The 144,179-nt window shown below is 40.4% G+C and overlaps 2 protein-coding genes across 13 annotated transcripts; one reads left to right on the top strand and one right to left on the bottom strand.

The window, feature by feature from the left end:
* Nucleotides 1-566: 566 nt before the first annotated feature.
* Nucleotides 567-38,375, top strand: TXLNB (taxilin beta). The gene is made up of 10 exons (XM_082474583.1): nt 567-725; nt 2,950-3,402; nt 9,968-10,059; nt 15,658-15,828; nt 19,833-20,027; nt 21,848-21,967; nt 25,730-25,804; nt 32,785-32,877; nt 34,988-35,083; nt 36,354-38,375. The coding sequence occupies exons 2-10, from the start codon at nt 2,964-2,966 to the stop codon at nt 37,650-37,652; spliced, it is 2,580 nt and encodes an 859-aa protein (XP_082330709.1). The 5' UTR covers nt 567-725; nt 2,950-2,963; the 3' UTR covers nt 37,653-38,375.
* An 11,532-nt stretch (nt 38,376-49,907) lies between these two features.
* HECA (hdc homolog, cell cycle regulator) lies at nt 49,908-115,321 on the bottom strand. Of its 12 annotated transcripts, XR_014267289.1 has the most exons (7): nt 114,811-115,321; nt 83,734-84,774; nt 83,518-83,589; nt 76,286-76,440; nt 73,298-73,478; nt 71,838-71,883; nt 69,893-71,709 (listed from the first exon to the last, which is right to left on the bottom strand). XR_014267289.1 is itself a non-coding variant. In XM_082474711.1 (6 exons), exons 1-5 carry the CDS (start codon nt 115,079-115,081, stop codon nt 73,314-73,316), a joined length of 1,704 nt encoding a protein of 567 aa, XP_082330837.1. In that variant the 5' UTR covers nt 115,082-115,321; the 3' UTR covers nt 69,893-71,709; nt 73,298-73,313. The 12 variants fall into 12 exon arrangements, 7 of the variants coding, with proteins under 7 accessions (XP_082330833.1, XP_082330837.1, XP_082330836.1 ...); XR_014267287.1 differs by lacking the exons at nt 69,893-71,709; nt 71,838-71,883; nt 73,298-73,478; nt 76,286-76,440; nt 83,518-83,589 and adding exons at nt 49,908-53,349; nt 56,908-57,087; nt 60,691-60,841; nt 67,674-69,398; XR_014267288.1 differs by lacking the exons at nt 69,893-71,709; nt 71,838-71,883; nt 73,298-73,478; nt 76,286-76,440; nt 83,518-83,589 and adding exons at nt 49,908-53,349; nt 56,908-57,107; nt 60,691-60,841; nt 67,674-69,398.
* Between the last annotated feature and the right edge of the window lie 28,858 nt (nt 115,322-144,179).

The raw sequence follows: 144,179 nt of genomic DNA on the forward strand, positions 1-144,179 counted from the left end.
AGGACTTATCTGAGTAAAGGCAGTTACCTGAGTAAGAGGCGGGGTCTGAGGTCATGCCAATTAGCATGTACATGAAGATGGCACTAAACCCAGTGCCAAAAGAGCTGTCTAAATTTTTATTTCAAATTTTAGAACGAAACCAAACAATGACATCAGAATTAAAGTGCTTCTACCATCTCCTTTTTGTTATGCCATGTTTCTTCTTTTTCCTTGATTCCTTTAAGAAACTTGACACTAATTAAGCTAGCATAAGAAGGTGGTAAAAAAAGAAGATGAATCATAGACCACACTGGAAATAAACCAAGAAATAAGAAAAACTGATCTCTGCCCCAAAGAACAACAATGGTGAAAAACCGTGCTAGCAAAGGGGCTATGTACTGAGAGTTTAAATTTTTTAAAGGACAAAACATGGAGTCTGATAAGATGTACCAGCTGCTTCTCTTTTCTAAGACATTTGCCCAGGAGACAGCTACTAAAGCTTGGGTGTATTTCTCTCTTGCGGTGTCACAGGATGTTCCTCTCCCCTCTCCACCCCCTCCCTGCTCTCCTGCTGCGTGTGTGTGTGTGTGTGTGTGTGTGTGTGCGTGCGCGTGTGTGTATGTGTTTGGTTTCTCTCTCCCTCGTAGGAACTCAGCCCCCGCCTGTCTCCCGCTGTTGCTGCTGCTCTGACTAGCTTGCTGCCTCTTGCCTCTTCTTTCTCTCTCTGCTTAGCGCCTTGCCTTCTGGTAAGTATGACAAACACTCCCCCGAGCCCTGTGAGATGATGTAGGGTGCGGTTTGTGGTGTTCGAAACTTGCAACTTTGAGACTGCCAGTGAACTGTTGAAGAACTTTCCATTGTTTTATTTACAATTAAAATGTGTTGCTCAGGAAGGGATGTGTGTGTGGTAATCTGTTGGGACTGCCAGGACAAGTGAAAAATTCTCTCTCAGAGGAGGCAAAAGATGGGCAATGAAGTTTATAGAAGATAAAACAGAAATAATTTCTTGCTGTAAAATTGATTGATATAGAAAGAGACAATTTAAAAGTAACAGAGTTCTTTGACTTTGTTTTTTTCCTCTTGTGGATTTGTCTTGAGGCTACTTTTAGGAATTGAGTTGTCCTGTGGTTTACGACGACTCAGTTATTCTGTTTTAAAGTAAATGTGGAGCATGAGTTTAAAAGAGATCCATGGACTTAATATAAAAAACATCAATGATTATGGCTTCTGATGAATGAAGAATAAATCAAATACAAACAAAACACTTGCATTTAGACTAACCACACTAAAATTCCTATGGACAGTCGGTTTTAAATTCATTGCTTTGAAGTTTGGTTTACTTTAGATTTTATTTCATCTTCAGGAGGCTCCCTAACACTTTAAAACCCACATATGGGTTTAAACCAATAAATGTTTACTGTTTTCAATTTGATTTAAAAAGTATTCTCTTCCCTTGATTTCCAAAGATGAAGTGCTAAAGGCCAGGGCTCCTTTTAGAAGAGCTTAAAATAACTTCTGGCTGGACAGCAGGTGCCATGTGTCTTTCTCCAAGTTCAGGGGAAGTGTAAGTTATATATAGATGTGTGTGCCCAACAAGCAGGGGTCAGGATAAAGAATTCCAGTGATGAAGACAATGAAGCTGTTTACTGCATCGTTTGATAATAAAGATGGTGAATTAAAATAAATGAGAGAAAAAATACTTCCTTCAAAGTTAATGAGTACTTGGTGAGGGCCACAGGTAGGTGGCAATGTCTGTACACTGAACTTTCTGCTCATGTCTGCATTCGAGCATTTGACGTCGCCTGCCCTAAGAACCAGAGGAGGAAGCTGCATGGTACACGGAGCAGTGGGCTTTAGTTTTCGCTTTCACGCCGCCGCAACAGCAACACCTGCGTGTTATTAGGGCCCTGCTGCTAATCAGCAGCATCACCATTAAATATCATTTACAAATAAAACGCACCATAACTTAAAGGTCTAAGCCAAAGGTATTGCAACACTAGAAATGGTGACAGCCAGAAACCCCCAGCCCATTCCTCACCCCCTATTTCCAAAGAGCCCACATTATACCCGGATTATTCCCCTAGTTCATTCCCTCCCTGCTTCTTAGACATTTCTACTTCTTAAAAAGTATTGTTATCCTAGAGCTCCTTGACTGAGACAAGAAAGTTGTAATCTGTTTTTTTTCTAAGAGAAAGTCAGTTTTTATATCAGAACAAAAAGGTATAGAAACTCAAGGAATTGTTATTATGAGCATCACCATGTTTCCATACAAGTTCATTAGGTAATTTATACCTTTCCTCATTCTCTCTTATTCCAAAAATGAGGCTGGTTTGAACCTCAGAAAAAAAAAAAGTGTTTTTCTGATTGATAATTACACGTTGCTCATTTGGGAAAAGGAAAATACCAGACAAGCAAGTATCTCCTGTATCCAATATAATAATTCATTTATATTAATGGACTCATACTAATCAATATGGATTAAAATAGAGTTTAGAATGTTATCATTATGAATGATTTTAGTAAGGTCAATGGCTCTTGTATTCAATGTTTTAACTTTGGGGAAAAAAGCACCAATTTAAATTTAAACATTAAATGTATACATCTATGTATTTATAACAATTGTAAATCTACATAGAATTATATAAGAGAATGGTAACACAAACTGGCTATTCTAAGCAAAATGACAATTATGACCATGAAAAACGGTATCTTGAATTACTCTGTTAACGTCAATAATAGGAGATACTATCGGAATTTAAAGACCAAAACCAAAAATATGCTAATAGTATGACTCGATTTGGAAAGATGCTTCTCACTGTTCCTACTCAACTAATTGCAATATTGATGGTTTGTGGAAGTACATTCATTCTATGTTAGAAACTGTAATTAGTAGGTGCCCATGTGGGAGTAGCCTTACCATTTACCTGTAACTGGGTTAACTACATCAACCCTGGCTGTGCTTACCACCAGATACCACTCCCAGTATGGAGACCAATCAGTCTGCACAGCTGTCGGGGGAGCCACAGTCAACACCTGTGGGGGACAGCGCAGTACTGCCCAGTCAAAATGGCCTGGAGAAGCAAGATGATCAGGACTCCTCAACCCCACTCCCAGCACCGGAGGAGGAGGCAGGTGTGCAGCCTGAACGGGGAGCCCATGATATCTCTGAAGAATTGAACCGACAACTGGAAGACATCATTAACACGTACGGGTCTGCTGCCGGCACGGCAGGGCAAGAGGGTCCCACCACGGCCAAGGAGCAGCCTGAGAACACAGAACCACCCGACAACGAGGACAGGGGCTGCGAGGAGACCACTGAAGAGACAGAGACAGACCCTCCGGCCTCTGGAGAGCCACCCACAGCCAAAGAGCCTGTCAGCAGCAAAGAGCAAAAACTGGAAAAGAAAATCCTAAAAGGATTAGGCAAGTAGTCACGTTCTAATGTATGACTTTTCTTTGAATTATTCCTAAAAAGGGGCACTTCCTCCAATCTTTGCTAAGAACCACATCTCATATTTGGATTTTACCACAATAGCTTCCTTCAGGATCACCAGTACCTTACTGTACTTATCCTCAGCCCCTTAGTAGTGTGTTCCATTACTACATATATAAAATATTTTTTAATTTAACAAAGCTCTTCAGAAATGTATTAATTATAGAATGTTGAAAATCTCAGAAAACAATTTTACTCCCATTAGTCCACTGGTTCAGCAAATATTTACTAATGCCTAGTCTTTATGAGGTACACAAAGGTAAAAAAAGTCTTTGGTTAAGGAGCTCTAGGTCTGGAGAGAAAAATAGACATGTACACTAATTGTTATATAGGATAAGTGCTACAACAGGCACAGGAAAATTGTTAGGAGAGCATGGAGGATTGGTAACACCAAAAATGACAGTGAAAGAAGGATGAGAGAGTTAATTTTTTAGCTGTAAGTGAGAGCATGTTACTGCACATAGAAGCGTCCCTCTGCCCGTCTTGGTGAATTTCACTGAAACACTCACTACAATCGCCACCTCCTATGTGATACTTTCCCTGACACGCCCAGGGAGAGTTAGCAACACCTTCCGTAGTTCTCCATGAAATTTTCTGCAGCAATCATTTGTTTATACACCTGCCTCTCAAGCTGGAGGAGGAATCTATTGAGACAGTGGTCACATCTTACTCATTTCTGGAAGACAGTGTAGAAGAGTAAAAGATCATGGGCACTGGAGTCAGAACTGGGTTCAGACCTCAGTGAACAGGTTACATGTAAACCCCAAAGTATGTCTATGCTGTCATAGGACCTCACTTTGGTGCTTGAAACCACTGCTGGCAATGCTTTCAAGAGGGGCTAAAAGACACATTCAGACAGCTACTTTACGTACTCAGCATAAAGATTAACCCAGATAACACCAAGTTCTAAAGTGCAAGATTAGAATCATTTTAGTGTTTTGGAACTCTGGGAAACAGAATAAAGTTGCTCTGTGTTACAGAGCTATTTTTTCTTCTCTATCCAAGGCATCTGAGAAATAACCTTTTGCATTAGTCATTGTTAAACTTTCCATAAGATAAAACAAAATCACATCGCAGAGGTAAATGATTTTAAGTATTCCTAACCAGGAAAGTTCTTTGGCTTTATCACTTTGAAACTACTTCTACATAGGAATTTGTATGTGTTATAATGGGGGGATAGGTATGAAGAAAGCAGGAGTGAAGTTAAAGATGACCAATTTTGGTTTCTACTCTGTCTTCCATGAGTTATTTCAAAGTCTGTATTAACCTCATACTTACCAAATAATCAAAAAAATTTTTAGAGAAAAAAAATTTCACAACTAATTCTGCCACTTTCTATAAGTTACCAAAATTCAACTGAATGTGTTTATCAGAACCAATGTTTGTGATCAGAGTGCCCAGGTGGGTCCACTCTAATTACATGTGTATAAGCTGCTGACACTTTCATGCTGTTCCTCTGAACATTATCAGTATATTCTTCTAAACATTGTACTATTTCAGCTATATTATGAGTTAAAACAATATTTTTAAGCTAATTTAAATATTTTAAACATCATTTCAATTATCTGCAAGTGGTTTTAACAGGTTTCTTGGCTATTTATCAATTAAATGATACTACACTATGGTCTAGACCAATGATTTCAAACTTACTGTGCATTGGAATCAAATGCAGAATTTGTCAAAAATGCTGTTGCTGAGCAGGGAGATTCAGAATTGGTAGGTCTGGACTGGGGTCAAGGCACCCTAGGTAATTTTTTTTTTTTTTTAATTTATTTATGGCCGTGTTGGGTCCTCGTTTCTGCGCGAGGGCTTTCTCTAGTTGTGGCAAGCGGGGGCCACTCTTCATCGCGGTGCGTGGGCCTCTCACTGTCGCGGCCTCTCTTGTTGTGGAGCACAGGCTCCAGACGCGCAGGCTCAGTAATTGTGACTCATGGGCCCAGTTGCTCTGCGACATGTGGGATCTTCCCAGACCAGGGCTCGAACCCTTGTCCCCTGCATTAGCAGGCAGATTCTCAACCACTGCGCCACCAGGGAAGCCCCCACCCTGGGTAATTTTGACACAAACAGATTGTGGAAGCAATGGTTCTGATGCTTCAGAAAGTTCTTCCTCCACCCATTTGGAGAAAATATAAAGTGCCAGCTGTGGTCTTCTTTTAGAAACTATTTGGAGCTTTTATAGAATATTAGTATGTCATTCAATCCATACCTAAAGATATATCTTTAGTCTTTGCTTACATATTTGATCAAAGATGAGTCTTTAATTATTGTATGTTTATCAGATAACATTTGCTTTATGGATATTTTTGAGATACCGAAATGTTCTGACTCTCTAACCCCAAATTTTCCAAAGTATATACTTTGGGATATTTGAGATTTCAGACCAAGCTTGTTTCCTAACTGCCAGAATTCTCTGACCTTTAATATATACGATAGTGAAAAATCTCCAATAGTGATGGGCACAGTTTACAACATTTCCTAAATTTACTGGACCAAAAACACCCTTCTTTCACAGAACACCTTTGAATATTTGGGAAATGTCTCTACAACCCAAGCACTCAAGACCTGTTTTTCCTTTACAGGCTGCATATCCTCCCACAGTTAACACATTATACACTGGAGCAGTTGCGGGAACACTTTAAAATCTCTTTAGTTGGTGGAGTCACTTTCTCCTTGGCATTGACCAAAATAAAAAACAGATTTCACATTAGACAGCACCATGACATGTCCTCTTAACATCTAAGTATCCCCCTTCCTTCCCCCACCCCATCTTCCAGCTCACAAGTGTCTTATTAATCTCTTCTCTGTCAACGTTATGTGGGCTGCACAAGTCCCACATAGTAAGAAGCACAAAACAATGATAAAATGTAATATCCCTTCTGATATTTAGATTGATAACTGATTGAGTAGGAATTCATAGGTTTGAAGCATAAACCCACGAGAAAAACAAAGCTGATCCACAGGTCCATTCTGAGCTCAGAATCTATCTAGTCAACCCACTGATTTACTGAGAGGGAAATTAAAGCCTAGAGAGTTTTAAAGTCTGCCCCCCCAAAAAAATCATTCAACTAATTGATGTGGTTGTGAGATTAGTCATAAAGAAAGCAAGGTGCAGACCTGAAGTCACTAATATTACAGGGCCAAAGATATATAAAAATAATTGGTATGTTGGTTGAGGAGCATTTAATTGAGCTATAGTTCAGTTAATTGGTTTCATCTTTCCAGTGACAGGTGAATTTCAGTTCTACCTTCTGAGTACCATCTTGACTAGGACATTGATTTTCTAAAATCTTTTCGGCCATTGACTTACTCTGCCTTAGAATGGTCACCTTCCCAGGTAGTCTGTTTTATAAGATTTTAGCTTGATTTTTCTCTAGTTTCACTCTGAGAAGGAAATAAACTGTTGCTTTGATACAAATGCTAAATTTTCTGGAAGAAGTGGTAGAAAACCAGAAGAATTTAGGAGAGAGAGGAATCCACAGAGGCTGAAGGGTCCATGAGTAGATTCATAGAGAAGCTCAAACTTAGGCCAGATCCTGAAAGGAGAGGAGGGTTTACAGGAGTAAGTGAAATAAGGGGAAAAAAAATTTGTCTTGGGCAAAATGATTAGTACTTTCTTCTGACCGAAGTTGGGAATGGATGTATTTATTTCTTACTGCTTTTTCTGATATTATTCTTTTTTATTGTAAGGTTTTGCTTTATTTTGTTTTCCCTGGAATAATCTCCTCATTATTAGGCTCAAAGTTGTTTTCTTTTTAAGAAAGTTTTCTTTATAGTTACAGCTAAGAAATTGCTAGCAGTTTAAACACATAAAGCCGATTTTTCCTCTTGTGTCTGACACTGTCACCAAATGCCCCCATTTCCTAAAATTGTAATTATAGCCTTTCTTAGACGATGAGTGGGTCTCTGTCTGTGCCCCTCCTCAACATAATCCCACACAGCACTCTAGTCCAGTGACACCAATGGACGTTTACAAATTAAGCTCTCTGATGTTACAAAGTTACGGATTCCATACATGCTTGTCTCCAGCTTCTTGGATTTTTTTGTTGAAATCATTTTTGAAGGGTGGACTGATGCATCTGAATGTTAAACTTCTATACAAAATAAGAGAATATGAGAGCAGAAAGACACCTCAGTGAGTGTGACAATTAAAATAAAAACAAAAAAACACCTGTTCTCATCATTAAAGAAAACAAAAGGGGGAGAAGATACTGAATGTGGAGAGAAAAAGAGACCCACTGGACTCACTCAAGACACGATACGGTTTTCTACGTCGATACTCACACTGAGAGGTATATACTAAGCATACATTACATGTCACACGGGAGAGTGAGACCTGTCTTCCCTCTAGTTGATCACAGAGTTGTCTTCTGGACAGTGTTTACTTGACTTACATGATATTAGTGCACAGGTTGGCTTTGTTCCATTATTACCAAGATTTACTAAACACTTGCCATGGGCCAAACACTGTGCGGGGTCCTGGGCCAAATCTGACCAACAGGGTAGTCTCCTGCCTTTAATGGATGATCCTCCAACTCAGGACAGCAGTCATCACGTGAGCACAAACTGAAGACAAGGGTGAGGGGATGGCCTGACCAACACAAGCCCGTCCCTGCTGCTACAGAAATCACTCAAAGCCACGCCAGGTGGCGGCGGAGCGCAGAGCTTACCAGTTTAAAGGCAGTGTTATGCCACAGGCCATATTGGATTGCTGGTGGGGCACCACTCACCCCCACCTTCTCCCCTGTCTCAGACTGTGTCTCTAATCTGAGCTGACTCACTGGGCAAATATAGATGAAACCAGCTGTTAGGAATGAGGTCACTTTTTTCAAATAAAGTTTCCTTTAATTTCTCTAGGTTTCCCTGGCATCAAAATTCCACATGGGAGTGGAGTGATTTAGAGCAAGTAGACAAACCTTGGATTCAAGCCTTGGCTCTGCCAGTACTGATTATGTAACTTTGGACTTCTCTGGGCTTTCGATTCTTAATCTACAAAATTAACCAGTTCTCTGGGTGCTCTTTGAAGTTCCTTCTAGACCTAAAATTCTTTGATGCCGTTAGAGTTACCAGTTTTAGCAAATGAAAGTTCAAGCTGCCCAGGGAACTTTGAATTTCAGATAAACAAACCATTATTTTTTACTACGAGTGTGTCCCATGTCCTGTATTTCATCTGGCAACCCTAATTCCATGATATATCTGCCTCTTCAGGATGAAAGCAAAAATTCCAGCAAAGGAGACATGGCTGTTCTTGAGGGAGAGGCTGTCAAAGTTGTTAATATTCTTAAGCAGATTTATATCAGGGAACTTGGGCTCCACTGTATGGTCTGACCTCCCAACCCTGATTAGAAAGGGTGGCTGTCACAGGTGGGTGAGGACGGGGCAGCTGCTCCACCTTGACCCTACTGTTGGCAAAGATACATTCAGTGGTACACACACGTAGGCCTCGGGGTCCGGCTCCTGCCTACAACGCTCAGCCCAGTGGGCACTGAAAGACAAGATTTCCAGGCATCACAGAAAGGCTGACCAGGCAGTTTGAGCTGAAGAGGACAAAAGGAAGAACAATGGGGAAAGAAAAGAAAGAATCTGAGGCTCACTGTCAAATAATCATGAACAGATGAGTTTTTAAATGTAGCATAAACTCCAACTGGAAACAGAAAATGCAACTGCCAACAGAGATTAAGGCCTGGGTGAGAGAAGGGAAGACCCAGGGAGGCTAAATCTGCAGCCAGAGAGACACAAAAAGGCCTGTGAAAAAGGCCCTGCCATGTCTTGGGTCCATTTTCTCTATATTTTGACTTTATTCCCCACTTGTTAGGAAATACAATCAGAGTCATTCCACCCAAACTTCATGGAGTGGGCTCATGCACAGAAACAAGAGAATTGGTTCCCCCCCAAAAAAGAGCAAAGAGGTACTAAAGGAACAAAACCAAAAAAACGGGCAGACTAAACTGTCATGTTTCTCTGCTTTGGGCTGGAATTTTAACAGCTCCATGTATTAATGCTGGCTGTTTCACAGTAGTCAGATATTTGGATAGGCTGGTTTGCTTCTTTTTTTTAGATAATTAACATGGGGAAGTGGGTGATTTATTCTTTCATAAAGTCAGTGTTTTTTATTCTTTTGAATATTTTCAGAATGTTCAAAATCCCTTGGAATATTTAGAACATGGGGGGAAGTAACAAGAATGGAATCTTGGGATGAAAATTTGGAGACTACCCTTATAGCAGACATTTATTGAGAATTTACCATGAGCCTGACACTGTACCACACATTTTTACAAACTTCTCATCTAATCACTTATTCTGCAAAATAGGTATCATTCCTTCATACAGGGGGAAAAAAACCAAAATTACATCTGCAGCTCAGACAAGTGAAGTGGCTTGGCCAAGGCTGGACAGCAGCTAACAAGCAGACAACCTGAGATTCTAACTCTTATCATCTGACATCAAGTTCAACACTTATTTTTTAAAATGTCTTTATGGTTTTTGTTTTCTTTTAAGGCAAAGAAGCCAATCTGCTAATGCAAAATCTGAACAAGTTGCAAACTCCTGAGGAAAAGCTTGATTTTTTATTCAAGAAGTATGCTGAATTGGTAAGTTCTTTGATTAGCCCTTTTTGTCAGGAAGATTCAAGCTCTGGTTAGAGCTGAGAAAAGGATGCTGTTAGTTTTTCAGGTATATCATTATAGCTGGTTACCTCAGACAAGTCAAAGCCAGAATTCATAAAGGCAGAATTTTTAAAAAAGAAAGAAAGAAATAAAAAGAAACAGAAAAACTGAGGCATAACAGCAAAAGGAAGAAACAGGATACAGTTGGAGTCTACTCCACCTTCAATTATGTGCATAATTTGGGAGATGGAAGAGAGAATCATAGATAATTAAAAATTGTGAATATTTAAAAGTTCTTTTTGCCTTTGCAATAAAACAGAAACACACTAGAATAAAGGCAAACTTTCATCCGGTTCTTGTACACAGATTTTTTGAGGGGGTGGTCCCCTCAGGAAGGCAGAGGGTTGAGTTAATCCCACCCCTCAGTTTGTGACACATTCTCATTTATTCTTGATGACTTTATTGATTGATTCACTCATTCATTCTCTTTGATCTACATTCTTCTCCTTGTCCCCCACGATGACAAAGCATATGACATGGATCGTTTTGTTTCTGGTTATAGGTCCTCCCATGCAGTCTCCCTCTCAATAAGGTAGGACCACTGGCAGGAAGGGAAGCCACTCCCAGCCTGCAGAGAATCTGTGAAGTGGATGGTCTCCTGGCCAGTACTCTTATAATAGGCCAGTTGGAAGAAAGAGGAGGGTTCAGTGAAGCCAGCCCCCCAGTTTCAGTGAACCCTCACAAAAACTGGCTAAAGGAGTTGCACCTGAGGTCCGTGCACCACCCCTGAGGTGTACGAGACCCACTGAGGAGATGTGGTGTCCTCTCAAGTGAGGCTGGGCAATGTACCTCTCTCTCATTTCTGCTTCTTTTCCTCATTTTTTTCCACTTTCTTATTTCTTTTGGAGAAGCAGTGACAGGAAAATGAAACTTAAGCCCCTACACACAACAAAACAATTCCTCCAGGCAGTAGATTGAACTGCCCCTGAAGGCAGATTTACCTTACAGCAAAGAAGCTTAAGAGTCAGTGCCTCTCACTTGCATGGGCCCCTCTGAGGCCCTGAACATAATTCTCTTTTTTTAATTTTTTCCTTTTTTTTTTAAAGAAGGTCTCCAAAACTGAGACCCACAAACCCCTCAGGTCTCTGCCTGCATCTTGTCCCTATTGATGGAGTAGAGTTTAGTGAGTGACTTGTTTTCCTTCTTTTTCTACTCTAATTTTAGCACTGTGATCCCTATTTATTCTTTCCTTTCTTCCTTGTACCTCGATGCATCCTGTTATGCTGAACTGTCATGCAATAGACCCAGAGAAATTCTGAAACCCTGAATGACTAGTGATTGTTTAACTCTACCAACAATACTTTTAAATTATTTTTTACTCACATAAAGCACATCACAATAATATAAGGAAAATGCTGAATACACAAGTAAAAATATCTCTAATCCTACAATCTAAAACACAATCGTTGATTTATCTGTCTTCCTTTCCAGTTCTGCCATACATTCAGAGATACCTTTTGTATAACTACCATCATAAGGTGCATATAATTTAGTATCTGTTTTTTTGGCTCATATGACAGACATTTTCCCATGTAGTTTGTAGTCTTCATAATTATATTTTGTCAAAGCTATGTAATTTTCCATTAATTGACTTTATCTACTGGTTCTCTAATTTGGGGACATTTAGACTCCTTCCAGTGTTTGTTCTACCAAATACTGCCGCAGTGAACATCATCATGCATGAGATTTGTTCGTTCTCTTTTATGACCCTAGAAAAAAGTTTCAGAATTGGGATTACTAAATCAAGCAGTATAAATGCTTTTTTTAATGGCCATATTGTTTCCCAAAAGAATGGTAGAAATTTATAAAGCAAGTATTAGTGTATCAATTTTATTGCAACTTGTTTAACATTGGCTGTTAAACCACTCGTGAACAATTTCAGTGCCATAAAATGGTAGGTGCCAAATTTAATATTTTTCCCCCAAATCTGGCCCCATCCTCACCTGTCCATCCTTGCTCTTTTCAATAATTACTACATTGATTTCCCTTTGCCCTTCAACTTACTCACTCATACCAAGGCCATTCATATTTAGTTCCTAGTGCCATGTTCCATACTTAGATGAACTGGGCATCTTCTAGACTACTACTCTTTATGGTGCTGTAGCCCCACAGCAGAATATCAGGAAAGAACCACTTATCCAGTCTTTCCAAGATTTTCTTCATGAGCCAGGGCTGTTCACCCTGGTCTCCAGGAACTCCCCAAGCCCACTCACTCTCCTAGCCAAGAAGTCAACTCCACAGAGGTTATTTTTCCAGAAATTCTACTCAATTCAAGTCTTACTATACTTTGGCACTTTTATCATACCCTATAATAAACTTTTAAACTCAAAATATCATTCTAGAAAAAATGAAAAGGAGAAAATTGACCCCCAAACCCCATTACATATCCTTTTCAGAAAGGAAAAATTATGAAGAATTTCAGTCTTTTACTTGGACACTAAAAGCTATTTTCCCTGCTCACTGATTCAGATATTAATACAGAGAGTGTCTGAAATACAAGTGTTAACATAGAATAAATCATTAAATTCAAGGCTGTGAATCAAACTGTCACCCTAGCTCACTCATCCTTACAGATTCTAAATCCTGTAATATCATCAACTATTGTACTTATTAATAAATAAGGATAAGTTCATTAATAAATAAGGACACCTCATGACTAAATTAAGAAATGACCTGGAAGAAATATTTTTTGCAAATTTCCTCCATTTAAAAGTAGTTACAACGTTACTACTTGGCCTTAATTTTACTTTTTTCACTTAATAATAAAAAAAGAAAGAGAGAACAAGAGAAATTCCAGATAAAAATCTTATGTGCCTGTTAGAATTGTACAGAAGACACATGTCTAAGGGTATTATTAAATCACAAGGCCAGCATTTGACTGAAGTTGACCCAGCTGCAATATGTTTGCTTTCATTCATTAAGAAAACCCATATGCATTCACATAAATCTGAAGTATTGAACAAAATTAGCCACACTCTAAAAAAAAATCGTCAGCAAGTTAAGGGGTTCTATTTAGAGCAAAGCAAGACAGACCTAGCTATATTTCAGATGTGTATGATCCTGCCTTAAAACTAGAACATTTAAATGGCCAGTGAGGTATAGCACAAATCATCTCTTCCAACTTATGAAACACATGCAAGGTATCCTCCTCCTGATGCTCAGATAAATCCACACATAGGGCAGTGTTCCCCCAAACAGGGGAAGTTTTGCCAACCATGGGCCAGTAGGCCATGTCTCTGGAGATACTCTGGATGTCACAGTTGGGGGTGCTACTGGCATCCGGTGGGTAGGGGCCGGGGAAGCTGCTAAACAGCCTACAATGCAGGGGACAGCCTCCACAGCAAAGGACGATCTGTCCCCAGATGTCAACAGTGCTAAGGTTGAGAAACCCTGACAAATGGTTTAATCTTCCAAAGGTAAAGTCTGAACCAAAACGGCAATAACAATAATAACAACATATAAATTTCAAGAAAGGACAATAGGTCATGTAAAGTACGAACACAAGTATGAGAAGTTTCACCCCTGTCTCATAACTATGGTGCAAAATGAGGTTAACATGAGAAATATATAATAAAATATAATTGGTTTTCCAATTGAACCTCAAGAAGGATACCAATTTCAATCAGTATTTATAGTAATATGGACTTAGATTTTCCTGATGCTAATTCTCACGAATAAGTAAAAACTACCCTGAAGTACGAAGATAGAATATCATGTATGAATACCCCCAGCTTAATCTGGCAAGGGTTTATCACGGACATTTCAGGCTGATGGGAGGGAGGGAGGAAAGGATTAAAATAAGATATAAACTGAAGAAAGTGTGACCGTCCTGTTCATCTAGTTCAGAAAGAACAAATGCTTTTTCAAGACAGGGTAACTGAGACATGTATCAGGGCTCACGCTGTGTGTGTATCCATTTGCATCTGGCTCCGCGAGGTACCAGGAGCACCCAGAGGCTCCCAGGCCTTTTCCTCTTCATTAGCCAACAAGGTCATTATTAGGACGAGTGCCCTCCTGGCCTATGCACCATTCAGGTTCTAAGGGAACTAAGTGCAGCGGAGGAAATGGGTCTGGAAAAAGGCTCCAGCTTGCTCGTGGCCACACTGATCTTCAATCTGGGATCCACACTCCTACTACGCTAGTCTCTGGAGGCTGAACCCCAAATTCCCCCCATTCCAACTAGATTTCCATAAAAATGTGTTGCCAAATTTACCAGATAAAAATACAGAACGCCCGGGCTTCCCTGGTGGCGCAGTGGTTGAGAATCTGCCTGCCAATGCAGGGGACACGGGTTCGAGCCCTGGTCTGGGAAGATCCCACATGCCGCGGAGCAACTAGGCCCGTGAGCCACAATTACTGAGCCTGCGCGTCTGGAGCCTGTGTTCTGCAACAAGAGAGGCCGCGATAGTGAGAGGCCTGCGCACCGCGATGAAGAGTGGCCCCCGCTTGCCACAACTGGAGAAAGCCCTTGCACAGAAAAGAAGACCCAACACAGCCATAAATAAATCAATAAATAAATAAAATTTTTTAAAAAAATACAGAATGCCCAGTTAACTTTGCATTTCAGGTAAACCAACATTTTTTTTTTTTTAGTAAAAGTACCTTCCATGCAATACTTTGGATATACTTTTACTAAAAACTTATTCCCTATTTATTTGAAATTCAAATTTAACTGGGTGTCCTACATCTTACCTGGCAACTCTACCTCAGAACTTCAGCATCGCGAGATGGAAAGCCCAGGGGTTCATTGGTTTCATTTTCCATGCCACCCTTGATTTCGATACTTTAGCTGTGGCTGCTGGAGGAGTGTGAAAAGTGGCCCCACCTGTGCTCAGCAGAAACAAGTGTCATGGTTTATTCACCATAAGCACAGAGGGTGAGGGAGATGGGCAGGGAGCAAGGCTTGTTAAGCATACTTGCCATGTGTGCTGTTGGGTTGTGCAGTGGCTATTTCTGAAACTTTGGTGACAGATCATCAATCCTTAAGTAGTCGAGGGGTACATTCTCCGCTCCCCCTTTCTCATAACCACAGACTTCATCTTCTGTTTGCTAGGAAGCTGCTTTTCGCTTTCCTACTTTTAAAAATAGTTACTAAAGCTTGTCTTGAGAAAGAATTGGGAAAACTAAATGTAAACCAAGCAGACACACCATTGACTATCCTCCTAACGCAAGGCATTATCATGAATTCTGAGACATGCTTTTCTATACTGACTGACTTCATTAGACTCAAGAAAGATAAAACTGTTTCTAGACCACCAAGAAGAAGATCAAAGCAAAAGAGATCAATAATAAGAATGATGAAGGAAAAAAATCCATAAATGTTATGCTCTTAAAACCATATCTACAGGTACTGCCAAGTTAACATTTATGAAGTTCTTTTGATTCCAGAGGGACAGTGATAATAGCAAAACATTTTCCAAACAACCATACAGGGGTCTTTAGGCGTTTCCTCTTTGGGTCCTTTTCTGTCAACTCAACAGAGATCCCTGCTGTTTTCTTTCACATTTGCATCCCCACATCCAGCTGGATGAGCATCGCACTGAGCAAAGGAAGTTAAAACTCCTCCAGAAGAAACAGGCACAGATCCAAAAAGAAAAGGACCAGTTACAAGGTGAACACAGCAAAGCTATCCTTGCACGAAGCAAACTGGAGGGTCTGTGCCGGGAGCTGCAGAGACACAACAAGACACTGAAGGTATGTGTCACCAAGGCCCCACATAACACACCTTCTTGCATGCTCTGTAGGCACAGGCTTCTGCTACTTATGGTAAGGGTGTGAGCTCTAGAATCAGAGAGAATTGGGTTCAAATACTAGCCCTGCCACTTGCTCACCTGTAACTTGCAATAAATTATTTTACCTCCCAAGCCTGTTACCTCATCCATAAAATGGGGATTATACCAACTTCGCTGCGTGGTCAGGGAAAAATTAAAATTAAATGAGGCCACACATGTAAGGTGCTCACATAGTACCTGATGCGGAGCAGAACTTTAGTAAAATGTACGCCACTCCTCTTCCTTACGTTGAGTTTGTTTTGTTTTGTTTTTTTAAGGTAGGCCTTAGTTCTACTCTTTAAAATACAAATTTATAAAAATTCAACATTTTTTGTATGATAATGAAATCTGCATGACATGAAATAAATTGACACAAAGCTAACTGACAGAGTAAGGCAAGATTCAGAGCTAAAATGTCAATAGTCATCTGAAAAAAGAAGCTACTCGAAAAAACAATGAAGCTCTTCAAGCTTAATTATTCAATCTAAAAATAATAGACTGATCACTTCAGTCAGTCTGCATGGGTTTCATTAATTACAGCGTAAGCCTCTAGCAGTGTGGTTAATCTGATTACACACAGACACTAGCTCCATTCAGTGAAGCAAGATGCAGGGCTCTCCAAGATAATACTGCATGCATCCACAATCCCCTTTCCAGCTGAAGATCCTAAAGCTTTTGACAAACAAGAATTAATTAGATAGCAATATTCTTGTGAGATAGTTATTATTACACGTGTTTAAAAGAAGATACTTTAAGAAACAGATTAAGATCATTGCTAAGTTTTTACAATGGAGTTAGGAAGAAAAATAGAATAGGATAATGGCTCCTCATATTCCAAAACTGTTTTCTGATATCTGGGAAATGAGAGGCCAGTGTGATGAACTCTAACTCTCAAATTACGAGTTGTAGGAGATGGGCTTCTGGCATCTCTTTAATCATTGCACTGGGACAATCGAAACCCAGGTTATATGGGAATGGGGTCATCATCCTCAACTTCAGATATGTAATCAAGTAATAGCACTCTGTGCTTACATAAATCTCCTGGCTTTCAGTAGTGTTGTATAGTAAGGAGATAAAAGTTAAATTTTCTTTAATGATGTGGATGGAATGATGTGGCTTGATCTCTTTGGACAGCATTCAAAGACAGAATGACGGAAGTGGCAGGAGATCCTGTAGCTATACCCACACACCCTCAGTAATGGCTTCCAGTTATGGAAATGGAATTAAGTAGCATTATTATGCCAGGACTTGTGCTGAGTGCTTTTTACATATGGCAGGACTTGTGCTGAGTGCTTTTACATACACATTAGGTGTAATGTTGCATAAGTAACAATTAGCTCTAGATCATTTATGTCTTTACTGAATTTTTGTCTTGTTGCTCTATCAATTGCTGAGGGATGGGTGTAAAAAAATCTACTATTATTGTGAAATTGCCTACTTCTTTCTTTTAATTACATCAATTTTTGACTATAGGAATCATCTAGTTCAAGCTATTCATATGTCTATATGTAAATTAATAATTTATTGATTCATTAAATAAACATATACTGAATACCCATGGATTGTGTCCCAGGCACAGCACTGGTTCTAAGATGCACAATGATGTTTGAAAAGTTTTCTTAGTTATTTCAGATTTTGTCCCTCAATTTTCTTTGCATTATTAATTTTCACTTTGAATTTTGTACATGATAAAGAAAATTTTATCTCAGACATTGTCCAAATGATTGCATTTTCTTTACCAGTGGACTCAAATTTTATGATTGCAGTACATTTATTTTTCTCTCATTGAAAAACAATGTAATGTAAAATGCAAGACGCCATTCTGTGGGCCAGGATTGGGTGTTACGATGGTTTGACGTGTTTAATGCCATATTAACAGCCATACCTTCCTTCTCTAGCCAGTGGCCAGTGAAAAACTCAGACTTGCTGGGTAGCATGGGGTGGTCCTTTCATTTACTCATTCATTCATGGATGGAATAGTTATAAATGCAAATGACATTCAGATCATGGAGTATAATTATACGACTAGGAGATTGTTGGCTTCTAAACCAATCGGGAACAATAAGGAGACAATCACTATCACATGTATATTCAACTGCTCTTAACAGACACCAAAATCACTTTTAGTGAAATACATATAGTAAGTGTTAGCATTCAAAGTTCAGGGAAATAACATCTTCGATAGTTAATTTCTTCAGATTATTAGGAAGGTAGATTTCTTCTACAATATCCCTAAGAAATTTCCACTCAATAAATGTTTATACCATGAATAAATTATGATTCTGATATCAGGAGTCATATTAGAGTTAGAAAATATGCAAATATTGTAGAAGAAAGGGGATACGTAATGATAGATTAAAATATTTCCAGAGCATGTATTTTCAGCATCAACTTTTATTTTGATCACATTATTCTACTGTCATAATAAAGACTTGCACAATTACTTCTGTTTCAATCAGCATTTCTTTTTAAAAATCCTGTTACATAATTTGATCATGGTAGGCAACTAAATGCAGTATAATTTTACTTGCCAACAATGAAGCAAGCTTTCATAATAACAATTAATCAGAACTAAAGGAATCCTAAAATGTCTGTATCACTTGTCAGCAGTATCTCTATCTTTGGTATGATGTAGCAAGATTAAGCCCTTTTATTTTAAAAGAATGAGAGGAATAAGTACAACACAAATAATTCTCAATATAGATATGGGGAAAATTTGGGTACATTGTTAGCAGTTAGCAATGAAGGGGGACTTGTGATTTAGGAGAAAAGAGAACAGAAATGATATAAAAGTTAATTTTCAATTCTTAAATGTTAAAGTAGAAGAGGGGAAAATTAGATATTTCATTTTTGAGTTAAAGAAGATTTGAAACATAATATTGCTTTCAAATTCAAAATTTACACTGAACATTTCAATAACCCTATGTGACACACTGGATGATTGTTCCTTCAAAAAATATCCAGCATAGGGGACTTACCTGGTGGCGCAGTGGTTAGGAGTCCGCCTGCCAATGCAGGGGACATGGGTTGAGCTCTGGTCTGGGAGGATGCCACATGCCGTGGAGCAAGTAAGCCCATGCGCCAGAACTACTGAGCCTACACTCTGGAGCCCGCAAGCCACAACTACCGAAGCCTGCGCGCCTGGAGCCTGTGCTCCGCAACAAGGGAGGCCACCACAAAGCCCGTGCACCGCAACGAAAAGTGGCCCCCGCTCGCCGCAGCTAGAGGGAGACCACGTGCAGCAACGGGGAGCCAACACAGCCAAAAATAAATAAATAAATTTATATATAAAAAAAAAAATCCAGCATATTTTCTAAGATTTCCTTTTACATTCTTGAATTGCTGTAATTCATCTATGGTTATCTTAGTTTCCTTTTCAAGCTTTTTGATGAAAGTTTTTTTTTTTTTAACTAAAAGAAAATTTATAGTGTGATCACTTATATTTAAAAAACTTGGGGAATACAATTATGTGATTAATATGCCATCATTTTTATAGAGGCATAAGATCTATTGTTCTTTCTATACCAAAGCAAAGGAACACATGATATGTCCCATCAATCAGTAAAACCAAGTGGCCTTTTTTTCCAGGCTACAGCCAAGAGATCAGAACCTTAGGGCTGCATGTCTGTTAGAAATCCCTGCAGTTTATTTACTCAACAGGGGACCTGTTGTCTTTAAAACAAGCCTATTCATCACCAACTATCAAATCCAAGGCCCTTGCTGCACCTGCTCTGAGTGACCGTGTATTCACAACTGAAACCTTTGCTCAAACATTTATTTTGGGGCTGAGCAATGTTACCCCTAGAGAGCTGAGGAAAAACATCCTTCTTACCCAGCACACTAATCTTTCATTGACCAAACCCTGAGTTCTGTAAACCCTGGTGCGTGTAAACCAGCATAACAAAAGAGTTTGCTTTCTATCCACAGGAGGAAACCCTTCAGAGGGCACGTGAGGAAGAAGAGAAAAGGAAGGAGATCACAAGTCATTTCCAGAGCACTCTCACAGATATCCAGGCCCAGATCGAGCAGCAGAGTGAGCGAAATATGAAGCTCTGTCAGGAGAACACTGAGCTCGCAGAGAAACTGAAAAGCATCATTGATCAGTATGAGCTCAGGGAGGAGGTGAGAACCACATCAAACAACTTAGAAGCACTGCATGTAAAACCGGATCTGGGGTGTGAAGGTGGGGAACTTGGTTAATGACAAAGTTATGGCCAGCCCTCTCGACTGATTAATATTTAGGATTGGGTTTCTTTTACTAGCCAATAAAAACAGACGGTATTACAAAATACCTGGCTGAAAGTCATACAGGATTTCTTCAAAACTGGAATCACTGCAAAGCAAAGGTAACAAATAGAAAGTGGTGGGCCGTGAACACAGTTATTCTTGAAAATAGTATTTCTCAGCCTTTTTGAAACTCTCTCTACAGAACCAAGAAATACCTCACACACTCCCTCTTAAGAATTACTATGTCATCTAAATTAAAAGTCTGCATTGTATACACCCCACAATCAAATAATATATAAAATATTACTATATATAGTAATTATAGTAATAAAGGCATTATTATTTATGCTTAGCTTGTGCCAGGCAATGTGCTAAGTATTATACTTTACATATAATATGTCATTTAATTGTCTCAACAATCTTATGCACCAGATGATAACATATTATCCACATTTTATAGATGGGAAGCAGAGGCTACGAGGTTCAATCACTTATCCACAAACACAAAAGCCAAAGAGTTTTGTTGTCAATGGTTTACACTAGGGGGACTATAAGGATCTTTTATTATTCCAAAATTATACTTTAATATTCAATATGTTTTTAAGACTCCAGATGCCCCCTCAGGATTTTGATATATCATATCCCTTTTCCCATCCCACCCAAATTTTAAATATCTGCCTTAAAATGTAATATAACATAGTCAAAGTAGCCCTGTTGGCAACATGCTAAGGTTTTATCAAGAAAAAAACTGAGCCAACAGAAGGTAGTAATAGCAGTTAGGTAAATCAAGAAACTCCTCACAGTAAGCCGTAATGCCATGCTACCATTTTATCTTGTCACGAAGATCAAGCCTGCTCCGAAGTGGAGGTTCAGGAGAAAACAAAAGGGAAGGAGCTAAAAAGAAAATGTCCATACTCTTCAGAGAGATCTCATATGGGAATGGCCCGGTAGACTAGTTGTATATTCCTAGGACTGGTTCTAGGTAAGGCCCAAGGATGGAATTCCACATGTCCTCTTGCCAATGGGACCTCCTAATGACCAAGAAATTCTCCACACTGAGGTAGAGTTGGAAGTTTCTCTTCACCAAGGTAGTCAAGAGGTCAAAAGGCATGGAGGAGGCAGTAGCACATCTGCGTGTCAATTCACCTGTGACCCTCAGCCTTGTCTTGCCCACCAGAGAAACAGAGCTGACGTCAGGGGCTCCTGTCTCAGTCCCAGACCCAAGGCCACAGGCTGTTACCTCAGGGCTTCCTCACCCCCCTTTGAGGCAAGCATGTAGAGGAGAATTCACCATGATAAACTGAATTAATGTTGTGATTAAAAGTGGCTTTATGTTCACAGAAAGGGCCAAAATACCAAGTGATAGTGCTGTAGCCCTTGCAACATACATCATTGTCTGTGCTGCCTAGCGCCGTATCTAATAGTTACCAAATTTAGAAAAATACTGTTAGGGCCTTTTGGAGTTAGCATTGCTGAACTCTGGTACCTCCACCTTTTGCAGCCACTTTTGTGTAGTGCAAAATGCAGGGGACTCCACCAATTTATGACTTTCATATAAAACCATAAGCGATGCCAATGCATTTATTCCCCTCTTTTTTCTTGTAAATCTTAAAACCCAGAGAACACGTGTTTATGTCAACATTACTTTTTTTTTACATTTTTTTCAGCACCAATAATAAGTCAAGCTTGATAATGTGCACTTTATTTTTCCTTAGCACCTGGACAAAATATTTAAACACAGAGAACTGCAGCAGAAGCTGGTGGATGCAAAACTCGAGCAGGCGCAAGAAATGATGAAGGAAGCAGAGGAGCGACACAAACGTGAAAAGGAATATGTACTTATCACCTGAGTCTGTGTGCTTGTCTGGTCTGCCTTGGGGTCAGAGAACCCCTGAGAATGTTGTTTTTTGACAACGGTCATAGAGCACTAGACTGATGGAGAAAGAGCCTAAGCTTCCCTGGAGAATGAAATTGGCTAGCCCAGTAGGAAATACCGTACCTACACTGTTTTTTACCTAAAACAGTCACGCATCCATTCACCAAACCTTTTTCAAACACCTTTCATGAGCTATGCACCCTTCTAGGTGCTGGGGTGTAGCAGTGAACAAGAAGGAGAAGGCCACACTCCAGCATGAATCTAACTGGGAAGAGACGCAATAAACAAGAAAACAAATAAGGAAGGATAATTTCAGATAATAGTAAGTGCTACTAGGGAAATAAGGAGGAACCTCGAATGGGGCAGAAGGAGAGGACCTACTTTAGACTGGGTGATTAGGAAGCCCTACCGAGAGGAGGACGCTTGAGCTGCGCCCTGCCTGATAAGAGGGAGTCAGAGAGGAGGTCTCCAGCAGCAGTGTCTGTAGAAGAGACAAAGATCCTAATGCTGGAACCAGCGTGGCATCCTCCAGAAATTGGAAAAGGTCAGGGTGGCAAGAGCAGGTTGACCCAGTGGGAGAAAATTTCAAAATAAAATTGTATACGTAAACAGGGGCCAAATTGTACAGCTTTGTAAGCTTGAAATGTAGTTTGGATTTTATTCTAAATATAATGGGAAAGTACTAGGTAGTTTTAGCAAAGGAAGTGACATGATCTGCTTTGCATCTGTAAAAGCTGAATTTGGCTCGTAGGTGGAGAGTGAACTAAAGAGGGACAAGAAAGCAAGAAGAGAGCTAGGCAGCAATCTGGGCAAGATCTGATGACGGCTTGGATTGGGGAGGTGGCAGTGGAGAAGGAGAGCTGGATGTGGATAAAAGTTATGTTTTTAATGTAAAATCAACAGGCAATGCTTTGAACAGGAAGATGGTGACAGTGAGGAAAGGAAGGAGTCAAGGATGACTCCTGAGTTTTTGGTTTAAGAAACTGAGTGGTGGCTTTTACTGACATCTCATTAACCCCAAACACTCCAAAAGAGATGAGAGAATTGAGGCTCAAAAAGGATATGTGACTTGTATAAGGTCACACACTGCTAAGTGACCAAGATGTGTTGGTCACGTCTCCAGTGTATCTGTCCCCAAAGCCCAAGCTCTGTGATAGTACATCACACTCAGAGGTGTGTTTCAGAGGCATGAGTTAAAGCACATGTCTGTTGCTGGGGAGAGAGATTTGACACAGTCAATGGACCAATCGTTCAAATGTAGCCATTTAACAATTGATCACAAGCTCTGCATTTACCTAAAATCAGACTACAATCATTTCAATTTGTTAGAATAGTAATTTTTTTTAAACTTCGGTTTTCAAACTTGACAACAAAAGGATGAATTCTGGAGACCATAACCTGGTGGACGTTGCATAATTTCAAATCAGATGTCCATGTGCTCTTAATAAAAAGGTTAATTTATTAAATCCATCTACAACCTAGCTCTCAAAGTAAGAAATAAAGCATTTATTTATTATTCAGAATCCAAGAAAACAGATACTCCACTGTTGATGTAATTACTCTCAGGTAAAATATGCTTCCTACAGAATATCAGTACCTTTGGTATTTAATATATGAGGCATGACAGAGGAACAACTAGGCAAAGATTCATGTGAGAGAGGCTGGGGGGCAGACACGGAGTGACTCAACCTTAGCAAGAAACTAGCATGCTGCCCCCTTTTCCTTCCCTGATTTAGCAAAACAGCAGGTACAAGTCAAAGAAAGGTAGTCCCCCTCAGTTCTTCAAAGCTAGCGGCTACCTTCCTGGGTTCCAGCTCTGACACTTCTTTTTGAAAGTGATGAAATATCAAGTCAGAGCTGGGGGATAGGGGAGGGGCCGTTCTTCATTTCAAGAAGAACAGGCAGCCTCCTTCTTCCTTCTTCATCGGGAACCACCCATCACAACAGGGCCCCTGTGTGTCAAGCAGGGGCCGGCCGTGTACATTGCAGCCACACAGCTCAGATGGCCAGAGGGGGCGCTGCAGGTCTTCCACTCCGCAGCTGCCTCAGACCTCTCTTACAGTGAGTCAATTGCACTTCTATAATAATTGATCCTCACTGCTCACTGGGAGGCATGGAGGGACATATACAACCCCCTTTTACAAATGGAGAGGTCAAGACTAACTTGGATAAGAAAAAAGATGCCTCCAAGTTTTTACAAATAATGATTTTATTATTTTTGGTTCTGATAGCAAAAATGAACATTTGTTTTTTTTACAACATGAATAAACAAAAAAAAATTTATATCAGCCTATCTTGAAATAAAATAGAAACTTCTTAACTGACAGCCACCTGACTGACTAACCAGGTTATCCATTGACGTTCACTGCTCTCTGGAAGCACGCTGACAGATGGCCATAGCATGCTGAACCCTGGGGCTAGTTAGCCATTCTGGAATATCTACACGTGGTTGCCCATGTTAAGTAAGACAGAGCTTACTAAGAATCGGGTCTTTGCTCCCAAACCTTTTCTTCCCAGTTATCCTTGGTTTCGTATTATGTAAATCAACAGAATGATACATAAACTGATGAAATATGTGTTAAAAGAAGGAGTTGTTTCTAAAAAAAACTATGCTTAATGATTTGAAAGCCAGATGTAGGCCAAGAGCAAAAAAACAATTGTCAACTTAGATGTGAGCAACTGTAAAAGACTGGAAGAAAGTTGTAAAACTCTAGAGAATTATCCAATCAAGCTGCTTTACAAACATCTTAGGTCTTCAGGTTCTAGCAGTATTGTTTTAAAACAATTATAAATCTTATATGCCATATTATAGATATGATTTTTGTAAAAACAAGCAAAAACCCTCTGAATTCCAATCAGAAGATCCATACCCAAAACAAAGATCAAAGCCCTACATCAAAATTGATAAATAAATGAACATACATCTTAAGTTAGAATAACATGTATGTGTCATTTTTACGCCTAAAACGACTTTTTCAATTTAACCCATGAGTTCCAGTTCTGATCGTGTTTGACATGAGGGCTTTGGTTGTATTTGAAAGGCAGCCTTATAGGAGAGGGGTGAGACTTCTTTTGTAAACCTTATATAGGATTTGGAGTAATAGGTCAAATTTCTAACCTGGTGTTTCTCAAAGTATAATCCATGGACGACCAATAACTTGGTGTTTCTCAAAGTATAATCCATAGACCACCAATATCCAAACCATCTTGGGTATTTGCTCTAAGTACAGATTCTAATCACACCCTATACTTCCTAACTTATTTTCTCTGAGAAGGATCTGCAGTTTAACATGCCCCTGAGGAGATTCTGATGCATACTATGGTGGAGAACAGTGGTCTAATATAAAGGAACAGTTACTCACAACAATGCCCCAGGTGGGAATATTATGGAAATGTTCAAGCAGAGGCTGAATGACAGGTTGGCCAGAATTGCTACAGACAGGTCCAGAATTTGGTGGGAGGTTGAATTTTGTGTGATTCATGCTTGAGTTGGAGACTTTTTTCCTCTTTTTTTTTTTTTTCCATTGGAATCACTGATTTTTAGTTGAGAATCAAACTTTTTAAACTAGTTGTTTTCTTAGCTTTCTTAGATTCTTTACAAAGTTCCCCCAAAATTACTTAAGAGGATTACTTAGAAAGTAATTAAGTTTACACACAAGTTACAACAAATGGTCATCTAAAAGATAATTTGACAGTCTTTCCATGCATTCTCTTCTCACAGTTGCTGAACCAGGCAGCAGAGTGGAAACTTCAGGCCAAAGTGCTGAAGGAACAAGAGACAGTCCTGCAGGCTCAGGTGACGTAAGGGACAACAATGCATGGGGGTGCCCTCCTGGCTGTGAACCAAAGGTAGTCTGCAAGAGGCCTTCCGTGTGGGAGGGGAAGTAGGGACAGGAGGTGGAAATGAAGAATAACTTCATATTTATTATTTTTAAGTAAAAATAAAAGTACAATGTTATACCTAAGAAAAATAAATGCTCTGCACCAACAACTCCTAGTCAAAAGGTCTGTTGACATATCAATACAAATGAGGGTCAACCAGCATAAGCTGGTGGCCAGGTCCTCGCCTACCTGTTCATATGTCCTCTCTCTCCTCCCCCATTAACCTGTCACGGTAAGGGTAAAACGTAAACTGTCCAGATGCACCATCTATAACTGTCAATACTGAAAATTTCCTTACTTGTTTGACATTATTTATAATAAAAGGAAATTAGAAAAATAGAGTCAGCACCCACGTTTTTGTGCTATCAGAGGTTGGCCTTGTCAGTGCCAAATGATTAGAGATGGCAGACGTCAGAAACCATTTTGATTTGGCTTCGTGATGTTATGTGTATGTTTTGATTAGACTATGGGAATTCGTATTTCAGGCTCAAAAATAAAGCCTCATGCAACAGCTGGCTCTAGAGGAAAGCCAGACCTATCCATCTTTCTGGTGCCCTTGGGGCTCTGCCCCTCCTGGCAAACGTTCCCGGTCAGGTTCCAGGAGAGCCATCCTGCCACAGAGGGGCTCTAGCTCCCCTGCTGGGAGAAATGCCCAAGTGCTAAAGGGACTGTAAAATCTCACAGAGCAAATTCACAGAAAGCGAGAAAATCAGAAGCCTTCCAAACTGGGCAGCATTAATTTAAGATTTGAATAATTCACTTGTAAATGTTTATGTACTGACTGCTGAATATTTGTTCATTGTGAAAAAAAATGAACAAGTTCAATGAATACGAGTTCATTTTTTAAAAAGGAAAGTAGGAAAAACAAGAAACTTAAAATCACAAATTATACCACTACACAGACAAAAACATAAATAACATTTTGATATCTAACCTTCCTAAAGCGCACCTTTCCAATGTGTGTACAAAATGCAATGATGAATTGTTCCCCCACTAATATATCAAAATAGTTTAAAAATATTAATTACATAGAAATACGAACCGTAATTTTTTTTCACTATTAATAGAATAGAAGGACTCAGAGTTAAAGGACTAAACTCTAAAGTTACAAACTCAAGGTCATCCTTTAGGCAGTCACGGAACACATCATGTCGTGGTGTGGGGTGGGTGGCAGGCAGTGGCAGTTTTCTAACCAGAGGCAGGCAGGGGGGAAAGGAGGTGTGACCTCACTGTCCAGTGGTGGGGGGCTGCTGGGGGAAGAGTCCAGAGAAGCAAGTCAGGGCTTCTGGCTCTATCTCTGTCCCATTCACAGCACAGAGCCTCGAGGGGTACAAAGGCAGTATGTGAAGCTATTCATTGTTCCATCTGTTATAAGCAATCTCTACTCCTCTATGCTAAATGAAGAATAGATGAATACCATTAGACTCTAGGCTAGAGAGTGATTCATTTGGCTGGTATCAGAAACTAGGTCTTTAATGACCTGTGAAATAACATAAAGGAGTAATCCAATTTCCCACCTATACCCACTCAAGTTTGAAAAAGTATGACCCAGGGTTCTAGACTTGCCAGTGTTCCTCATTCATCCCTCAATACTGGGTCGAGCCCAGGGACCAGGGTCAGAATCCTGGCTCTTCTACTGTGAAGCTGTCTGATTCTGTGCAGCTCACCTAAACCTCCATGGACCTAAATTTCCTGGTCTGTAAAATAAGGATGCTGTAATGGATCAATGATCCCAAACTGGAGTCCTCTGACCTCTGGGAGGCCCATTACTTTTCAGTATTTCCAAAACCTAACAGCACATAAGGCAGCAGCTACTATCTAAAATGTAGTTGCTTTTGACATTATATCAGCTTTTTTTTTTTTTTTTTTAATTATTATTTATTTATTTATTTATTTGGCTGTGTTGGGTCTTTGTTTCTGTGCGAGGGCTTTCTCTAGCTGCGGCAAGCGGGGGCCACTCTTCATCGCGGTGCGCGGGCCTCTCACTATCGCGGCCTCTCTTGTTGCGGAGCACAGGCTCCAGACGCGCAGGCTCAGTAGTTGTGGCTCACGGGCCTAGTTGCTCCGCGGCATGTGGGATCTTCCCAGACCAGGGCTCGAACCCGTGTCCCCTGCATTAGCAGGCAGATTCTCAACCACTGCGCCACCAGGGAAGCCCATTATATCAGCTTTTGCTTAGCAGCATGGATGGCAGTTATTCATATGTTTGATTAAATTTATAGAAGGAAAATGAGTTAATGAATATGTAGTATATGCAGTTTGTTTTCAAGTTATGCACTCAAAACACTTAGTTCAGGGCTTCCCTGATGGCACAGTGGTTAAGAATCCGCCTGCCAATGCAGGGGACACGGGTTCGAGCCCTGGTCTGGGAAGATCCCACATGCCACGGAGCAACTAAGCCCGTGCTCCACAACTACTGAGCCTGCGCTCTAGAGCCCACGAGCCACAACTACTGAGCCCGTGTGCTGTAACTACTGAAGCCCGCACCTACAGCCCGTGCTGCACAACAAGAGAAGCCACTGCAATAAGAAGCCTGCGCATCGCAACGAAGAGTAGCCCCCGCTTGCCACAACTAGAGAAAGCCCGCGTGTAGCAACAAAGACCCAACACAGCCAAAAATAAAAATAAATAAATTAACTAATTAAAAAAAAAAAGAGTAGACACATTCAACAATTAAAAAAAAAAAAACTTAGTGCCTGCCCCCATAGTAAACATAATTAATTCAACTAATATTTATTGAGCATCTAAGTGCTAGGCATGGTTCTAGATGTTAGAAATATAGTACTTAATAAGAGAATCAAAAATCCCTGCCTAATTAAACTCACAATCTAGTGATAAAAATAATATTAATTAAAATGCTAACAACTGATTAGTGTATGAGCTAATATTAGTATTATTTCATAGGTAAGGATCCACATAGTGATATATGAGACAAAAGAAGTCTTTATTTGAAAAAAACTTTAAGAACCACTGGAAAAGATGATCTCAAGACCATGTTCAGCTCTAGTTTATGAATGTAGAGAATATCCAGAGCTGAAGAACTCAGCTAAACTAGATAACCCTGCCTCCTCCATCACCTTGCTTTCCATGGCACGTGGCTCTCTCTGTAAGGACCCTCCCTTGTCTATCTCTTTTGTCTTCAAGGCATTTTCAGAACTGCAATAATTACTTAATCATCATGAAGAATATAGAGGCCCCAAATCCCTATGTGTAATAATGTTTAAATGAGCTCCTCTTGAAAAATATCAGCATTATATTTTTTAAATGTTTAAACCTTGAAAAACAAAGTCTATCACAGATGATCTTGCAAAGCACTCAAACACTTCCTTTGGTTTGACAATTAAAGGAGTCGGATGGTAGGAAGGAGAGGCCTTAGTTCCCATTTCTATGGTCTGAGCAAAGGAAATATCAAGGATAGATTGTGTTTTCCTAGGCGGAAGTCACCTTTCAGTCATAAGACAACAGCTTGCCAATCTGGGGCATGATTCTCACTTAGGGAAGAGATGTCTAGCTTTCAATTATACAAACCAAGCCAATAGAGTAAATGTCAGAGATGATCAATGGGATACAATTGTGGCTACAAACAGAGTGTTCATTGGATCGATAAGGATGAAGATGGTAGTAGATGTGGGAAGTCAGCAATACCAACACAACACAGCAACACAGACACAAAATACTACCCCAGGGGAAAGATCAGTGAGTCAACTGTTAAAGATGGGTAATCATAGTCTTTAATCTCAGAAGGCCTCACCTTATCTATATAAGATGAAAGGAGATTCCTCTGCAATTACTATTATAATTGAAATCTCCCAAGTTGGCTAAGACAATTCCTGGACACATTTCTGTTTCATATATGCTATGAATGTTTGTAATTAAAATTTGTGCTCAGGTAAAAGAATGTGTGTGTCGCTCCGCCCATTTAAAAGTGAAATGTCAGGGCAACTGTTGCGGTTACTAATCCTAGAATAGTTTGTTTCTATTTCTGCCTCTGGTAAAAATACTGAGGAAGACCTCTGGACGTTCCTTCCATGCTTCCCTGAAATACCAAAGTGAAAGAGGGAATATGACACATCAAACGTGCATCACGTCAGCATAACAGTGAGAGGGAAAATATGACCAAACACATATCCATAAAGTAAACAGGAAGTGTGCATTTTAGTTCGTATCAATAAAGAGTGTCAGAGTTGGTTACCTGAGAAAAGTACAGTCCATACAGGTTTTGCCACCTATGACAAAGAGGTCAAATAGGAAGAAAAGCAGACTATTAAAAACAGTCACTAAAAGGAAGAAATGGAGAGCTATTGTTTAACAGGTATAGAGTTTCAGTTTTGCATGATGAAAAGTTCTGGAAATTGGTTTGCACAACAATGTGAATATACTTAACAATATTGAACTATACACTTAAAATGGTTAAGATGGCAAATCTTATGTTATGTGTATTTTACCCAATTTAAAAGATGAAAAGAGAGAAAAAGTTGATGGTCACCAGAAAAAAGCCAGAAGTGGTAATGAAGTGAGACACTACTCCTTGGAACTCTGGTATATCTGTCTTCTCCATGCCACAAGAAAAAGTGGGGAAGGGAAACAAAATCTGCCCAATTTATACACCAAAAGAACATTTTGCCCAAAGAATGGGGAGAGAGCTGGCCGGGGTGGGTGTGGTTGCCCCCGTTGAGCCTGTCAAGGTTGCACAGGTGAAATGGACCACACACGTGCCCATGCCTTCCCTTCCCGTCTGCAGCCTACAGCTAAAGGGCTGCAGGAGAGGGTCTGGGAGGACCAGCTCAGGAGACCATATCTCGAACCCCCTGTACTTTTGCTGGAATTACTGAAAAGCTAGAAAAAGAAAGAGGAGAAAGTAAGGAAAAGAAGTCAACAGGACGCTTGGCCAAAAATACAAATGAATGGATTTTGTGATAGGTGAAGAGGATCAACTGGGGGTAGCTGTCCCCACCCTACACCACTAGACCACGGGCAGTATAGGCAGCCAGTCCCACAGGAGCTTACCCTCAAATTGAGGGACTTGACCTATTCATGCACCCTGAAATCAATTCAGTGGATCTCAGCCAGTACTTTGGGAAAAAAATGAAACAATTAAATAGAATATGTCAAGAGTGCATTGCACCTAATGAGCAAGTACAGTTGACACTTGAACAACATGAGTTTGAACTGTGCTGATCTAATTACACGTCGATTTTTTTCAATAGTAAATACTACAGTACTGCAGTATCCAAGGTTGGTTGAATCTGCAGATGGGGAACCGCAGATATGAGCACCCGGGAGTACAGAGGGCTGACTATAAATTATACACGGATTTTGCACTTCATGGAGGATGAGTGTCCCTAACCCCCTGAGTTGTTCAAGGGTCAGCTGTATTGTCTTATGCACTGTGTGTGTAAAACCCTAGGGTACCTTCCTGGCCATGAATTCCCTTCTGCCGCTTTACCCAGTCTTTTTAAATCTGTATGCTAAAGAATCATGAGAAAAATTTTAGGCCACTAGAGTTACCTCAAGTTTTATCACATACCCACAGTGCTAATGATTGATTTCAAAATGATGGTCAGCTGTTGTTTGACTTGGGAAAATCTGTGTCCTATGAAAAGTTTTACGTTATTTTGTTGTTCTTGTGTTCTGCAGTAAAACCTCCGCTCTTCTGAATCATGTGAGAATGAGCCATTCTAGATAAGCAAATCTTCTTGGTTCTAGGGGTTGTTTGATTCCCACACACTGCCTCTAACTCCCATCCCCAAGACTGGGAACTCTCCAACCTACTGGCTTTCGGTCAGTCACTCTTCTCTGCTTTTGAAAGGACAGTCTCACAAGTACCACCAGCCAGTTGGCGCCCAACTGAGGACTTGAGGCTGTTCCAGACACTCAGGAGTACCAAAGTCTCATTTGAAAATGGAAACTTTCCATGTTAGTAAACAAGAATCATCCATATTAAATCTCCACTCACTCAAAACGTGCTATCCTAAAATTATTTTCAAAAGCAAGATTTTATTACTGTATCACTGTCAGTAACAATCAAGTATTTATACACTCTCCTTCCCTATCCTGCCCTATTCCTACCCCAAATACAAGCCTCAGAATTAAGGATGTGGAGGTACAAAGGCTCTTCTCCATACTCCCAAGCTAACCCGTATGATGTTTTTTTGGTGCAAATTAGAAGAAGGCATTTCTTCCTCAAGACTCATTATTTCCATCTATAAAAAAAATTGGTATAATAAACTAATTTTGTTGAAAAGGGACAATTAACTGCTGTTGGCTAGAACACTGTATTCATAAATACACAAAACCACAATGTCAAAAAGGGAAATGACAATTGCTTATAATAGCACAACCTGCATAATGGCAGCAACCCTAGTCCATGTCTGGCCCATACTTGTCTACATTCTTGCTTCCCTCAAGACCAAGTTCAAGGCTCACCTTCTCCACAAAAATGTGGCTCAAATGATCACCTGCCACACTCACCTCCTTCCCTGATCAGTACTTAACTGACTTGGTACTTTGTATTCACTGTCCTATAATCAAGTTGTCTTTGGGACTACCTTCCTGTCAGGAGTGCAGGGCCCTCAAAAACAGGAACTACAGGTTAAATGCTTTTGTACACAGAGTCAGCGCTTATGTTCAGTGCTCAAAAAATGTTTGTTGGTAAAAGTTATAATGAAATGGTGATGACATATTATTTCATTTTTCTTTAAAGAAGTACTTCAATCATACTCACTGACCTAGGCTGATCTCGTAGTAAAAAGAATTGAACGTATCACTAACATTGTATTAAGAATTACCTTAAATCATTTTTCTTCTCAAATAATAAACAATGACATGTTGTTTTGTTCTGGAAGCATTCTGAAAGCAGTCCTAAAACAGATCTACTCTTTCCCCTGTTTACAGCTTACTGTCTACTCTGGAAGGTTTGAAGAGTTTCAGAGCACACTGACAAAAAGCAATGAGGTGTTTGCCACCTTCAAACAGGAAATGGAGAAAGTGAGTATTGCTCATCCCCCACGAAATACTGACGTCTTCTAGTTCGACAGGCAATACTCCTTTGGGTTCATTTTTCTCTTGCTAAGATATTTCAGTGCATTTCATGAAGTAATGAAACACTTATACATGCAAATGAGACTTGGACTGTATTTTTTTATTGGTAAGTATCTGGTGAATTAGTCTTAGGAAGAGTCCGAAAACACTAGGATACATTTTCACTCTGAGGAAGAATATCTTCTTTTTCTAGGCCATGGAGAGGGTAAAAAGAAAAGATAAGAGCTAGAAATTTAATATTATGTTGTTTATACTGAAATTAAAAACTAATCTTTTAAAGATTAAAAAAATTAACTTTCACACAAATATGCAAAAGCAGAATGTTAGAGTAGAAAATACCATTTCATAGGATCCTTCTCAGAAGAGAATATATGTAATAAGATATAACGGACAGGGGCTTGAATGAGAAGATGAAGTCTGGGTGTGTTTTTACTCATCAAGTAGCAGTGAACAATTCACTTAACTTCCCCCTTATCTATAAATTAAGAAACGATTTCCCTTGCCTACTTCACAAGATTGTGAAGTTCAAATAAGTTAATGTATTTTTACGGGTCTTAAACCTTTTTAAAGTCTTTTACAAATATGAGGTGCTAATATTATTATTGGACATACTGTTTACATTTTGTTTAATTCAGTGTCTTCCCAAAATAAAATCAGCATCAGAACTGTGTTTCTGAACAGGCACTGGCATTAACCCTCTTTAAGTGTAGAAAGCATTCTTTGAAAAATTTCCATAAACCAATATGATAAATTTCACAATTCATTGTGAAAAACAATGAATACAGCTTTCCCACTCCACGATGGATCCATCCATTAAAAAAAATTTTTTTAATTACAGAGTTTTAATTTGGAATAAATATTAGAGTAGGAAAAATGCTGTTATTTATTGCAGAATTACATAGTTTTAAGATTGGAATAAATATTAAAGGAGTTTTCTATCTGGAGTTCATTTATAGGTTTTTAGTAGAATTAGCAAAAAAATTTGATATGCATATTGCATTTCTTTAGGTGTGGTCTCATGGATTTCATCAAATTCCTAAAGGGGCTGATGACTTTTAAAAGTTTAACTCAGTTAAGAAATGATCAAAATAAAAAAGCACTCAAGGCTCACGTAGCATCTCTATAGGGCCCAGGGGCCAACTGCCTGGGCCCAGCCTCTAGCCTCCAAGCAGACCCAGCCTCAGGCAGGTTAGCATGAAGCAGCCAGTGCCCAGGTGTGGTTCATCCAGGGTAACTGCACCTGAACACAGGCCTTTTCCTTCACTTCAGGCAAGCAGAGAGGAGATCCTATAACCAGGAACGTGAGTAGTTTCAGGTCTGAAAAAGGCAGGCTGCATTTTATTAACTTCTGGATGCCCTACACCCAGCCCCAGCCTGGCAACTAGCATGCACTCTGCACATGTTGCATTAAATGAAATAACTCCAGCCCTACTCTTCTGCTAACTCATCTGAATACTACTCCACCTCTCTGAACCTTAGTTTCCCCGTTTATAAAGTGGAGGTGAAAATAGAACCCTCCTTGGGGGACTGTCTCAAGGATGAAAGCAATAACGCATGTAATCACATTCTGTGAATCCTACTGCACTCTACAAATGTGAAGGCTGAGAAAATAGAAAGTTGCCTTTGTGTGGCTACTTCTCAGATGTGCCCAGATATTATCAACATTTTAACATCTGAAAAGCCAGGCCGACTTTCTCACTAATAGTCTTCCATTCAGTACAGTAAATAATCTAAATTTCAACCTTATTCTTGGAACTCAATAAAGCTATTTTTATTTTAAACAAAAGAAAAAGCAATGACAAAACAGAAAGGCCCTAAGTAGTTTTCCTTTCTCCTTAATTGGGTCTGGTGCAAGTAAGTCTGTTCACCACTGACCTAGATGATTCAAAAATAAATCATGACTCTCTCCACTCAGTCATCATTTCTTGACATCGAATTTTTTGCTTGCTTCAGCAGCTGGTAACGAAAGGACTTTTCTTGAAGTCACATACGGAACTGATAGTTTCTTTGATATATTAACTCTTCAGAATTAACATTAAAACACTCATTTTTGTAGACCACTAAGAAAATGAAGAAGCTGGAAAAGGACACAGCCACGTGGAAAGCTCGGTTTGAGAACTGTAACAAAGCACTGTTGGACATGATTGAAGAGGTGAGGAAGTTTTTCCCCTTGCTCATCTTCCCTTGTCCAGTCAATATATTTATACTCAGAAAATAATTATGGCCTAATACCACAAAATAATTACTTTTGAAAAAGAGCTGAATTTTTCTGGGATGTGGTATATGATATTGTAATAAAAATAATTAGAGCAAACGCCAATTTAGTAATTTAGTCTCAGGTCCAGACTCATAGTGTTGTGACCCTAAGTCACACGCCTACTTCTTGATGCCAAAGCTGTCCCCAAAGCAGCACCACACCTGCTGGACTGTGAATGCCTTAAAGGCAGGATGAGTGTTTTACCTGCCCTTGAATTTCCCTGGTGCCTGACACATAACAGGCGCAGAATAAATTAATTAGTTGATTTGAACATAACTGACAGAAGACACTAGCCCAAGCACCCAGGGTATGTGCTATTTTATAGACAGATACGGAGATATATTGTTTAATTCCTCCAACAGGTATTTAAATACTGATATTACATCAGGCTCTGGAGAGTCTGAGACCATAAACGCAAACATACATGGTCCTTAACCTGAGAGGCAGGGCTTTCAGGTGAAGGCCTCTCCATGTAAAGAAGTGGTAAAAAAAAAAAGTCTTAAAAGGTACAGAGTAGCACAAAGGTGGGGCTGAAGGAGTAAGATGATTTCGTGCACAAACACACCAACAATTTCTAGAGAAAAGGAGAATTGAACAGTTCACGCAGCATCATGAATGAGTGTGTGGTGAGTTTCTCTGGATACAATTACTGTTCTAACAGTTCATCCCAAATTGCAACCAATTCCAAAGAGATGTGCTTATTATTCATAAACATAAATCAAACAGTTGCTGGATTAGCATATAGCAGTTTATCTACAGAACAGATAAGGTATGGCTGATGGCCAAGACCCAGTCCCTCTCAATCATTTTGCCACAAGCTTCTACTTATGCCTTCTAAGTCTTAGAAGCAGAAAATTCATCTATTATAAAATTTTAAAAGCCCTAGACTGAAGCAGAGAGAAGCTTTGCTATCTTTCTTTTCTAAAGAAAAGAAAAAAAAAAAAAAAAAGAAAAGAATACGTGGATTAAAATTCTACCAGAGTCTCCAACACAGTACAAAAATAGAAGTGATGTCCATGACCAAGTATCTGTCCAGCCACCACCCTGTGGTCAGAGCCTAACAGACAAATTCCTGGACAAATGGTTTTGCTTGTCTCCATAGAGCATCCTGGCAATTTTGCTTTTCATGTCGTTTTATGAGTGTGTGTGTCTGTTTAAATCACAGAAAGCATTGAGAGCTAAAGAATATGAGTGCTTCGTGATGAAAATTGGAAGGCTAGAGAACCTCTGTCGAGCTTTACAAGAGGAGAGAAACGAACTCTATAAAAAAATTAGAGAAACAAAAATACCTGAAAAGGATGCCCAAGGTCAGCTCACCTCTGACGACGACGAGCCAGAGTCAAATACCTCTGTGGGTGAAGAGGCAGAGGCGGAGGAAGCCAAGGGTGTTCACAATGCTGTGCAGAATCTGGCCGCGGCCTTCATGGTCATTCATCGTCCAGAGTCAACCCTCGATGCGTCCAAAAAAATCCAAACAGAAGTCAGCAGTCCTCAAGGGGGCGGCGGCACGGCCCTCAAGGGGCTGGAACAAGCCCCTCTGAGCCCAGCATGCCATTCAGGGAGTCCCCTGCATCCCCCAAGTCCTCAGGCTGAGGCGGAGGGAGGCAACGAGGCAGAACCTCCCCTCAGATCAGGGTCAGGAGCACAGGCCCAAGGCAATGGTCCCCCTGCTGGACCACAGGCTGATCCGCAGCCACGGAAGCCAGAGGCAGCATTTTCGGGCCAGGCCCCGGAGCCTCCGGCAGAGGCATTTCTACGGGAGATGGAGGCCGACGGGCAGCCCCGGAAGCCAGAGGCAGCGTTCTCCGGCCAGGCCCCGGAGCCTCCGGCAGAGGCGTTTCTACGGGTGCTGGAGGCCGACGGGCAGCCCCGGAAGCCAGAGGCAGCGTTCTCCGGCCAGGCCCCGGAGCCTCCGGCAGAGGCGTTTCTACGGGTGCTGGAGGCCGACGGGCAGCCCCGGAAGCCAGAGGCAGCATTTTCCAGCCGGGCCCCGGAGCCTCCGGCAGAGGCGTTTCTACGGGTGATGGAAGCCGACGGGCAGCCCCGGAAGCCAGAGGCAGCGTTCTCCGGCAAGGCCCCGGAGCCTCCGGCAGAGGCGTTTCTACGGGTGATGGAGGCCGATGGGCAGCCCCGGAAGCCAGAGGCAGCAGCTTCCGGCCGGGCCCCGGAGCCTCCGGCAGAGGCCTTTCTATGGGTGATGGAGGCCGATGGGCAGCCCCGGAAGCCAGAGGCAGCAGCTTCCGGCCGGGCCCCGGAGCCTCCGGCAGAGGCCTTTCTATGGGTGATGGAGGCCGACGGTCGAGACCCGCCGCCGGCAGCGGGAGAGCACGTGCCAACTGGGGAGTCTAGATGTGAGCCCAGGAGGCAGCCCCCAGCAGCAGCAGCAGAGGGGCTCCCAGGAGGGGCCTCAGCTGGGCCCCCGCTGCCCGAAGTGGCCGACACCAATCTGGAAGGAGCCGACTAAGCCTCCTCTGCGTTCTGAGGCTGTTCTTCCCGACTTTCCATCGTCCTAACAGATTGTCTCCTGAAAGAGGCATTAAGGGCTGGGGACGTCTAATGGAAGAGACTTATTTAGAATCAAGACATTTTAAAATGTTATGCGGAGTACCTTCAGCCTTTGCTATTTGTTCTCAATTTATAACTGATTTGGAGCTTTTCTATTTAACACTGATAGTATAATTTTCTCAAATGGCAACAAAACATACGAGTAGCAAATTTAAATTAATTTGCCATTAAGATGTTACTTAATTCAATTTCTTAATCAACAGTAATATTTGGTGTTTAAAGACTCCCATTACAATATATAAATACTGAAAATGTGATGCTTTATTTCCATAGAGTTTAATAAGTGCCATAGTAAGTAATGGATGACCAGGTTCCATTTAAACATTATATACATTGTGTGTGTGTGTATATGTATGAATATATACATATATGTGCTTATGCACTTATATACACGTGTATATTTTATACACATGTATGCAAATATATATTACACATACATTTCTATCATCATCTCTTTTTGACTTTCTCTCATGCAGAATATTTAGATGCTTATCAAAAAATGTATCTCTTACTTGCACTTGGGACTACAGTAGACTAATGCTCTGTGAATTAGAAATAGGTTCAGAACATAAATATTAGGCTACATAATGTTGAGTAAAAAAATAAGTAACCCAATGGTAGGTCAATAAATTCAACCAATGGATTAAATGACAGAACAACATTGGGTTAGATTGCAAGGCTATACAGAGCACATAGACACAAAGATGGCCAAAAGAGGCCCTAAAAAATGGGGGAACAATCACAGCAGTAGACTGCTCACCTCTTGCAGCTGCTTCTCCTACACAACTCGGCCCATTGCCTTGCAACACCCTCATGTGGTGAAGCAGCCCACTCACGGCTTCTTGCAAGGAAAGGGTTGGAAGTGGGAAAGGGAACTGGGGATGGAGGGATTGAGGGCCCTCAGGCTGAGAGTCTGTGCTCTGGTACCTCGCCTTTTGAGCTAGAGGTCTGGAGAGAGCATAGTCACCTGGCCCTGCCAACTCTTCAGTTGCCTCCCTGTTGTCTACCGCTCTCTCCAGAGGGTTTCCCCACCACCTCCTGCTGTCACTGCCCTAGTCTATATTCTCAAAGCTTCTGCTCCTTCTTTCCAACCCTCTCCTTGGCAGCAGGAAATTACATTCAGCCCTCATCTCAATTATGGCTTAGTAAAGGCTATTATTTTTCCAAAACAAATCCACACAGGGTCTAAATATGAGTGATGAGGCTTGCAAACCAACACATTTTCTGCTTTGATGAATTCTGTACAGCCAGAAGTTCAAAGCAAAGGACAAGTGGGTCCCTACTCAAAATGACTTGAAAAATAGGTGAGGATTTAGGAGATGCAAAAGCTAGAAACACCTGGGGTTGTCTACATGAGTATTACATTATTATTGCGTGACAAGGACCTCTAATAATACTGACAGCATGAATTTATCTAGAGTAAAGAGAGACTGCAACAAAGAAAAAGGAGGGAAGAGAGGGAAGTAGGGGAAAGGGAGAGAGAGGGAGGGAGGGAAAAAACAGATCTAACCCAACCCTACCTTAAAAGTTGAACTCAAGTAGAAAAATGGTTAAAAGCAAGATTCTCTACTACTCATCCAAGAAATCATTTTTCATTGTTGCATGTGGCTGTCTGCTAAAGCACACAAAGTCCTTGTAGGCAGAAACATATGCTATAAGAATTGTAAACTGCATAATATTTGTTTGAAGCAGACAGTGAGGGTAGTAACAAAATGCTAGTCAGGAAAAAAAAAAATCAGGAAAAAAGCATATGCTATTTGAGAACCCATGTATTTTTAAAGGCTTAAAATTTTATAACCACAGGGTAACCAGCCAAATTCAACATTAACTGAAAATCTTAGCTATTTAAACATTCATTTAATTCAGAGCCAAATATGCACTACAACAATCCAGGAGGGTCTCCTTTCCCATTATTTACAGAGGCTGAACTTCCAAGAATGGGGTAATATTAGATAATCTTAGAAAAGTCTCACTCTGAATGTTTAGCAAGAGAAACAGGCAGGAGAGGAGCCAAAATCCAGTAAATCAAATATTCTAATACCCAAAGTTCATTTTTTTTTTTTAATCCAAAAGCTTTCATAGCAACACATTACTCACTATGGGGTATATCTTGGGCAGATTTTCAGATACAATAACTTGCCTGAAATTTGCAAGGCTTAATATAGGCTTTGGGAGAATTATTTTAATATTCAAAGAATGTTTTTATTATAGTCCTTTGGCCTTACTAATTATAACAATAACTCATAAGACCCAAAAGAGTAACGAATTCTGTTCTTTATCAAGGTCATATAACTATTTCTAGAGATGCCAAGTCTACTTTCCAGAAACACTGAAGTTATTGGTGTTTTCCAAATTAAATAACTGTAATTTATGTATTTATTAAAAAGGCACTTCTCTTCCCAAATGCTCCAGTAGTGGTTTTATTTTAATATTTTTCACTTATATTTATTTTTACTTATGTTACATCTATGTTTCAACAATACCTAACAAAGATTGTGGTTATATTCTCTTGGTTGAATTTTTGGTCTATAAGTAGAATGTACATGGAATGAACACTTTGAAAATCTTGGTGTGGGTGTGTGCGCACGCGTGCGGTCAGTGAGGGAAAAGAGGGAAGGAGGAAGGGAGAGAGAGAGAGAATGTGACGGCCCAGGCCTAATGAGGGAGCAGAACCCAGGCTCCTCGGCCTGGCCATCCGCTGCTGCAGACCTATCACACTTCAGTTCCAGTCTCCCGTGAGACCATGTTTCCACAAACTTCTCTGGCATGTGCCCTCTCAGAAATATTCTGAGGAGTAAGGGAGGGAGTGTAGAAGGTGTCAGCTTATTTTCCTTTCTCTACCTGCTTCAAGACTTTTCTCTAACAAGACCGGAAGAGGCCCACTGTTCTGCCTTTTGCTTATTCCCTCTCCCCAACCCATCTTGATCCGGGAGGGGCTTCTTGAACGCAGCATTTCCTAGCATGCTTGGAGAAGAGGGTTGCTTAGCTAGAATGAAAAAAAAATTAAACCTTGCCTTTTTCATATGGTGGAGATACACATTTTTAAAATAGCTCTTTTTTTTTAAAATAATGAAAGTATTATGTGTTTGTTGCAAAACTGAAGCTGCTTTTCAATAAGACTAAGAGATAGCGAGGAGAGAGATCATTTCAGGAAAATTTCCTTAGCCCCTGCTCTAACCAGTAGTTAAATCCAGTATTTAGAAAAAGTGAACGTAATTAAAATGTAAAGGATTCACTAAAAGAAGATATGAAATAAAAATGATAACTCTGGTCTCTAAAATTTGTTCCCATCATAAACTGGCAAGTAGGATTTAGGAGGTAAGTAGGCAAGTAGAGTATATAGGTTAAATTTTCACAAGGCTTAACTAATTTCCATTTCTGAACCTGAAAATTAACGTTATCATTGGATCAACCATGAGAGCATTCCGTGAGAATAGAAACATTCATAAGTGATAGCAATAAAGGTTTTCCTCAACACTGTTCAGTTGTATCCTCAATACCTGAAGTTGAGTCTCCTTGGTGGTATCCCCTGATAGAATTTCCACAAATGCTAGTTACTGATGCATATGTGTATGAATGTACACACACACACGCACACAACACACATGTATAAAATTTGACTTGGATTTAATTCTGTTCCTATAGGTGAGTCTTTACACCTGTATTTTCAAAGGATACCTGCTATCATTTTTCCTGACAAGGACAAAGTATAAAAAGGAATCATTTTCTTCATGAATAAGGATATTTGACAGAAACATTTAACTAGCAAAAGAAACCTACAAATTCATTGATCCATGGCAGAAAAACTATTCACAGAAGCTGGTTCACTCTATCAGGAGATAAGAAACAAGATAAATCACTTCAGCAGGACAATCAACCTTGGCAAAATCTGAACGCAAGTCCTTCCTGCTGGATATTAGAGCCTCAGACTTTCTATTAACACTGACGTTGATCCCATTTAATTAATTTATTTATTTGCAATAAATGCAAATATTTTTGAATGAATGAATGAACTGTTTATTATATTTAAAATTCTTTTTACTCTTTCTTTAACCCCCAATTAATTTTTTAATTAAATCCACTTTTTAAAATTTTTATACAGTTTTTAAAGGTTACTTTCCGTTTACAGTTACTATAAAATATTGGCTATATTTTATATTTTAACTTTGAATTTTTAAAAGTGGCATATCATAATGTTCAATTACCTCATATCATAATTAAAACATACCTAGGTGTCAGATTTATTATTTCAGAACTGACAGTCAATGGATGACATAACAAATAACACAAAACCACCATAACAAGCAAAGCAAGAAGACATATGTTAAGAGAGGGGAAGAAAGAAGGAGAGAGAGCTATTATATAAAAGAAAAAATAAAAAGATAAAACTTTAAGACTATTAAGAGCAATAAAGGAAGTGGCACATCAATTGGTGGTCCCTTTTGTGAAAGCAGGATTATAATAAAGGGCAAGAACCATAATGACATTCACACACCTCCACACCATAATGTCAACTTGGGGAATTTTTTACAAACATGTTTCTCAGTGTTGTTGTTTTATTGTCTTTCTTCTTGTTTGCCTTTCTTTTAAAATAATAAATGTGGTCTTTTTAGTATTAAAATAATAAAATTATAGAACATTTAGAATATAGAGAAAAGAGAAGATTTACCCAATACTCTATCACCCTAACAGCCACTGTCAGCATTCACTATATAATAGTGTATTTTATTTTATTATAAATTTATTTTATTTATTTATTTAGTTATTTTTGGCTGCGTTAGGTGTTTGTTGCTGCGTGCGGGCTTTCTCTAGTTGCGGCGAGCAGGGGCTACTCTTCGTTGCAGTGCGCGGGCTTCTCATTGTGGTGGCTTCTCTTGCTGGGGAGCACAGGCTCTAGGCACGAGGGTTTTAGTAGTTGTGGTGCGCCAGCTCAGTAGTTGTGGCACACAGGCTTAGCTGCTCCGTGGCATGTGGGATCTTCCCGGACCGGGGCTTGAACCCTTGTCCCCTGCACTGGCAGGCGGACTCTTAACCACTGCGCCACCAGGGAAATCTTATCACAGTGTATTTTAAATTACCTATCTTTTTAATTTAACGTTGTGTTAGTTTGTCTTTGGGGGAGGGTGCAGTAGTTCAAGTGAGAGTAATAGCTGTTAATAGCTGCCAGCTTTGTGCGTTCACACTGTGTATTCAAATTGTATATGCTTACATGGAAGCATATTATACTATTTTTAGAATAAGCATGACTGTGCAAATACAAATACACAGCACACTTATATGTTGTTTGAAAAAGTTATGCCATGCAATGCACTTAAACGTTCCACCGCACATATACAGATTTCCAAGTAAATCTACTGGACATGGGCTAGAGTAAGACATCTAAACTTAACACAGCTCAAAAAATTATAGAAATATCAAAAACCAACTCTAGAGAAATACAAATGCCTTAAATAACAAAACAAAAAAAATGTCGAACTCCGGTTTACAAAGTGACAGGAAACATATGATAATACCATAAATCATTACATTGGCTAAATAAAGGTCAATGATCTAAAACAAATCTAATCTCTTTAAAGTTAATGAGACAGTTAGTGGCTCTGTTGCTCTAATGAAATGATGGTCACCATCACGAGCTATAGCATATCTATTAAGTAGGGCAAGGCTAAAAACTGTTGTGACCTGAGATTGCTCTAATAACTACCAGACAGATGCAACCAACGATGGAATATTCAGGGATCCCATATACTAAGAAAGGCAGAGTTGAAATTTATAGAAATAGTACAACAGGGATGCTTTCATCACATCTAAAGTCACAAGGTTAAACTTATGTTAGATTGGAGGACTAGCAGTGTGATAGTATAGGCAAGATTTATTAGAATACAGCTAATGCTCTACCCAAACCAGTATAATTCCTCATAGACTATTGTAATATAGTGTATATTATATGTAAGACTTATTTTCTTAATAGTCTTATCAAGAAGTTATTCCCTGGACTTCCCTGGTGGCGCAGTGGTTAAGAATCCGCCTGCCAATGCAGGGGACACGGGTTCGAGCCCTGGTCCGGGAAGATACCACAGGCTGCGAAGCAGCTAAGCCCCTGTGCCACGACTGCTGAGCCTGTGCTCTGGAGCCCGCGAGCCACAACTACTGAGCCCATGTGCCACAACTACTGAAGCCCACGTGCCTAGAGCCCGTGCTCCGCAACAAGAGAAGCCACCACCATGAGAAGCCCACGCACCGCAACGAAGACCTGATGCAGCCATAAATAAATAAATTAATTAAAAAAAAAAAAAAGAAGTTATTCCCTGGAATAAAATCAGTCAAGTCCAAAGTGAAAAGTGTAGGATAGCAATGGTCCAGGAATCAGGCTGTTGAGTCCCTTGTCCCTGTTCTGCTACCAACCATCAGGGTGACTTTGGAGAAATCACTCAATATCTCTGGGCCTCAGTTCACTCATCTATAAAATGACAGCCTTGGATTAGATGAGCTCTAAGGTTCTGACAGTTCTGATTAAATTCTCAAAAGACTTAGGACGTTATGTGGGTTTTCTACTCTCCAGAGAGGGTTTTAGTATAAGAGATCTGCATATCACCTTGGGCATGTCTGTTAGAAGTTAGGCAAGGGGAAAGAGACAAGAAATTACTCTAATAAAAAGTTGTTTTTAATTTTAAAATTTGACAAAGAAAAGGTTAAGGGGTAAATCACAAATTCTTTGATTTTTCGCAATAAATATTGAAGTCTTTCTACATGTGAGGTTCTGTGGTCGCCCCTGGGATGTCAGTGGCTACAAGGCTATACCAAGGGTTTCAGGACCACCCACACCTTGACTCTGACTCAGGCCTGAGTGTCCCTCCCACTACTTGTCCCACAAATTTCAGCAGCCAAACAGCAGGAAGGAAACTTCTAGGAGCATTTTTCTTACAAATGCTACCCAGATCTCCAGGTGAGAAAGTGTGTGTTCCTGGTAGAGATGGAAGGTTATATGAAATGTGTGTGTGGTTATTTGTGTGTGAATGTATAATGTGTGTGAGTGCATACCTGTATGTGAGGGCATGTATGAGGATGCATGTGCAACATGTATCAGTGTATGTGTGTAGTTTTGTGCAGGTGTGTGGTATGAATGTAGTTCTGTGTGAATGTTTATAATTGTATGTGACTATACTTCTGCATAATAAGTTGACATGAGCCTACATAAGTGTGTGGCTGTGTGCGAGTTTCTGGCGTGTGCAAGTTAATGGTGTGTGCGCGATGAGGCTGGGAACTGAAAAGCTGAAATACTATAGATGAGGTTTTAGGCATGTGGCTAGCTTGTTCTTCATAGGATCATGTCTTGTTGCAGACTTCTGTTTGCACAGCTAATCCTTTTTTTGCTTGCATACACCACCAGCCCAAGGTGACGGCCACCACTGACTCACAAGTCCCATCCTCAGGCAAGGCTATGGGTATGTCTGGGGAAATTCACAAAGACCAGCCATAGCTTGAGCAAGGAACATAGGCAGTGGCAGCAGAAAGGCTAACTTTATTCTGGTCTTTCTACATGCAAAAGCAATTTCTCACATGGTCACTGTTTCTAACAAAGGCGGCATCCTTGGAGGCAGAGTTATAATCTCCTCTACCAACCCCCTGAATATCAAGAATGTTTCTCTGAACTAAAAGCCAAGATCGTGCCCAATCTATTTATGCTTTAATCAGTGAGTCAGAGGGTAGCAAACCAGAGCTGATTGCAGATGCTAGCCACCAGTCAGTCACGCCCATGACTCATCCTTTTTGCAGAGAGATTTTTTGCTCTGACACAATTCATCTCCCCAAAATATCTAGTATGGACGAGCTATGCTGTCATAGCTAGACCATCTGGCTGCTCCCTTGCCAGTCATTAGAAAACGGATCCAGAAGTCCTCCAATTCAGTCTGGGAGTAATTTAAAGCAACGCCCGAAGGAAGGAGAGTGAGAGTTTTTATAACAAATTAATTGCCTGCCGTACAAGTTAACTGATGATCTTCAAAAGTTAAAGGGAACAAAACAACTAACCATAAATAAAATTAAAAGACAAGAACAGAATGGGAGAAGATAGTCACAATAAATACAACAAAGCATTAATGTCCAAACTACAAACAGAAAAAAAAGAAAGAAAACAAAATACAAACAGAAATCATACAAAGCAATAAGACGAACAACTCAGAAGAACATGGGAGAGACAGTAGGAGCCCCCCACCCAGGCACCAGCAATGAGGGAGAGGGGCATTGTCTATAGAGAATTTTAAAATGGTAATAAAACCAACTACAGGCCAGTCTTCTTTTTATCATCATCATGCACAGCAATCCTGAATAGCATCAGTGGTAAAATTGTCCTCCCTGGCAGAGATGATCACTCTTGCTGTGTGCCCCATCCCCCATTTGTACCCCGCTGGCGTGGAATAGGATGGGCAGTTCATAGAAGAAGAAATGCAAATGACCGAAACACATCAGGCCAATAAAAAGTAAAACAATGAGATGCTATCACTTCTGCTCATTAGACTGACAAAAATTTCAATATTGATAATATCAAATATTAGCAAGGATGAAGCAAACCAATAGTCATAACCTGTGGGTACAGTATTGGGTGTCTGTCTTTTTCTTGTCCATTTGGGCATTTTGGCAGTGTGTGCGTTACACTTTTTCTAATGTGCAAAAGTAAAAATTATTTAGCAAAGAGCGGACACATGGCTCTTGCCTGCCCACATCCTTTCTTTGGAGGAAGCACTGTGTCCTGGATACATAGAGTCTAGATGGGGCCATCAATCACAGACCCTTAGCGCCCTCACCCATCCTAGCCTCCGGGGCAGCCTGAAGCAGTATCACACTCCATATGGTATTTAGTTCACAGACAGCAACAGCTCCAGGATTTCCACAGAGGAGGGGGTTCAATCTGCTGTAAGGAGGGGCGGGAGGCTATTTGACATGTCATGAAGTTGCATTTGCTTCATGGCAACCACACTGTTTTTACTCTTATGTTATCTTGGGGTTTGTGGGCACTGAAGCCCCTTGAATTCAGTGTGCCTAAGTTTACCCAGAAGGACCCAGTGGACTCTACCTCTTGGTTCTTTCTGCTGGAATTCTGTCTACCACGTGAAGAGAGTCTTTGTGCAGAATAGTGTTAAGAGGAAGGGAGTGGAGTTGCAAGATGAGAGAATGGACATAATCCTGATAACCATATTTGAGCCCCTGAATCCAGTTGGCCTTCACAGATCAAACGTTTCCCTTTTTGTTTAAGAGGGTGTGAGTCAGGTTGCTGCCCATCTGCATTCAGAGAGCCCTGGGAAAGAAGGATGAGGAGAAAGCTGAAATAATTGAAGTGCGGCACACCAAAAAGAAGAGTTTACAATGATAATCATTGAACTTACATCAAGATGTTTTAAAAACCTTATTTTTCTCTTTAATTTCTCAACATATCTTTAAAATCTATTTATTGCAAAAATACTGAATTAGTACGAGAATTCTTTCGTGTAACCTACCACCCAGGTCAAGAAATAAAACGTAGCCGAGCGTCCTAGAAGTTCCCTCACCTCCACACCTCCAGAGGGAGCAACCTTCCTGATGTACAGCAACAGGGATTTGTTTTACTTCTGTGTGTATATATGTGTATGTATGCTGTTGTTGTTGTTGTTTGGGTTTTTTACTTTATAAAAGTATTCTTCTGTGTCTGTCTTCTTCTGTTCGAAACTACACATGTGAGATTCATCCATGTTACACATCCATGATTGTAGGAGTAGTTCATTCATTTTCATTGTCATACAGTAATCTATTATATGACTATTCCACAATTTATTTATCCATTCTAATGCTGGCTGACATTTAAATTGTTTCCAATTATTGGCTGCTACAAATAACTTTGCTGTGACATTTCCTAACTATATACTTAGGAGAGGAATTGTTGGGTTATATGGCATGTGCCTCTTCAGCTATAGGAGACACTACCAAATCGTTTTCCAAAGAGATTGTACCAATTATTTCAACAACCAGTGTATGAGAGCTGCCGTTGCTCCATGCCCTTCTCTTGGTACCATCAGGCAGTTTAATTTTAGCCATTTGGGTGTGTGTAACAGTATCTGATTGTCATTTTAATTTGCCTTTCCTGGATGACTAATGAGGTTGAACGTTTTTCTTATAGTTACTGGCCAAGTGGATGGATATCCTCTTTTTTGACATGCATGATTTTTTCCCCTTTTTTTCCTATTAGGTCATCTGTCTTTTTCTTGTTCATTTGTGCCATTCTCATATTTCTGGAAAGAAATGCTTTATTAATAACTGTAATTGCAAATCAATTCTCCTGTTCTGTGGCTCTGTGAATTTTTATTCTTTTAATGATATATTTTGATAAACAGAATTTCTCGATTTTAATGTTGTTCAATTTATCAATATTTTACCTTTTGACAAATACATGTGTGTCCTCTTTAAGAAATCTTTGTCAACCCCAAAATAATGAAGATGTTCTCTCACATTATCTTACAGAAGCTCTGGTGTTTACCAGAATTACCAGTCTACCCAGAATGAATTTTTGAATAAATATTGACATAGGGGGTCAGATCAATTTTTTTCTACATAGATAGGCCATTCATCAAGCACCACTTATTTAAGCAAAACATTTTTCTCCATTGCTTTAGTGCTATCTTAGTCATAAATTTAAAGTCCATATGTGGGTGGGTCTTTTTCTAGACTTCTATTCCACTGATAGATTTGTTCATGCTGGCACGAACACCACATTGTTTTAATTACCGTAGCTTTATAATAAGTATTTATAGCTGATAATCTTCGTCTTCCTACTTTGTTGTTCTTCAAGGTAGTATTGGCTATTCTTAGCCTTTTTATTCCCATGTGTAATTTAGAATCAGCTTATCAATTTACACACACACGTATATACACATACACACACAGGGATTTTTCATAGGGATTGGATTTAATCTATAAATCAATTTGGGGAGAATTTATATTTTTACAATATTGAGTTTTCCAGTCCATGAATGTGGTAAGTATCTCCATTTATTTCAGTTTTCTTTAAATATTTTCCAATAACAATTTATCATTTTGGGGGTGTTTTTGCTCATTTTTCATTAGGTTTAATTCTAGGTGTTTGGCGTTTTGTGATGATATTGAAAACGACATAGCCAAGTTTTACTTTCTAATTGTTTGTTGATTTTACATAGAAATATAATTTTTTTTTACATATTGACCTTGCAGCTAGCAACTTATCAAATTCATTAGCTAATTCTAATAGGCCATTTTTAGATGCTTTTGGATTTTCTGAGCACACAATAATGTTATCTACAAATAATGTCATTTCTCACTTTCCACTCATTATACCTTTTACTCATTTTTCTTAAGTTATTGTACTGGTAAGGACCTCTGATAGAATTTGAACATGGCTGGTGATGGCAGTCTCCTTTCTTTACTTTCTGATCTCAAGGGAACACATAATATTTCACTACTAAATAGGATGTTTGCTCTTATGACTTCTGTAGACATTTTCTATCAGATTAAGTATGAGCCCTTCTATTTCAAGTTTGCTATGAATATTTATTGTAAATAGATATGAATTTTATAAAACGTTCTTTCTGTATCTGTTCAGACAATCATGATTTTTCTTGTTTTCTTCTGTTAATGTGATAGATTACAGTGATTGATTTTCAAATGTTAGGCTAAATTTACATTTTTGGAATAAATTGAACTCCGTCTTGAAGTAATATCCTTTTTACATTAGTAGATTTGGTTTGCTAATGTTTTGTTTAGGATGTTTGCATCTATGTTCATGAGAGAGATTGCTTTAACTTTCTCTTCTTATAATGTCCTTGTCATCATGAGTTGGGAAGTGCTCCTTATTTGTCTATTCTTAGGGAGAGTTTGTGTATGTTAAGTGTTCTTCTTTCTTTAAATATTAGAATTCTTGGGTTAAGTTATCTGGGTCTGGAGTTTTTTGGGAAAAGGATTTAAATTATGGATTTAATTTTCTTTAATAAATTTTCCCATTGTTTCTATCAGTTACTGAATGCCATATTTTCAAGAAATTAATCCATTGCACCTAAATATTCAAATTTATTGGCACAAATTATTCATGATATCCTCTTAAATTTTTAAAAAATTTTGTAATATCTGTAGTATTTTTCACTTGTGATAGTGGTAATTTATGCCTTCTCCCTATGTCTTTTATAAGTCTTATAAGAGGGGTATCAATTATATTATTCACAGAACCAACTATTGGCTTTTGGTTTCATCTACTTTATCTTTTTTAATTGCACATTTTGTTTTGTTTCATTAAGTTGTGTTAATTTCTTGATGTTTCATTTGCTGTTCTTTTTCTAACTTCTTGAGATAGATGTTTAGATTATTTTCTTCCTTTCTTCTTTTCTAACATATGAATTAAAGATTACTTAAGAATATCTTTAACTGCATTCCACAAGTTTTGATCTATTATATTGATTATCATTCAACATATTTTCTAATTTTCACTAGTTTTTCTTTGACATATGTTTAAAGGTATATTGATTCATTTCTAAACAGAAAATTGTCTATTTATCTTTTTCTAAGCTTTTAATTAATAGTTTAATACTGTTATGGTCATAAACCACATTCTGTAGGATTTAATTCATTTGAAATATGTTGAAATTCTTTATAGCTCAGCATAGGTCAATTTTGGTAAATGTTCTGTGTGTAGTTGTTGAGTGCAATATTCTATATATTCGGTATACAACAGTTTGGTCAATTTTCTTTTTATTAATTAATTTATTTATTTATTTTTGGCTGCATTGGGTCTTCATTGCTGCACACAGGCTTTCTCTAGTTGTGGCGAGCAGGGGCTACTCTTCGTTGCAGTGCGCAGGCTTCTCATTGCGGTGGCTTCTCTTGTTGGGGAGCATGGGCTCTAGGCGTGCAGGCTTCAGTAGTTGTGGCACGCGGGCTCAGTAGTTGTGGCTTGCGGGCTGTAGAGCACAGGCTCAGTAGTTGTGGCACACAGGCTTAGTTGCTCCATGGCATATGGGATCTTCCCAGACCAAGGTTCAAACCCGTGTCCCCTGCATTGGCAGGCGGATTCTTAACCACTGTGCCACCAGGGAAGTCCCAGTTTGGTCAATTTTGTTAATCATGTTGTTCAAATCTTCTTTATCTTGGTTGACTGATTGATTGATTTTTGGTCACTGGTTCTATCAGTTACTGAGAGAGGTATATTAAAATCTCCTACTATAATTGCAGACTTTCATACTTCTCCATTTTGTTCTACCAAGCATTACCTTATACATCACCAGGTGTATATAAATTTACAACTGTGACATTCTTATGTTGGAATGACCATTTTATTATTATGAAATGTCCCTTTTTATCTTTATTAACACTTGTTGCCTTAAAGTCTACTTTATCTGATATAAGTACAGGTAAATGAGCTTCTTTTGGTTAATATTTACATGCTATGTCATTTTCCATCCTTTTACTTTCAACTTTCCTGGATTCTTATACTTTGCAACATGCACTTGTGTACAACATAGAGCTGGGTTTTGTTTTGATATGTTTTTTTGTTTGTTTATTTTGTTTTATTCATTCTGACATTTTTTCTCTTTTAATTAGAATTTTTATTTATTTACATACAATAAGTGATATATATAAAATCAAACTCACCATCTTGCTATTTGTTTTAAATGCATTCCTTCTGCTTTATGTTTCTTTTTTCCCTTTCTTCTTGTGTCTTCCTTTAGACTATGAATTTTTCTTATTTTTATTATCCCATTTCTCCCTCTTTACCTGGCTATTTTTAATTATACAATATTGCATTATGTATTTAGTGGTTACCGTAGAGATTTTAGCATTCATCTCTGACTATTAAAGTCTAATAAATAGTATTAAATTTACCACCTTCTGGCCAAAGCAGGGCCTTAGTCCAGTTTAACTCCATCTAATCCTTTTCTGCCTTCCCCTGATTCATCTTTCAGTTTATGTTCTCTCTCTTCAACTATATCTAAGCCATTGTGAAATGAATCCATTGAAATCTTAATTTTAGATATTAATTTTCAAGTTTAGATATTCCATCTGATTTCTTATAGTTTCCAGTGCAATTTCTATCCCATCATTTCAATTCTTGAACATACTAATCACAATTATTTTAACTTCCATGCCTGATAATTGCAATATTCAAATCTCTTGAGTGTTTCCCCACTCAGTTTTCAGTAATTTTCCCTTGAGGTATACTAGATAATTTTTGTCTGAATGCCGGGCATTTTCTATTAAAAATTTTTGAGATAGTTTAAAGCTCTAGATTGTGTTATCTTCCTGAAGGGAGTTTATTTTTGCTTCCAACAGGCAGTTAACTTGGAGCAGATTATCTTATCCAATCAAAAATTGAAGTGATTTGAAGTTGGGCTTCTGACTTTTTAAAGAGTCTTCTATGTCCTATGGTATAGTAATTTGAGGGTCCCAACCTAAAACCTGAGCAGTGCCAAGACCCTAGATCACTGGCTGACCCTAAACACCAATTTTTGCTCTTCATGACCCATAAAACTATTGGAAGCGTAGCTTAGCTTCTCTGCCTCTCAGCCACAGCTTGGATATTTGCAAGTGCCTTGAGGGAGAAAACCAGTCCAAATGTCACTTCATTTCTTTTTTTTCTTTTTCTTAAGGACCTTGTCCCTTCAAATTTTTGCTGTCTGAGTAGCACTCCAGTGCCTTCACACAGGTATTCTATGCATTTTCTCCATCTTTGCTAGTTGTTCTTGGAGGGAAGGTTACCCTGCAACAAGTGATTCCACCCTCACCAGAAGCAGAATTCTCACCCAGCTTGTCTTTTGAACATCAACTTCATCATCTTGAGATTCTGGAAATTCATCACACTTCCTTTGAGCTCTAAAATTAAATGATTCCCTGTGGCTTTCCTTAGAGTTTCTGTTTCTTTAAAGAACCAACTCTAAGGGATCTGTTTTTTTGTTTCTGCTAATATTTTGACCTTTATTATTATCTAATATAATGAAAATATTAAAGATCAACCATAGTTGAAAGCAGACAAGTTTTTTCCCACGTGCCAAAGCAGCTGAGGCCACAACTGGTCCAGCAGGAAAGTGTGCCATGATAAGTTAATAATGTCTACCCTAGAGAGAAGTGGTGGCAGCATATTTGCCAGGCATTTGTCAGACACAAAGGAGATGATCCACAAGTGGATTCATCTCTCTGAGAAGTTGCTTTGTATCCATTCAAATTTTAAAAAGACAGCTACTGCCTCTCTCTTCAAGGTGGACGAGGATTTGCTAGCATGGCAGGTATTCATCCCATAAACTGAGACCAGCAAAAATCAAATCCCAGTGGCTCATGGTTTCCCATCAAGTTGTATAAGAGTTTAAGTTTGAATTAGATAGGAAGAGGGGGCAAGCCAGCAGCTGCAGAGTTTGACATAGAATACAGTTGTCTTAGTTCATTCAGGCAACTATAGCAAAATACCTTAGATTGAGTGGCTTAGAAACAATATAAATTTATTTCTCACAGTTCTGGAGGCTGGGAAGCCCAAGATCAAGGTGCCACCAGATTCAGTGTCTGGTGAGAGCCTGCTTCCTGGTTGATAGATGTCCATCTTCTCACTGTGTCCTCACCTAGCGGAAGGGGTGAGAAAGCTCTCTGGAGCCTCTTTTCCAAGGGCATTAATCCCATTCATGAGGGCTCCACCCTTATGACCTAATCACCTCTCAAGGGCCCCACCTCTAAATACCATCACATTGGGGATTAGGATTTCAACAAAGGAACTTGGGGGGAACACAAACATTCAGTCCGTAACATTGCTTGAGACTCAGCTGTCAGAAAATGGAGGGTAATTATGGTGACCACATTTTCTATACCCCAAACAGAGGGAGGCACTGTCTGAGGAGGGCTAATGTTCTTATATTAGCAATAAGACAGAATGTTAGAAATTAGGATGGACCAGAAGCCAGCACATAGGTATAAAAAATATAATTCTGTCACTGGTTCAAGATGTTCTTGATTTTCACTAATATGGTTCCAAGACAGGGCTTTAGAGAGTTGGCCACATTAATGAGATTTTCCAGAACAGAGTTACAGGAGGGAAGAGCCTCCCTGCAGCCTGGTCTCAGCCTCCAAGCTGCTCCCGGACCCTTCTACAGGGAACCAGAGAGCAGACTCCTGCTTATTTTAGACAGTGGCTTCGCTTCTTGTCTCCAGCCTCACAGATTCCAAAGGCCTTTACTATGACCCAGCCTGCGAGCAGGGACAGTCAGAAGCGGCTGCCACCGCGCCGATCATGGGTTTGTGCAGCTGCTTGCCCAAGGAGCTGCTTTGAGTTGACCATCTGGACCAAACCCACGGCCTCCGCGCTGGCTGCCACCGGCTCCGGCACAAAGAGAGCACGAGCGCCACCTACTGAGCACTGCAGACGTAGCCGGCATCGCGGCTAGCGGGCCTGAACCACCTTTATACAGAGGTTAAGGTGGCCTCGTCTTCTGCCAGCGTTAGTGATTGTTTACCATGGTTAGGCTGAAAAAGTCTCAAGAAAGTTTATTTTGCTCTGAACAAACGAAACTAAACTACAGTTGGGATCCAGGCTGTATTCCACTTAAGTGAGCCGTGGGCAAGCCAGCCAGGGCAGAGTTTGACATAGACCACAGTTATTAAGGACTCACCCTGAACCAGATGCTGGGTGAGGCACTAGGGACAGAAGGATGAATGATCTACACTAGACCAACAACAGAAAGATGATAAAGCTGTATCTGTACTCCTGACAAACCCACTCGAGGAACCCAGCCACAATTCACTCCACAGAGTATATCTCAAAGTATGGAGTTGGGGGGAATCCGGGTTTCCCATCTTTCCCTGTGGTCTATCCCCACTGTCACTAAGCTTAGATTAAGAAGTCATGATGACTTCTTTATTGTTTTGTTTTGGTTTGTTTTCTGAGTTACCAATTAACAAATAAAATATTTGGAATTTTGTTCTCAAAATAGCTGTTTTGCAGATGCCCTAACCATCCTCTTGGCCTGCCTTTCAGAAAATCTTGCCAGGAAAACTCTCAAAGTGCTAAATCCTCTCCCTGTATTCACAAACTCCTCTACATGTGCTAATAGCACATTTCTGACAATGATTAGTAAAATACATTTTTAAACGTTTTTAGTGCCTAATGACATCAGGAAATCTTACTTAAAATACAGACAGACAGACAGACATTAGGTTAGTTAGTAAATAAACACCCTATTAAGTCAAGACCCCAACACACAGTGATGCGGTCACACTTTTGCCGCTGGGCAGCAGAACCTGAACACCCCGGGGGGCCCCTTCCCTACAGAGAGATCCTGGTGTTTTAGCCATGAGGCACAGCCATCATCCAGGCATATTCTAATAAGCTGTACAGGTGAGCCGCCTCCTCTGGGAGGAGACCAGGTAAACGCAAATGATAGGAAATGGGCAAAGAAGTGCCCTGTTGGATGCAAGATACATAGACTTAAGGGAGAAATTAATATTCACAAACTAAAACTTCTTAAGCTACTAGTGTGAGAATTGTGTCTGAGGCCCTGCTAAAGTTTCTGGTATTTTACTATGATTTTACTTTTGAATACAGTCCAGGTGAGCAATAACTTGGGTATTAAGTATTAAATATTTATGTTAGCTCATATTTTTACCCATAAAGATTCAATCATCATGTTTTCCATCCATCCCAACCCCCTTCTTTTTGCAAGGTTCTGTGCAAAGTAGTTTTGAAAATGTTTCCATCCGATCATTTTGACTGCTGACCTGATAAAACTTCTTATATGCCTTATTCCTTAATTTCTACAATTCAGTTTAGACAGGGCACTTACAGCAACTATCAGCTACTACAAATCCACAGTTAGCTATTAGGTGAGCTGCTGGGAGGACAGGCATACACTACTGTGGACTTCTCTCAGAACCTGCCACAAAACTCCAAGGCTGCTCTGGCCCTTGTTCTTTGAGAATACCTGCACTGGTCTGAGGATTGGCCTTATGCTTCTCTAGGCTCTTTTTGAGGAGTACCGACTGGTAGGTACTGGGCAGGACCCAGAGGCTGAGGCTCAGCCTTCATTCATCCTCCTTCCCTTCCTTCCTCTCCCTCCTGCTCCATCCCTCAAGGTCAGCAAGAAACTATGAACTGTCACCTGACCAAGTCAAAAATGCTCGAGACTTGGGGACAGCCTTGGTGAAAATAAACAGAAAATGAAACAAAACAAAACAAAATAACCATACATGCTTATACAGGAAGGAAACTTAACACTCCAATTCAGCCTCTTACTCAGAGCTTCCGTGCCCTCCATACTCCCTGTCCAAAAGTGGTCATCGCATTAAACCTCTCCAGCGATGGGAACTTGTAACCCCAGAGCAGCTCATTCAGTGTTTAGATGAATCTTCCTTATATCAGCCAGAATATGACATACTAACACCAGTTAACTTGTTAGATATTCAATTTTGTATGTATAATATTTTTTATTCTCCTCAATAATGCAGTGAGGAAGATACTAATATGATCCTATTCTACAGATGAGAGAAATGGAGCTTAGAGAGGTTACATAACCTGCCCAAATTCATCCAAAAAGGAAGATTCAGTGCAGGATTTGAACACAGGCTGTCTGACTCCAGAACCCCTCTAAATTATTGAGTTTGCATAGCATAACGATTCCTGCTTCCTCTAAACGTCCACTAATTTAGTCTTTGGTTTACCCCTTGGGCCATGAGGGCATCTCCTTTCTCTTCCTCGTGTTAGCCTTGACGTTCAGCATAGAGGAGGTACTGTCCCTTCTCCTAGCTAATTACCCAGGTCCTTCAACGTGCCTCGTAGGGCATGATTCTCATTTCTCTCATTCTCCAGGCCCTCTAATCTAAAATGCTCTATTTGGTCTATGTCCCTCTGAAATGTGTTACTCAGATCCAGCATAACCATCTCCTTGATGTGGTAGGACCAGTGCATGGTAGAAAGACATGACCACTGCCTGCGCTCTAGACTAGCACCATCCAACACAACTTTCTGCAATGATGGAAATGTTCTGCAGCTGCACTGTCTCACTTAGTAACTACCAGCCTCCCTGGGCTAGTAGGTGCTTGAAATGTGGTTACTGAAACCAAAGAACTAAAATTTGTGTTTTATTTTATTTAACTAATTTTATTTTACATAGCCCGGTTTGTTAAATGAATACCTTGTGGAGAGTGTAGTTCTAGATTCCACATTTCTGCATCACATCCTGATCCATGTTGAGTCAAATGTTCCCAATAAGTATGTCATCCCCGTCATAACATGTAGCTGGCTTTTGGGACCTCTGCGCATATTTTACATTTATTTTTGACAAATGTCTCCTCGTGATCATTCCAGTTGTCAGCTTAAAGAAAAACACACAACCTAAGAGTTGTAAGTTTAAGTTTTATTCTGGGTCTTGCTGAGGAGTATAGCCCAGGAGACAGCTTTTCAGTAGCTCTGAGGGAACTGCTCTGAAGAGGCGAGAGAGAAGCCAGTTTATATATGATTTTTGGCAAGGGAATACGTGTAGTCAAGCATACGTCTTGGTAAAAGGCTACTGCTAATCCCAAAGAACCAATACCTCAAGTTAATGATTTTAGTGCTTTTCTATGTATGGGAAGATGCAAGGATGTGGGGTCATTAAAATTCTTCCTGAGACATGCATCTAACTGTCTAAGGGGCCTTCTTGTCCAAAGCACAGAGGGCCTCAACCCGTCATCATCTTAACTTCTTCTCAGGGTGCCTTGTCAGTCAGCAACTGCAGCTGGTTATGACTTAACCCTTGTAGAACTGGGTGCTGAGTAATGCAGATGGAGTCAATGTTGCTAACCAGCTGACCTTAAAATAGGGAAATTATTCTGAATTATTGGGTGGGCCCTATGTACTCACAAAGGTCCTTAAAAGTGGAAGAGGGAGGTAGAAAATGTTGTTGGAGTGATGCAATATTAGGAGGACTCAACTCACCATTGTGGACTTTGAAAATGGAGGGAGGGGGCCATGAGCCAAGGGATGTGGACAGCCGCTAGAAGCTGGAAGGGCAAGGAAACAGATTCTCCTCTGGAGCCCCCAGAAAAGAATGCAGCCCAGCCAACACCTTGATTTTAGCCCAGCGCAACCTGTGTCAGGCTTCAGACCCACAGAACTGTAAGATAATAAATTTACGTTGTTTGAAGATGCTAAGTTTGTGGTCATTTGTTGTATCAGTGATGGAAAACTAATACAAGTGGAAACACATTGGTAAGTTAGAGAAATAGCAAGGAAATATCACTGAAACAAAGTAAACAAGGGAAGGAGTGGTAACATATGCACTAGAGAAGTAATTGGGGGCCAGACCATGTAGTTTCTTGTTGGCCAGTCTAAGAATTTTGACTTTTACTCTAAGAGAAAGGCGGAAGCATTACACAGTTTCAAGTGGGACTGTTATGCTGCAGATTCACTGAGAGGGCAAAAGGCAGAACCAGTAAGAGGGACAGGAGGGCTACTGCAACGAGCTGAGCAAGAGATGATGACTTTGTCTCTTGACAGTGACATTGACAATGACCAAGCAGCAGCACGGGGCTGTGTGAAGTGTTTGGATTCTAAACATATTTCAATGGCTGAGTTGACAGGACTTTCTAAAATATTGGATATAGAATATGAAAAAGAAGAGTCCAGCACGATCCCAAGGATCTTGGTCTAAGCAGTTGGAGTTGCCAGTAACTAAAACGGGGAGGGATATGGGAGGAGCAGTTTTGGAGGGAAAGATCAGAAACTCGGCGTGGGACATGTGAAACCTGAAATGTCTAATAGACATTCTGCTAGATTGCATTGTTCGACATCATCCTCTCCCTTTCAGTTGATGGAGTATACTTCCCTATTTTATGGACTTTGGTCTTGGCCATCAAAAATCCCCACCTACCCTTTCATTCCTGCTCCCTGCTACAAGAGAATAGCCCAGACCAGACAGAGGTGGGGCCTTCAGACTGGTACCTAGAATGAGAAGACAGAGAAGATCCATCTGTGGAACAAGGGAAAAATCTGAACCCAACCTATAGCCTGGAGCTGAGATGCAGCTGAACTACAAACCCATGAGCAAGAAATAATGTGTGTCAGTGTAAAAGCCACTGAGATGCGGGATTCATTTGTTTTTGAACTAATGCAGCCTAGAGTTTAGGGAAGAAGTCTAGGCTAGATATGTAATGTAGGTATCCTCACTATGTGGGTAGCATTTAAAGTCAGGAGACAGGAAGAGACCATGAGTATAGATAGAACAAAGAAGAGGGTCAAAGAGTGACCACTGGGTACTTCACGGTTAAGTGAGTGGGGAGATGAAAAGAGACAGGTAGGGAGGGATTGAGAGGAAGCTAGCCAGTAAGGTAAGAGGAAAAACTGGAACTTGTGGCATGGTGCCCTGGCAAAGGGAGTGATCGCTGTATTAAATGCTCATAATTTAAGTACAGTGAGGACTGAGAAATGACCACTAGCTTTAACATATGGAGGTCACTGATGAACTTCACAATAGTCTTAATGGAGAGATCAAATGAAAACATTACTCTTTGTGATCCTGGTCACCTATTTATTCATTCATTCAATAACTACTCAGAGCACCTACTCTGTGACAAAGCACTATTCTAGACATTTGGCATATACCAGTGAAACAGACGCCCACACCCACCCCAGAAAAATACATGCCCTTAAGGGGCTTAGATTTTATTAGAGAGAGACACACACAATAAACAATAAGCATAATAAATGAGACAGAAGGTGATGACTGCTATTAAAAAATAGTGCAGGAAAAGGGAAATCAGGGATGCCAGAGGATTGCTGTTTAAATAGGGTGGTCACCTTCGTAAAGGTGACATTTGATTAATAGCTGTAAAGAGCTTTCTGAGCTAAAACTATATTCCAAGATTTTATTTCCCTCAATGTCCTTAGTTTACATCCCTCGGCTGACATTAAATAATCAAGTATATCTACAAGATCTGTGACTTTAGAGGACTCCCCAAATGTTAGTTAGTTGAATAAATAAACCAGGAGTAAAAACCAGGATTCAGCCTCCACTTATTTCACTGTTACTCAGAATAATCCAATTAGTACTGTGATCTATCAGAACCACTCAACAAAGAAAACTCGTCTTGGATTAAGTCTGATGAAGGTTCATAAGATATTATCAACTCAAAAAAAAAGCCATTAATAATAGATTATTAAAAACTGAATTACGGGGCTTCTCTGGTGGCTCAGTGGTTAAGAATCTGCCTGCCAGTGCAGGGGACACGGGTTCGAGCCCTGGTCCGGGAAGATCCCACATGCCGCGGAGCAACTAAGCCCGTGCGCCACGACTACTGAGCCAGCGCTCTAGAGCCCACGAGCCACAACTACTGAGCCCGAGTGCCACAACTACTGAAGCCCGCACGCCTAGAGCCTGTGCTCCACAACGAGAAGCCACCGCAATGAGAAGCCTGCGCACCACAACGAAGAGTAGCCCCTGCTCGCCGCAACTAGAGAAAGCCCGCACACAGCAACAAAGACCCAACACAGCCAAAAATAAATAAATAAATAAATTTATTAAAAAAAAAAAAAAAACTGAATTACGGGGACTTCCCTGGTGGCGCAGTGGTTAAGAATCCACCTGCTGATGCAAGGGACACGGGTTGGAGCCCTGGTCCGGGAGGATCCCACATGTCGCAAAGCAACTAAGCCTGTGTGCCACAACTACTGAAGCCCGGGTGCCTAGAGCACGTGCTCCACAGCAAGAGAAGCCACTGCAATGAGAAGCCCGCACACAGCAACGAAGAGTAGCCCCCGCTCTCAACTAGAGAAAGCCCGCGCGCAGCAACGAAGACCCAACGCAGCCAAAAATAAATAAATTAACTAAAAATTTAAAAAAAAAATTGAATTACCTGTACGTTTAGCTACTCATAGAAGAGGCTTAGTTAAGCAGACGTGCTAAATAAGAACACCAGCATTAGGATCACATGACACAGACCTGAAATTAACCTTGGTGTTTCACACGAGGCAGGCAAGGGCCAACAGCCAGTTTCCATTCTGTCTCAGGAACATGCCCTGTGATTGCTCATTCAAGACTGTTGATGTCTGAACCACACACACTCCATGGGGCTCCTGGGTACACCTCCCTCCTAGGAGAACCAAAAATGCATAATAAGTAACAGAATCATTCCACACATGGTTTCCAATCTTAAATTCTTTATTGAAATATATGATCCAGTGCTAGGGGCCAATCATCGGGAACCTGTACATTAAGGTTTTTCATGGTGGAGAGGAAAGAGTTGTGATGAAAAAGTCTAGTCCAGCAAGGTCCAACAGAACTTTCTCCAATGAGGCAAAAGTTTTACAATTGGCCCAGCCCAGTATGATAGCCACTAGCCACACATGGCTATGGAGAACTTAAAATAGTGTAACTTGGGAAGGGGATTTTTATTTTAAATATTTTAAAATTTAATTAGAATGGCCACTTGTGGCTCTTGGCCACTGGACAGCATAGGACGGCTCTGAAGCCCTCGATTCTAAGTGACGCTTGTATCTGTTTCCCTTTCTATAGTAGGCGGATTGACAAAGAGGATTTTTAAGGTGACTTCTATTTCTGACATTCTCTAATTCTGATTTTTTAATCTTAACTACTTAAATAATCATAAACATGATCACCTTTCTTCTAAATATGTGAGAGATGAAGTGACTTTTTACCAATGCCCCAGAATAAATGTCAGTTCTTATGACCTAGGTATTTCTTTCCTTTTAATATTTTGATATTTGATTTTCTAAAAGGAATCTCCAAAGGAGCAGGCGTCAAAAACACAAAACCAGGGAACACAGGATAATGTATGCTATGGTATAACATGTGAAAAGAAAAACTCTTTGAATTCTCCCACAACTAGCTCTTTCGTTTCTCTGGCATGCAGAGCTGCTAGTACATTCAACTGTTCATTTAGCTGATGGGTAAGGCTCTGTCCTGGGCATTATGAATACAAGATGTTGAAAACATAGGCCCGGCCCTCAGGGCATAATCAGAGTGGTATCTGCTGGAATCCTATCACATGGTTTCCAGAGCACAACAGTCTAGCACCACCTCTGTACCCCACATCTGGGCTACTTCATAACAATAAGAGCATCCTTGCTAAATGCTGACCCTGCAATCCTATAAACCTCTGTTTTCATCTGGCTCTGCCCTCCTCGCTCCTGCACCCCCTGACAGCTGCAGAGACAGTATTGTTTTTGAAGAGTTGAAAGCTTACTTCCTTGGCCCACATTAGAAATCTGACACGGAAGTGTATACTTTCAAAATGAGCACATCTCCACAAGCAGACCATTTACTTCAAGACATTTCTGATTTCCTTTCTTTGGGGTTTAATGATAAATTTTGAAATCTTTACATTCATAATTAGTATCTTGTTAATTAAAATTATATGTAAACCAAGAAAACTAGTAGTACCAAAGTACTTGTTCCAATCTCAAAATAGAAGTTCTAAAAGAAAAAACTTCAACTTGACTATCTTAAACATCATTCTTCTTAGATAAAATCATCTCTTTTGAATTTTAGCAATTTTGAATACACTTTCTTCCATAGCTTAGAGGATTTGCTAGAGATATTTTCTTAAAACTTTCAACTAATGCAAATCCAAATATGCACATCAGCTTTAAGAGAAATCATAAACTTTTTAGCAACAGAAACAATATGCCTGTCACCTCCTTTGCAATGTTTTTACCCCGAAAGCTATAATAAAACATTAGTACTTCTTACACTAAGCATCATATAAATGCTTAATGTTAAAATCCCAATTTCAAAAGAGTAAGAACCAGAGCCTATATCCCGCCTACACAGACACCAGATTAAAGACATCTGGAAAATGACTGCGATTCCAACACAATTCTTCAAAAAGCTCTTGCTTCCCTGCACACAAAGTGCTACATATGCATTAATAAACCTGACAAAAATGTAAATGAGAGACATGCCAGGAGTGAAATTTCTCTTTCAGAATTTTTTCAATCTAATAAAATTCTTCTTAATTGAAAAATGCAAACCTTGTAAGTCAAACGCTTTGTTAGAACTTCATTATTTTAAAAAGGATCTACATTTACAGTTTCATTTTGGTGTTAGGGTAATCACAGATGAACACAGTAATTTTGAACAAGATGTATTTTAGTTGTACATACCTCGAGGAGTCTTGTCACCTCTCACGGAATGCCACCATTTCAAAAGTAGAATTCAGCAGAGTTTTTAAAAGATGTTCACAGCTATTGAAGGTGATCAGCCTTCTGAACAAATAATCATGATTCCTTTTGGCTCCTACTCCTGCACATAGTATGTGCTCAATAAATGCTGACTTGACTAGCATTTAGCGTGTCAAGCATGACATGTGAAAGATTTATTTTAGTGAGAAAGTCACAGATGTTTAACACCAAAAATTAAAGGCAGGGATAGATGCTTTTTTTTTTTTTGGCCTGCGGCATCCGAGATCTTAGTTCCCTGACCAGGGATCAAACCTGCACCCCTGAAGTGGAAGCACAGAGTCTTAACCACTGGACCACCAGAAAAGTCCCAGATGCTATTTTTTTTTTTAACATCTTTATTGGAGTATAATTGCTTTACAATGGTGTGTTAGTTTCTACTTTAATAACAAAGTGAATCAGCTATACATATACACATATCCCCATATCTCCTCCCTCTTGCGTCTCCCACCCACCCCTCTGGGTGGACACAAAGCACTGAGCTGATCTCCATGTGCTATGCAGCTGCTTCCCACTAGCTATCTATTTTACATTTGGTAGTGTATATATGTCCATGCCACTCTCTCACTTCGTCCCAGCTTACCCTTCCCCCTCCCCGTGTCCTCAAGTCCATTCTCTACATCTGTGTCTTTATTCCTGTCCTGCCCCTAGGTTCTTCATGACCATTTTTTTTTTTTTGGTTCCATATATATGTGTTAGCATACGGTATTTGTTTTTCTCTTTCTGACTTACTTCACTCTGTATGACAGACTCTAACTCCATCCACCTGACTACAAATACCTCCATTTCATTTCTTTTTATGGCTGAGTAATATTCCCACCCAACTGGGAAAAACCAAACGTGGCTTTCATGAAATTTCTAACCCACCTTATTAAATCAGATTTCATCTGTTTATTAGTCCCACAACCTCCTCATTCCCTTCGCGGCTCACTGATGCCTGGTTTTAGCTCGCTTCACACACCCACTGATTTCAGCTGTGTGAAGGAATACCGACACTTCAAAAGTAGAATTCAGCAAATGTTTTTAAGAGATGTTCAGAGCTATTGAAGATGATCTGCCTTCTGAACAAGTAAGGCTGCTCTCAAAAGAAGCTCTTTTATGAGTCTGACATAAAGTGTGCAATTCCTCCCCTGGTATTAGAGAACTCTCTAGATTTTTCAGAAGCCCCTTAGGAAGAAGCCTCCTGGGAAGCGTCCTGAGATTATCAACTTGTTGGCGATGTGCGCGACCTTCAGCCCTACTTGCCAATGTGTGTGTTGTTGAGCCACTTTCCTCATCTGTAAAATAAACGGGTTGAGTCAATCTCTAAGGTCCTTCCTGCCCTAATATTTTAAAGCTGTTTTCTGAAATAACATACATGATCAAAATTAGGCACATTTTTAGCACTTACTACATGCCAGGATAAGTGCTAAGGACCTTATTGCACTAAGCACTTTATTTACATTACTTCACTTAAACCTTAATAATACCCCTATCCCCAGGCAGAGACTCTTAATATTTACAGCTGAGGAAAGTCAGCATTAGCATGCTTGAGCAGTAGAATCTTCCTCAACCAACTTTTCCTTAGCCAATCCAGCAAATGCACTGACTCCAATTCATTTTGTAAAACTGCACTGTGATGAATGCTTTCAGTACAGTGGATACTACCATCCGGTAGCTTCTATTAGGCAGGGTCTGCATACAGTTTCCCCCTGCAAAGCTGTGTGCTTACCAAAAGTTAGTCATGTTTGTTCCCAAACTTGTTTATGCCAGTTATACTTGGCACTGCAATAATGTAATTTAATAAAAATAGTACATAAACCACTGACATATAATTATATAAAGAAAATACTATTTCAGTAACTCAGTAGGATGCTTTGGAATGATAGGACAAATCATATACACACAAAAACATTGTTGAGTTAAACATAGGAGATAATACAGTAAAAGATTAGGGGACAGAAATCCCCAAAGTCTAGAGAGTTGGTAAATTTACATTGTTTCTCATATGTCTTTAAGTTCTTATTCCATTTTGAAGAGAACGAGATGGGAGGTTTCTTAGATAATGCATCACAAAAGGAGATTTTGCAAGAAAGGCAGCATGGCCCTACAAGTGCAGGAATCACACGTGAAAACTAACAAAAGAACCAAATCTGTCCAATGAATGTGTATTCCTGATTTAAATAAAATGTTTACGGTACGTAAGTCATTGGGGGTGGCACTTCTTTATGGAGGGGTATAATTAATGTAATAAACTACACATATTTAAAGTATACAGTAAGTTTTGACATATATATAAGAAACCATCATCATAATCAAGATTATGAACACATTTTTCACCCCCAAAATTTCCTCATGCCCCTTTGTAATCATTTTCTCTACCCCCCACCCCCATTAATATTCCTCTGCCCATCCCCAGGCAAAACTGATCTGCCGATACGGTTCATTTGCCTTTCCTAAAGTTCCACATAAATGGAATCATGTAGTATATACTTCCCACCCCCATCCTGGCTTCTTCCTCTTTAGTGTAATTATTTTGTGACTCATCCCTGTTGCATGTATCAATAGTTTGTTCCCTTTTATTGCTGAGTAGTATTCTACAGTATAGATATCCCATATTTTGTTCATCCATTCTCCTGTTGATAGACATTTGTGTTGCTTCTGTTTGGGGCTATTACAAATAAAGCTGCCAGAAACATTCATAAACAAGTCTTTTTGTGGACATGCTTTCACTTCTCTTGGGTAAATACGGAGAAGAGGAATAGCTGTGACACATAATAGGTATATGTTTAACTTTTTAAGAAACTGCCAAACTGTTTTCCATCAGCAGTGTATGAGTGTTTCTTACTTTGCTTACATCTTTGCCAGCAATTGGTATTTTTTTTAAAGTCATTCCAATGGGTGTATAGTGGTATTTCATTGTGGTTTTAACTTGCATTTCCCTAATAACTAATGATGTTGAGTACCTTTTCATGCATTTGTCACCTTCATTTTTTTGGCAAAGTGTTCAACTATGTTGCACTTTTTAAAAAATGGGTCATTTGTTTTGTTACTACATTTGGGGAGTTTTTCATTATTTTCTGGATACAAGTCCTTTTCTTCCAGTCTGTGGCTTGTCTTTTTATTTTCCTAACAATGTCTTTGGAGAAGCTCTTAATTTTAATAAAATTCAATTTATCCATTTTTTTAGATTTTACATTTAGATCTATGATCCACTTTTAGTTAATTTTTTTAAATAAGGTATGAGTATGGATCCAGGTTTGGTTGTTTTGTTTTTCACATATGGTTATCAAATTTTCCAGCTCCATTTGTTACATTATTCTCTCTTCACCGAATTCTTTTTACACCTCTGTCAAAAATTAACCCATATATGTAAGTGTGGTTTACTTCTGGATTCTATCCTTCCATTGATCAACTTGTCTATGTCTGTGCCAACTGGAGGAACCTACTCTTTTTAACTTTTTTTTTTTAAGTTTTTTTTTTTGATGTGGACCATTTTTAAAGTCTTTACTGAATTTGTTAGAATATTGCTTCTGTTTTATGTTTTGGTTTTTTTGGCCCCAAGGCACGTGGGATCTCAGCTCCCCGACCAGTGATCAAACCCGCACCCCCTGCACTGGAAGGCGAAGTCTTAACCACTGGATTGCCAGGGAAGTCCCTAACTAACTTTTTTGATTTACCGACCAACTCATGTCTAGGTTTGTCAGGTGGCTTTTATCATATTCCAGTGGTTAAGAAACTTGATGCAACAGGAGAGGCAGGAGAAAGGATAAGATAGGAAAGAGAGATGGGCAGGTACAAAAAAGATAAAACAGAGATATCACAACAGGTAAAAGGAAAATGATTAGGAAAAGCAGACACTTTTTAAAAATGGCTTTTCCCCAACTCTGCCATCACCAAAGACCACCCCCACCTAATATAACTCTATCTTGTTTTGAAAGGTTATGTCTGTAAAATAAACAACATTTATTAGGTATTAATTCATTTATGTTCTCATATATTATTCATCAAAGGCATATACTACTGCCAGTGTTTCTGAGCAGTATGAGATAACCAAGGTTGCTACAACTCCTGCCAAAAATAAACTGACCTTTTAGCTATTCTGTGCAGCCTTGTGGCAGGCAACGTTCTGATCTCCGTTAAGCTTTTTGAATTATTCACAATAGCCCCCGGGACTGCCACCGTCTCACTCTCAGCCCAAACTACTTTCTTCTTAGAGCCATGAGGCTGTGGAGCTTCAGACAAACCCTAGCCTAGGGGCTTCCCCTGGCTTTACTTTCTTCATCAACCACTTGCTGTGTCATCAGAGTTTCAGAAAAATATGTGATTCGTTAATGTGATGCAAATAACAAGAAAGTGTAAGGCACTGATTGCCAACCCATGGTTTTGCAATAACTAGGAATATCACTAATTATTATCTCAAGAGATAACCCCTACACCATGAAAAATTTTAATTGTCTCAGACATGTAACCAGCACTACAAATAAACAGTGACCAGGTTTAGCAACTCAAAGTCTGAAATACAAGAGCTTCAGACAGAAGAGTACTGAAGAGAAACTCAAAGTGAAACACACCAAGGGCAACTGTTTGAAAAGTTTGAAAAGGAAAACCCTGCCCCAATTGGGTAGACCAAAGCTGTCAGATCCGACCGCCTGACGGGGTTGAATCCAGAAACATCTCAAAGTCAGATCCCAAAGTGAATAGAATGATGGATTCTTAGTGTAGACTGTTAAAATGTCACCTTACACTCAGACGCAGTTCTCCTCAAGCAATGATTGATCTTAACAAAAGGGAACAGAAGTCAACAAATGAATGCACAAAAAATGAGGTCAAAGACACAACTATTGATTTCAAGTATTATTTCTCCCTTTTAGAAGTTAGAAGTGTTCCCATTTGTTTTCTTCTTTCTAAAAACAGGGGATGCTTTCAAATGTGCTCGTCACCCTCATGCAAGGGTCTCAGCAAGGCCTCTCACAATTACTTCCACCTGGGCTGCTGAAGCAAGGGCTACTGTACCTTTCACATCCAGCGCCTTGTAAAAACAAACCCAAAGTTCTCAACCAAAAACAAAGTACCCACCCACTGATGTCATTTTGAGGACTAGGAGAAGGAATCCAGACTTAATGTCCAGTCAGCCGTGAACTACACGGACTTATTTATGTAGATTTAAGTTCTCTGGGCCTCAGTTTAACTCTAAAACGAGTACAATAGTCAATACGATTTAAACACACAAATGAATGTAACAAAACAGAGAACAAACTAGTGGTTACCAGCGGGGAGAGGGAGGGGGGCGGGGCAAGATGGGGGAAGGGATTAAGAGGTACAAACTACTATGTATAAAATATATAAACTACAAGGATATATGGTATAGCACAGGGAATACAGCCAATATTTTACAATAATTTTAAATGGAGTATAAAGCACACCTGAAACTAATATAATGCTATAAATCAACTATACTTCAATTAAAAAAATATATATACACATACACACACACACACACACTATGTGAATACGACAAAAACCACAGTCCCTGCTCTAAATTCTGGTATCTCTAATTCTATGACTTTATGGCTATGAGTTTTCTATAATACTTTGAGGCTTGTGAGGAATGCAATTAGATAGTTCCAAACTTGACTTTAAGATATGATCTAAACGTTCAAACAAGTGTATCAGAACCACTTGGCATGGTGTCCATCACCAGGAAACAGTGCTATAAGGGCAGATTCCATTTGGACACTGACAAATGTAATCAGTGTTTTTACTGAACACCATGAGACAAAGTACTTTGCTTATTTTTACAATGTTTTTGCTGTCCCTGAGGCTTAGCAATACCAAATCGAGCTTATATAAAGTGATTATCACAATGCTAAAGGCTGCCATTAGAAGAAAAGTATTCTTTAAAAATACATTATTTCTAGTACATCTATACAACACTTTACTATATTCAAAGATATTTCACATTCAGTAGATAACATTTATCCTGTGTATAGAGAGCTGAAAGAACATGAAAAGAACAAAAGCTCAAGAAAAGCTTTTTTTTTCTTCCAAAATTTAACTCTTTACTAGAGAAATAGCCTACATAATTAGCAATCTAATTGCTGCTAAACTGAAGTCAAAACAATATAAGCAAGGTTTAAAGAAATGGAAACCACTAAGAACAAATAAGATTTTCTTCCATTAAACTTAATTCTTAATAATCACTGTTTAACTTTGGTTTTTTTCTTTCTATTATAGTAAGAACTGTATTTTCCTTTCAATTGCAAAGGAATTTTGTTGATATAAATAACACTATCACAAGTGTAACATCCCAAGTCATTACGGCTTTAAATGAAATAAAATTTATGCCTCAGATGTCTGTAGTAAATAATGGTAAGACAGGCTGTGAATCCACTGGAGACTCTTTCTTCACCCACGTTTCCTGTGTTCTTGTGACTCTGTGGATTTCAATCCATTGGCTGAGTATAATATCTGAAATGAAGGGGATGAGGAAATTTGAAAGATAAGCTTAACTAGATCACAGTGCAAGTCAGCAAGAAGTTTAACAGCAACTCAGTTCTCATTTTCTTATAATGAAGAAGGATATAATCCAGTCTTTTCATTATGAAAATTGTTACAGGCTTAGAAGCAACAACAACAAATTGTAGAATAGGATTATCTACTTAGTCAATAGAATTCCCTATAACCAGAACAATAATTGTGGATTATCCACATGGAACCAACTTTGTTATACAGAATGCTTATTTTGTTGCAAAGGGAATTTACATGTGGTACATCACTTTCAAACAGCATAAAAAGTTCGTAGTTTTTATTAGCTGCAGTAGTGACTTTGAAATGGCTACCTGAATAGAGATCAAACCCTCAGAATGTCTTCTCTACTATCTTTTCTTATCAAACAATCCCAAGTTCAAAAACCTGGAATCCCAGCGAAAAATAAAGTGACACACTAAAGAGAGAATACAATGTTAGTTTCTGAAATTTTATTATTTTTAATACATACATTTCACAAACAGAAACCTTCTAACACCACACAATTCCATAACCAAATGTTTCAATTTTATCAACATTCTTTAACTATTTACACTGTCTTCCCTCAACAAAAGTGCAATCCAAGACATTTGACAAGAAATCTTCACTGATAAGAATATGTTTTTGAGCTGGTGTTAATGATGCCCATTCATTATATTTTCTCGCAATTACCTGGAATAATAATAAAGTCAACAGGACACAGAGATGAGCTGGGTTAGGCAGCATCCTTTTATAGGAAACAAAACACTGAACAAGAGCACTTTCTCCTCACCTCCTCCCCAACCTCTGACTAAAATTACCCAACAGCTGCTACCATGAGACTAAAGAGAAGAGCAACCTGGAGTTACTGACCTGGGCACGGGAGGAGAGACTGCATGTTAAGCATTGATCTTACAGGACAAAACAAAAGATTTCAGCAAGTTAGTTTGGGTGATCTAATAAGTTACGTATCAGTTTATCTGTTAGTTTTAGGATTTAAACACCTAATAATATTTTCCTGATGAGTTAATTTCCCCCCAGACAGATTCGAAAATACTTTTTACTCAGAAAATGAATGAGCTTCTTTTACAAAAACTGGGAATTAAAGACTGTTTGGGGAAAGCTCTTTCTTAATTACAATGCAATAATTCACCCCACTCCCTAACTTCACAGCAGATGTCTATCTTTTAAGGTGTAAACCCAGTATATCAACTGCTTCAAGCGCAACCAGAAGAGAGTGAAGAACTGAGCTGGCCTGAAGAGAAGATGAGATGATCAGAAACAGTCTTCCCATTAAACTAAAGCAGGTAATTTTATTTGTTCAAGGTATAACTCTTAAAAATAAAACAAGTTAAAGTAGATAAAAATCACTTATTAATCACTTACGAGTAGGTTCATGTTACTGAACACTATTTATCAGAAAAACAGAAAGTGGATCTCTTGGGTGACTAATATCCTTTAATATCCAAACCACAACAAAAATAATCATCTTTTCTGATATATTCCAATTCCTATCAAGGTACTCAGAGCAAAGTACTTTGAGAAAGTGTGAAGAAAATATTAAGGTCAGCAGATTCCAAAATAAAATTTATTCTTCACATGGTTGCGTACTCAATTACATTTTATTCTCAAATCAGCCAAATTTTCCATTTTAGACAAGAATGCAATGCCTTAAAGGCAAAAGATACTCTCGGATATGATACCTATGCCTCTCCTTTTATATCAATTCAGCATCCATAGAATCCTAACTTAATCATCAAAATAAATGCCAAAAGCAAATTTTACTCACTTACAGTGAAACTTCCTCATACTTATTTCTCGGAGTAGACAACAATATAAGGAGAAAATAGTGAATGCATCAGACACTACACTTGCAGAAGTTTTAGGCTGAGGAGCTTGCTGAATGTGATCTCTATGTAAACTTGAAGCTTCAGAACAACAATACAAGCAGGTTTCTCTTTAGAAATTTTGGTGGGTTAAAGAACAGCATTACAAATATTTTACTATTCATTTTAAATGCAGAAATAAAATCCAATGGTACTCTGAAGACAAGAGAAACTCACCAATTTTTATAACTGGGTACATGAGAGAATCAAGAGCGAAACAGCTAGTTCAGTTACAGCTTTGTGTATTAAAGACAAATTTGCAAGGGATGTGTCCTATAGACCTCTTTTCCTTGCATCCAATACTGTGAGACCAATGACAATTTGCTGCTTCTTACAGGCATTCAGCATTTCCCCTCACTGTGATATTCTTCAGATCATCAAACATCAAACTGGATGTGGTCAGCCGAATTACAATCATGCAAACCGAAAGATAAAGAATATTAGTCAATCCCTCACAGTCAGCTGTGTTCTTTCAAACAAAACATCAAATATTCCATGTAGCAGAACTGAAACTCACTTGCAATGATGCCTAAGCACTTCTGAGAGGAAAAACAACTGTTTTTCTGAGAAAAAAAAACGGTATAAACTAAATAATAGAAAATGTTCACATAACCCCAAATTTAGCTACCCATAAAAGGATCATATTTTCAACATTCTTTTAGCATATATGTGTATTATAGTTGAAATTATCAAATTCATTTTTGAGAAATCATATTCCAATTCTAGTTCTCTAAAGGTATGGGGTGTCAGTCTACTTAAATCAGAAAGCTCTAATAAACAGAAGGCTGGGATTTTGGAAAGCTCATTGCTCTGACCAATCAAGTTCTGTAAATTATCATCTTCTTCACCAATGGTAAGGTATCATGGAGATCTTCAGAATAATCTATTTTCAAACATATTGTTATGTATTATAATCAGTGATTTTCCAAAATGAAACACTTTAAAAAGAAATACTAAAATTATTCTTTTCCTCAAAGGCTCACAAATAATTTTTTCCTTTCCTTCTTAGGGCAAAATCTTTGATTTGGGAAACGCAGCATTAAAGGGGTAAAATGCAGCCATAAGCAATTTGGGGGGAAGACAAGTGTGGCAATTGGTTCTGAAACTCACCAGTTAGGGTCTGTGGCTGTGAGATTTACCTGTGTGAAGGATCTGACATCAAATGGCACTTCGACAGTGCAACCTATATAAATCAGTACCGCTCAAATCATGTTATTCTTGGATTCTCCTTAAGAGCTTGTTTGACCAACTTCAAAGACACAGTTCAAATGACAGCATTCTGCCTTTTTGCCCTCTTGAGTCAGTCTGCATCATTTCCAAATTCATTTAGCATATTCTCTTTGTTATAGGTCAGCTTACCTAAAAATATATACTTTCATATGCCTTATAATTTGGATATTATTTTCAGTATGAAAACTGGCTGCTAAACTACAACAGGGATAGAATCAGGGCTCACGTCCACCTTCCAATGATCTGTCAGTGAGGGGAAACTGCAGGCCAGCATGCACTGCGGAACGCCAAACCAAGGTGGACAAACACACCAGCAGCTCTCCAGGCACAGATTACATTCACTTGTCACATGTTTTTCCCAAGGCCCGGAGGAGATCTAAAAGTGGGCCTTTAGACAGTTAACATTTTAGTAAGAGGTTCTTCCCAAGTCCTACCATGCTCTCAGTTTATGACCACATAATCCCTTTCCTAAATTCACCCCATCCTCCCCACCACCCTAAAAGCTGCCCGAGAGACTCTTAGTGATAGTTAACTGCTCTCCCAAGCTCACAGGAGTACCGGCTGGGCTCTGGTCGTGACCACAGGCTAACACTCGGGAGTCAAGAGAAGGCAAGGGGCAGCCCCCCTTTTAGTGGCACACATACACAAAGGAACTCTCCTTTCAATTAGAAAAGAAATGAATGTCACAGAAGGCTTCCCTAGAAAAGATATGTAATAAAGTAATAATGTCAATAAAATAGCTATTACTAAAGCAAAGCTTTCATCAATAAGCTTCGAGGACTTTGAAGGAGGAAAATGGCTTCACGAAATGGTAGTCCAGGTTGCCACAGTGTGGACACTGCTGGACGTTGCTGTACTCGGAGAAGTACTGCATCCCAATCCGCACGTCGATCACTGGCTTCCCGCAATGCTTACAGTTCAGGCGGGCCTGGGGGGGGAACACAAGATGCCGTGAGCCACAGTACCCCTCCACCTCACAGCGCTGCCCACGTCAGACCAACCAGAACGTGAGACTGCTCTACCTGGGAACCTGATCAAGAGTTTAGTAAAGCATCCCTTTTCTTACCCAAAACAGGGTATGCAGAGCATCAGATAAGCATGAGATATACACTCAAATATTCACCCATCAGCCTGAAAGATGAATGACTCTTCTCTCCCAACGTGCAGCACTGCTAGTAATTACTCCTACTGGTGGGAAGAAAATTCTCAACTTGTACTGCCTAAACTTCTCCGGTAAAGTTCCCCTAACAATTGGAAATCTCTGCCCCCTGGATTTTAAGAAGTGACTGAAACCAACTTCCCTCATCCAAACTGCATAAAATTTCTTTGAAGACTTTTTTTGTTTATTTTTAAAATCCATAGATAGTTTTCATTCTACTCGTTACTACATTTCTGTTTTCTTTGGGGTAAAAATAAAATTTCCCTGAAATACTTCAGTAAAATTGAGGATCCAGGAATAAGGGCCACGCTTACCCTGAGGCTTCTGGAACCTGCAAGCACACTGTACCTTTCTTCATGCCCCAGCCTCCCTCTAACAGCACAAGACCCAAGCTCTCAGCAACAGGTCCAAGGACTTCAGTGAATAACCAGAAATTATAACAGACTCTCAATTCAGACTCATTCTAAAAAGGTAATAGAGAAGTATAATCTCATTTTGTCCTCAAAATGCTCCTGTAGGTAGGTAGTAGTACATGAATTTTAGATGATGGAACTGAGGCACATGGTGATAAAGCGGAAAGGCTGAGATCTGAACCACAGTAGCTTACTCCAGAGCCTACCCTCTTAGCCATTACATGGACTACCTTTCTGTAACCTGAGATAAACTCCCTTTTAACTGACAAATCTCTCTGAACAATATTAAAAGTGAGATTCTAAGCAAACCTCTCTCTTTAACCAGTCTCTTTAACCTATTATTCCTTTCTAATAATGAATTCCTGCTTATTTTGGCCTCAAAGTCTTATTGGAAGGCACTCCTTGATGCCTTAATAGTGTTTAACACTTGTACCTTCTCAGTGAATATAGTTAATTGATTTTTTTTTTAAGCCAAAAGTAATCAAACCTGTTTTCCATTTCAGTAAGGGGCCAGAAAAGAAGTGTTTGGGCTTCAATTGTTTTAAGGAAGAAATATATAGTGAGGAACAGCAGGCTGGGTGTGGCAGGATGCCATTCTGCTTTTCTCCCTGAAGATGAGGAAATAACCCCAGTGCCTTTCAGTGGTGGAGTAGAAAGAGCACCAGACTGGGAGTGACAGAGGTTGTGGCCATGGCTGGGACACGTGCGGGTAGACCTGGGAGAAACATTCTACTTGTTTAGGCCTCCACTGTATGTGGACAATAAGAGTCTTTTCCAGTGCTAACACTCCGTGAGTTACAGGCCCACACATTCTTTCACTTCCTTATTTCTTTCAAAGATAACCCTGTCTGGTGTGTGTGGGAGAGAGGAGTCCCTTCCTTTTGTTCCCCTCATTTCAAGAGCTGGCATCAAGGAACAGTGGGTATTATAAAATGCTACAGTGAATAACTAAAAGACAATGATATCTCACTTCCAAGGCTAAGTTTTAAATGGAAATGTGGTCCATGTATGAGAATAGCGTAAAAGGAGTCAACCCTATCTGGAATCAAACGACAGGCTACAGATGGCCATTCAGGTCTCTCACGACCGTATTTCTCTTCTAAGATCACTAGTACAGACACGGCATAGCTGAAACACCAACTGTGCCAACCTTTTAATTCAACCAACGCAGCTTATCTTCTGAATAAACTGCTAATGGTAAGGATATTCTCTTTATAAAAGTCAAACCATAATGCTAAAGATATAAAACTGCGTAATAAAACTAATGAAATGTTTATCAGGTATTTATATTAAAGACTTAGCCACTTAAGAGGGAAGGAAAATATCTCTCCAATCCATGAATATCAAAGAATTATACAGCAAGTGTTTTCTTTTCCAAAGCACTTGGAAATAAATCAAGATACTTCCAAGGATTTTGTTTTGTCTCCTGTGTTTCTATGGACTTATGTAAGGCATTTTCCAATGTTAATACTTCCCTCTTTTCCTCATGACAGCTAAAGTTCAGATGCTTTCTTAGCATCAGAATATGCCCCCACCCCCTTAGCAGAGCTTTAAGGACTACAAATCTTTCAAGTCAACCTCAAACACCTGACAGGGCAGGCAGTTCCTGGATAACTGCACTGTCGCACAGAAACGAAACAAAAAGAAAATCCTGTCTATTAAAGAAAGTGAAACTTTCTTCTTTCCTTTTAAATGACAACTTTTTCTTACTAGAAACTATGTCAATCATATAAAACATTAAAAAATATAAGTAAGCAAAAAGAAAACTAAAGGAACCACTCAGCATCCCACCGCCCAGAGACAACCTCTGGTAATAGGCTAGCAGGTTCCTTTTCATGTTCACTTTTTACAAATGGAAGCATATTATTCTGCCATTTAAAGGCGGCTTTTTTGACTTAAAATACTGAAAATATTTCCCACATAATTACAAGATCCCTTTTAATGACTGCCTAGTATTCCAGTAACAGCAGCACCACGCTGCAGTAAATCAACCATCACTGCTGGACTTCGGGGAGCCCCATGGCTGCTCACGCCTGAAGCACGTTCTCCACACCCTCCCACCTCCTCCAACGTAACCGCAGTGCTGCCTCTAACTCCTGTGCCTTCACTTGGGGACAGAAGCCTGAGAGCACCCACTACTCGCTCTGTGGGGTAAATACCAACCTGACAACACGGAGAGGCGGCCAGGATGTCATAGGTGTACATGGTGCCCAGCTGGTGCCAGCTGCCATCCCACCGCGACTTACACTTGATGCAGATGATCTTGTGAACCCCTTCCAGGCAGTCCACGCACACTGCGTACAGATGCATGAGCCTCCCTGTACACAGAAGACACGATGCTGAGAGTGGCTGGCCAAGATATCACCCTTTGTCACCAAAGGGGATTAAAACAATGGCTCATCTATCAGTTAAAAGCAAAACTTTATCATTTGAATAAATATAAAAAGCAAAATAGATGATATTTATCATATATCCCCAAGTTGTCCTTTTACAATAATGATGGGTTACTAACTATTGTCAATGGGACACATACTTTAAGTTCAATCTTATTAAATACCGGCTTCAATTCATTTTTCACAAAAAGTGCTGCCAGGTTTATAATACGGACATCCAAACTCAAAATGACCAAGCCACAGATGCTCAAAAGCAGCCTGTGATCATGCAGGACTTCCTGCTCAGAGATCTACTGCGGATTATGAAGGCTGAACCAGCAATGTTGGTCTGTGTTCATGGGCTCTCATCCATCAACAAGTCCCATCATGAAAAAGTCCAAAGTCTGTCTTGGTATTGGTAGCCCAGAATTATACCATAGTCAAAATTACTATGTTAACTCTTCTTGTCTCCAAAATTGCTCATCCATCACCACATCCAATTTAGGAACCAGAATTATATCTTACTTGTGTGTTTTTTTTTTTTTTTCAAAGGAGTTCAATGTCTTGTTATTTACTGGGCTCTTGAAAGTCATAAGCCCATTCCTCCACTATTTATCAATATCTAATGCTTGTAAAGGAAAGATGTCACCCTAGTTGACATGGAAGGGTTCAGGCTCAAATCGGGGAAGAGCGGGAATGTCCAGCATCTGTCTGGGCAATGTGTAACAACAATAACGCTGCTCTCTACGTGGGGATCGGGGGTTCCACTGTGCTAAAAAACTACCAGCAGCAGAACACATACTCCTGGGTGACTTCTTATTCAGAATGTGCTGCTGGTTGCCATCAGCCAGACCATGCTCTTCGTATTTTCAGTGGTTAAGGACCAGCCTGCTCCTTACCCATTAGAAAGGGGTATACAGTACTTATAGGGAAACCTTTCATTTCATTCACTTACAAGACTCTCTCTCCCCCTCCTTGAGGGCAGGAACTATGCCCTCCTTGAAGGCTCAGTGTCTTGCACAATATCTGGAACGCAGAAAGCACTCCATAATTGTATGTTACATGAATGGATGGGATATATTAACAGCCGAAGACGTTATAACCTTGGAGGCCTCTATGCCAAAAAATGGGAAGGGTGACAAGAGCTTCCTGCAATACTGCCCACCTCTGCTGTAGGGCACTGAAAATAAAACAATCTCACACTCAGAGTGGCCTGGGGCATTTCAGGATGTCAGTTCAATATCTAGCAGCCACTGGAAAAGGCTTCATTTCCAATCTCCGTCCTAGACGGAGTTCTCAAACACTGCAGATCTCAAACATTCAAAGACATCAAAGTGGCTGCTAGGAAGGGTGGGGACAGGAACAGACGGAGAAGTCACATGTTGGTAGCAATGACCATGATGATGAAGTTGACAGGGAACTTTCACTGAGTGCTTACCAAGGATGTGACACTGTGCTAGGAGGCTACGTGAATCATTTCATTTAACCCTCACAACAACCCTCTAAAGTAGGCGTTACTGTTATTCCCACTTCAGATAGGAGGAACTGAAGCTTAGAGAGCTGGAATAGCTTGCCCCAGTTCAAAAAGATAATAAATAGCAAAGTCCAGACTTGTCTGACTCTTAACCTCCAGGCTACATCACGGGAATTCCTGGCTGGGAATTTGTTTCAGTTACTATTATATATTGTCCTAAATACTGAGAATTTAAAATTTCTAAATTCTAGGGTTGTGAGTTCAAACAAAAAGCAGATTTCTGAGAGAATAATTACCAATGGTTCTAAGTGGTAAAGAACTATTGTACCAAAAGAAATTCCTAACTCAATCAACCTTAATAAATTATTAAAACCAAACAAAAACATCTTCTTCTGGAAAAATCAGGGAGGAGAGGCTGGAGCTGGAGGCTGGGGAGGGCACTGAGGGGGAAAGGGCCCAGGGCAAGGGAATGACAATCCACACGGTCCACCACTGGAAATTACACATTATTTCAGCAGCGTATAATCAACTGCAGCCTGGAATCCTGTGGCCTGGAACGTGCCTTCCTACTGGAACTGAAAATGCTTTAAGGAATACATGGTTGGAACTCTGTGATGGAAGAAATTATTGACACTGGCTTGTTATAAAAAAAGATGGCATGGACTTCGAGATGTGGCAATAAAAACACGGACATACGACAAGTCCCCACTTATGGCATTGACTTGTCTGGTGCTGATACAACAACCAGATCCTCAGATTTTATCATCAACAGTTAAACTTCTCAAGACTTCTGTAGTGCACACCTAACACATCCATTATCTATTTGGATAATGTGTGTACGTACTTAGGTGTGTACACACACACACATACACAGAATTCTTAGGCCTGTCTAATTTTTACCTTTCTCCATCCACTCTGATGGGTACCCTTAAGATCTGGTCCTGGGCTCTGTCATATACTCCTCCTTTTCTTTCTCTTTTCTCCCCATTCAAGGCCTCTTCCACTCTTTTAGCCACTAATTTTATAAAATAAGCTTCAGTGTTCATCCTAAATGTTTATTTCTAATAGCGCTTGTGAAAGACACCTCCACACAAAAGTCCCAACATCTCTTCAAACCCAATACACACAAGTACCCCATCTTCTTTCCTCTAAGATCAGGTCCCTTCCTCAACATTCTCTACTCCTGTTCGTGACAATACCGTTTACCTGGTCTAGAGCCAAAGTGAGCCAACAAGGACACATCTTTATCCCGTACAGTAAAGCTGTCTCCAAAGCTGTGATCTTTCCTTTAATATAATCTCTTACAGCTGTTCCCACCTTTCAATCCCCACCATCATCACCCAGCTGTCTCTCTTCTTCTTGCATCTAGAATACAGATTTAAGTTTCAACTGTATAGCTTCCACCCCTTTCAAACAACTTTTCCCCCAAGCAACCGTTGGCTTTAAAAAAAAAAATTGTTAAACCCTTCAATTCATCAATATGGCAAAGCTCTCTGTTATGGCTTGAAAGGACACCCACAATCTGTTCTCCACCTACCTTACTCATTTCCTACTCTAGAACCTCTGCTCCAACCAGATGGTGCTCTTCGGTTCTCTCACTGTCTCCTGACCTTTTTATGAACAACTATTCCTTTGCTTACATTACTCCTTATCAACAAACCCCCAGTGTAGTTAGACCGTGTACTTATCAAAGTCCAATGCCCCTCTTGACATCTGCCTTCACATTACCTCCTTTGACTACCCAGGCCAAAGTGTCCCCTTCCTCTTTGGAAATGATAGCTTGCTTCACGTACATAATATCCAGGTGATACCAGTTCCAAAGGTGGTACTAGTGCCTTAGGCCTGGTAAAGTTAGTTACATTTTTGTAAATGCATCTTATATCCTAAGATTATAGACTGATGAGTGGCAAGGACTGATAGTACCCAGGACAAGTATGCAATTCATAAGTTTGATTGGTTGGTGAACAGATTAAATGAAAAGGATTTGTCCATCATGAATAGAAAAAGGAAAACTCTCCTCTCATGTACCCTGTACCCCTGTACCCTCATTCATCTTCATAAAGAATATTTCCAGTCATAAAATGGTGAAGTGAAGATGTTTCCATCTACTTCCCCCTAAAATTATCCCCACACAGTATAAAGTACAAGGAACAAAATACAAATTCTATCTTCCATGAAACTGTGAGGTGCTTGCAACCCTGAATATGAGATCGGAAATTAGATGGAGAAATAATAAATGGTTTAGCTCTGAAACTGGACAAGAAGCACAGGGGAGGTTGAGATGAGGTGCTGAAAGGGAAAGAGCGGGGTATAACAAATTACTAAATAACCACACATTAGAACTATACAACTATACAACTTTTTTCATCAAGAGGCAGAGTCTGTTGAATCATCCCCTGAATCTGGGATAGCCTTACAACTTATTTTTTTGAGGAATAGAATGTGATGGAAGTGATGTTACTCGGTCCCAAGCTTAAGCCTCAAGAGAGAGAGGCCATGCAGCTCCATTCTCACCATCTTTAATGCTATCCTGAGAACACCATGTGAAAAAGCACAGGCTAGTCTACCAGCAGAAGAAAGGATATATAAACGGGGATAAGCCATTCTAGCTGAGGCTCCCAAGGCCAACCAGACTGCCAACTGCTAGACATGTGTGTGAGAGGCCATCCTAACCAACCAACTCATAGAACTGTGAGAAATTATAAACCATCACTGTCTTACACCACTAAGTTTTAGAGTGGCTTGCCCTATAACAAAGGCTAAAAGACACAGGACAGTAGGCAAAACTCTAGAAAATGAATGAGACCACTCCTCGCAAATTCAGCTCCCTTTCCATGCTAAGAAAGATGAAACAGAAATAGCATGCATGAAACAAGAACAGGATGCTATTAAAAAGAACTTTTGGAAATTACAAATATAATAGATAACAGAAAATCTTAAACTCAGTAAAAATACTGGAATATAAAATCAGAGAAATCTTCCAGAAAGCAGAATAAAGATAAAGAGATGAACAGGGTCAAAAATATACATAATAAAGGATCTCCCCCCCTTCTCAAAAAAAAAAAAAGGATAAATCTAAGAGGTCCAACATCTGATTAACTGTTCTACAGAGAAGAAAGAAAAAGAAAGAAAGAAAGAAAGAAAGAAAGAAAGAAAGAAAGAAAGAAAGAAAGAAAGAAAAAAAAAAGAAAGAAGGAAAGAAAGAAAGGAGGGAGGGAGGGAAGGAAGGAAGGAAGGATGGAAGAAAGAAAGAAAGAAAGAAAACGAAAATGGGAGGAAATCATCAAAGAAATAAATCAAAAGAAAATTTCCCCAAATTGAAGACTATAAGTTTACAAAATCAAAAAGCCAAGAAAGCATCCTGCCCAACAAATGGAAAAAAAGACATCACGGTGAAACTTCAGAATACTAGAGAAAATCTAAAAACCTTTGGAGGATGGGAAGGGGAAATAAAGGGCCAGGAATAAGAATAGTATTAGATTTCTCAGTAGCAACATTGGAAGACAGGAGACAGTGAAGTAATGCCTTCAAAATTCCAAAGGGAAAATAATTATAACTTGGAAGACTATGGGAAAATATTCCAAAGGGAAAACTATTCCAAAGGGAAAATAATTATAACTTGGAAGTGTGAAGATAGAATCAAGATACTACTAGACTTTCAAAATCTCAAAACATCTATTCCCATGCTTCCTTTCTCAGAAAGCTCCTAGGGGATGCTTCTTAACAAACTGAGGAAATTTACCAAGAAAAAAGAAAGTATGGGATCTAGGAAACAGAAGATAAAAAATAGGAAAGAGATGAAAGAATTCCTAGAAGGACAGCTATGTAGTACAGCAGGCATTAAGTGCAGCAGGACAGACAGGAGTAGGAAGATGAAAGCCTCCATGAAGGAAATTTCTAGAAAAAAATTCATAAAAATGTTTGACATTCATTGCAGCTCTATTTACAATAGCCAGGACATGGAAGCAACCTAAGTATCCATCATTGGATGAATGGATAAAGAAGATGTGGCACATATATACAATGGAATATTACTCAGCCATAAAAAGAAATGAAATGGAGGTATTTGTAGTGAGGTGGATGGAGTTAGAGTCTGTCATACAGAGTGAAGTAAGTCAGAAAGAGAAAAACAAATACAGTATGCTAACACATATATATGGAATCTAAGGAAAAAAAAAAAAAAAGGTCATGAAGAACCTAGTGGCAAGACGGGAATAAAGACACAGACCTACTAGAGAATGGACTTGAGGATATGGGGAGGGGGAAGGGTAAGCTGTGACAAAGTGAGAGAGTGGCATGGACATATATACACTACCAAACGTAAAATAGATAGCTAGTGGGAAGCAGCCGCATAGCACAGGGAGATCAGCTCGGTGCTTTGTGACCACCTAGAGGGGTGGGATAGGGAGGGTGGGAGGGAGGGAGACGCAAGAGGGAAGAGATATGGGAACATATGTATATGTATAACTGATTCACTTTGTTATAAAGCAGAAACTAACACACCATTGTAAAGCAATTATACTCCAATAAAGATGTTTAAAAAAAAAAATGTTTGACAGGTATGTGGACATGGTTTTGAAGGGTGGTTTGTAGAGCTGCTGGAGAGTTAGAACCACCAGCCAAAGTTTCAAAAAAAAGGCTAAGCAAATGAAAATGTGAAGCAATTATTAACTTTGATAAAAACAAAAGGAGTCCCAGAACATACAGTTCTCTAAATAGGAAATACATCTATACTTCTTGGCTCAGCACTAAATGTTTATATACTCATAATAACAAAATCATTAAGGATTTAACTAAGGATTGTGATGGATTACCCTGAGAGAAAGGGGAAGATGCAAGAAAGCATGAACCATCATCCACCTTAAAAGTAAATCTAGAGGGAATATCTAAAATCGGAGAATGAAGATAGCAGTTTTAAAATTATGATGGTAAAAACCTGACGAATCAGTTAAGATTTGAAAGTGTCTCACTCTGAGAAGTGAGACAGCAGGGGTGGGTGGGAAGAAGATAGGTGGGGATATATCATTTTTACTATAGGCTTTTTTAAGCACACTTTTAAAGTTATAAACGGCTTATATGTCACGGATCCCATATTTATATAAATTCAGTAGTTTTACATGAATTGACAGATTTCTCTGTCAACCGACCCACCCCCTGTTATTCATTTTCTGGCTGAAATGTCCCAGTCTTTGTATGTCATCCACAGCACTAATAATAAGAAGCTCCCCACGCCTCACCACCAGGGTAATATCTGAGCTTTCATTTTCCTTTTGCTGCTATCAAGAAAGTCTCACCTTTCATACATTTCAAGATTAATTCAACTAATCTAAAAACACATTGACCCTTCCCTCACTGTGTTACGTTTACAAGGATCAAAGAGAATACACAGCTTGCTGGGCACATTAACATAGGTTTCAAAGGCAACTATTTTATAGCAAGTGAAACATTTTTATGCAATTCCTTCTCTAAAGTTCCTCCCAATTACGAAAAACTATACACCTGAATCCTCTCTTCAAATTACAGCAAGACAGAAACATAAAATTACCCACCAGGACCACTGTACTCGGTATAGTGTGACATCAGAGGAAAGGACACCACCTCCACCACCTCACTGGGCAGGGCTGAAATATTCAAAAGTTAGCTAGCTCCTGACTAGAACAAAAACACATCATCGGTTAAAATTAAGCCCGAACAGAGCCATCCCTTCTTGTTGGCTTTTCACTTCTCACAAACAGAAAACAGGCAAGGTGAGTGAACACCTGTACCTTGAAGGTGACAGGGAACATCGTATTCGATCTCATCGTGCCTCGAGGGGCTTAAGAACAGAGTTCCGTCCACCAGCGGGAACTGCTCGAACACCGGGAGCGCCCGGTGGCACAGGGCGCAGTTCACCACGTTCCTGTGGCTGGCGCTGAGGGCCGCGAGGATGAACTTCCGCAGATCCTCGCCCTGGCCCATCTGGGCGTCGTCCTCCACCCGCACGTGGAAAGTGTTCAGCTTGTGCCGGGGGATGTGCGTGAGGAGCTCGGACAGGTCCAGGCGCCGCAGGAACTGCACGGGCGCGTCGAAGTGGCCCCCCCTGTGAACTGACAACCCGGCCGGACTGTAGTCAAAGTGGGCGTTTCGGAACACGTGGCCCCCCGCCAGGGCCTTTTTGTGAGGTTCCAGGTGGATGGCGTTCTTCAGGAACTCCCCGAGGTACCTGGAGGAGCGGGGGCCGCTGAAGTGGGCGGGGGAGAGGATGGAGTAGCCGGTGGGCGGGGACTGGCCCGGGGAGCCGCAGGGGGAGCGCGCCCCGTAGGCTGCGGCGCCCCCGCCCTTCTCCTGGGAGTTCTGCCGGTCCATGGAGTGCCGGCGGGGCAGGTCGTGGCTCAGGCCTTTCTGGGGCTTGGTGGGCGGCCGGCACTTCTTGGCCTCCTCCACCGCCTCACCGGGGGGCCTCCCGGTGTTCCTCTCCGACCCCGACTTCTTCTTTTTCTCATCCTGCATCCGCTTCACCTGGTACCAGTCCGTGTCCTTCTTCAAGTGGCCCTGGCCGCAGCGGCAGGAGCAGAAGCGGAAGGCCAGGTCGTAGCCCTTCTTGGTCCACATGTTCTGGCGGCACTGCTTCTCGTTCCAGCTGCGGGCCCGGCCGATGCAGTTGAACTGCACCAGGATGCTGCTCTCCCACGCGTAGAAGCACTGCAGGTGCATCCAGGTGCTGTGAGGGCAGTGCTCGTTGTTGCACACCACCTTCTGGTAGTCGTCCTTCTCCAGGTCGACCGGCCTCCCGAAGCTGCAGATCAGCGGCGTGGCACAAGGGGCTTCTGGGGAGAAACACAGAGAGAGGGAGAGAGAGAAAGTCAGCTAGCGGGCTGTGGGATTCCAACCCACGGCCAAGTGTGAGATCAAAGCTACCATCCCACCTTAGCCCATTCACGCCAAAGGTATGGTGTTTCTGGTGTGGAGATTTCTACTACTGGAATAACACCAGACAGGGTTCGAAAACGTTCACCATTTTCTTCTGGTGTGATGTTGTACCAAGGGAATTTATTTTCTGATTATCCGTTATCTGCTGAAAAACATACCAGTAAGCTTCAAAAAGTCCAAATCCTTCACAGTGCAATTAGCCGTATGTCAGTACTTGTAACAGTGTAGTATGAGGTCTTCCTGAGATGTGGGTGTAATGAAAGGCAGTTTCAGGGTTCTTTTAAAAATGAATCACTCCTGGGGCTTCCCTGGTGGCGCAGCGGTTAAGATTCTGCCTGCCAATGCAGGGAACATGGGTTCGAGCCCTGGTCCGGGAAGATCCCACATGCTGCGGAGCAACTAAGCCCGTGCGCCACAACTACTGAGCCTGCGCCCTAGAGCCCGCGAGCCACAACTACTGAGCCCGTGCGCCTAGAGCCCGCGCTCCGCAACAAGAGAAGCCACCGCAATGAGAAGCCCGAGCACCGCAACGAAGAGTAGCCCCCGCTCGCCACAACTAGAGAAAAGCCCGTGCACAGCAACAAAGACCCAGTGCAGCCAAAAATAAAATAAATAAAATGAAATTTTTTAAAAAACCCACACCATTCACTTTATAAAAACAAACAAAAAAAATGAATCACTCCAGTGAACTAGGAAATATGACGGAGCTCTGAACCAACAAGTTCAGATGGTAGCTCCAAAAGGGCCCTCGAAACACTATCACGGGATTTAGGTTATCCTGAATATCACAGAGAAAAGAAGACAGACTTGCCTCATATAATACAACATGCCACCAAACGAAGTGGCAGAGATGATGGGACCCACAAAGCCTATGGCTATGTTACAATCATCCCCTTCAGTGTCGGATTCCAGGAACTTAGCAAAATGGCCCAAACCGAACTGTCTACCCCCGTGATCACCGTGGCTTCCCCATCTACCTCCCGGGTGTCACAACGCTTAATCTTCACTTCTCCAAACCCCAACCGTCCAGTGTAGCAATTCACAGCACGGACTCTGCAACCAGACTACCTCGCTTAGAACCCCAGCAGTACCACTGATGAGCTGTGTGCTCGTGAACAAGTTACTTTACTTCTCTGTGTGTCAGCTTCCTCTGTATAAAATGCAGATAACAACTGAATGTCCCTTATATGGCTCTTAAAAGGATGAAATATACTGGTACACAGGTGGTGCTGAGAGCAGGGACTGGCACGTAGTAAACCTCTTCCCCTTCCTCCCATTCTTCAAGGCCCATCTCTAGATGCCAGGACTCCCCTCTTCCCTTGCATCCTGATCTCCCCACCCCCAGGAAGGTTCTGGACTGAACCTTACTTGAGTCCCCACTGTGGTTGGTCCCCACCGGGTGATGACTCAGGAAAGGATGCCTATTACTCAGCTTTGTGCTCCTGGCACCACTGGGCTCATGCCTTGCACACATCCAGTGCTGAATAAAGGTGCATTGAAAAGACACTGGCACATGAAACCCACACATGACAAGCAGAGCACAAGGGAGAGAGAGGGCTGTAACCCTAGGCAGAAAGGCTAGTGTAGGGAAGCACACTGCAAAGAAGTAGAAGAGTGGTACCTATACTGGGTAAATTAACTGTAGTCACCGGAACTGTAGACACCTTTAGTATCTTAAAATGTTAACTAGTCAATTAAACAAAGTTCAGTTGCTTTTATCTTTAATCCTTCAGAGGAACAGCCTCAAAGGCAGTGACTCTGTAATGTAATGGCAATAACCAAAGTGATATTCACCCAGGACTAAGGAAATCAAATTTAAAGAATGACCTAGCAGTACCCTTGCATTCACGATATCCAAAATTTTAAATTTTAAATGCTGAGACGGACTTGATATTTCTTTTAAAAGTATTTTCACATTTCACACACTAGGTGTTTAGAAAGTAAGTAAATGAATAATGTCATGCCTCTTTTTCAAATTCCTAAGTCTTACAATTTACTGAAACATATAGGAAACATTTTTTTAACTGTAAAAAACAGGACTGGTGGCATTCGAAAATCACACCTATAACAAATTAGCCATATTATAGAAATGTATTTGATTGTTTCCTGAAAGCTGTTTCTAAATTTACAAAATTCCTAGCTCTTAAGAATAGCAGTCCCACAAAGGTATAAATGGAATACAAACACCTGATACAACCAAACCTTTAAGGGGGAAGTGGAAAGAAGGGAATCCCACATTCAGTGAGGGCCTGTGTTACACACCTCCCCTGGGACATTAGTCTGAGCTGTGACAGCTTGACCAACAAGCAAAATGAGAAAAGGTTCCTTTATACAAAGTCAGCATGGTTTTAAAAAATGTATAGGAACACTCCAGTACCTGTTTCTACGGCTTCACCGTCAAATATTCCGTAATCAGCTTCTATTTCCCCCTGCCCAAGTGAAAATAATCAGGGCTCACCTCATTCTGGGCAAAAATCTCAAGTAGTTTCAAGTCTGGACAGTAAGATAATGAGGCTGACGTCACTTGGGCAAAGTCTGTCACTCTTTTTCTCATCCTGTATCCTTCCTCCCCACTCAGGCCTCGGTCCTCCCCCACCTAGTAAAAGGGAAGGACCTGACTGTAGTCATTTACACTGGCTGCCCAACAAACCCAAAGCTCTTGACAAACTCATTCGTGCTAACAGGAACACCCCCAAACCAGACACTGCCATTTTCAGCTTCTTAACTGTGAAAAATTTACTGTTTTCACCACTCTTAAAATAGTTTCAGGCATCACAAGAAGATGGGGAGTTCGGTGGGGTGGAGGGGCGAGGAGGGGCTTCTGAAGTCACATGAGGCTTTCTAGACAAAGCCTAAGGTAGGGACTCGGTCATTTTCATCCTTGTAAACCCACTACCGTGAAGATTGTATCGTGTCTAACAAACGTCTCGTTGAAGGCAAGTACGGCCCGGTCGCATTTAGGACTCTGCAGTGACTGGGTGCTGGAGGAGGGAGAGGGGAGGAAGGTGGCCCCCGGGGAGCAGAGCCCCCTGCTCCGCCCCTGAGTCGCAGCAGGCCTTCTAGACTCAGCACAGCATTCTCTCTGGGGCACAGCCTGGCCCTCACCCTCACTTCCTCAGACTTACCATGATCTATTCTACCCTCCTTCAGCATCCAGGTACCAAGGGCAAACTTTAGGGTTTCTGAACAGCTATTTTACGACAGGGATCTGTTCCGTACAGTAATTCTTCTGACGTGGGAACACATCCCCTTGTTTGCAGAGCAAGTTCCCCTCGGGGTATGACGGTTCTGACCAGAGGACCCTCATCGCTGAGCTTCCTGAGAGGCCAGAGCACGGTGACTGAGGGTACGGACTCTGGAGCCAGCCAGCCAGCCTGCACTGACTCTCAGCTCTAAACTTAGTAGTTTTAAGACCCTGGACTAGTCACTTAACCTCCCTGCGCTTCTATCTTCTCACCTGTTAAAATGGCAGAAAAGAGAGTGAGCACCTACCTGAAAGGGCTGCCGTGAAAACCAAAGGAGGTGTGAAGGCAGTCTGAACAGTGTGCAGCACATAACGAGCACCAGTTAAATATAAGCAATTATTGTTAAAAGCTTTATCACTTTATATTACTTGATGTCAAAACCAAAGGACTCTGAATGTGTTTAGAGCAAAGCTACAACCAGCAAGTGACCGTCCTCCTTTCTCCATCTGTAAAGAAGTGCAAGCAATGTTCTGCTTCCCTACAACAAACAGAGCAGGGTGGTGTGCGTAAAATAATTCACTAAATACCTACGGACAAGTTTTAAAGAAGAAGGAAAATTTACTTCTTCTAACCCCTTAAAGATTTTCTCCTCAGTGTCAGACAAATAAGTATCCTGCTATGTGTGTTTTTCAACCTAAACAATCTTTTCCAAGCCTGGATAACAGGGATTCATAAAAGGCATGGCTGTGTTTGATTCATGAGATGTGTTCCTAAAGAACTTATGTAACTCAAGACTGATTAGCCCCTAGTCTGGGGGTAGAGTATGGGGAAATGCATCCTCAGAATGCATAAATCTGCAGCCGTTGTGCTGTATTTTTGCTTTACTGGTGCTTTTTAATATCAGCATTATCTCTAATATTTCTCAGTTGTACCTCATAAATTGACAGCATGGCATATCATAGTGTTTTATCACATTTCTGTTCCAAAGTTACAGATTTTCAGGATGTTTTTCAGTACCAGTATTAGCATACTGGGGTATTTTGAAAGCTATAATAAAGGTTTAAATTATAAAGTTAATTTTAAAATAATAACACAAATGTCACCAAAATCCATGACAAGGTTCTATAAACAACAAGAGTTCACATAATATTGCCAAGGGTTAGTAGGTATTTCTCTTTAAAAGGTAATGACATTGGGTAACAAAGCATTTTTATAATTCAGTTGACCTGCTGGCTTTGAAAATATGAGATGGCTTGATGCATAACTTGGGGGAATGTGTCTGTTGAAATTTTCCATATAATGTGAAGCTTTTATTATTATTTATGTGTCATTAGTTGAAATTTGCATAATTCAATTCGCATATAATGGGATCACACTGTACTAGGAAATAAATTAGCAGGCTGCCTTTTCTCCTGCTTGGAGATTTAGATCTTGAGGGCGCTGTATCACGGAGAACTACACAGCACCCTAGCATTTCATGTACTGCATGCACTCACCCTGAAGGAGAGGTCGGTCCAAGAGCTCTCGGAACCAAACCACAATACCATAGGATGGGAACAGAACTCCAGATTAAGTATATATGTACGTGCACGTGTGCCTGTATGTGTGCATATATATAACTGCAAAGAGACTGCCCAGTTGTTAAACTATCCCACTGTTAATGACTCCAGAAAAGACCTCACGTCATCCTCGAGTACTATAATCCAAATTTAAAGCATTTTCCTTGCTTCTCTGAAACACTCTAGAACCTGATTTTGATTATCCTTGTCAATGGCCTCCCCTTTACCTGCACAAATATTCAAAATATGGCCATAATCAAAACTCCTAAATCATATTTTTCATATGTAATTCCCATTTTACCACCTAAGTTATAAGCACAGTGTGCCCAAAACGTTGACCTACTTCTCTCTTGGTGCCCCCAGAATGGTGCCTGGAGACCAAAGGCCACGGTGGAGTTGGCCGCTCCCCTTGCCTCTGGATTCCCAAAGCCCTCAGCTTAAAAGACAAATGGCTTCACCTCCCCCCAGTCTGTCCAACGGGTACAACATATGGCTGCATGATTAACTGGCAACATGGGTTACCTGCAGACCAGGTACCTGTCACAGAATACGATCCATTAACTCACTGCTGTTCAATATCTGCCAAAAGCTCAACTGAGAGAAACAATTTTTAAGAAAGAGTCCATAGATGATGTCCACACATTCCTCTAGATCAGAGTTCCAGTGGGGTGGTCTGGCCTGCAGTGTCTTATTAAACCAGTACAGCGTTTTTTGTTATGAAGTGTAAATGCCTTTTAGATGTATCATGCCCTCTCTGGGTCATCCAGGCCTGCACTCCAGCCCCATTCATATACTTACTCATATGCCAGGACCCTGGATGCATTTGGATGTGTGAGCCCTGTGCTAGATAAAAGCTATCCCTTAGTTAAGCCAGGTGTCCCAGAGTTGGTTACTTGGACCACATTGTTTTATTCCCTGGACAGGTTGTTTTGAATGACGTGAACAGGCCTAATAAATTCGTTTTATTTATGAAAGGACATTGTCATGGACATTGCTCAGTATTTTATAACATCTTATAAGTCGCTGGTTTTGTTTTGCTTCATTTGTTAACCTGATGGACACTGTAGCGCCGGCCACCGCTTCTGTCTGCCTCTTTCCTCTGCGTGCTAGAAATCCGAAAGCCACGTTTGTGACCTACCTCTTGTAATGCCTCAAGACGTCCATTATTTTTCCCAACAGTATCATCTCTATTACTAATATTCTCACTTATTTATTATTTCTTATAGTATTACATGTATTTTTGAAAGCCACTTTATTTTTAGAAGAAGGAGGCTATAAATGATCAAAACAGAAATCCATTCCCCACCTCTCCTCATAACTTTCAAATCAGCTTTGCCTAATACATATCAAAATTTGGACTTGACGGGGGCCCAGGTGCTCCCCTCCCTTCTCACTTTCCAAAGTCGGCCAGAGCAGGGTGCAAAGTGAGAGGGGAGGCCGGTGCTGACCCACGACCCCGGGAGCCCCACAAACACAGCACCGTCAGGAAAGGCTGCCCCCTCTGCCTTGCCTGCGGCACAAGCGGTGGGTCCTGGAGCCGCTCTGCTCACCCGCTCCGTGCCTCTCCCCCATCCCACAGCCCAAGCCTCTCACCCACTTCCCCTGGGCCCAGCTTCCCACTCTGCTATTCATACCCAGGCCTCTACTGTTCCCCGCCCACCTGGCTTCTCTCAGACACACCTCGGGCTGGTTCCTGCCGCTCTGCCAGCCAACCTGGCCCCTCTGGCCTCCTTGCCCCACCTGGACCGTGCAGGTGCCTCCCCCATCACCTGCTCCCAGCCTCACTGATGAAATTAGACATGGTAAAGTGGGCTCAGACTCCTCCGAACTCCACCCCGCCTTGTCTTCTTCTGGGGGTGTGTGGAGTGGGGGGGGTCTCCCTCCTGGGCTCTAACCCACAAAGCCTAGACTCTTGCGGGCATTGTCATCCTCATGTGGGCCCAGTCTTGTCTCCGCTTAGCTCTTCCCAACAGCAGCCTCTTTACCTCCCCTCCTCCCCTTCTCCCCCCTCACCTAGCAAACCCAGGAATTCATTTCTGGAAAATATGAAAAGGAGAATCCCATGTTCACTGCAGAGACTAGCTCTAAGGGGAGAGGCAGAAAAAAGAGCAATGAACTGAGAAGTTGCAAGTATTACAGATGTGGCCACACAATCTGAACCTGCTGCAGGGTCACATCACCACTGACAACTACAAGAATCCAACCAACTCCATCTTCCTAGGATGGCTACTGAAAAAACACCAATGTAAAAACTTAATAGCAAGAATAGCAGATTACTGTAGTCATCTCGCTTTTATTAATGGCATTAGCAATTATAATGACAACTTGTTTTAATAATAAAAGTCATATTCATTGGTAAACTAATCATAGATACATGTACTCATATATAAGAATATAAGAAAAAATAAGTTTATAACAGGTGCCAAGTGAAATAAGGCACATGCCATCATATATATGTGTACATGAGTGTATCTATGAATAACTAGATATCACCTTATCAATGTAATTTCATACACATGCACATGTACACACACACACGTCTACTCTAGATGCAATATTATTTCCACAGTGAACAACAACAAAAGACCCTTGCTTTTGCTAACCAAGTTCTTTAACAGTTAAATTTGAACCTCGAGATCCACTGTAAACCCATCCTTTTGGCAATTACAATTGCCAGTAAACAACTGTTTGCTTTATGGGTTGCCCTTTCTCATGTCACTCTTTGAATACTGGCCAGCTTGGCATTAGCCACGGCAGGAATCTGTCATCACCTTTTGGAATTCTGACCACATTCTCTAAGATATTAATCATCCCTTGCCCCCCTGCTTGGCATCAAAGCAAATTCAGTGAGCATCTTCTCCTTGCAGTGACACGGGGTTTTGAAGCTTGTGGGTCCAGCAGGTTTGCTTCACCTTTTTTACAGACACTGGCATAAAAAAGAATGATGAAAAATATAGAAAAATATACACAAATGAGTATTTGGAACCAGGAATATATTATTCCACTCTCTGCACAGATATGATGCCATCAGCATTTCCGCTTTCCTCCTGCTCCTGGAATGAATCAGGGAACATCAATACAGCGCATGACAACCCTGAAATTCTTCCATCATCGCAATTGATCATGAAAATGGTAAAGGTTTATTATCTGCAAATATTATGGATTTGAGGCCAGATTTTTTTAATCAGCATATCCTGATAAGTAGACTTAACACCAGTTTACTAGGTCTGACACACTAAAATCTTCTAAATCTTTACTATAAAGAAGTCAAATACAGGATAATATGAGTACTTGACTACAGGTCTCTAGAGATCTGGACATCTGCAAAACAGTACAATAGTTATATTCTCAAAATGCTGTAAAAACTCAAACTAGGGGCTTCCCTGGTGGCGCAGTGGTTGGGAATCCGCCTGCCAATGCAGGGGACACGGGTTCGAGCCCTGGTCCGGGAAGATCCCACATGCCGCGGAGCGGCTAGGCCCCTGTGCCACAGCTGCTGAGCCCACGTGCCACAGCTACTGAGGCCCGTGCGCCTAGAGCCCGTGCTAAGCGGCAGGAGGGGCCACCGCAATGAGAAGCCCGTGCACCACAACAGGGAGTAGCCCCTGCTCGCCCCAACTAGAGAAAGCCCAGCAACAAAGACCCAATGCAGCCAAAATAAATAAATAAATAAATAAAATGAATTAAAAAATTAAAAAAAAAAAACAAAAAAAACTCAAACTATACAGATAAACTTCATATAGGAAATATTTCTAAGTGATCTGGTCTCTGAATAAATCAGTTTTCTTAGCAGGTTTATTATACATAATTACCTAAAGAAAGAGCCTTCAAATTTTCCAGGATACTAATAAACACTCATTTGGGCAAATGTATGGCTTCTTTTAATAGCTATCATTTAATAAAGACCCTGTTTTAGAAGACGTAATAAAAACACCAGGGTTTGTCTTAGGGTTAAACACTTACTACAGAAGAAAGAAAATACATGGGGTCTCTGAAAATCAGCTAATTACAAGTCAATTCAAATAACGTTTTTGAACACCTGTTATGTGCCCAGTTCAGAGCTTAACATAGGGGCTGCAAGTGTTGAATAAATTTGTAAGCCATACTTTCCTATGTCTTTGAGTATCTTATACTTTTTTGTTGAAAACTGGACACTTTAAATAACATAAAGTGGCACTCAAAATCAGATTCTCTCTACTTGCAGGATACGCTTCTGTTGTTGTTACTGCTGTTTGTTTAGTGATGTTTAATTCTGTAAAGTCTCTATTTTTTCGTCACGTGTAGCCACTGAAGTTTCTGCTCAGTTAGCTCAGTGGTCTAGCTAATAAACTGGACAGAGACTTCCTTAAATGCCCTAAACCAATAAGTGTCCCATCCTTCGCCAGGGGGCTGTGTGTGTGTGTTGGGCAAGCCTTCAATGCTTCAACAGTTTACAACCTTACTTAGCCTTTACTCTCTGCTTACTCAGAGCCTCAAGGTCAGCCAGAGGTGAGAATGAGGGCCTCCTCAGGTCTTTCCTGGACATGCTCAGAGCGCTGCCATGTGCACAGTCTTCTAGAGCACCAGGAATACATCAGAGCTTCTCAAAGCCCCTTATGGACCTCCTACTTCCAAGACATTCTCTTTAAGTTTTTTGACCCATTTCTTGTTTGCTCCAACTGGTATCACTGCTGCAGGCAGTTGCAATGATAAAGAATTGCTGCTGAGTGTTTTCAGCAGACATCCTAAGAGAGCTTCGAACACTGGGTGACCTCTGAGCCAGGTCAAATAAAGACCAGCCCTGTGAATGAGGCTTTACCAGGGACCTTCCAGACAGGTCAAATGGTGAGAGTTCCCTGGGGCTAGGGCTTTTGGGGAAGCTCCAAACCTGTTCTTCCCCCTCTAGTGACTACGAGGTTGCTTGTTTTAAAGCTACCACGTCGGTGGGAATGTAAATTGATACAGCCACTATGGAGAACAATATGGAGGTTCCTTAAAAAACTAAAAATAGAACTACCATACGACCCAGCAATCCCACTACTGGGCATATACCCTGAGAAAACCATAATTCAAAAAGAGTCATGTACCAAAATGTTCATTGCAGCTCTGTTTACAATAGCCAGGACATGGAAGCAACCTAAGTGTCCATCATCGGATGAATGGATAAAGAAGATGTGGCACATATATACAATGGAATATTACTCAGCCATAAAAAGAAATGAAATGGAGGTATTTGTAGTGAGGTGGATGGAGTTAGAGTCTGTCATACAGAGTGAAGTAAGTCAGAAAGAGAAAAACAAATACAGTATGCTAACACATATATATGGAATCTAAGGAAAAAAAAAAAGGTCATGAAGAACCTAGTGGCAAGACGGGAATAAAGACACAGACCTACTAGAGAATGGACTTGAGGATATGGGGAGGGGGAGGGGTGAGATGTGACAGGGTGAGAGAGTGTCATGGACATATATACACTACCAAATGTAAAATAGATAGCTAGTGGGAAGCAGCCGCATAGCACAGGGAGATCAGCTCGGTGCTTTGTGACCACCTAGAGGGGTGGGATGGGGAGGGTGGGAGGGAGGGAGATGCAAGAGGGAAGAGATATGGGAACATATGTATATGTATAACTGATTCACTTTGTTGTAAAGCAGAAACTAACACACCATTGTAAAGCAATTATACTCCAATAAAGATATTTAAAAAAAAAAAAAGCTACCACGCATACTACTATATAAAAAATAAACAACAAGGTGCTACTGAATAGCACAGGGAACTATATTCACTATCTTGTAACAACCTATAATGGAAAAGAATCTGAAAAGTATATACATATATACACATACATACGTGTGTGTGTGTGTGTATATATATATACACACACACAGACACAAACACACACACATATACACAGCAGAGTGATTCAGGTATCACTCTGCTGTATACCTGAAACTAAAACAACATTGTAAATCAACTATACTTCAAATATATATATAAATTTTAAAAAATAAAGCTACCACAGAGCTAGGGAGAAGGAATGGGAATAAATCAAGTTAAAAGAAAACAAAATTCACTGTTCTTACTACAGTTCAATCATTTCCCCGACTAAACACTCCTAGGATTATTGCAAGCTTTTAGTTAATTTCTAGAATTTTGAAAAGTTGATTTTGATCATTTTTGCCAGTGTTCTCATTGTTTCTATGGAAAGGCAGATTTGTAGATGTCCTTCTTCTGTCATTCCAGAAGTGCTTCTTAATATAGATTTAAGTTTAAATACATATTTTGTTACAGAAAAATGATAAGATGATCAATAAGAGAGTTTCAAGCAGGACGATACTCTTTCTTCAGATCAGACAGATTCTGGGTAAGAATTTAAAAATAAAGAAAAAAATGTAGGGACTTCCCTGGTGGTGCAGTGGTTAAGAATCCACCTGCCAATGCAGGAGACATGGGTTCAAGCCCTGGCCTGGGAAAATCCTACATTTCGCAGAGCAACTAAGCCTGTGTGCCACAACTACTGAGCCTGTGCTCTAGAGCCCGTGAGCCACAACTACTGAGCCCGTGTGCTGCAACTACTGAAGCCCGTGAGCCACAACTACTGAGCCCGTGTGCTGCAACTACTGAAGCCCGTGTGCCTAGAGCCCGTGCTCTGCAAGCCCCCGCTTGCCACAACTAGAGAAAGCCCGTGCACAGCAACGAAGACCCAACGCAGCCAATAAATTAATAAATAAATAAATTTATTTTAAAAAAATGTCAAATTTCTGACCATTATCTTTTAAATGGCTGATAATGGTTAGCAAGTTACTATGATATTTGGATCCTGTTTAAATACATTAAAATGACACCATTTACAATAAACTATGATATTTGGATTCTGTTTAAATACATTAAAATGACACCATTTACAACAAACCGGAGACTGTATCCTCTGCATTTACTTAAACCTTTAAAAAAACTGGGTGTGACAGTATTAATATGCAAAAGAAAGTTTGTTTTCTCAAATTCTTTTAGAGGATACACAAGCAAAAAAGTTTTATCACCACCTTCAAATCAGCCTTCTCCTGCATTTGCAGGGCAGAAGTTGAGACACAGATGTAGAGAACGGACATATGGACACCAAGGGGGGAAAACTGCGGTGGGGTGGGGATGGTGTTGTGCTGAATTGGGCAATTGGGATTGACATGTATACACTGATGTGTATAAAATTGATGCCTAGGGGCTTCCCTGGTGGCGCAGTGGTTGAGAATCTGCCTGCCAATGCAGGGGACACGGGTTCAAGCCCTGGTCTGGGAAGATCCCACATGCCGCGGAGCAACTGGGCCCATGAGCCACAACTACTGAGCCTGCGCGTCTGGAGCCTGTGCTCCACAATAAGAGAGGCCGTGATAATGAGAGGCCCGTGCACTGCGATGAAGAGTGGCCCCCACTCGCCACAACTAGAGAAAGCCCTCACACAGAAACGAAGACCCAACACAGCCATAAATAAATAAATTAATTAATTAATTAATTTAAAAAAAAATTGATGCCTAATAAGAACCTGCAGTATAAAAAAACAAACAAAACAACTAATACTAAACTTTCATTGGGTTATTTATATGGAAATATGTTAACATAAATGTTTCAGACATTACATGAAATTTCTAAAAATCTTTTATGTTCTGGTATAATGTTATAAGTCATAATCCTAGTTATTACCTTAAAATGTATATCTCAGAAATAACTAATTTTCTTGTCAACTGCATTATTATGAACTTTCATCAAATCTTTAACTGTGGTCATTTTTAAGTCTTTTGTCATTTACAGACAGTTCTGGGTGTACTCTGATGCTTTTGCAAATATGTTCCTATAAAAGGGTTTCATCTTTAAGAAATTCATGGAAAAGACTCTGACAAGTACAGGTTTCTGGTAACTGACTGTACTGCTGAACTGAATGAATAAGCATTTTCAGAACTCTAATGAAAAGCTGATGAACTCATAAAAGTGCTAACAAAAGATCAAGATGAAAAAAAAATTTAATTACATGGGACTGAGTGAACTGATGAGGACGAGTATAATTTTTGTGACTTTCTGTCTGAATTAAAAAAAAAAAAATCCAACAAGGACTCAGAGGCAAAGAATATACAAATCAATTTTCACTGCAAAGTAAAGGAGCTGTTACAGTGGAGGATTACTGGACTGAATGTCAATATTATGACATAGTATGAGTGTGTTTCATGTTTGGTAATTGCAATCATTGTTGCTTTTGTTGTGGTCATCCATGTACAATGCTTGGTGGCAGTCTATTTATCTCTTGTAAAAATAAAATACAGTGTGTGTGTGTGTGTGTGTGTGTGTGTGTGTGTGTGTGAAAAATAAAAATAAAAATAAAAAAATAAAAATTACACTTTGACGACATCATACACACATTCAGGAACCTCGGAAACTCCCAGACTGAAGCCCCATATCCTCTGGCTATGATCAAGGAGCTCCACAACTAGGTCCCCAGGCTGGATCTCCCACCTGCTCACCCACCAGGCCCTCGCCCCAAGCCTCTGCTTCAGCTGCCATCCCTCCCTGAGGGGCAGTGCAGAGTGCAGATCAGAAGGGGGAGGAGTGGACCCGGACCACTGTGCCCACACCACACCTCAAACTCACCAGGGGGTTAAAAATAATTTCTTGACTAACTGGTGAGTATTCTTTGAAGTGAAAACTAAAAAAGTTTTAAAATAAATGTTCTCAAATATTTTGAGATCTTTCTCTACTAAAAATTTTTAAAAGACACTAAGTTCTGTACAAAAGGGAAGCTAATACTTTCAAAATATTTTGTCAACTTGTTTTAATTAGTATAGGAGCTATAGTAAAGCTCACTTAAGCATATCTGTCTTAACCTCTGATTTAGTTTATCCTCCCTTATGTTATTTTAGCGTGTGAGACTGTTCCAAAGAGGGTAGCAAGTTGAGTACATGGAGATTACATTCAGTTAAACATGTTTTTATGCTTTGAGTAGGATTTAAACACAAGGCTTTTCACTCAAACTCAGACAAATCTATCCAAATAAACATGGAAGCCTCACATTCTCCCTCAACCAAAAAACAAAACAACAATGTGCTCTTCAACTATATTTAACAACTTGGGGTTTTAACATTCTCTTAATATACTGGGTTTATTCTCCTAGATTCACTCTTTTCTTACGTTCAATTAAAACTCACGAGCCTACCCAGCCTCAAGTTCAAACTAAATAGAAAGCTACAGGCTTCTATTTTACCCATTTTTTAATTTCCATTCTGGCTCCAACACTCTGACATCAGTAAGAAATCTGTATAAATAATGACTTTAAAGTAGAAAATTCATATTTTTTCTTGTCTACCAAAGGCCATGTCAAGACCTAAAAGGACATGGACCCAAAATATGTCTGGTTTAGGCTGAATATCAGGATGAAGATAATGGTTTCATAGTTTTCCCTGAATGTCTCTTAAAAATACCAAGATATCAGAATAGAAATAAGACAGTCCCTTGGTTCAGATTCTACAAACACGTCCTGAGCCCAAAAGAGGATCCTTTAGTGATCTGCCCAAGTCATTCAGCTGGTAAGGGGCCTTCCCTCTTCCATTCCCACCCACACTGCACACAGAGCCAGTTTATAAGGAGAGGAGGCAGTGACCAACAGCTTTGTGTAACCAGATCACAGTAAGCAGTTCTATAATTTGGAATAGTGTCTCATTCAAAATTATAGAACTGCTTACTATGATCTGGTTACACAAAAGTTTATTCAATATGGTCAATATCCATATTAATCCTCAGAATTATTTAAAAACTAGGTCTACAGAAAGTCAAGTTAAAGAAGCAAGTGCTTAGGGCTTCCCTGGTGGCACAGTGGTTAAGAATCAGCCTGCCAATGCAGGGGACACGGGTTCGAGCCCTGGTCCAGGAAGATCCCACATGCCGTGGAGCAGCTAAGCCCATGCGCCACAACTACTGAGCCTGTGCTCTGGAGCCCACGAGCCACAACTACTGAAGCCCGCGTGCCTAGAGCCCATGCTCCGCAACAAGAGAAGCCACGGCAATGAGAAGCCTGTGCACCGCAATGAAGAGTAGCCCCCGCTCGCCGCAACTAGAGAAAGCCCACATGCAGCAATGAAGACCCAACACAGCCAAAAATAAAATAAATGAAATAAATACATTTATTAAAAAAAGGAAGTGCTTAAACCCAATTACAATATAAAGGTTTCCCAATCTTTGCACTCCTTAAAAACAAAGATAGACAAAGAGGTAAATCTACTCTAGCTAACAGAATTGCTAACTTCAAAAAATAAATAAATAAATAAGCCATGAGCAAAGGCTTACTCGTTTCTTAACGAGAGTAAAGCAACTTTTCTTGGAAAGAATGTAAAGAAACGGCACTCTATCAGTATGGAGACTATCGAATAGGGCAGCAGAAAGAGCACTGATGTTGAGAAACAGAAGCTCAACCTGCTTCTCCTGAACCCTGTTTGGGTCAACATGCCAACCCCCAAGAAGATTTTTAGGGTTACTACTGTATTTAAATCAATAAACCCCCAGCACAACATGGTTAAATTCATCTCCGTACTCTATCTGTACCCTAAACTAAACTAAATCCTTATACTCCTTTGTTTTCCATGTGCTTTTTCTGTCCTGATGAACTCCCTGAAAAATACACTCTTTCAGTTCCCCTGCCTTCCCATCAAAATAAACCTGGGAAAATACTTTATAACAGCGGTCCCCAACCTTTTTGGCACCAGGGACCAGTTTCCTGGAAGACAATTTTTCCATAGATGGTGGGGGGGATGGTTCAGGCGATAATGTGAGTCATGGGGAGCGATGGGGAGCGGCAGGTGAAGCTTCGCTCACTCATCCACCACTCACCTCCTGCTGCGCGGCCCGGTTCCTAACAGGCCGGGACCGACACCAGTCCGCAGCCCGGGGGTTGGGGACCCCTGCTTTACAGCAATCCTTCCCACCCTGGCCGTCACTCTGCTGGGATCTAGGGAGAAAAGACAAAGCTTTTGCCTGTGGGCCACACCACTCAGCCTATTTCTAAAATGATGCATCAGCAACCAACAAGCAACTTATAGAATCTGTTGCAACAAGGAAAGACTTGTCAAAGGAGAGGGCGTGTCTAAGTCTTATACAGACCTCAGTAAAAGTGAAAACGAGACTCAAGAATAAATATGTCTATGTCCAAGCCCAGTAGTTCACCACATGTACACACTCAACACAGCTGCTATAATATGACTTGTTTTCAGGAGAGTATGCCATAAAAGTTCCTACTGCAGAGGAAGCTAGAAGTTTAGAGCCCAGTGATACATTAAGCCAATGATGTCATTATAACTAGACATTCATTCCTTTTCCAATTACTAACTTTTGTGGAACACAGATACAATTTCATAGTATGACTATCTTCAAAGACTCAAAACTATTCATTTCTAGGCTTTCCTGGTGGCCCAGTGGTTAAGAATCCGCCTGCCAAGGCAGGGGACACGGGTTCGAGCCCTGGTCCAGGAAGATCCCACATGCCACGGAGCAACTAAGCCCATGCACCACAACTACTGAGCCTGCACTCTAGAGTCCGCGAGCCACAACTACTGAGCCCACGCGCCTAGAGCCCGTGCTCCGCAACAAGAGAAGCCACCTCAATGAGAAGCCTGCGCACCTCAACAAAGAGTAGCCCCAGCTCGCCGCAACTAAAGAAAGCCTGCGCGCAGCAACGAAGACCCAACGCAGCTAAAACTAAAATAAAATAAATAAATTTATTAAAAAAAAACTATTCATTTCTAAACTCATTTATAAAAGAGTTACCAAAAACATCCAGAAATTTGTCTTTTGCCATAAGAGAATTTGTCCAGTTAAATATAGTTCTATTAAAATATATAAATATATACAAATGTATATATGATTATATTCCATATGAATTCTAAACAGTATTTCCAAGTCTGTCAAGAGAAAAACATTTCAAATTAATTCTTTAAAAATTCTTCCAAGTCATCTTTAGATCACATATCTCATGGAACATTAAAAAATAAATTATGAGGAAAACTGATATATTCCAAAGTCAAAAATTTCAAATCCGACTATCTCAAAGAGGAGGCTTGTTTTTAATCAACCAAATCTCAAGAAAAACAATGATTTAAAAAACCACATCCATACATTTACATAAACACACTGATACAGATACATACCCAGTATCACGTGCCTGTAGAAGTTATTTTGATAAAATCCATAATACGGTTTGGTACATTCACAATTCTTTAAACTTATTTAAAATGCAAAATGTGAAAGGGAGGTAGGGAGACAACTGAAAGTCGTAAGTAAGCATTCCACATGCTTTTACAACACAAACTCCCACTCCATAGGACCCTAGAGGCAGATAAATAGCAGAAAGCAGAAAGGCCTGAAGTGAATGGAGATACAAACTAAAGAAAGTGTGATTACAGATACAGGTACACCAGTGTAAATCATGAAGTACAACAGGCCAAAAGTAAGGCTCTGTTAATCAAATGGTTAAAATCACAGTACAGTCTGCGGTTATAATGAAACCTGGGGACAGATGATTCACAGATCACAACAAAACCATACACAAGTCAGCTATCCTCAGGCTGGTGAAAGCATCCTCCCCAAGGCTTCAGCCTCCACAGTCCTTCCCCACAGTGGGGTCACAAACTCTAGAAGGAGCTCCCTCAAGGAGTTGGGCTTGCCCTGAGGCCAGCAGGTGAGCACTGCATATTCTCTGGGAAAATCCACATAGCGAGAGCTCCCAGACCTGAACTTGTAGAGAAACCAAAGGCTCCCCGAAGGAAGCAGAGTAAGGATTTTAGAAGAGTAACATTCACTGCAAACTCTGTGGGGCAAAGCCCAGGTTGGCCCTGGGTTCTTTCAACAAATCGGAGTGTGCATTCATCACTAAGGGAAGCAGGCACACCACCACATGACAAACTAAAAACCAAAAACCCAACTAGAAAACGCTAAAAAACCCCAAATCATGACACAACCGTTTGCTTTTTCAAACAGATCTATGGTTTTTTTGCAAAGAGTTAGTCACAAACAATAACATGTTATCCTCGTTTTCCACAGATAAGAATAGTTGGGGTCAGAAAGGCTCATCAGCCTTGCAAAATGGCAGACCTCAAGCTATGACCTGTGTCTCTCAAATCTCACACTCTTTAAACAAGCAATGCATTTGGGAACCTCTTCCAAGCCACAGACATTTGAGAAGCACAGGGCAGACTGGATCAGCGTGACACACAGGGTGCAACTAAACTCTTGGTTCAATTCAGTACTATGTTCTCATTTTATTAACACAGAAATGTAATTTCAGCGCAAGTGCCAGAAAGACAAAAATGAGAACTTTCCTATGATTCAGCATTTAAGTTTATTATCACAAGGAAGTTATGGGTAATTTAGCCTTAAGAGGCCTCAGTTTGTAGCAGAGGAGATAAGTAAATAACAAGCCTTTATCTACAAGTTTCAAAGTCCTTGGAACTGGCTCGAATAAAAACCGCAGGGGATTTTAGGAATGCACAGGAAATGACAGGTGTTGAGCACAGGAGCTTCAGCTGTCAACCAGACAGGAGTGGTCAGGGAGGAGGTCAAGGAGGGCCGCAGGAACCGTAACCAATTCCGTGAAACAGAGCTTTGCAAATTACGTACAAAAAGGAAACAGACCCTCACAAATGTAACAGCATTACTGTGCACTGATACCCAAATGAACTCAGTCACTACCCTGATGCCAGGCCCAAACTGCTTTTCCTACAAGTAATTTCACAGACAACTTTCCCCACTCTCCCCTTTCTCTTGAGGTTCTATCTCTATGTGGATGTTCTGTGATCATACAGAATTGTAACATGTCTAACCAGCAACACCTTAAACAAGGCAAAAAGATAAACAATAAGCCAGGGGAAACATATGTCAAAAAGTATCCTGAATATAAAAAGACCTTGTTTAGATCAATGAGAATACAACTATCCCATTAGTAAAATGGACAAAAATCACGAACGGAAAAAATACAAATGAACCACATACATATAAAAAGACATTCATTCGGCCGGCAATCCAATAAATACAGATAAAAAGTACAGCAAGATGTGATTTTTCATCTATCTGACTGGCAAAGGTGAAAATGGTTATCAAAATCCCTGTGGAAGGGTGTGAAGAAAGAAGCACTCCATGCAGGGCCAGCGTTAGTGGAAACAGGGAAACCCTTTCTAGAAAGTGGTTTGGCAACACGTATCAAAGCCTTGAAAGTCACATGCCTGCTGACCAGTGACCTCACTTCTAGGACTGTAGCCTAAAGAAGATAATCGCATCCTCGCTATGAACTGTGATCCATTAAGAACAGGAAGTGTCAGTTCAAATGTTCACTATCGCCACAATCCCAAGACCAGGAAGTCCTTGTGTCATCATGAGAAGGATCAGATTAACAGGAGCGAACGACGTGTCAGCTAAGTGCTTCCTTGGTCAAGTGTTTTCTTGTTTCACAAATTTAGTTTCAGTTCAAGTACCAGAACGATAAGCATGAGGCCTTCTAAAAGTAACTTAAATAGCCCTATTGCCTCCTTAATGTTTTTTTTTTTTTTTAAACTTTGGGTTTTATTTTTATTTATTTATTTATTTTATTTATGGCTGTGTTGGGTCTTCGTTTGTGTGCGAGGGCCCTCTCTCCAGTTGCGGCAAGCGGGGGCCACTCTTCGTCGCGGTGCGCGGGCCTCTCACTATCGCGGCCTCTCCCGTTGAGGAGCACAAGTTCCAGACACGCAGGCTCAGCAGTTGTGGCCCACGGGCCCAGTTGCTCCGCGGCATGTGGGATCCTCCCAGACCAGGGCCCGGACCCGTGTCCCCCGCATTGGCAGGCAGATTCTCAACCACTGCGCCACCAGGGAAGCCCTGTTTTTATACTAAATTTAAGCCCTCTACTTAAAAACTTGTTCATTATTCATACACATGTCTGCGTATCAGTCAAGATGCAGCCAGTATCACATAGGATCCAACGGCCACAGCAGGGTCAGGCGCATCTCCCTGACACGAGTGCCCCTCTTCTGCAAAAAGGGCAGGAGGCTGTCCGTGGAGCTGATTGCCCCCATCCTCCAATGCAGACCGCAGACGGCTGGGTGTCCCGCTTGGCTTCCAGTCAGCACCCCATAAAGGGAGTCAGCGCATCATCACTGTTTCTGCCGCTGGCAACGGCTTCTCCTCCTTCCTATGGGTCCATGGGTTCTGCAGCCCCAACACACCTACCATCCAGGTACCTTACCTAATTTCCTACTGAACTGCAACACATCGTCGGCATTTGTAAAACTAAATGCCTAATACAGTGGAACCACATCATTATAGGGCTAATGTTAACTCCAACATGTAAGCACTGCCCAATAAGAACAGATCTGAAGAGTTGGAAACAGAAGAATTCTTGGAGCTGCCCTGTGTATCAGACGTGCTCGCTTCTGCCTCTACCACGGAAGGATGCTTCCCATTTCCCAGTGCCAGGCTCTCTCCATGGCTTCTGGCAGCACTGTGTCTGTTCCTTAACAACAGTCACCAGGCATCCCAGCTCAGCCTCTCAGATTACAGACTGCACCTGCTGCCAATCAAAAATAGCCAGACCTTGATTCCCCCCATTCCCCAGTCTCCGTTTCTGCCCAGACACTGAGGTTTGTCAGGCATAACAAGTAATATGTCACTTTAATAAGAAGTTATGTTGTAATACTACAGTTCTACTAAATATTATATTGACATAATCATCACATTCAGGAGTGCTCATTTAGAAACCTAAAACAGTTTGTGATTTCGTTTCAACACTAGCGTCAAAAGACTCTCCTGAGATGCTTTTATAACTTGAAGGGACATGATCTAAGATATCAAACCTAGCTAACCCCTGGGAAAAACATCCATTTTAAATTTGACAAATATCTCCCTCACTTATAGGAGCAAGTTGATACCCTGCTAACTTTTGCCTACAGTCATTCTATCAGTTTTATAAAGGCATATGCCTTAAGGCCATCTATTCCTAATAATTTCCAATAAAATGAAAAATAGAAATCCGGATTTATGACACTATCTTTTGCTATCTGACTATCTGTAACTGCTATTACAGGGGTGATACTGAACTGCAACAAATTTTGAAGGGGTCCAGAATATGCCAGTGTGGCCTAAAAATTAGTTTGAGCTTAAGGCATTTGAGTTCCTGAAATCTCTTATCTGCCTAAAAGCAGAGCCTCTCAAAAGAACTCAGTTGTCATAAATCCCCTCCCAAAAAGCTACCTGGGAAGACTGACTTTTACCACCAGAGATAATTCTCCACACCACACCTAAAAAGACATTGTCACAAAACTATCATCGCCCATCTATTCTCTTAGGGCCCATTTATCTTTTCAAAAAGTCATTTGTTTTCTATAAGTGTCCTTTCTCCCCCTCTCCTACTCTTACTAAGAAGCCACTCATTTTCCTAGAAGTGCCCTTCTCCCCTCCCCTTCACCTATTAAGACGGTATATAAGCCACAAATTATAACCACCCCTTTGAGTCACATTTCTTCTGTGAGTAAATCTGTCTTTTCTCTTGCTGCTCTGTCTTCTGTCAGTTTAATTTGCAGGCCCCAAATCCATAAACCTAAGAGGGTAGAGGAAAAGTTTTTCCTCCCTGACAATTTAAATCAGTGAAATACACTGCACTATGTGTGCATATGAGAACCACGCTAACGTTCTTATTAATTATTCTAAACAGTTATAAGATTAACAGTTAACACTTCCTTTTTAAGCTTTCCTCTTCCTTCACTTTTCTTTGAATTTCCTCTTAATATCTCTCGTTTCTAACTCTTAGATTGTTTTCAAGTATTATCCTCCTAAGTATAATTTAGCAGAAATAATTTGTTTTTCCTTTCTACTTCTGATAAATCAGAACATATAATTATTAAGTATTAGAAATGCTACTTATTTTTTGCCAGTTTATAAAAACCTCTCAAATACAATCAAGCTAAAGCATCCTGTTGATTAAATAAAGCAAGCTACTATTTCACCAACCACTGAGAACTGGAAGCCTTCTGAAACACACAGATTTAGAACACATAGTCACTTTGTAGAAAACAATGACATCCCCCCTCACCAGAGTTTATCGTTTTAAAACTGATTCGATGAGGATAAAAATAAAATGACAAAGATAATTAGTCGAACCTGGACCAGAGACAGATACTTTTCTACCAAGATATGAAAAATAAACTATAGGGACAACCCCTCCCTCCAGAGAAAGTCCTTCTGTTCAGATGGCCCCAAGCCTTCCCTTGGCGTTAGGTTCTCTGAAGTTCACCTCAATTAGCTAACCTCCCATGGCTCGCAAAGCATCAGGATGCTGGTGCCCACAAATTAAGACAGACTTTCCAAACAGCAGCCTTGAGTGCTGTGACACTTTCATTTGCTATGCAGAAAGGCAGTGTGTGCAGTGTGCCCACTACTTTACTGAAAAATCACAATCAACCGTCAGCAACAGGTTGTACCACCAAACCTTGATTAGCTGTATTAAAAGAAAGATTGCCAAAAGATACCCATTCTGTTAAAATATACAATAACTTTACAAGCTTGCCAACAACGTATGATTATCCCCCTTTGCAGGCTCAGCTGACCATGCCTTTGCTTATAAACCTCAGGGATTGGTTCTGCACTGGTGACGAAACATCCAGATTTGACTGTCTGGCCCCACTCCCTTTCCAGTCCCGTGTCCTACCACCGTACCTCAAACCAGCCACAGACTCCTGGCAGCAACCAGAACTCAAGGCTCTTTCCCACCACCTCCTGCTGAAACACCCTTCCTCTGCTTTCAGAGCTAACTGCGTCTCTTCCTGCAGCACTCAGCTCAAATGTCCCCTCTTCCAGGAAACGAATCCTTTCTTCCACTGGGCACCCATAGCACATTATCACGCCTCCCAATGTTTGTATGTCTCTGTCCCAGCTCCACCATAAGCCCAGGGGGGTGCAGATTCTGAGGTCTCCAAGTATAATTCGACGTTACACTTTCAGTCATAGAAGACAGTAGGCACATAATAAATGTTTAGTAAATGCATGAGTGCATAGATGAACAAAATAGTGAATGAGCAAACGAAAGCACAAGCTAATGAATGAACTTTCAAGTTGTTACCTGGGGAGAGAGGAGGGTCTTTTGTTCACTTCTCAATAATATTAAGCCCCGGCTCATCCCAAAAGAACACCCTCAGTGCCTCGCCTCCTCTGAGCTACCCTTCACGTCCACGTGCTCAGTTCACTTGCCCCTGTCCTCAGACACAATCCCCAGCTTTAATCCAATATATGACCACCTCACAAGCTCCTGTTCTTTATTCCACAGCTGCCCTTGTGTAGTACACACAATAACCTACTTGCACTTATTTCCATAAAGACTCCCAACTAGACGGTAAGCCCCGGGCCCAATTCTTCTGTCCTTGTAATGCTAGAGCCTGACACAGTGCCTGACAAATAGCAGGCGCTCAAAACATATGAGATGGATAAATAAATGAATGAAGAAAGGAAGAGGAAACTATGTTTTCACACTATGTTTTTAACTTTTTTCTTTTGGCTAAATCATCTGATTTTTCAAGGTAAACTATGATCAGAGAGAGATGATGAGGGAAGAAGAGAAAACCCTGTATAGTCAAATCAATGCCTGAATAAGAACCTGTATGATACCACAGTCTTTTTCGATACTAATACAGAAACCATCTTACTGTCTCTCAGTGTCTGTTTTCAACAGAATAGTTTAACAAGCTTTGTAATTGGATAAGGCTGAACAAATCACAAAACTTATAAAAGATATTGTTGATAGTGTCTATATCTGCCAGACCCTATGCCAAGATCTTTCATATACACTGTTTTTCTTAATCTGCAAAAACATTCCAAAGGGTTGCATTTAGAAAATGGAGGCTGAGAGAGGTTAAGTCACTTGCCCCAAAGTCACTCTGCCAGTAAATCGTGGCACCTTGGGTTACACCGAGGAGGTCTATTCAAACAGCATGCTTTTTGACTAAAACTTTAAAAATTCTAGGCCTTACTTCTTAAGATTAGAATAATGGTGCAGACAGAATTTCAAAGGCTTATGCTTTCACCTTCACTAACTATCACCAGTTGCTAAAATGTCATTCACCATTATTAGGTATTTTGTTGAATCCTTGTGAGCCAGCAAATCACTAAAGAGCACAGGGGAAATAAATGCGGCCTTAGAAAAGCGTGGCAGCATCTGCTCCAGGCTCTTGATCCAAATGGGGCCTTCCTACTGCTGATACATTTGGGAGTATCAGCAATTCTCCAGCATGCCTTTAAAACAATAAGAACTAGGAACTGAAGAGGCTGTGGGGAAAGGGCACTCTGGCCACAACCTTTCCACAGGGCAATCTGTAAGCATGTATTTATTAAAAGTCATAAAAATGTGCATATTCTTTGACATAGCAAGTCTACAGGTAAGAATTTATCTTAAAGAAGTAACTGAATAATGCCCAGAGATGTACAAATAAGAACTTAAAGATCAAACAACAGCAGAATGATCAGTTTATCCAAGATGCAGCCATAAGATGGCATATTAGGCAATCATTAAAAATAGTGATGCACCTGTATTTACCGCTCTGCTAAAATGTCCACAAAATATTATACATGTTAAAAGCAGATCATAAAATATATGATCTGATCTTCTTTTTTTTTTCCTGAAAACTGTATATGTACTTTTAAAAGTCTGTAAGAAAAAAATTTTAAAGGCTATAAGAATATGTATCACAATGGTGATCTAAGTGGTAGGATTACATGCTTGACTAGAAAGTCAAAGAGAACTTTGCCTACCTTCTCTATTTTTAAAAAAAATTTTTTCCACTACACCCATTCTATTACTGGCAAAATAATAAAATAACGAAATATTTTTAATTAAATCAACTCCTTAAAAATTCCAAGGAGTTGGTGATCAAAATCAATCAAGACAGACCTTTTTTCCTGAAGTCTTCCTTTTGATATCTTCAAACTCTTTAAATTGTACATAGCTAACAGCCTGGAGTAAGTTCATAGGAGGATTAAGCTGCAAGATATTTCCCACTTTATCTCCTGTTTTCAATTCTCTATGGAATGATATATATTCTTGGACTTATAGGAAAGCTGACATTGAAGGTTTGGGCTCTAGAATTTAAGGCTCAGGTCCTGTAACAAGTAAAAAGAGAAAGAGTAAGGACTGTGCATAAGACACCATTAGCAGAGCATGGGATGGTTCTTACTATAATATACAAAGTACACAACATGAAGCTTTGATGGATGAGGCAATATTTTCTACCAATCTCCATTACAAAGGTGGATTTCAAAAGACAAGGTCTAAAACCAGCAGACATTTTTAAAGACATAAAAAAGTAACTTTTAAATAAGGTAAGAAAATTCCAAGAGGACAATGGTGCTCTCCATACCTTAGACCCTCAAATAAATATTCCTTGATTTTAAAATAAACAGCAGGCAAACATTCTGCATTTTCCTTCTGATGGATATAGGTAATTTAAATGTAGTAAAGAGGGACTTCCCTGGTTAAGAATCCGCCTGCCAACGCAGGGGACACGGGTTTGAGCCTTGGTCCAGGAAGATCCCACATGCCGCGGAGCAACTAAGCCCGTGCGCCACAACTACTGAGCTGGCGCACCACAACTACTAAAACCCTCACGCCTAGAGCCCGTGCTCTGAAACAAGAGAAGCCACGGCAATGAGAAGCCCGCGCACCACAACGAAGAGTAGCCCCGGCTCGCTGCAACTAGAGAAAGCCCGCGCGCAGCAATGAAGACCCGACGCAGCCATAAGTAAATAAATAAAATAATAAACTTTAAAAATAAATAAATGTAGTAAACATTTAAGTAAACACCTAAAAAGAGAAACTATTTAAAATATAATACAAACCTAGGACTATAAAAGTGTGTTTGGTGGCCTAAGTATGAGAAAAATACAATTCGTGTTTACGGGGAAGAGGTGGCACTCCAAAAATCTATTTGTAAGCAGATGTTTGAAATTCAGAACACATTTTTCCATCAAAACAATGTTACTGTATTATGATGGTTACCTCCTGGCCTGTTCTGCGAAGATTTAGTCATTCCTGAGAACTATTTATCCCACGCCTGCATTTTAGGTGAATGGCACTAGTGGTCTGAGTGAAGAATCTAATGTGACCAGCAGCTCTCCTTCACTCACAGCTGAGGGCTCTCAGCTCCCTCTGCACGGAGGCTCCCCAGCTAAGAGAGGCCAACCCCCAGGTCACTCCCTCTTCTCCAGCTAAGAGATGCCAACCCCCAGGTCACTCCCTCTCCTCCAGCTAAGAGATGCCAACCCCCAGGTCACTCACCAGTAAATGGCGGGGGAGGGGGAGGAGGTCCCGCCCTCATGCCTCAAGGTAAGGTAACTCTGCAGGACCATCCTAGCTCCAGAGCTACCTGTAATCACCGCATCACAGTTCAACCCTTCCCTCTGCCCAGTCCTCCTTCCCTCACTCCCCCACTAGTAACGATTCCAAGAGCACATTCAGTAAACCTCTGGCAGGTAAATCTTTGTCTCAAACACTATTTCCAGAATCTAAGACAAGTGGCTAACCCTTAGTAAGCTCATATCATATAAGTCAGTCACTGTGTGTGTGTGTATATATATGTGTGTATATATGTATATATATGTGTGTGTATATATATATATGTATATATAAATAATACATAATAGATATAGATATCTTATTATATATGTATGAGTAGGTACTATAATCCCATTTTAAATATGCAGAAACTGAGGCTCAGAGAAGTCAAATGACTTGCCCCAGATCACAGAGCAAGTAATTTGAGGAGCCAGGTCTACTGAATGCAAGGTCAATCACCGGGTAAACTAATTCCATCTACTACAAAGAACTGTTGAATGAATGAAGGCAAACTCAGCAGCCCAGGGGTTCTGGTGGCAGTCAGGAATGAGTGGAGTGACAGGAATTTATAAAAGGACTTGGGATCCAGTCCCATTAAAAAGTAGATACTATGACCAAGATTCATATATTTTTAGGCCTCAAGCAAAAAAGCAGTGGCCTAATGGAACCAGAATTCCAGAATGAAACTATGTGGGTATAACCCACTGCATGATTACTAGATCCTAAAAATAATGACTGGCAAATCTTGTCCACCTACAATGAAAATGTTGCAATATGTGCAGACAGATGTTTACTATATAGGAAGAGGACAGCGCTTTTACTCCAGTCCCCACAGAAATCTTCATAAACCTTCATATCTCAAAATAAAATAAACCTTCATATCTAAAATAAAGCTTCATTTCTAAAAATACTAATAAATTTCTTTTTAGGGCTATAAAGTCCCTACAATTGACATGCAACTTACCCAAGAAGCACAACTGCAACTAGTTCAACTCCTTCAACTACAACCTCGCCCTGGCTTCCCCAAGCTTTCCCTAACTAGCAAATCTTTTTTTTTATAGAATCAGTAGTTATTTATAACTACTGACTAACAGTGAAAAACTACGAACTAATATTATCCTACCCTGGTGTTCATGCTGCCCAAGAACCACAAGACATAAAACCGTTCTATAAACTCCATACAACTACAAACAAACACTATTAACTTCAGGTGCAGTCATTAAGTTTGCATGTTTGCAGATGTAGATCACAACTGACTCGAACAGTGAGAACAAACCGTTTAAAAGATTAATAGAATGTAGATTTACTACACCCTTGGAATAACGGTTTGATTTGTAATATTTATAATCCCAAAATCTAATATCACAGCTAAATAAAAAATTGAAATATACTTAGAAATACCATAATAGTTGATTAATGTCATTTTTAAATTTAAAAATAATTGGGCCTTATCAGCTGATTCTGAGAGTTTGCACATATCAGTTGCCCCTTCCTTTAAAAATTCACCAATGGCACCTCTCCCACCCCTACATTATAAAGCACAGCTTTAAATGGCAAAAAAAAAAAAACAAACAACAGAAAAAAGCATTTACAATTTCCTTATTTACCAATTTTGCACACAGGAGGCCTCAGCATCCATGTTCAATTATCAACTGCAGTGAGAGGTTCTTCAAATTAAGGTGCATCATTCACTGAGACTTCACACCAGGTCAGAACCAAGAATTTGGCAACATAAAATTCAACTCACTGCTCTAACATAACTGAAGTTTGTACCTTCTCTAACTGTAATTACTGCAGTGTTTGTCCCATTTCTTCCTCCCCCCCCCCCATTCATTTAATAAAACAAGCTCTAAATCAGAAATACATACCTTCACACAGATATATACAGAACTGCTAAATATACCTTAGATTGCCACTTCAGAGGAGAGCAGTAATAGGGACACCATAACCGTAGCTTAATGTTTACGAATGAGGAGATACCACCAGCCCGAGAAAAACATTTCCTCACACCACCTTAGAGTGGCCTAATCTTTTGGAGAAAGAAGAAGAGGAAACAGTCAACCTGAAGCTTCCACTCGGACAATAAAATAGCAGGGTAAGCCAGAAACACCCTGGGAATACCAGACCCATGCAGATGTCCTCTCTTGATTGCCACCTCTCCTTTAATACTTAACACAGCACTTGTAACACAGTAAATGTTTAATATCTTTTGAATGAGTGAACGATAGCTATCATTCACTGATCACTTACTTTTCTTGAGAAACTTTACTAAGCTTGTTACAAATGTAACAAGCCTTTAAAACAAGTACTGGGGACTGGGTAGGGAAGGGACACTCTGAGCCTCACAATAACCTTATGAGGGAGCCAATACAATCAGTATATAATTCTTTTTCCCAATTTTGCAGGTAAGGACATTGAGGCTCAGAGAAGCTGTCCTTCCCAAGATGACAAAACTCTAAATGGCTGAGCCAGGAGTCTGTCTTCTTTCCTTTTGCCACATCAATACCAAAATGAAGTTTAGAGCAAGGAAAACAAAAGAACATGGAGAAGACAGTCTGGCCAAAAGTTGTATTTTCAAACAGTCACAAATGGGATGTTTGTTCCTGGGGAAAAAAAACACAAAAACTTCCTATTTCAAAATTGCAGAGATACAGCCAATGGGGCCTAAGGTTCTGTTCCTAATAGGCTACCTTTAATCTCCTCTGTTCAGATCTCTGTCAGGTTCTTCTAAGTGCAGGTAACCTGTTTAAAAAGTGAGTGATCTACGTAAAGAATGGCTTCAAAAGCTGAAACCTACAAGTTAAAAGCCAGATATAATGAACCTAATCTCCTTCATTAAAATACACCTATATTCCCTGTCCTGAAAAACTGCCTGACCAGAGGAATTCAAAGAACAGTCCAAGTCCGAGAAAGTGTTTGCCCTATAACTAAAATTATGTCTCTGCAGTGACAACGGCATTCCTGTCACATCTTCACTATTCCTTAAATGCACCCTCAAAAGGTGTATTCAGGCACTACCTAAGATTATTAGGCTTCCTTCTAAAAATGTGAAGCAGAATTAAATAGAGGATGATTTTTTTTTTTTTTAACTCCTGGCTGAGAACGGAAGTCAAGTTCAGATTCTCTTCCTTCCTCAAGCGAGCAAGAGAATTAAAGAGCACACCCCCGCCCCCAGCGACACACACACACACACACACACACACACACACACACACACACACACACACACACACACACACACACACACACACACACACCTACAGTAAAAATGTCTTGGGGCCTCTTCACCTGTGGCAATCGACACAGCAAGCCTTGGTTTTCTGGGATTTGAGGCTCTCCTTCACTCTGGGGAGGGGAAGGCGGGTGGGTGAGGGGAGCAGAGGCAAGAAGGAACTGGTGCCTAAGTTTTCAATCGGACCATTCTTCTCAACTTGGGCAGCTCTTTTTTTTCTTCCTCCCTTCCTTCCTTCCTTCCTCCCTTCCTTCCTCTCCCCGGTCCGGGGCACACGCTCGGCTTTGCCAGCGCGGGCACGACGGGCAGGGCCCGAGCGGAGCGCCGCCGCAGCCGGGCACCCAGGAGCCCCTCGGAGTCTGGGGAGCAGGCTGCACGGGGCGCGCGACCTGTGCGCCGCGCAGACACCGAGCCGGGGCCGCCGATCGATCGCCGCCGCCGGGCGTGGGGACCGGGAAGGGGCAGCCGCGGCGGGGCGGAGGGGCGGGGTGAGCACTTCCTGACTCTCGCATTGTCCACGCATCGCCCGCGCCACCCAGGGCCCCGCCGACGCGCCGTCCCCGTCGGCGAGGAAGTTGGCGCTCGCCTCTCCGGCCCCGTCTTACCGTTCTTGGCGTCGCCAGCGGCTGCAGCCCCCGCGGCGGCCGCGGCGGCCGCGGCGCCGGGCCCCGCGCCTCCCGCGCCCGCCGCGCCCCCGGTGCCCGGCACGCCCGCCGCCGCCGCTCCGCAGCCGGCCGCCGCCGCCAGGGCCCCCCCGGCCGCCGCGCCCGCCGCGCCCGCCGCTGCCAGGGCGCCGGCTCCATTTTCCTGCTCGTCCCCGCTGCTGTTGGCGCGCTTGTTTTTGCGGCCGCCTTTACTGTTTTTGGGGTTGGGCATCTCGCGAGTGTCCAGGTGCCCCGCGTCGGCGAAGGCGGCTCCTAGCGGCGCGGCGCCCGGTCCGGGAGGCCGAGAACGGAGGGCGCGGGCCGGCGGCTCCTCTGGCGCCCGTCTAGCCGCGCGGCCCGCGCCGCGCCATCCCGGCCGCCGCGCCCTCCCCGGCTTCCTGGAGCCGGCGCGCGGCCACCCGAGGCTCGCAGCCGCGCGGGCGCCGCGGGCTCGGGGCGCAAGCTAGACGCTCCCGAGCCGGAGGGAAAAGGCGGGTCTCGGGCTTGTTTTGATTCGGCTTCGCTGACACGCTCTGGCCCCGCCCCCTCCCGTGACGACACTGGGGATTCAGCCTGGCCGCGCCCACCAGGTGACCTCACGGTAGCCCGGCCCGCCCGCGTGACGTCACGCCCCGCGCTGAGCCGGCCACCTTGGAGTGACGTCATCGGGGCGCCCTCACTCCCGGGCCCCTGTTGCACCCCGGCGCCTGCGGACCGACCTTCTTGAAATGGCCCCGAACGCCAATTCAATGGCATCTGGAGTTAGTCCCGGGCCTCCTGACCTTCATGCAATTGAGGCTTACAGCAATATGGTCTGGGAAAAATAGGCGGGCGACCAGAACAGGAATGGAAAACAGAGGTTTTCTAATTAATCATCCATCGAAAGGCTTTGCCATTCAGAAACAATCGTAGATTCAGAAACAATCGTAGATTCAGAAATTAAAGAAATAGAGTTGAGTTCCTAGACAATGGGAAAGGACAGCGGAGTCCGTGAATGGAAGGCCGTCACAGCCCAGTGGTGAAACCGCTCACGCAGACAGGACCCACCATTCAGGTGTACTAAACATCGCCTGGGACCAAGAGGCAGGTAGTGCCTGGAGGGGAAACCCAATCCCCTTGGATAGGACTGAGTTGTCCTGAAAGATAGGTGGCCACTGTTGTGAGCAGGTGGAGATTAGAAGGTGACACCTGTGATAAGGTAGTGACTTAAGGGGCAGGGGACCCTGGGAAGAGTTTCACATGGTCTCTTTTTCTGCAACTCTTTTTCTGCTTTATGGACAACCAGCTCTTTCCCAACCCTCAGGTCGCAGCTCAAACATATCACTTCCTTCATGATGATATAACTGACACACCTCCCCAGAAGAGCTATCAGAAGTATCACCTCATCCATCTCTAATTATGTTGTCAAAGTATAAGTTTAATTATTTCCTGTCTATCTGCTTCTCAAATGAAAGCTCCATAGGTAGGAGATTTTATGTGTCTTGGGCACCTCAGGGGACAGCTAGCATATATTTGTTGAGTGTATAAATTAAGTACTTTCCCCATAAACTATGGAGCGAAAACTATGTTAGCTGACAGTTTACAGTTCTCCCTTCCTATATAGTGTGATCTTCTTTAATTGACCCAGCTCTCCAGTAAAGAATCTTCGGCTGTGTTCTGAAGCATAAAGAGGTACCTGCCCTGTGCCCACCTAATGGGGAGACTCTGACTGGGAACTCTGGGCATTTATAGCAGAGTCTGTTCCAGAGCCTGGAGCTACAGGAAAGAGCACTGGATACCCAGGAGCAATTGGTGGTTGGACTTTTCATTAGGCAATTGATGAATCTTTTAATTCCCTAATTTTGTTTGAGGAAAGTGACTCTTTAGAGGGCCACCTCATAGTTAAAATAGATATTTTGTGCCTATACTTTCATGTCTATTTCTCCCCCACCCCAACTCCCCTAAGCACTAGGAGAGCCGGGATTGTCTATCTTTCTAACTAATTCTGCAGAGTCTAGCATAAAGCCTGACCCACAGTTAGTGTTCAATAAAATTTTGTTGAATGGAGGATGCCTAAAGCATTCTTCTTCTGGATACATTTTTCTGAACCTTAAAGTCTCAGCTAAATCATCAATTCTCTAGGAAGCCTTCTCTGATACCCCAAAGTTAGATTCATCCCCATGTGCTCCCTGTACCTCGCCCACCACAAGGGCTTGCACACACAGTATTGAAATTGCCTATTTACTTGTCTCTTGTCTGGGCCCCCACTAGACTATAAGCTCTGTGATGGCAGAGCTTAGTTGTCTTAGTTGTCACTGTATCCATGGTACCTAATGCGGTGCATGGTACACAGTAGGCATTTAATAAATGCATGACAAATACATGAATAAGTAAATGGACAAATGCTTTGAAGGTAGATGCAGCAGGATTTAGTGGCCACTTGGACGTGAGGGATGAAGGAGAGAGTTAAGAAATTCTGAATACTGGAGGAAAGGATGATGGTAGTTAATGAAAGGAAGACTTCAAGGGAAGGGTATTGGTGCTGTGGAGGAAGGTAGTGAGTTAATGTGGGCCACTGGACTTAGATTAATTTCATTACTGATATCCCTCACTAGACATGGCTGAGAGATCTCAAAATATTTTGGTAACTTTGGCTTTGACTTTTTTTTTCTTTAAGTGTTTTGAGTTTTGGGTTTTTTCTTTAATGGTGAGGATGAAGAAGCTTTAAAGTACAGGAAAATTGAGATAATTCTTTTCTTGAATAAGCGCGTTGCTGTCATGCCATATTGAATCAGAGTAATCGTGCATGTACCCTGCAGACAGCCATTCCCCCCAGCTGCCTCCCACCTCTACATAACTGAGACTTCAGAATTGGAAACTTTCCCACAAAAATATCATAATTGGCTCAAAGCACACAGACACCCAGCCAGTTGCTGTTCTTGTTCATTGTGTGAGCCACCTCCTTCTCATTCAAACTGAAACAAAATGAAAAGGAGGAAGGAGAAGCGGGCCACTTCTTCCATGCCCAACCTTGCTAGTCTATTTTTAGCCTTAGTCAAATTTGACACACAGGCAATAGTTTTGATTTTATTGCAACACCAAAAAAAGTGTACTAAATTCAAGATGTTAAAAACAAAACTTAGGTACAGTTAAAAGATTCCATTTTCTACTTTGCATACAACATGTGGAATTTCACAGGAATCCTACTGTTCTAGCCCTTTTATCTTTCCCTTTTCCCCACCATTTCTGAAGGGGAAAGAGAGGGAGGAGGGAGGGAGGGACAGAGGAAGGAAAGAAAGAAAAGAAAGAGAGAACCAGGCTAAAAAGCACAAGATGGCAGAGATGACACAAAGCCCTCCCCTCAGATGCTTCCGGGGGAAGAACTCTAGGAAAACCGAGGAAGTCACTGAGCTCTGTAGAGCCACACTTGGCTTCTCTTTCTTTAATTTCCCTGATCAACTCATGTGCTCTGAAATAAACTTCAGAAAAATCGTACCTCTACCCAAGGTTTCCTTTCTCCAAACACCATCACTGGCTCCATCACCCAGGTCTTTGCAAAATTAAATAAAACACGGCAACAAATTAAGGTCACCGAAAGTAAACAATTTACACCCTGGAGAAAAGGAACAAGCTAATCTTCAGGGCTGGATGAGAATAAGTGGTCATTGTTTCAATGTTCTTGTTCTGTTTGGTTTTTTTGTTTGAAATTTGTCCCTGTCTTCTGAACTCTCAGAGTGAACTAACTCATCTGGGCCAGAGTTAGCTTGATCTGCTAACATCACTTTAAGTAAATATACCTTGAACAATGTATATTATCTCTTTGCACCAGTTTCTTCCTCTGAAAATAGCTTCTCCCTTGCCCACAGGTTTACTTTGAGGAATAATGATGATTGTGATTACAAAGAACTTTGACAAAAATGGAATACTAATATAAATAATTATATGGATTATTAAATGCCATAGATCTGCTCTCCTATTAGATCATTCCCAATTATCAACAGTAATTTTTTCTCAAATATGTACCCTCAAAATCTCTGTTCAGGCCTTTAGTTTGACTTTTACATTATTTCCGTAATATACAAAAACAGTCACATAAAAGATCAGAATTCTGCTCTCAGTGACCCCTGTACTGGTTGCTTACTCCACTTCAGTGACTTCTTTGCTCATACTGTTGTCCCAACTCAGCATTAACACTGTCTTGGACCCCAATAATCTAAACAGCATGCTCCTTTCAAGGAATAGATCAAGTATAATCTTTTGCAAGACAGATTCCCCTGGACTCATACCACCCCATACTCTCATTTTCCACCTCTGTGTGCCTACCACCTGGCTCCACCAATGTTTTCCAAACTGTGGGTCATATTCTCCTGACAGGTTTCAAAATCGATTCAGAGGGTTTCTATCAGGATTTTTTGTAAATTGGAATAGAATAGAAAATATCAGAATGCATTGCATTTAGAAATTAAGTATTGTTTTGTAAAACATACATATTATTTTGTAAAATTTAGTTTCACACACACACAAACCCAAACAAATATATATATATATATATATATATATATATATATATATATATATATATATATATATATATATATATATATATACTGAGTCATGATGTAAAGTCCATTTCTCATTGTGGGTGCAGACAAATGAACAATGACAACAAAAAAGTCTGAAAGTCACTTGCTATACCATACCATGAAGTATCTGATTTTATACAGGCTCTCTTTCCAAGGTCTTCTCACCACAGGGAGAGCATTTTCTCTCTCCCATTATATTTTAAATTCTCTGAAGATAGGCACCATATCTCATCTTTTATATTTCCTCCGATGAGCCTACCATCAAGAGTGCTTTGCTTGCAAGTACAACAAACACATATGAAACAAAAAAAATTTAATCACCTATTAACCTGAACGGAAACACTTCTTTTCTCATACAGTGGTCCCCTCAGGTCCCCAGGAGATAGGTTAGCAGAGGCTAGCATTGTCAAAGAAGGCTTCATGGGAAAGCCTTGAAGATCAGCCTTTTAAAAAGGCATGAAAGCAAGAATAAGTATGGAGCATACAAAGCGGAGAGAGGAAGCTGTAGACACTCTAGTGTCCATCAGGCGGAGCTGGAACACTCAGATCACAGTGGGCCCACTGCAGCAGTGGACACGCAGCTGGTTGTGGTCCAGACCTTGATAACTGCTAAGAAAGCTAGAACTCACCCTCCCTCTTTCCTTTCCTTGCTTTCTCTTTCCCCAGTAGTACTTAATTACTATACTACATATTTTTTATTTTTATTACTATATGATATATTTTAATGTTTATTTACTTTGTTTACTGTCTTTCCTCACTAGAATGTAGATTTCAAGAGGGTGAGGATTTCTCTGTTAAATCCTCAGTGCCTAAAACAGTGCCCCGCGGATAGTAAGTGTTCGACACATATTTGTGGAATAAGAGAACATATAGAAGAACACCAGAAAAGAATAGTTCAAACCAGAGGTCAAGGGGGGGAAGAAAGAGCCTTCCAAAACCATATTACTATGTTCTTGGTAGACATAACATCCTTCTCCCATAGCTAGTGTAATATTTAATCCAAAGGAGACTAGCTTTGTATAACAAGGAGCCCTATGACAGCCATATCTTCTTCAGCAACAGCAGTGACCATGCTAATATCACTTTCTACACCTTATATCTCCCCCCAAACTGGCACTGAAAATTCCAAGACTCTTTCATCACCTAGATTTCATCTTCAAGATCCTCTATGTTTCTTCCCAATTAAATCGGTATTTTTCTACACTGCCACTCTAAAGCACGATTTCACCACTATGCTTTTGTCTTTCCTTCAACTGTCTACAAGGTTTGACTTAAATAATACAGCATTGGTCTTCTCTAAATACCTCTTTTAATACTGCACTAGTTCTATTGCTGCCTACCAAATTACCCCACAATTTAGCAGCTCAGAACAACAAACATGCATTATTTCACAGTTTCTGCATCAGGAATCTAGGCATGGCTTAGCTGGGTCCTCAGGCTCAGAGTCTCTCACGAGGCTCCAGTCCAGGTATCAGCGGGGATGCAGTCCTGTCAAGTCAAAGCTCATCTGCGGGGAGGATCGCTCCTGAGGTTGTTGGCAGGATTCAATTCCTCAAGGCTGCTGGCCCGAGGCCTCCCTCATTTCCTTGTCATGTGAGTCCCCACAGAGGGCAGCGGCTTCATCCGAGTGAGCAAGTGAGACAGCAGGAGAGAGTAAGCAAGACAGAAGCCAGTCTCCTGCAACTTAATCTCAGAAGTAACATCCATCATCTTTGCTGCACTCTGTTCCTTAAAAGCAAGTCCCAGGTTCATCCCACACTCAGGGGGAGAGGATCACACACGGACATGAATACCAGGAGATGGGGATCATTGAAAACCATCTGAGAAGTTGCCCACAAGTATGTTAATATATTGCTTGCAATCCAAATTCTAATTCCTAAGGGCTTCAAGTTTAGTTTATAAGACAAGAGGGGTGGATTGTGGTAATCACTTCATAATGTATACGTATATCCAAACATCGGTCTCTGTACACTGTAAATATAAACAATTTTTATTTGCAATATGACAATAAGAGTGAGAAAAGGTACAGACTTGTTCTGGTTCTTTCTTTTTAAATTACTGTTTCAACTAATCAATCTTTGATGACTAAATTTCACAAATTTAAAACTTTTGCAAAATGATTTTTGTTTAAACTGTTTCAGTCGTCTTATTCAAAACACTACTGATGTTTAGAACAAACACACAGTATAGTACATTATTGGATCCGAATGCCTGCTTCAAGGACACAACTTTTTTAAGTGCTAAGGTTACTGCGTGCCTGTTTCCAGAGTTAATATTGATTGATCTTAAATAGAATTCTCTCTCAAGATTCCTCTTCCTCCTTTATTTCCACTTAGAACAATTTCTACCAAGGGTATCCTGAGGAACACTGCTTACATAAGATGTGCCTCTATTTCTATGGTTAAATAAGTCTAAGAAACACTGCATATTTTATAAGTCATGATATACATTACTATAGTAAAGACCCTAAGAAGTCCAGCAGTAAAGAAACCTGCTTACTCCTAACTTAGAATTTCCCAAGTTTATACAACCTATAAATTCCTTTACATGTAATACCATTAACATCCTGTAAAACTAGAGTTCTACTAAATAGTTTTTTGGGAAAACAGTGCCTTTGAGCAAAAAATACCTACTTCTAGCATTAGCGTTCAAGCGAATAGATACAATGGTGAAAATTGAAATGAAAGGTAGACAATGGATCCCGCTTGTATGCAACCAGTTCTTTGGAAAATGTCTTGGGAAAGATCTTTAGAAACTCTGTAAACTCCAGCTGTTATAATGATAAGGATGCATTAAGTACTAATTCTAAATTATGTAAAACAGCTGAACATTCACGATACTGCTTCCATTTTCAGAAATGTATTTATGCTATCATTATTCCATCGAAGAACAAAAAAATTAGTGTCCACAACCTACTAAGGACTACTTTTTTTTCCAATGGGAAGACATCTTTACCAATATTACAACCAGAAGTAGCGTCCAACTTTTGTTCAGAACTTTTGCTCTAATAAATACTCTAGAATCTGAAAATAAATCTCCTGTACCCTCTGAGTATGATAACAGTTCTTTTCTTTGCCATCACATGAAGAATCGGTTTCACCTTTAGTCCAGTTATAAGGGTTGTTATGTATGTTTCTGTAGTTAATTTTGCTTGATAGTGAACAGAATTCTCTCTCAAGATTTCCTTTCCTTCTGCAGAATAGTCATTCTGAGTACTTGAATGTAGAATGGTACTGCATGTATTGAAGATGACCACAAGTTTGCTACTCCTCTCTTCAAGAGGCGAAGTCTATTTCCCCTCCCCTTGAGTCTGACTTGGCCTTGTGACTTGCTTTGACCAATTAAAAATGTAGCAAAACTGATGTTACTCCAGTTCCCATCCCAGCGTCTGCTCATACTCTCTTCAAGCCAGACATTATGCTGTGAAGGAGCTTGAGCTGGACTGTGGAATGATGAGAGTCCAGTGGAGGAAGTGACAAAGACGCTCTGCTTGACCAAACTTGAATCAGACTCCTCAGAGTCCTCTTGTTGATTAGGCCCTAATCTTGGGCTTTGTCCTTGGTCAGCTTAGTCCAGTTTTAGTAAGAATCCTGCTGAGTCAGTTTATCAAAAATATCCCACCCTTGGTATCTCATTGCCCTGGCCTGCCCTCAGCAAGAATCCTATCGAGTTGGTTTAGCCACACTCTCGCTACCCCTGATGTTTTCTTTCAGTAATTTTCCATCCACTGACCCCCACCCAGCTCTGCGGCTATAAATTCCTAGTTTTTCTTGTTGTGTTTGGAGTTGAGCCCAATCTCTCTCCCCTTGTAGTAGTCCCCCTGAAGAAAGTCCGCCTAACCATCTTAAACAAGTTTCAGGAATACATTTTTCCTTAACAAAGGATCTTGGACAGCTGGAAGATAAGAAGCTGTCTTCCAGCCTCAGCCAAGCTCCTAGCTCAATGGTTCTCACCCTGAGCAGTTTTGCCCCCGGGGGCATTTTTGGTTGTCACTTCTAGCATCTGGTAGATAGAGGCCAAAGATGTGGCTAATCCTGCAATGCACAGGAGAGCCTCCACAACAAAGAATTATCCCAGCCCCAAACGTAGTGCCAAGGTTGAGAAATCCTATCCTAGCTGAACGCAGCCATATGAGGCACCACAGCTTCACCATATAGAGCAGATCGTCCAGATGAGCCCAGTCAACCCACAGAATTGTGAGAAATAGTACATAGCTGCTGTTCTAAGCAACTCTTGGCGTAGTTTCAATGCTGTGCTCTTGTTAAACCACTGAGGAGGGGAAGGGAAGGAGTCCTGACTTGCAGTGTTTGCACCTGCCCAAGGTATAAATGCTCCTACCATGGCCAAGTTTAGGCTACCAATATGAGCCACTGAACACAAGGCTATAAAGAGATGTGACAGTTGGCTCTGTGAATCAGTAGGACTTGGTTACACTGTCATAGGCAACTGAGGCAACATATGTAAAACATCCTTTTATATCTGAATTCTAGGCAGGGGCTTTCCCGTGTTCCGTTGACCAACTAGTCAGGGGTCTCTACTTATATACTGTCTGTGATCACATTTCTATCAGAAGCTTCTTTAAATGCTGAGACATTGATTCCAGTCTTCCTGGCTTGTGCCATTTTTTACACCATTAAAACTGTCCAACTGGGTTTAGTCAAGAGGCTCCCACAGAGGATCACAGCATGCGCTCCACTCCAAAGTAACGCCGCAGCGCTCTCAAATCTGTAGTCCTGAGGCGAGCGGTCTGATTCGGAACAAAACATTGCTCTCCCTAAACTGTGAAGTGTAACTTCTGAACAATAACTAGAGGATCCAGGCCAAAGTGGAAGCAGGGGTGGGGAGACAACCACCTAGGCCGGCTTTGGGCCCATGCTAAGGCATGCTTTTGTTCAGAAAAAACAATTTTTTTTTGGCCACTTGGCTTGCGGGATCTTAGTTCCCTGACCAGGGATTGAACCCTGGCCCCTGGCAGTCAAAGAGCGGGTCCTAACCACTGGACCACCAGGGAATTCCCCAGAAAAAAAAAAATTTTTTTTCCAGATAGATGGAATTTCTTCTAGCACATAAGCCCAAAACAGTCTTTGTTATTTCCTAGAGCACCCATTCGTCAGGTTTCAGGGTGGACACTGGATTTAGGTTCTATTAAGTGTTATTATAGCTGTGTGGTTAGGAGACTATGCACAGAGCCAAACTTCCCGGGTTTCAGGCTTGGCTTACTAGCTGTGTGACCTTCGGCAACATATTTGTGAAATAGGGATAATAATGGTATCTCTTTCAGAGTTAAGATAATTTTTGTGTAGTGCCTAGCACATAGTAAGCTCTCAATAAACAATAGCTATTATTTTTATTAGCAGGAGCATTTGAAGTTTATATTCACTGTTGCTACTCAAAGGCCCTCCTTTTAACTGTAAATGCTATTTAACATTCTACTTTCTTAACTGTAAACAAGTTTTTTTTTCTAAAAGCAGTACTGGTTCTAGGTCAAGGATAAACTGTTTTCAGCACACAACTTTAGTCTCATCCAAGAACAAACCACACTCTACTTCCTGTTGTGTGCAAATACGGGTACCTTAAAGAGACAGTCAAAACCAGCGACACACGTGGATGCAAAGATTGCAACAGAGTGCACTCTGGTGTACACAGCTGGAAGCCAGAATGGGAGAAGATTATAAGAAGCAATGTTTTCTTTGCCCAAGAGTTTGAAGTTGATTTGTGTGGGTATAAGAAGTTATTGCAAGTTACTAGATTAAAAAATAATGCAATGAAAACAGTATTTTTGGAAGAATAGTCTGACAGTAACATTCAGGACTGATAGGATAGAAAAAGTGGTGACTCGGAAGCCAGCAGAAAATCTAATGTATCATTTTGGGGATGAGATCATGAGAGTTTGGGATTAGGAGGTCAACAGGGAAACCAGAGGAAAGGATGTACGTGATAGACATTTTGAAGGAAGAAATCATAGGCCCTAAAGACAAAAATCTTTAACCTTAAAGAAAGGCAATCTCATCAATATCTTATTTGGTTTAGATGGATACCATGAATTTCAATACCCACAAATAAATTGGTAGCACATTCTATTCTGGAAAAGCCCATAAGGGTAAAAAAGAACCCAATATTTACCCTATTGGTTTGTTTGCTTTTAAAGAACAAAATTAATTTACTATTAATCAAGATTTGAAAGCTCTAGTTAACACTGGGCATTTTGCCATTAAAAGATGCTGCCCAGTGAGCTAGATGTCTTTTGTACCAACTCTGGATTAAGCCAACAATCCTGGGTTCAATGGTTTCTCAAGACATTTTTAGGTTTCAGTCTGAGATGAAACAAGTGCCAGACATTTCCTGCCCAGCCTTCTAGGTGACTCTATTTCCCAACCTAGTATCCAAAGAAGTAGATTTAACTACTCAACATGTATTTTTCTGGTACCAATTTTATGCAAAGCTCTGTAATAGATGGATAGCAAGAACCATTCATTTATAAGCCACGAAGGTGTCATGACCATAGCATGAACAGGTTAAACAGGAGGAACTTTAGATTTGCTCCATCTATTTACCTTTAACTCACATACGGGATATCTTCTGACTTCTTGTCTATAGGTGACAATTTGATTCACAGTCTTTTCCCTTTGTCTTACCACAGAAGAGAAAACAGGCGTGGATCAAATTACCAGCTGATTCTTTTCTATTTTATAATGACAACTGCATTTGGTTTATTTTCAAAATATTTACTGAGCATATAATGAAGGTCTGTGCCAGATCTAACTGCAGTGATGAAGAAACAAACCCCGTCCACTCTCATCGAGTTCAGAGCCTGGTGAGAGAAAGCCACAGATAACGTCCTTATTCTCATGTGTTTCTTCAAAAGGACTTACAGAGAACAAAGAGATGTGTAACATAAGAAAATGAAGTATATTAGAAGAAAATGAGAAAGATAAGGCAAAGGGAAAGCAATGATGGGATCATACAATAGAGGTGGACTAATACACAAAATAAATACAATGAAGGCCTACATGTATTTGCTAAGGATCCACTAGGAATTTGGCTCTAAGCTTTTTAGCAATCTCTGTAAAAGAAGAAACATGGTCAGTTACACAATCCACAGGTTCCACCAGATAAAAGCGGACCAACTGCTCAAGAAAAATATAGGTAGTCCTGATATAAGGCCAAACAAACAAACCCCCAAGGATCCTACAAATGCAATACTATTGATATCCTGAAGAGCATCCTCAATAATATCCTTATAGTGAAGGAGTGGGGCTATTTCTTATAGCACATCTCAGTGTGAGCTGATGTCTTATCATCAAAGTCCAGTTCAGTAAAAGCAATTTTACATGGGTTTGCTTAAGCAGAAAAATTCATTATAATGTGATAGAAATATGCATAAAGTTCTATGGGAGAACAGAGGGGACACAACTGCAATTTCTTGTTCAAACTGTTGGAGCATGGGACTTCCCTGGTGGCACAGTGGATAAGACTCTGTGCTCCTAATGCAGGGGGCCCGGGTTTGATCCCTGGTCAGGAAACTAGATCCTACATGCATGCCGCAACTAAGAGTTAGCATGCCACAACTAAGGAGCCCTCACGCCACAACTAAGGAGCCCCCATGCTGCTCCTAAGGAGTCCCGCTGCCGAAACTAAGACCTGGTGCAACCAAATAAAAAAAAACCAAAAAAACAAAAAAATCTGCTGGAGCAGATGTCATCATTGAGGAGAGATTCTGGGAACTTCTATTCAATTTCCAAAGGAAATATACAAGTTTTGTTGCAAACACCTAACCTTCTTAAAACTCGAATTTTTATTATGGATGCAATATTGTTTTAAAAGGGCATTCTCACCATGGCAAAATTCACATTAAAAAATCAAAAGACACTTTCAATTGAAAGATTCTCATTTTCTCTACAGTGTACATATCTCAGCTCACCTTTAAGATTAAATATAATGAATAATAAATTGAGGGAAAAAGTCTACTAACCTGAGGGGTGGGTGCCCATAGAATCGATGAGAGGTTAGACTTATATCAAGTTTATAGTAGGCTCCCCCGCAAACCCAAGACCACAAAACAAAGGGAGTTCTTGGGAGATGAGTTCTGATTCCATGTTAAACTGCATTTTAAAAAAATGATATGGTCAGGAGTTAGATTTCTACCTGATAATAGAAAAAGAAAGAGCAAACAGAAAAAGAGGTTGTCAACATAATTCACACATCTGGTATCAAAGAGTCTTAAATTGCTAATCCATTCAATGAAAAGGGGTGACAAGATTTGTCTCGAAGGGAACGAAAAGCAAAAAGAATGTAAATGCTTCTATGGTTGGTTTTATGAAAGCAGTATTTTTCTTCAGTATTCAAACAGGTGTGAAAGGGAAGTGGCATTTTCCAGCTCTTTGTACCACGACCAGCTTCCTCATCAACAGGTACAGGGCAGCCTGGGTGAACCAGCCAAGAGAGTGACAGAAGGGTCTCCATAGCACGGTGATTGAGACTAACACCAGATAACAAAGGATAATGTTAAATCTCCGCAGATAAAAATGCACAAAACGAAAATGATTGGCACAGAGGAGAAATCTACTTGCCCACCACCAGTCAAAGAGCACTGAGAACCATTTGCATTGATTCTCTATCTCTCAGTACCTGTGATTAGCTGCTGAGATTACAAAACAATATTTAAGATCTTCACCCAGCAGTGCTTTAGATACTAAGGTTGACAACATTTAGTGCGTGACAGAAATAAAAACCGAGTATTTCAAATCCATCTGCCACCCTGTAAAGAGGGTGGATCATTCAGCTTAAGAATCTTTTGTCTGCTGAGCACAAATGAAGTCATCCTTGGTACTACAGACACTTGGAGACAGTATTAAGTGATGGGTGAGGAGGCGTGGGTGTGAGATATATTTCTAAGCAGAGTGAGGGGAAAGGTGGGCGGGGAAGGAAACTAGAAGGGGAGGAAGCTGGAGGTGTTATGAAAGGGAGGGAAGAGGAAACACGGGAGCTAGCGAGCCTCAGCTGGCGGGAGGGAGAGGGAGAGATCTGGGGGAGAAAAGAGATTTGAGGAAGGAGACTCGCCGCTTCAAGGAAATGTTTTGCCCTGTAACCAACCGCCCCAGTCTCCATATACGCATATATCACAATATAAAACCTCATGTAAAATACCAGCCTCTCAACACTGGCTTCTGGGGTGGATTTTCTTTGGGGGAACCAAAAGTCGTGTTTGATCCTACTTCACAGCTGGAGTGGGGCGAGAATAGAGGCGGCCCTGAGAGGACTGGCATATCCATCCAGTGTATTTTCCTAACTCTGTGGCGAACCAATAAAAATCATTGAAAGCCTGCAGCCATCTTTGTCTCCACCTCACTCTCCCCGCTTCATCCACTGAGTGTCCAGATCCTGTAGATTCCGCCTCTCCGGTCTCTCACAAGTAGACCTCCTTCCTTTCTATTCCCACCACCATTTCCCCTGTATGACCTTCCATGACTTCTGGCAGGGCTCAATCTCTCCCAGCCCTCAATACCCGCCACCCTTTTCTGTAATTCACTTCCCCCTTGGATCTGTTCTCACTTATATTTTGAATTATTGATATTTATGCAGACACTGACTCTCTGAGTACAGCGGCAGCTATATGAGAGCTGCGTTCTCCTCAACTTTATAGATTTGACCAATAGTGTTTAGGAAATCTTTGTGAAAGCAAAGGAGAGAGAAGGAAAAGGGAATGAAAAGGGAAGTAGAAAGGGATGGAGTAAAATGAAAGGGGAGAGAAAGAAGGGAGTGGAAGAAATTCAGTAACAGCTTTTTATCCGGGGTATGTAATAGGTCTTCCGTACAAGTTTAATTTTGTTTCTTCTCAAAATAATCTTTTCCATACTTTTTCTTTTTTCATAACCGCATCCCTATTTTATTTGGAATAGGTGACACACAGCATTTATACACATTCAAATAGCAGTGTTTAGCCCCACATTTCCCTCTTACCCTAATACCTCTTCTACTTTGATTTTCTTTACAATCAATGTTCTTTATTCTTAAGATAGTAGAAAAGTAGACTAAAAAGTTTGGAGGCTGTTCTAAATAATTTTATTCTACTATATACTTCATTCATCCTTCCTGAGTATCAGAGGTATTTCATGAGGGCCAATATGTTACATATTTCTAAAATGATTATTTTTCTCATTTCTCTGGCTCAGAGAAGTCTGACAAGAACCTCTGCAGCTGCACTGGTTATAGTCTCAGACTGATCCCCAGCCAGGTGCAAGGACAATGGCTGTTTATTAATATACCCCAGGCCAGCTGTTGTCTTAACATGTGCAATGCCCAGGCCCTGAGGAGAAGGACTCTATTTTATCTGCAGCCTCCCCTTTTTTGGTAAGGAATAAACTTTGCTATCAGTTTTGAAATAGCTTCTAATAAGTTAAAAGAAATAAATTTTGTTTTATGCAATATATTTTTCACCCAAAGCACCAATGATAGACCCTAATGTCTGCTGTGAAATGATTGGTGAAATGATGTATGTGATTTCACTCGAGTCTGCCATGGAAATCAATCCTCCATGAAAGTACCCTGTAATCGGGTATAATTGAACATAATGAACAGGTAAAACATGAAACAGAAGAACACATTGGGAGGTAATATGTAAGAGGACCAAGGGAATACTCGTAAAAGGGAGGCAAGACAATAAAGATAGGTGATATTTCAGTTTTTAAAACTACTAACAAAGTTCTCTAAGGAACCCCCAAAATATCAAGAGGGGCTCCAGCTTGCAAATAGGCCATACTCTCCATTCTGTCACTTTTAAGTTAGTGCCTTATTCATAAATACTTGATCACCATCATTCACAAATACTTATCATCTAAAATCAGAAAGGTGGCAGAAACCAAAGTATTCTGTGTCAGATTTATTTTATTCAAAGTCATACAATCGTACACTGGGAAGAGACCTTGCAATCTGACCTCCTCTTGAGCCCTGGAATTCCTTCTACCAAGTCCTGAAGCAGATGATCATTTAGCCTTAGACTGACTCCAAACTTGCTTCATCATTTAGCCTTAACTTGAACTCTTCCCATGACAGTGAGCTAAGGCAGGCTACTACATTATTGGAGATTTTTGTTTCCCAGAAAGTTCCTTTGTATGTTAAGGTGAATCTTGCTTCCTTATAATTTCTCTCGATTGATCATAGTTTTGCTCTCTGGAAGATTCTATGTTATAATTTGTGGAGAAACCCTTGAGTAGATAAAGTGACAATTTGAGATATCCTAGGTCTGAAGAGTAGAGAACTAAGTGAGGTGAAATAAGATACATACTTACATATCCAACAATGCCTTTGGATCAAAGTAAATAGCATAACTCATTATTCCAACTTACATTCACAGTATGTAGTGTATATAGTTAAGATTTAAAGGTATGTCACCCCCAAGTACAATGTGATACCTTCTCTAACTAGACTCAACCGTCATCCCTCAATTTCTTATACTGTTCCAATTTCTGTGATCTCCCTAGCCTAAAATCAAGCAGGTGAAAGGCTTTGGGAATGAGAGACATAGGGAAATAATTTTTCCAAGAATTTTTTTCCCTGAAAATATTAGGGAATGGCATTTCTTTTTGTTTAATTTTTAGCCCAATAAACTTGATGTTAAAATTTGTCACATATAAACAGAGAGGCCTTGGGAGACATCTGCATCACTCCAGCTTCAGGCAAAACTACAGACTTTGCAAACAACACCTTGAAACTCTACCACTTCCCCTGCTTCTGAGGTTAAAAGCAAGTACTTGCCCTCATTACTCTAGTTAAGATCTTATCTTCTGTTGTTTTTCTTCCTCTGATAGGCTGCCCTGGGCACAGTAGAAAAGTGCTTTGATATTTGCTTTCCTCCAGGCTCAAACTAAAAGAAGACCATCAGGAAAATACAGTCTCACTCACACATACACACGCACGCGCACGGGCACACACAGCATTAGTCTATGCATTTCTAACTTTCCTTCCTCATTTGTGATGGATAAATCACCATGTCCTCTGCTCTGGGTTTTTATAACCATAACTTCATAAAAGAGATTTGTTCACTTCAAGTAATTAACATTTTCTTCCTCTAAACAAATTTCGAAAGGGATATATTTTCAACACTGTAGATTAGTTCTCTTATAGGTTACTAATATGCTGAATTCCTTTTGAACAACAACAGAGCATATATTTCTATCATATGCTTCAAAGAATATAGCAGACTGAGTTCTAGAAAGCAGGAGTGCTTTCTAGAAATGGATACATTTTTTAAACCAAATGGCCAAATTAAGCCAGATTATGCTGGGAATCTGAGATATTTAAAAATCATTAGAATTGACAGAATAAAGAAATACCTATTTAAATGCAAACTAATTCTTTTTCTCTTTACCTTTTTAAGGTCAGTGAAAGAAAGTTCTCACAATTTTACAACTGTTAAAAAAAATTGAACTATATAACATCTACTTTCATAAATATTTATCCAGTTTAGTCTTAAAAAACAAGCCAGGAGGCAGTACTTTCCACATGTTTGCAAGTGAGGAAGGAAGAGCTGAGACAGCGTCAACATCCCAGGAGCCAAACTTGGCGTCTCATGACATCAGAGCCCAGGTGTGTCCACTACCGCATCACTATTCTACTGATTTGCGGTTCACTTTGGTCTGCTATTCCAAATAAAAATGACCCTTGCGTTTGCTTTCTAAACAGCTATCTTCCAAACATCATTAGCTTAGTAAATCTTGAAATTTTTCAAATAATTCTTCATTCATGGACTGAGTAAGCCAGGTCCTTTGCAGGAGATTTCCAAAAATAAAAAATACATTGGAACAGATGAATTATAAGACAAGTTTTAATTTTAAAACTAGTAATTCTAGGGACTTCCCTGGCAGTCCAATGGTTAAGACTCCAAGCTTCCACTGCAGGGGGCACAAGTTCAATCCCTGATTGGGGAACTAAGATCCCGCAGGCCGCACGGCATGGCCAAAAAATAAATAAATAAAATAGTAATTCTATGAGATTACACACACACACACACACACAGACAGACACACACACAGACACACATCAAAGCAAGAAACAAACATATACTTAAATAGACAAATTAGGGTATGTGAGAATCCTGCTTTATGCAAGACAGAGTCTCACCCTTAGACAAACATTAAAATGACCTGGAAATTTCAAAAAATAAACTGTGAGAGCCTCACCCTCAGAGATTATGATTTAATTAGCCTGGCAAAGAGCTCCCAAATTAAAAGTTTTTCTTAAACTTCTTAAAAAGAACTTCTTTAAAGGTGCCTGGGTCATTCTAATGTGCAGCCAGGACAGTGTCTGTGGGGAATTCGGAGAATGGAAGCCAGGCAGAGGACAGTTCATACTTTCTCTTCTTGAGAGTCAACATTTCTGCTTGTATTAAAGAGATTGTGGTGATAAATACCACAAGAGGCATCTACTGGTATTAGTCTTGGAAGGCTTTTAAAGGAGATGAGGCTTAAACAGAATTTTGAAAGAGAACAGAGTGTAATTTTACTATGAGAATAGAGGAGCCAAGATTAGGTCAGGGAGTTAGACGTGTAAGAGTGAATTATGTTCAGAGCTGGAACAGAGCTTTTAACTGAGAACGATTAAGGAATGCCAAGAAACCCATGATCAAAACTTTGTTTCTTCTAGGCACTCAGTAAATAGTAATTAAATTTCATTGTAATTGAATTGAAGTAATCTTAATGGAAGATCATTAAGTGGCTCAGATTAAGTTCTATATTTATCACTGTGTCCCTGTGCCTGTTTAATCCTGGGTCTGCTCTCAGAGATTTAGAAATATTATGACCCAAGGATCATCCTCTTCACTCTCCCTTCCTACCGCATATTACCTTTATTTGAATGGAAATGCATACTCATAGTAACATCGCCTCCTTACTTTCAGCAGACCAAATGTTACCCTGACCCCATTCAATTAAAGATAATTCGGAGATACTATAAAATTTCCCATTATCCCAACCAAAGTGGGTAGCTCTTAAGGTCCTATGATGATGGTCTCATGACCACGGGGGAAAATGGATTATATTAATATTTCAATAAAACATTTCCGCTGAACTTTAGAATCTAATAATACCATTAGAGTTATACCTAGTTCCTTTTTAAAAATTGTAAAATATTTCTCATCCTGTTTTAAATATTACTTTTGTTTCCAAGAGAGAGAGTAGGGCCAAATAAGGATAGTTTGTGAGGTATATAAAGAAACTATTCACTGGCTAATTAATCGAGAGTGAAATTTTAATGAGACTTGCTTGAAAATCCAGCATGACCTTCCTGTACCATCTTTCCTTGAGGACCATGCCATCAACGCTTAAAGATCAGTACCTGTAGCTCCAAGAGCAAACACAGCAGCAGCTGTCATCAACAGGTAGCAAGACATGGCAGGATTAAACAAAGCATCCTTATCGTCTTCAGGTGGAAACATGGCATAAGGTATGCTGGACATTAATAGGATCTGTGGGAATGGTGTAATATCTGACCTTGCAAAATATTGAAAGAGTCACAGGCTGTCTTGAGGCCACTACCCCTCAATCATAAATTTATTCATTCACCCATTCATTCATTCAGCAAATACTGAGACTGCACTATGTGCAAGACACTGAATAGGCCAGGCTACTCTCTGCTCTCACAGGGTTTCGTGGGGGAAAACTGTCAATAAACAAGTAAGCAGATTTAAAATTATAATTAGAAATTGAAAAATAAATATCGTGAAGGCAATAAACAGTGGGTAATGTAAGAGACAAATGAGAGGGCACCAGCCCTGCACACAGTCAGAAGGGATTTGAGCAGAGAGAAGATTCTAGATGAGGCTGGATGCTAAGGAGCTCAAGGCCAGGTTGTACGGGACCTCTTTTCTATTCAGCCCGGATCCTCCCTGCTGCCCAAGAACACCTTCTGCAGGATCCAAACCGAGTCGATGCCTTACTGTCTCCTTTGTGAAAACTATTCTGCAGTAGATTCAGCCTTGGATTGTGCATACGCACGTGTGTGTGTGTGTGTGTGTGTCTGTGCTGTGTGTGTATGTGTTGGGGGAGATGTTGCTAGCATAATTCAGGTTTTGAAATAAAGTTAATTATTTTTTTTCTCCCACAGTTATAAACTTAATTTTTCAAGAAAACTACATGGGCAATTATTGTTGAGTACTGCTCATCTGGGGAGCCCAAACTTACTGACAGTGAGAAAGCTACCCCAGTGAGACCTCTGAATCCTCTAATTTGCTGAGTTTGGGGGGTGATTTGGGGTGGGGCAGGGAATAGGAGTGCTATAACAAGAGCTTAAAAGGCTGTGATGCATGTCAGCAAGTTAGGGAGAATCTCAAGGGAACCGATGTAAAAAGTCAGTTGTGATGGCTACACCATTTAGCTTTGTTGTTCTCAACCACTTGAACCTAATATCTACTTTTGATAAATATAAAAAGCTCATATACTCTGTTATGGAGTGAATTATGTCCCCTCCACCACACCCCCCAAAAATATGTTGAATTCCTAATACCCAGTATCTGCAAATGTGACCTTATTTGGAAATGGGGTATTTGCAGATGATCAAGATGAGGTCATTAGGGTGGGCCCTAGTCTAATATGACTATATCTTCATAAAAAGGGGAAATTTGGACACAGACACAGTCACACAGGGTGAACGCCATATGAAGATGAAGGCAGAAATCAGGGTGATGCAGCTACAAGTCCAGAAATGCCAAAGATCACCAGCAAACCATTAGAAACCACATGAGATACAGAACAGGTTCTCCCTCAAAACAGCCAAGCCTGCTGACACCTTGATCTTGGACTTCTAGCCTCTAGAACTGCAAGACAATGAATTTCTGTTGTTTTAAGCAACCCAGTTTGTAATACTTTGTTACGGCAGCCTTAGCAAAACTAATACACAAGATTTTCCATTTTTTACCTCTTTATTTTTAAATAATTATAGATTCATAGGAAGTTACTTTTCCATTTATTTTGAAATTTCAGATAGACTTGTAGGAATGTGTATAGGTTTATCAGAAGTAGATGCTGGGTTTAAAAGTTTCAAAACTTCAAAGCTAAAGGGTGTAGCCACCACAACTGACTTTTTACATAGGTTCCCATGAGCTGCTCCCTAACTTGCTGACATGCTTTTCAAAAATATGTCTCATAGCCCACCCATTCCTGGAAATTCTGATATTCATCATGGGAAGAGAGTATGTATCCCACCTTCACACTGCACAGCTGAGAATCACTGTTCTAGCCTCTCTGAATTATTGGGTGGGCCAAAAAGTGCCTCCGGTTTTTAAGTAAAAATAAAAGACACATTTTTCATTTTCACCAACAACTTTATTGAACAACATATTCACCCTTTTGTTCCACTACTTTCTGCCATTTTTCAGGCAACTTCATAATTCCATCTTCCGAAAACTTTTTATCTTTTTGAGCAAAGAACTGTTCCAGGTGCCTTTTACAGTCTTCCAGGGAATTAAAATTTTTTCCATTAAGAGAATTTTGTAAAGACCAAAATAAATGGAAATCCGAAGGTGTAACGTCTGATGAATGCGGCGGATGAATCAGAACGTCCCAGCCAAGCTGTAACAGTTTTTGCCTGGTCATCAAAGAAACATGTGGTCTTGCCTTATCCTGATGGAAGGTTATGCGTTGTCTGTTGACTAATTCTGGACGCTTTTCGTTGAGTGCTGCTTTCAGTTGGTCTAATTGGGAGCAGTGCTTGTTGGAATTAATAGTTTGGTTTTCCGGAAGGAGCTCATAGTAGAGGACTCCCTTCCAATCCCACCATACATACAGCATCACCTTCTTTGGATGAAGACCAGCCTTTGGTGTGGTTGGTGGTGGTTCATTTTGCTTGCCCCACGATCTCTTCCATTCCACATTATTGTACAGTATCCACTTTTCATTGCCTGCCACAATTTGTTTTAAAAATGGAATATTTTCATTATATTTGAGTAGAGAATCGTATGCAGAAATATGGTCAAGAAAGTCTTTTTCGCTTAACTTATGTGGAACCCAAACATCAAAGCGATGAACATAACCAAGCTGGTGCAAATGATTTTCAATGCTTGATTTGGATATTTTGAGTTTGTCAGCTATCTCCCACGTGGAATAACGTTGATTGTTCTCAGTAAATGTCTCGATTTGATCGCTATCAACTTCAACTAGTCTACCCAGTTGAGCATTGTCCAGAGAGAAATCTCCAGCATGAAACTTCGCAAACCACTTTTGACATGTTGAGTCATTCACAGCACCTTCTCCATACACTGTAGAAATCTTTTTTTGTGTTTCAGTTGCATTTTTACCTTTCTTGAAATAATAAAGCATAGTATGCCAAAGATGTTGCTTTTTTTCTTCCATCTTCAGTATTAAAATGGCTACACAAAAATTCACCAATTTTGATGTGTTTTTTAAAATGCACGCTGATATGACAGCTGTCATATCAACATGTCAATTCTAACAGAATTGTTTCAAATGAAGTTAAAGACAACTAAGTGTGACTAGAACCATCTTACAGAAAAAACCAAACAAAATTTTTGGCCAACCCAATATATAGGAGTAGGGAGGGAAGGCCTGGGTGCCAGCCAGACCTCTTCTCAACCCCAGAGGAGATCTACACCAAGATATAATATTGGGGGGGAGATAGTAGAATGCTATACAATGCCCCCCCTGAAACCTCCATCTGATGATGTCCGGAAAATACTCCAATAGCAGGCTGGACAACTATTTCCATCCTTAGGCATGAGTATCTGGGAAACCACCAACTTAACAGAGGAATGGGAACCAGGAAGACCAGGCATGGAGACCAGGAAGATCTATATACCATCTTGGCCCCAATCCTAATATGTTATGGAGTGACAGAATTTCATCTTGTCTTGGAACTAAAGTTATAGGTAATGTATTAGCTTCCTGGGCACGGCGGGGGGTTGGGGGATGGTCATAACAAAGTACCACAAACCAGGTGGCTTAAAACAACATAAATATATTGTCTCACAGTTCTGGAGGCTAGAAGTCCAAAATCAAGGTGTTGGCAGAACTTGTTCTTTCTGAGGTCTCTGAGGGAGAATCTGTTCCATGCTGCTCTCCTACCTTCTGGTAGTATGAAGCTTGTACATACATCCCTCCAACCCTCTCTCTTCATGTGGCATTCTCTCTGTGTGATTGTGTCTGTGTCCAAATTTCCCCAAGTCATAAGAACTGTAATATGAACACCAGTCATATTTGGTCATGACCTCATCTTAACTTGATCTTCTGCAAAGACCCCATTTCCAAATAAGGTCATATTCACACGTACTGGAAATTAGGATTTCAACATATTTTGGATAAAGGATGTAATTCAACCCATAACAGGTATCAACCCAGCTCTCTATACTGTGAGAGACAAAAAAGTGTCTATCAGTAAGGTTCTCAGTTCAGGACCTGATCCCGCAGGATCAACTACTCAACCATTGGGAAGAAGCTACCATGAGGATGGATACTGTCAGTGGGCTCCCCCTGCTGGAAGAGTCAATGATATGTTCAAACTACTCTCATCCAGCTGCATACTTGTACCTGTGTCTCCAGGTAAAATTAGCCAATAATTTTCCTTTCTTGTTCAGTCCTTAGATTCAAGGTTACATTATTCTCATAACATGAATTGGAAGATTGTCGCTACTTAACTATTCTTTGGAATATTATGTATAAGATGAAAATTATCTGTTCTGTTGCTTGAAGATTCAGTAAACTTGCTTATAAAACCATTTTGGCCTTATGATGTTTAGTTTTGTTTATAGGCAGGTTTTTAAATTTTTAAAAAATTTTTTTTAATTTTTTAATTTTATTTTATTTATTTATTTTTATACAGCAGGTTCTTATTAGTCATCAATTTTATACACATCAGTGTATACATGTCAATCCCAATCGCCCAATTCATCACACCACCATTCCCACCCCCCCGCGGCTTTCCTCCCTTGGTGTCCATACGTTTGTTCTCTACATCTGTGTCTCAACTTCTGCCCTGCAAACCAGTTCATCTGTACCATTTTTCTAGGTTCCACATACATGCGTTAATATACAATATTTGTTTTTCTCTTTCTGACTTATTTCACTCTGTATGACAGTCTCTAGATCCATCCACGTCTCAACAAATGACCCAACTTCATTCCTTTTTTATGTCTGAGTAATATTCCATTGTATATATGTACCACATCTTCTTTATCCATTTGTCTGTCAATGGGCATTTAGGTTGCTTCCATGACCTGGCTATTGTAAATAGTGCTGCGGTGAACATTGGGGTGCATGTGTCTTTTTGAATTATGGTTTTCTCTGGGTATATGACCAGTAGCAGGATTGCTGGATCATATGGTAATTCTATTTTTAGCTTTTTAAGGAACCTCCATACTGTTCTCCATAGTGGCTGTATCAATTTACCTTCCCACCAACAGTGCAAGAGGGTTCCCTTTTCTCCACACCCTCTCCAGCATTTGTTGTTTGTAGATTTTCTGATGATGCCCATTCCCACTGGTGTGAGGTGATACCTCATTGTAGTTTTGATTTGCATTTCTCTAATAATTAGTGATATTGAGCAGCTTTTCATGTGCTTCTTGGCCATCTGTATGTCTTCTTTGGAGAAATGTCTATTTAGGTCTTCTAGGCAGGTTTTTTTAAACTGCTGATTCTCTTTCTGTTTGTGTGTGTGTGTGTGTCTGTCTATCTCTTTCTCATTCCCTGCTTTATTTTGAATGAATTTGGTTGTATACATTGTCTTTTATTCTTCAACTAGTTTGGAAGTCTTACTTTATATTCCTATTACTTTACTTTCACTTTACTTTTTCTTAAATGTTAACATGCTATGGCAGGTTCTGGTCAAGCTTGCTGTACCTAATTGTTCTTCAACTTTGAAACCCAGGAGACAACTGATTGCATAGCCTACACATTATTACACAACTTCTGTACCTAGAACCAGATGTTCAATGACATACCTATATAAAGGCAGCTTTTGAAACCATAATAGCTAATTATGTTGAAATTTGAAAAACTGGGGGTACAAGAAGCTTGATAAACATTGCTTTACCTTAAACAGGCAGAATGCTATTACCCAGTTCAAGCCTGTCTGTGAAGCCTTTGGGAAGACTCAAGAAGCCACACTCACTGAATGTATCTTCCTGTCTCATGTTCTCTGTTATGCTTAGAGCTTATCACAGTAACATGTACCTGGTACACAATTTATTTGTCAAAGTGCTCACTTTCATCAAGACCTAGAATCAGTCCTCAGCAGAACTAATCTGCCTGGATACGTAACAAAGTCTAAGTACCAGGACTTAGAATACAACACTCTAAAAAACTCCTCCTGTCTATCTCACTTACAACTATTTTCTAGAATTTAGTTTTACCTTGTTTTTAACTCCATAAATAGACGTTATTATTTGTTTTTCAGACTTATTTTATAATCTTTTTCATATTTCATTTCATTTTTCATCTTGCATTTCAAATTCCTAAGAGCATGTTTGTTGTATCTGCTGACTCTCACTCATGGTAGATCATCTCTCTGTTTGTTTTGTGACATTCTGTGTATGTTAGTGACCTTGTTTTACTGGGTTTCATCCTGTGGGAATCCCATCCAGCCTGGGTTGTAGGGCAGTGTCTCCAAGGAAGTTTTGTGTTTTTCTCTGCTCTGACAGGAGATCAATTTTTACGTTAAGTTCTAGATTAGGAGGTTCATGTACCATACAGATGGTGAGCAAAGAAGCAGATAACAGTAGACATAGAATGTAATAAATGATAAAGAAAGCCTTACAAATTAGATGTGAAGAAAATAATTTATTTTTTTAAAGTAGCCCTGGAAACACAAAGAGTGCAAGAATGATTGCAAATTAAAATAAAACTATCTAGGAGGTACGTGGGGGCATAGACCAGAATGGAATGCAGAATATGACAAAACAATCTAACTATATTACAAATATATGAAACAACCTCACTGAAGGAGGTTGGGGCCAGAAGTGGAAGGAGACACTGACCTCAAACTTTGGAAACGAGTGGAGTCTGTAAAACTAAAGGCAAAAGAAACTGTACATAGACACTATACTCTAGCTGATAAAGCTGTTTCCCACAAAATTTGATTTAACAATTCTGCTACTGCTATACATGTATACTGAATTTAAACAATTAAGTAAAAGGATGGCGGAGGGTGGGAGCCTGATTTCTCACTGTTGGAGAGAGAGATTACAGATAAGCAAGGAGAGGTACCTAGAATAATGCACATGCTAATGGATTAAAGTCGGAGACAGTATAAATTTATGTTTAACTTCATATAGATGTAGATGGTTACATATAGAAATATGTATAAATATGAGTATATATATGGGTTATTAAACACATATATATGTCCTTGCACAATTCTCTCTACTTTTGTATATGTTTACAATTTTTCCATAGTATAAAGTTAAAATAAAAGTTTCACCTTATTAAAAATGACTGCACATTTTTAACACAGATGCCATATCTATGAAATTGGATAAGTTTTGTTTGTTTATTTGTTTAATAAAATCCATTTGTGGAGGTGCTATGGTGGAATATTACACTGATACTCAGCAAATGAAAATATAAGTTTGTAAAACCTTCATGGAAAGCAGTTATGTGTAGATATCTATGTATAATATATATTTTTATAAATATATATATGCATATATATATATGCATACACACACAGACTTAGAAAGCTCTTGTGTACTTAGACTTTTAGGTTAAGATGGCAGACTGAGTGCATCTTTATCATCATTTTATCCCATATCCCACTGAATTGTATAAAAGATATATGGAAAAGAATACATGAAAGAGTGCAACTAGCTGTCTAGGAAGTTTAAAGAACTGGAAGAGAGTGTAAAATCAAATTGACAAAGAAACTAGAATTAAGGACATGTAACAAAATAGAAATTGGATTGGAGAAGTATGCTACTCTCTGAGAACCTAGTGGAAAACTAATAGAACTCCAAGCTTAGGGTAAGAAAAGGTAGTGAGCTAGAATAAATCATGGGGCAATCATCATAATAATTACTTAAAAACTTGGAATACCTAGGCCAGCTTTCTCTACATGTACCTCTCTTCCTCTCTTAATCCTCTTCCCTGGAATATTTGGCCCTAGAATAACGACTCTTTAAAATAAGTAAGATTTTGTCTCATGGGCCAAAGAGAAACATAGCATAAGCCTGATTTGAACCCATATGACTCATATGGAAGACTTTCACACCCAAGAGAGAAATTCACTGAACACTTCCCACACTACCTTGGCCCCTAAATGAAATTTGCTTCATCTGACAGTTGATGTTGTTCTAGTTCCAACTGCCTGAGTCCCTCCAAAGGCTCTTATGATTCATGAAGAGAAGGCTAGCATTGGTATAACCTACAGAGAAACCTACCATCAGCCCTTCTATTTGGGGGACTGTCCGCTATGGAAAGAGATTCACAGTTGCTAGGCAAACACAAGCAGACACCCTGAATGGTCAACCATGTTCCTTATTATAAACATAAATGGAAATCACCAGACATCTGAGGCATGTAAAGGATAGGTCAAAATGAAAAAACAGAAAGCTTATCCCAGAAGAACCCAAGGTAATATAGGAAAAAGAAGATAAGGTTGAGGACACCTTTTTCAGTATAGATTTAAAAGATTGATGAAGATGATTGATAGAAAAGTTAAGCAACATAGATAATATATCTAGCTGAGTGAGAGGTGTTTCAGAAGCAACAAACATCAAGAGTAGAAAGAAATGTGTAAGAGATTAAATATAAAATGATTTCCCTGAACTGAAATATGGAAGCATCATGTCAAAAGGGCCACTAAGTATCAAGCAGGGTAAATGAAAAAAGACACAGGGAGGTAGCCAGCTGCTGCATTCTTTCATCAGGAAAGAACGGGCTGTTCAGCTGCCTGGAGTGCAGTTAGCTGACAGCCTCCAGCTGGTGGAGCCTTTAGGATCTATTTTTTAGCTTTCGAGCAGAGCCTTTGCCTTTCCCAAGTAGTCCCCAGCCAATGATTGCACATGGCACAATTTTTTTTTTTTTTTTTTTGGCTCCACCATGTGGCATGGGAGATCTTAGTTCCCCAACCAGGGATCAAACCTTTGCCCCCTGCAGTAGAAGTGCAGAGTCTTAGCCACTGGACCACCAGGGAAGTCCCTAACAGACACCTTTGTTTCAGAGCTCCTTGCTGGGTTGGCCAAGACTTGGTTCAACCTGTCAGATGACAATCTCACTCCTTTAGTTTCATAAGGATCAGATCTGTATCGTGATCCAAATGTTCTCCTTGACCAATTCTTCTTCCCCCTCATTTTATTTTTCCCAAGCATTATACCCTAATAAGTCTCTTATACTCAAAACACTTTCTCAGCTTCTGGGCATATATCTGGAGAAAACTCTAATTCACAAAGATACATGCACCCCAATGTTCATAGCAGCACTATTTACAGTAGCCAAGACATGGAAGCAACCTAAATGTCCATTGACAGATGAATGGATAAAGAAGATGTGGTACATATATACAATGGAACACTACTCAGCCATAGAAAAGAATGAAATAATGCCATTTGCACCAACATGGATGGACCAAGAGATGATCATAGTAAGTGAAGTAAGTCAGAAAGAGAAAGACAAATATATGATATCACTTATATGTGGAATCTAAAAAATGACACAAATAAACTTATTTACAAAACAGAAACAGACTCACAAATTCACAGTTACTGAACGTGGAAGAGGGGGGATAAATTAGGAGTTTGGGGTTAGCAGATACATACTACTATATACAAAAGAGATAAACAACAAAGTCCTATGTATAGCACAGGGAACTATATTCAATATCTTGTAATAAACTATAATGGAAAAGAATCTGAAAAGAATATATATATATATATATATATATATATATATATATATATATATACATGTATATATGTATATAAACTGAATCACTTTTCTGTACACCAGAAACTAACAAAACATTGTAAATCAACTATACTTCAATTTAAAAGAAAATTTTTAAACAAAAAATAAAACAAAAACAAAAAAACACTTTCTCAGGTCTGTTTCTCAGAGGACACAACTGAAAAAGCTACACAACTGATCATGAAATTTCTTTTTCTTTTTTTTAATTTTACTTTTTTTCCTAAATATAGTAAAGAGTGTTTATTAGAAAACAATAGCAAATATATTGAACAAATAAAAATATCAAGGGCATTTTCTAAAAAATCAAGACTCAGAAAGGATGTTCATCCTTGCTACTGTTACTTTGTTTTGGCAGTAAGAAAAAATTATCAGTGATGTAATAATGTAAACTAAGAGATAAAAGTATCATCATTTACATAATATGATCAAATAACTGGGCAATTAAAAAGACTCACTTAAAAATAGAGACAATAAAATAGTTTAGTAAGGTGTCAATACAGAGTAAATATTAAATAATGAGTAATTTATCTTTTTTAAATTTAATTTTATTTATTTATTTTTTATACAGCAGGTTTTTATTAGCTATCTATTTTATACGTATTACTGTATACATGTCAATCCCAATCTCCCAATTCATCCCACCACCACCACCATCCCCCCACTTTCCCCCCTTGGTGTCCATACATTTGTTCTCTACATCTGTGTCTCTATTTCCGCCTTACAAACTGGTTCATCTGTACCATTTTTCTAGATTCCACATATATGCGTTAATATATGATATTTGTTTTTCTCTTTCTGACTTACTTCATTCTGTATGACAGTCTCTAGGTCCATCCACATCTCTGTAAATGACCCAATTTTGTTTCTT

The sequence above is a fragment of the Balaenoptera physalus genome (assembly GCF_965194825.1).
Source record: "Balaenoptera physalus genome assembly, chromosome: 9".
Taxonomy (NCBI): domain Eukaryota; kingdom Metazoa; phylum Chordata; class Mammalia; order Artiodactyla; family Balaenopteridae; genus Balaenoptera; species Balaenoptera physalus.

What these genes read in the sequence shown, in the direction of transcription:
- TXLNB (XM_082474583.1), top strand. Translation starts at nt 2,964, where the DNA reads ATGGAGACCAATCAGTCTGCACAGCTGTCGGGGGAGCCACAGTCAACA. An exon ending in GAAAATCCTAAAAGGATTAG is followed by an intron (nt 3,403 to 9,967) that starts GCAAGTAGTCAC and finishes TTTTCTTTTAAG; the next exon opens with GCAAAGAAGCCAATCTGCTA. An exon ending in GACACAACAAGACACTGAAG is followed by an intron (nt 15,829 to 19,832) that starts GTATGTGTCACC and finishes TTCTATCCACAG; the next exon opens with GAGGAAACCCTTCAGAGGGC.
- HECA (XM_082474711.1), bottom strand. Translation starts at nt 115,081, where the DNA reads ATGCCCAACCCCAAAAACAGTAAAGGCGGCCGCAAAAACAAGCGCGCC. An exon ending in CGCTGGCGACGCCAAGAACG is followed by an intron (nt 84,775 to 114,810) that starts GTAAGACGGGGC and finishes GTTTCTCCCCAG; the next exon opens with AAGCCCCTTGTGCCACGCCG. An exon ending in CCGCCTCTCCGTGTTGTCAG is followed by an intron (nt 73,479 to 76,285) that starts GTTGGTATTTAC and finishes TTCCCCCCCCAG; the next exon opens with GCCCGCCTGAACTGTAAGCA.